Source organism: Onychostoma macrolepis, chromosome 19, assembly GCF_012432095.1.
Source record: "Onychostoma macrolepis isolate SWU-2019 chromosome 19, ASM1243209v1, whole genome shotgun sequence".
In the NCBI taxonomy this organism is placed as follows: Eukaryota; Metazoa; Chordata; class Actinopteri; order Cypriniformes; family Cyprinidae; genus Onychostoma; species Onychostoma macrolepis.
The window spans coordinates 11,786,569-11,930,747 of NC_081173.1; the positions used below are offsets into that span (position 1 = coordinate 11,786,569).

General features: G+C 37.4%; 1 protein-coding gene and 1 long non-coding RNA gene across 3 annotated transcripts; both read left to right on the plus strand.

The window, feature by feature from the left end:
* Positions 1–57,953: 57,953 nt before the first annotated feature.
* triqk (triple QxxK/R motif containing) lies at positions 57,954–86,654 on the plus strand. Of its 2 annotated transcripts, none has more exons than XM_058752750.1 (4): positions 57,954–58,039; positions 61,081–61,152; positions 77,116–77,201; positions 84,758–86,651. In XM_058752750.1, the coding sequence occupies exons 2-4, from the start codon at positions 61,092–61,094 to the stop codon at positions 84,863–84,865; spliced, it is 255 nt and encodes an 84-aa protein (XP_058608733.1). In that variant the 5' UTR covers positions 57,954–58,039; positions 61,081–61,091; the 3' UTR covers positions 84,866–86,651. The 2 variants fall into 2 exon arrangements, with proteins under 2 accessions (XP_058608733.1, XP_058608735.1); XM_058752752.1 differs by lacking the exon at positions 57,954–58,039 and adding an exon at positions 59,813–59,886 and having other exon boundaries at positions 84,758–86,654.
* An 8,543-nt stretch (positions 86,655–95,197) lies between these two features.
* LOC131526161 (uncharacterized) lies at positions 95,198–100,931 on the plus strand. Its single transcript, XR_009267390.1, has 3 exons — positions 95,198–95,261; positions 95,362–95,415; positions 99,880–100,931. It is a non-coding gene; the product is annotated as an uncharacterized LOC131526161 (long non-coding RNA).
* The last annotated feature ends 43,248 nt before the right edge of the window (positions 100,932–144,179 follow it).

Below are 144,179 nucleotides of genomic sequence, written 5' to 3' on the forward strand. Positions count from 1 at the left end.
ATGTGTGTGTATATGTGTGTGTGAGAAGAGACTGGGCTCGCTGCCACATCTGAATTGGGCCTTGCCAGCACGGCGCGTTTAATAATTTAGCCGTCCCACATCATATAAGGGATGCACCCACAGCTTTCATGATTACCAAGCATATGGTTTGGTAATGAAGCTGCTGCTTGTAAAATAGTAATGACAGCGGAGAGAGAGGGAGAGACAGACACAACAGCTTCTTTATTTCATTTTAGCCATGCAGCGAATGCATTATACAGGCTTGTTTGGATTTTGTGTGTAGTGAAGCTGCCATTGAGAAGATCCTGTTTGCCTTGCGCTTTATGAGGAAGGCCAACAAAACGCTGGCAGGGATTCAGGGGCACTAGAGCAGCAACAGAAGCTGAGGCGGCCGGGAGGGTTTCTCCACCTCAGCATAGTCTGTCTGGGAAGAACACAGAGACAATAGGATTTCATTGCAAGTTTATGCGCTTTATTATGTGGTTCGTTTTAATAGATAATTTAATGGTGTGTTGCAGCTTGTTGAGATTATGCAGTGATACATTTTTGGGGTTTTGTTCTGTTTACAGTGGCAAAGATGGGTATGTACTGCAGACTGACCATTACAGAACCAGCTGCAATTTGTATTTTTTTATTTTTTTATTTTTGCGTTTTGGTGAGTTGGTGGCGAATTTGCATGAATTCATACAGTCTCATTCCCTTAAGCCCCACTAATGGTTAGGTTTAGGGATGGACCTTCAAGCTTTTTATTCCTAAAAATCACATGCATTTATACGAAATTGGAAACTTGTAAAATAGTTATGTTCCCTTTCGATACTTCACTCGTACTGCGTCGCTGGACGCTAATGGGAAAACTCCTTTTTCTCCGAGGACTGAAGACTTTTTCAATCACGCAGTGTAACTGTACAGCCATTGGTTCGCGCAGTGTATTAAAAACGAACCGATGGCTCGGCAGCGGTGCTGCATGAGCCTATGGCGGTAAAGCCCGCCAGAGCCCGCCAAAATGGGCGGGGCCATCTGGCTATATAAGCGGGCATTTCGCCATAGGATCTCAGATCAATTCAACTTCAGCGACAACGATCTCCCTTCGCTGACACTCGGGACCGAAGACGCTCACTGTGGAAACGCCTCGCTGCGGATAGAAGCTGCCTTTTCTTTTGCAACCTTTCACTGCTTTTGCTTGCTCTCGAGCTCGCTTCAGTGATCTCCGCAGATACCAGCAGATATCATCCCCTGCTGCCATCCGGCGAGCCTAAAAGCAAATTTCTCTAAAAGAGCAGCGGCGTTGTTGTTGAGCGTTTTCTTCCTCCCAGGGACCTGTGAGGAAAAAACAGAGGGGCAAAGGGATTAAGCGCTCGGTCACGAGCGAGCTCACGCCGGCCCAGATCCCGCGTGCCTCGCCCCCACCAAGCAGAGTGATTTCTCCTGTTGTCTTTGAGCACGGAGACCAGCGTCCCTCTGCTGATGCAAGTGACATGGTCTCGTTCGGCGCCATCGAGGATGAGCTATTAGATGACAGCATCTCTCTAATAGCATCAGACATGGCGGATATTTTGGGCTCTACTGCTGAGCCCAGCGACTCCAAGCCAGGGATGGATGCCGAACTTTTCCGCATCCTCTCTAAGGCAGTCGAAGAGCTGGGATTGAAGTGGTCCACGCCGGAGGAGCCCACTCGTAGCCGTCTGGATGAATGGTTCCTGCCGGGGCGCCATCAGGCCCCTGGTCAGCGAGCCTCTCCGTTTTCACGATGGTTCAGAGGTTCACGATGAGCTTACGAAGTCGTGGCGCGCTCCCTACTTGGCCCGCCTTCGCTCTAACTCTTCTTCTGCTCTCTCCTCAGTGGATGGTGCTGAAGAAAAGGGTTACGAGAGGATGCCTCCTCTCGACGAAGCAGTGGCTGTGCACCTCTGCCCGCCCACTGCCATTGGATGGAAGGCTAAGGTCGCTCACCCCTCCAAGCCATGCAGAACGACCTCCGCCCTTGCTGGTCTAGCATACTCCTCCGCCGGGTAGGCCGCCTCATCTTTGCACTCCATGGCCGTGCTACAGGTCTTCCAGGCCAAACTCCTCCAGATTATGGATGAGTCAGGACCTGATGCCTCAGCTTTTAAGGAGCTGTGCAGCGCTACAGACCTGGCTCTAAGGACCACCAAGGCCACGGCACAGGCTATAGGGAGGTCAATGGCCAACTTGCTGCTGGAGCGCCACTTATGGCTAAACCTCACAGAGATTAAGGAGGCTGACAAGGTCCCCTTCCTCGACTCTCCGGTCTCCCCTGTAGGGCTGTTTGGACCTGCCGTCGAGGGCTTTGCGACACTTCTTGCCTAAATGATCCAGCTCTGCAACGGCCACCAGTCACTCCAGACCTCCTCCAGCACAGCCAGCGAAACCTGCACAGACGTCTGAACCTCGACAGCACTCACGCTCGGCCAGACGCTACCCGGTCCAAGCTGACCTTGGATCCTGCGCCTCCAGTGTCTTCCTGATCTGCTGGAAGGGAAGAGGAAGGGGCAAAGTCTCGCCAGTGGCCAAAACGCCCTCGCCGTCCACCTTTGCCAGGTTCTATAGCTTGGACCTGGATTTTATCTGCTTAAGGCGCACACGCCTATCTGGGTGGTCTGACTCTCAGGCTTTGCCTGTTTCTTCAAGAATGCTCTTGGCCCTAATAATAGTGCTGAGGCTGTACATTAGACTCTTGAAAAGATTATCCAAAGCTGGGCTGACCTCTATGATTTCATCCCTCTTGCTTCTCGCAGGGCTCACCCTGCATATAATTGGTCCCTCTGAGTCCTTATCGCTCAAGGCCAGTTTATATCAGTCGTTCCTCTTACATGGCACGGCGGGATTGAATTGGTTCCCCATTAGCGTCTAGCGACACAGTACGAGTGAAGTATCGAAAGGGAATGTACTCGGTTACTTATGTAACCTCGGTTCCCTGAGATACGGGAACGAGTACTGCGTACATTGCCGTGCCATGACGCTGCACGACTCAGTGTCGTCGCTTCAGTCGAATTTACCTGAGATCCTATGGCGAAATGTCCGCTTATATAGCCAGAACCTCTGCCGAGCCATTGGTTCATTTTTAATACACTGCACGAACCAATGGCCGTGCAGTTACACTGCGTGATTGAAAAAGTCTTCAGTCCTCGGAGAAAAAGGAGTTTTCCCATAGCGTCTAGCGAAGCAGTACTCGTTCCCGTATCTCAGGGAACCGAGGTTACGTAAGTAACCGAGTACGTTTTCTTACAAGATCAGGTTGGCTGTTTTAGTACAAATCAGGGTCAGAAATGATCTTTTCCATTAATGGTCAATTTTTGCACCCTCAAATTGATTTCCAGGGGCATTTATTTTTATTTTTTAATGTCTAATACTTGAATTTAATCAATTACTTCAATCAAAATACTTAAACTTTTGCCAATAACAATTGACTGTTTAAAATGGTATCTAAATTATGTTTAAAAACAGGGGCTGCAGTTTTATGACAAAAATTGTTGTTGTTGATTATTGCTCTTGATATTGTAATAATGATTATTAATGTCAATTAATAGAATAAATATAAAACAAATTGTGCCTGAGTTTTGGGAAATGGCTCATGTCGGTCCATGACGTTAGACTAGTCTAGTGCAAGTTATGCAAAACTTCCTGTTATAATCACTAAAGCTACGAAATAAATCTTTTATTTACATTGCATCTGCTTTGTGTTGTTTATGATGAGGGAATTCACGGGTGCAAAGAATTCAGTCAGTGAGCGTGCACACTCAACAACAATTCCGGAGTTTTCAGCACTGACTAAATTGAATGCCTCTGATTGGCCATTGCATTCATAAGCTCAACGGAAACACGTGTGAATGGTTAGAAGGCTAAAAAAAAAACAATGCGTAAAAAGCAATCTGATGCACTGTGAGTGAATCAAAATTTAATTCTGCAAATAGACACTTTTCATTTTCACCTTTCATTTTTATCACAACATCCATAATAGAATTTTTACAATGTTTGCCCCTTTATCTTGCAGGCACACTATACTTAAATATATGAAATTACAGACTCTACAACGAATATCGACATCAGGATTTAATGTCTCACTCTTTTGGGCTTCTGTTAATAAATATGTAACAAATATAATTTACTATTTTTCTTAGGATAAAAATTTTGAATATAAACATAATATAACTCTAATGACAAGATGTAAATGTAAATTCTCAGTCATACCTACCATACCATATGTAAATTGGTAGCACTTTATTTTACAGTCCTGTTCCATGTGTACATACTGTGTACTTAATTCTAGCAATTACAATAATTGGGCAATAACTAGGTACTAACCCTGAACCTACCCCTAAATCTAAACTTAACCCAAGTAGTTATCTTGCACTACCCAATACGTTCTTGGATAAGTACACTGCAAGTACACATACTGTAAAATAAAGTGTAAACCATAAATTTGTTTTAAATATAGAGAAAACCAAGGGATATATGAAGTTTAAGATACTTTGTCGGTCTGTATTTACCAGTTCACAGGTCAGAATTCACCAAACATTTTTTTGGTTCTGGTGCACTAAATGGCGGAGGATTGGTTAATGTGAAAGGTTAGGAGCATAGCATTTCTTGAAGGAGGACAGTAATACATGATTCTCTGAGGCATTTCCGGCCCACCTCCTCTGCTCCGTGAGAAAGATGAAGGCACAGCAGGAGGTCCATCTCTACCACCAACCTCAGAAAAACAGAGAAGAATGTTTAACGCACATATTTCTTACTTTCGAAATTTTCACACAGTATCACGCTGTACAGTACTCAAGACTGCTACTTGCAACTGAATGATCTATGTAGATGCTAAATAATTTAGATGTTCTGCACACCTTACCTCGTGCACATAATGTCTGGAATATATACTCACCTACTCTGAGCCGAGCATGAATCTCAATGGCTGCTCTGTAAGGGAAAGGAGAACTACCTAACAATGTAGCCATTGTAAAGTGCAACCTGGAGAAGTCATAATATAAATCCAGTATTTTATTTCCTCTCCATCAGGGAGTGAAACACAGGGCAGCGAGTGGCACGCGTCTCCATGTGTGCAAGACAATGGGGTTCACAGCTGTACTCACTCCCACTGAACCTGTGGAAAAACTGTTAGGCTGTTCAGTCACACATGAGCTCTGTTACAAAACCCATGTGCCTTACTGCCTACAAAGGCAACTGGCTTCTAAGACAGAATCCCAAATGTCACTTTACCTCATAAATGTGCCATTTGAAATACTTAGGCATTAGCACACATAGGAAAAAATAAATAAATAAAAAAATTCCAAAATAATTGTATGTTAGCATGTTGCTAAGCTAATGGCACTGTATTATCATATTTTAAGAAAAATAAATCACAAAATTGCACTGTTGAGGGAAAAACATGACATCAGTGTATAAGTCATATTTTATGATTACATTCAGAAATAAGTAAAACACCTGTGAATAAAACAAAACATTATAAACATTTTAGTTTCCCTCACTCCACAACACATCCTTTAAATTTAGAACAGGAATTAAATATATATACAGTATATATATATATATATATATATATATATATATATATATATATATATGCCTAGAATTCAGTGTAATTACATTTTCTGACATTTGGGTAACAGCCTTTGCATGCATCAGGAACTTCACTGTGATACCTTAAATTACAGCCGCAATAGGGAGCTCACTTGTTTTTGTAACAGCGATAGCCTAAAGACTTCTCCACACCAAGAAAGAGAGACAGAGGGAAAAACAAGAAAGATGAAGACCTGGCTGAAATGGTCAGGAAAGATCGTGAAAGTAAGCACAGAAAAACAAAGACGAAGAGGAAGAAAAAGCTCTGGCTCCATTCATGTGGAAATAGATGGAGAAATATGCTGTATAAAAGATGAGGAGTTCAGATAGACATGAAGTGCACAGGAAAGGTTTTACTGACTTACTTGGTTGCCTAGGTGATTGTAACTAAACATGACTTAAGTTATTGGATATTGAATGGGTGCCAATGTCAAGGACAACAATAGCAGGGTTTGTATGCTGTCCACTAGGGGGAGCTGTGGTATTCCTTTTAAAGCCCATAAAGAACATAAGAAAATGTGTGAATGCACATTGTGGGTCTGTAACCAATACATTATGTGAATTTTGCAAACATACATGGATGGCATGAAACACTTTGGGAAGTTGCCATGTCCTGCAGTGTGACGTGCTATACTCCACTTATAATGATCTTATAATAATCACTCTTTTTCTCATACTTGCCATTTTCATGACTTTGTATATTAATTGAGCGACTACATGGAATATTGGAACAAAAAAGTAATTAAATGTGGTGAAGATGTGTTCTCTCATCCAAAATCTGGATGCTGATTTAAAAAAATAAATAAAATAAAAATCCATGGACATGTTATTAATCAACTACTCATTTTATGAGAAGATCCTGACAGTATCAGAACAATAGTCTAGTTTAATTTCTTCTTGTGACATTTTTTTCTATGAGAACACTGAACAGCACAACCACTGACAGGTTTTCCGCTTCTGTTGTCCTCCTGTCATTCGTTTTATGTAGGATCCGTTGCCTTCGCTCTTCCTCTGAGCAACTGACTTCATGCTGTTTTGCTCCATTGGGAGAAGGTGGAGCAAATCTGATCTTAGATTCCTCATCTCTCGCCATTTATCTGGTCTCATCTGGTTGGGATCTCAATAAAATGATGCCTTACTGTGAGGTGACAATTTTTTTTCTACTTTTAGACGTGCTGAGCTGGACTAGTTTTCCTACCATGTGATAATAGGGAGTGAAGGGAGTACGTCTGTGTGAAATGAGCCAGCAGAAAGAGCCGCCTTTGCACAATTAGAGCTTGTGATGGTGTGATATCATGAAATTTTAACTGTGACCATGTAGATATTCATATTAATGGTTATTCTTATATGAGCATATCTGATAGCACCCATTCTGAATATACTGTATAGCTGCAGTATGCTGAGTGAAAGGTTTGAGTTTTGGACCAGCGGCCCTGGCAACTCTGCTGTTGATAATGCAAGATGAGCCAATATTTTACTGCAGCTTTCACCACAGTTTATTCATTTTATACAATACAGAAGGCCAAAATGTGTTCATGGTGATTCAGTCAAACAGTTTTTTATATATCTCACAATTCTTTAATTGTGGCCTTGTCCTTTCATTCTCACATCCTCATTGTTGTCTGAATATAAAGAAGAGATCATTATATGGACAATATGGCTTCACATAGTCTGCCTGTAAAAGAGGGAAGTCTGGCTTCAAACAGAATGAATAACTTTTTTGCAGTGTGTTTCAATATTTGCTTGCCTGCACATGCTGCTATTGTATATAATGCTTATTTAATCCATGTTTGCATAGTCTGACAGGCCATAGTACAGATAAAGTTCATCAATTCCATGTAATTCCCAAATATAATGCAACCACTATTAAATAAGCAACATAGAGGATATGAACAAGGACTGTCTTGCAGTAGGGCATGTAGTGATTAGCTAAGTAGTCATCGATGCAATTACTATTTTATTTATTGTGCATCTTAATTGTGCTATTTAAATGAATCTTTGATTTCTTTTTAATGCATTATTTACTGAGTTTGATTGTATTATTGGTACACACTTGAGTACTGTTCATTTGTACAGTATATCAGTTTTACATTTGCCTTGCCATAATGCATGCATTGATCAGACAATAAAAATTCAACTAATAAAATTACAGAATTCGATTAATAAGTAGATTGACTTATATATATATATATATATATATCTAAATTTCTATTTATAAAATACAAAGAAAAGTTGAAGGCAAGAGATCTTATGTCTATATATGTATTAAAAATGATTTAGCAAATTAATCCTGAATAAATACTTATGTGATAGATATAAAAATTCTGCCTCCTCTGTTTTAATCTCCTTTTTATTTCTGTAGGGATCTATTGAACATTTTTTATGGTAAACGTGACTAGCTGCCAGCATCATTTTCATGTGATGTACATTTCTTCCAAATATATTTTAGTATTATTTATACATTATTCTAGTATTTATTCATATTTAGAGTTTTTTTAATTTCACTGTTTTTATTACATACTTGTCATTTTTGTTTTTAAGCTACATAGCTCTAATTTATTTTTATTTCAGTTTTAGTAATTTAGTACTTCAGTTTATTTTTTTTAATTGAATTTAGTTTACATCTAATATTTATATTTTATATTGATTAAACTTCAAACACCAAAAACAATTTTATAGTTAACATTAACAACACTGATATTTAGAAGAAAAACTGTGGGATGGGAGTTGTTTTTATCTATTAGGAGTTGACTAGATCGTAAAATGTCTCTATGTGACAAGCAGCCTGGAAAGTCATTCTAAAGGCGAAGTTATTAGTATTATTATTTTTGGGCTAACATGCGCCTTGAATCATTTACAATAAAACCAGAAAGATGTATAAAGAAAGTAAATGGTGTCAACATGGATTTTATCCAAACACTTTCAGACATCACTTAAAAAAACAGCCAGCTTTTACTCAGTGTACTAAAAGTATGCTACGTGTACGTTAGCAGCTACATGACCTGAGTGCAATTTTGTGTTTGTTGGGAGAAAGTCGAGCCAAGGTCTGTCAGAGAAGTGAGCTCTCCTCATGAACATTTCAGTAGCCTTCAGTGCCTTTGAAACCATTCTCTTAGAGGCAGAGGAACATGTATGTATCCATATTTTATTCCGGAGCCTTGGCTTTCTCAGCCACGGAGAATAACTTTAACCGACCCGGCCAGCCGGCTGAGGCGAGAGCATCCTTCCACCTCAGCTCTGAGGGAGATTAGCAGGGCAGAAGCCAGCGCAATATGTATTAAACTAATTAAATGTCTAAATCAAATCATTAGTCTGAGGCCTTTTTTATCCCCGCGCCTGAGGTAAAACGAGTTAATTTCTCACCGTGTCGCACACCTGACTAGAGCCGCTTTGTTTCATAACCTAATGCTATGAAAGACATTGGCACTCCACCAACACCGCTTTTCTCTGCCACTTGACGCGCTGAGCCATTTGTATATAACACTGGCACTTGCACAAACAATCCTGCAGTTTGATTCTGTGTGGTCTCCTTCCAATCGCTTGCATCCTGCAGAGACTATGAGCTCTTTTTATACCATGTAATTAAAACTGTGGCAAAGCTACACGTGTGTAGGAGTAAAAAAAATAACAACCGCCTGAGTAACACTGGCTTTAAGAGCAGCATCTGGTGACATCCGCTTCAATTTGGTATGTGGTGGTACGTGGGTGTGTTTGAGTGTGTGTGTGTGTGTGTGTGAGTGTGTAATGAAGGGCAGAGGGCATTTGGGAGTGTGTGTGTGCGTGTCCTATATATACTGCATTATAGTGGGGCACATCTGCCACTGCTGTTCCTGCCTTGCCTGGTGTCTACTCTCCAGGGAGGCTTATTTTGCCGACTTGACGTGTTCTCAGCTGGAGCAGCTCTCATCTTTGAGCTCCGAGTGAAATCCTCTTTTACTCTTTTGAGTCGTAAAACACACGCACCGCACATACTCAACAGAATAATAATTCAGCCATATGCTTTTGCCGTAGGTATCAGTTGTATGGTTTGAATGTGTCGCATTGTGAACCTAAAAAGTGGATTCTGCCGTTTGGTTGAATTATTTTGAGCAATGCCGAGTTCATGTGTCACGGTTGGATGATGCTCTCATCATTTAATGAGAGTTAAAGAATGGGGAGAGTCAAGGAAGAAGGGGAGACAGAAAAAAAAAAAAAAAACATTCGTCAATTAGTATGCAAATGCATGCAAGCGACTCCTTCAGAAATCCAATCAGGCTGTCACCTCGGCAGGGGGTGTTATTATGAAGTCCCTGTGAAGTGTGGCTTGTGAGTTGCCATGCAAAATAAGCCATGTCCACAGACGAGCAGACACAGTGGGACTGGCACTGGATCTGCTGGCTGACACCAGCAACACACACACACACACACATTCATGTTTTCTATGATTTGAGCTATGTTGAAGAACACATTGCATGTTGGACTGTGTGCCGGTGCTTTTGCTGGAGCTCCCGTGTGCGGAAAACGACGGGCTGAGCAAAATAAAGTGTAATGCTGACATTAAAATGCATGGCGAGAGTGTGAGAGCAATGTATCATTAGTTTCTTAATGGCCCATAGGCTTCCATACAAGCTTGAAACTCTACTCACTTCTGCAACATAATGTTGGTCAGTGGATCATAATGAGCTTGATGGGCCATCCCTGAAGTCCTGCTGATAGTCATAGACTCAACAGCTCCTTGATTTGCCCCAGAACATCAGATAATACTTACAGTGCATGGGAGCTACAGGGATACAAGCCTAGGTCGATTTGATCCGTCATGGTTTAGTTACCATTATGATTTTTTTATTAAACTTTTTATTAGGTAAGACTTTAATAAAAATTCATTTTTCCCCCAAAATTATGTTGAAGACACAAATGCTATTGTTTTTATTGGAAGTACGCTGGGGATTTGGAGGATTTTTACAACTGAAAATATATCCAAAATGTATTTGGATACTGGATATGAAATGAATGTCCAATATACTGGGTATTACTTGTGTGTGTGTGTGTGTGTGTGTGTGTGTGTGTGTGTAAATATAAATATATTTTACATTTAAAGCAAATTTATTTGTATATATTTATATTTATATCTATATTTGTAATACACCCATACATACAAATACACATATACGATTTGTAGTATATTTAGTGTATATAAGTAAGTAGTATATAAGTATATTTTATATTTAAAGCAAATATAGGCTATAGGCTGTAATACACTCACACATATACAGTATATACAATGATATAAACTATCAAAGCAAACAAGATAGAAATATGTTTTTATATAAACTTCCTGAGCCAACACTTGTGCTGTCCTTTTGATATTGAAAGTAACTAACAGTTAAATGCAATAAATTTGAATTCATTTTAATTAAAACAGATTTCTCTGTATAGTCATGCTCAGCAGAATCAGCTTTCCATTGACTTCGGTTGCTTTTATACTGAGATTTTTCTAAATTACACTCCTATGCCTCCTACTTTTTTGCATATTTCCGTTAAGAAATTAATTAATATGTTTATTAAGCCTTTTTCCTGGTAGGGTCTGTTGACTTGTCTGGGTGATTTCAGGTAGCGATGTCCTTAACGGGTCATTTGGTCCTCTAAGTGTAGGCAAAACCTGACCGCGCACACATTTTTGCTTTTAGACGAAGCCGCCGTACAGAGAAAGAAAGAAAGCTAGAAGAGCGCCAAACGAGAGCCCCTGGAGACCGCATGTCTACTGCTGCGATTGTTGTGTGCTGGGAGAGATGTGACATTGACAGTGATAGCCTCGCTGGTCTCTCTTTTGTAAAGTGGTCGTTGCAGGTGATGGATTCACTTCTAATGGAGTGCTGCTCCCTCAGAGGGTTAGCGTTTACCCAGTGCTCCGCCACCCACAGAAAGCACCCCTACACCGCTTGCACATGAATAATTGCCCACTAGGGACTGATTTTGCTGTAGATACCCCAGTGTGCAACCCTCCTCCCCACCCACCCGCCACCCCTCTAGGGAAAGGGGAGGGGAGGAGGCGCGTGGGCCCAGTGTCAGCGCGTTAAAGGCATTTTCAGGTCTGTATTTTCTCTTTCTCCACCTCTGATATTCTTTCATACAGCAATTCATAGAAATGCCATTGGTTTCCCCAGTGTGTGTGTGTGGAAAGTGCAATGCCCTTGGCTTTTAACAAGAAGCAATAATGGGAGCTGAAAGCAGCAAAGCAGCAATGCAGCAGAGAAAGAAAGAGAGGCAGGCCGAGCTCTTCATTGTCCTCTACTTATTGTCATTGTGTAGCTGCCATGAGAAACCAGTTGAACGGTAGCCTTCACATACACACATACTGTGTGGTAGTATTCATAAGTCTGTTAGTTGTGTATCATGTTATTGTTTTTGTCTAAAGAAACAGCAGCATTTTCACTAAATCTGTCTATCTATCTATCTATCTATCTATCTATCTATCTATCTATCTATCTATCTATCTATCTATCTATCTATCTATCTATCTATCTATCTATCGTTCTATCTATCTATCGTTCTATCTATCTATCTATCATTCTTATGGTTTACATGTGTGTAGTAAATATAAAATAAATATTGTAATAATAAAATGTTAGTAACACAAATATTCAATAAACAAATAATTAATATACATCACTGTTCTAAAGTTTGGGGTCAGTAAAAGTGACAGTAAGAACATTTAATATATATAATGTTACAAAATATTGATATTTTATATAAAAACATACACGAATCATGCAACTTAACTGTCAAACATACACACAAATAATGGTTTTGCATTCAGACTCCACCTGCAGGCTCAGAAATCTGAGGGAGGCAGTTTGATTGGACATGACATGGACATGGACATGCTTCAGATCTAAATGTTACAAATTTGATAACAGACACGTTTTCCGTTTATTAATTCTTCATCTAATACAAGTGATCAGAGAAAATGGTGAATGTGTGATGTGGCATATGACCACTGATATGGTGTTGTGCTGCCCATAACTGTGAGACGTCCAGCCTGTGTGCCGTACAGTGGACACATTTGTGTACTGGCAAAGAATCACATCATAAATATTACATCTTCTGATGACGGCTCCCAAGATGGATTGCATTCTTCGTCCATAAAACAGGCACAGGACAGATGAATTATTCATTTGGGCTGAAGCCACCTGCCCACCCCTCAGGAAAAACTCGGCACACATTTATAGAGTCTGTTTACCTTAATTAGCCCCCTACATGTTTTTTTTATAACCTGTGCATTTGGGGTCGAAGATCTTATGCAATCAAAATGACAACATTGACACAGAGCCTTATGCACAACACATGCCTGGCAATTGTTTGATTTTACATTGCACTGTGGATGTTGCTTTTGGAAGCACCATCACCATCATCATTCCTGAAAGCCACAAGTGTTAATATCTGTTCTAGTGCTAGGGCTGCCAAAGTTAACACACTTTCAGCACATTCAACTAATTCCACATGAAAACAGCTTCATTGTGTTTTGTCTTCTTTTTAATGACTGGGTTGGAACGTTCAGAACCTCTGCAAAAGAATAAGCACAGGTGTCCATGTTCAACACACACACACACACACACACACACACACAAACAAACGTTTGTTTTTGTGAATTGTGAGGACATTCCATAGGCATAATGGTTTTTATACTGTACAAACCGTATTTTCTATCGCCCTACACCAACCCTACACCTAAACCTACCCCTTACAGGAAACTTTCTGCATTTTCACTTTCTCAAAAAAAAAAAAAAAGAAGCTAATTCTGTATGATTTATAAGCCTTTTGAAATATGGGGACATGGGGAAATGTCCTCATAAATCACCTTCTCCTTGTAATACCTATGTCATACCTATGTCATTATACAAATTTGTGTCATATGTCACAAACACACACACACACACACACACACACAAACAAACATAACACAGAAACACAGAAAATGGTGTAAACCTTAATGAGAACAGTAGCAGAGGACTGTTGTTGGCTAATAGAGTGGTTGTTTCATAATATCTGTTTATTATTTGCTTTTAATTTCTGTTGTCGATACTATTACTGCATTGTATTTAATTCTATATAAAGCATCATGGATGCTTAGTGTATTGGTATAATATCTGGTATGGCTTATTGGCAAAAATGACCAATTTGACCAATATTTGATTTGAATAATATAGTATATATTATTGTTTAAGCTCAATTCCTTGATTTTTGCATTTAGATTAATTTGCCATCATCTAATGCTCACTTAAAATTAAATAAACAATGTTAATGTTAGCTAATCTTAAAATGAATTTGCATATTTCATACTGTACATTAAAATGATGTGATGCCTAAATGCACGTGTACCATTTAAAACAAGTGATTTCAGTTTTAATGTTTTATTTTGAAAATATAGTGTAGAATTTGAATAGATACCGAATATCATTGTATAATATATATAATGTGATATATGGCCATAGGATAAAACAATAAAAAAGGTAAACAATTCTTGCAATTCAATATTTTTCCTCACAATTCTTAGTTTGTATTTCACAATTCTTTTTTCTCACAATTCTAAAAAAAAATGAAGCCAGATTTGTGAGATAAGTCGCAATTTTATTCCATAGCGGAAATGGGCTTTCATAATATTGACCATGTTAATGCCAATAATATCATGCGTTTAATTGTATGTAATTATTTTAAACTTTTGACAACTCTAGCATGTACTAATGGTTTTGACATAAGTTTGTAGAGTTGCCGATAGTTTCTAGAGAGAAGTTTTCTCGCTCTCCGTCTGTCTCTCTCTCTCTGTCTCTGTCTCTGTCTCTCTCTTGTTCTGTCTGACGCAGCTGACATCTCAACACTTCCTCTGTGCCTGCTGTCTTATGTTATCTGTCAGTCTGCCAATAACAGCACATGTTGAGTTATTGGAGCTTTGCTCGACATTAAACAATTAACTGGGTTTTGTTGTCCTTCCTCCCCCGAAAACACATGTACTTCACTCATTGCAGTTCACCCAAAGCCTAGATAAACTTTACAAGCATTACAGTTTGAGACAGTGCCAGCGCATGAGTCTCTCGGCAGCACATAGCTCCAATTAGCTTTGGGGTGAATGAAATGCATGGTATCCGTGACTCATGTAGGCATTAAAAAAGCTCTATTTTTAAACTATGGAGGCTGCGAGTTGGACTTGGCCGACAAGCTAGTTAGCTGAGTTTATACTGAGCGGGCTGGTGTGAGTCTGCTGAATTTTAATGGGGATGCTGACAGTGTTGAAGTTGGAGAATTGTGTGACAGTGCTGCAAGGAAAGAGCTGCGGGCGGCTTAGCTGATGCTGAGAGATGGAGAGGTAGAGAAAAAGAGACGTCTCCATGTGTCCAGAACTGGTCCTCTCTGCACTGCTTGATCTTACGGATGATACATTCACATACACAATTGTACAGAAGCGTTCGAAAGTTTGTAAGATTTTTTGGTCCCACTTTATATTAGGTGGCCTTAACTACTATGTACTTACATCAAAAAATAAATACAATAGACTAATTGTGTTCATATTGTATTGCAAAACACATTTGCTGCTATTGAGGTGGGATACGGGTAAGGTTAGTTTGGTGGTATGGGTAGGTTTAAGGGTTAAGGTGTAAGGGATGGGTCAACATTGTAATTATAAATGTAATTACAGATGTAATGAAATGCAGGTATTTAAAAAAACAAAACATAAGTACAATGTAAAAACATTTATGTACACAATAAGTGCATTGTATCAAATGATTAATGTACATAGTTGTCAGTCCTCTGTCATGTGTGTCATGTGTTCCTGCCTCTTGTTTCCATATTTGGTCATGTTCCTGTCCTTGTTAAGTGTGATTATTAGTTAAGTCTTGTCCAGCCCTGTTTTAGTAATTATCAGTAATTGTCATGTGTATTTAGTTCCTGCCTGTTTAGTTAGTTTTCGTCAGGTCTACTCGTTATTCCCCGGTGTTCCTGTGTCGACCTTGCCTTGTCTTGCCCTGTCCTGATGTCATCATTAAAGACTATTATTTTGAAGTTTATCCTCATCTCCGTGTTCCTCGTTCCTCCCTGCTGTGTGCACCGTGACAGAAGTAGTTAATATAAAGTGGGACAGATTTTTTTTTCTCATATGTTCACCAAGGCTGCATTTAATGATCAAAATACAGTAATATTGTAAAATATTATTACAATTTAAAACAACTGTTTTCTATTAAATATATTTTAAAACATAATTTATTCATGTGATGTCAAAGCTGAATTTTTAGCATCATTGCTGCAGTTTTCAACGTCAGAAATCATTTTAATAAACATTTTTTTAAATACAAATATTTTGTAACATTATATATGTCTTTACTGTCACTTTCGACCAATTTAATGCATCCTTGATTATTAAGAGAACTGTTTTTTCTCAACCAAAACTTTTGATTAATAGTGTATCTTTAACAGAAAATATAATATTTATTTATTTTCTTTTTTAAAATATGACTCATTTCATAGAAAACATTTGTTTAAAAAAATATACGTCATTGTGCATCATGTCACAAAATGAAATATGTGTTTCGTTCTCAAAATGGGTTGCTTGAATCACAAAATACATAGATGTCTTGCATTTTGTAACATGCTGAATACCAAAATAGAATATACAAAGAAAATTTTCTGGGCAAAATGCATTTTGTGATCCAGATAACCCCTTTTATGGATGAAATGCATAGCTCATTCAAAGACTGAGCATATCAACATACTGTACATTTCATTACATGAATTGACATACTGGCACAAAAGCTGTTTTTGCTCCATGAAATAAAGTACATTTCTCTTACAGTATGTGCATGAAAAGGCACTAACGTTAATTTCCTGTCGCTGAATTTTTTCTTTTTGTGTAAGTGCATTAAAATAAAACGGTATTTCATTCAGGCCATGAAAGTAGTCTGGTTATACGTAGTGGCCCATATTCCCTGCTCAGTGTTTGCATTAAAGGACATTGTGGCCCCTAAAGATAGTCCATCTGACACTGTCAGGCCTTTGAACTTGACTTGACAGTAAGAGGCAGGGCAACGCAGTAAAACTTCCACATAGACACATTTGCACTAATTGCCATTTGGAGCAGAGAGGCTCAGATGGAGACATGGAGAATCCAATAAGATTTCAAAGGGTCAAACAGAGCCTCTAGCCTCATTACATAGACACTGACAGGCTTACTTAACCCTTCGGTCACAATGATAGAACGTGAGAGAGACAAGAGAGAAGCAAGACTTTTAGCGAGCAGACGGTCTGATGCATCTTGACTAGGCATTAAATTTGCATTGAGTTGGGTTTGAGTGGCTCTGCCTAAACACTCTCACTTGTGTTCACATGAGAAATTTTACTGCTGTTTTAATATTTCTACAAAGAGTCTGTGAATTATTAACTGACTAAATATTGGCAGAGCTGAAAGAGCTTTCGGAGCGTGCTGCACAGGTACAGGGTTTGTATGATGAAATATGTAATGTGAGCTCTCACTATATGGATTATTACTGAGATATCATTGCACTGAATAACCTGATGTGTGATTTGTGCAATAAGGTACAAGATGCTGTGAAATATTTTGTATATATACAGTATTTGTGGATAAAAGGCATTGTTGAACACAACACACTGCAGATGATCTGCTGAATCAAATACTAAAACTAAATCTAAAACTTAAAAAAAAAAAAACTAAAAATGACTAAAACTTTAACAAACATTAAAATGAAAACAGAAAATAAAAAATAAAATCTAATTCAAAATATTAACAAAAACTATGATAGCATATCAATGATATTAAAATAACTGTGTATATTGTGTATTTTAGAAAAACCAATCAGTATCCAGAACCAGAACTATCCGTTTTATAATGGTAATTAATTTAACAGTTAAGGAACAGCGGCAGGTCATTTTTCAAAACCATATTTTTAGTCTATCCACCTATGAGTGACAGGTTCTGTTTTAGATTAAATTTAGAGCTACTGTGACCAAAAGAATCTGGGCGAGTGAAAACAGAGAGTAACAGAAGAAGAAGGTTCAAATAAATGCGAAAGAGACTGAGCGAAAGTCCAGGTGGCTCCTCTACCCAAAGACGGCTCTGAATCCACACAGCTGCTGGCATACGATTGACTTTCAACAGGCCTCTCCAGCTTTCTTTCCTGCAACAGGCAGAGTAAAGCGATTGGTTTCGCCCCGCCATAATGGCTGGCCATGAATGCTGAGTGTGATGGTGGGAGCCCATTAGAGCCTCAATGGCTGACAAGACACTTAGCACTCCCAGGAGCTCAAACGGCCCTTTTATCACCGGCCTAAGGCTGGGCTGAGGCCTGAGAACTGGTGGCCAGCTGGGTCTTTACCCAACCCACACACACACAAAACAGCACCTGCTTGGTATTACCCAAGGGCTGAGATTCCCAGTGTTGCCCTCAGCTGGCATGGAGACTCATAAGAGAGCATACTGGGAAGCAGCTGTGAGATTTGACAGCGGGGATTTGGGAGATATGGGAAAGGAAAGGCAGCAGCTTTGTAAAGATTATCAGAATTGCAATGTGCCGGTATGAAGCGCAGAAACAGAAGGCCCGTATTGACTGGAAGATTTGCTCAGGGCCTGGACTTTGTTAGTGTTACGTTTGGAAAGATAGTGACTTGAAGCCATTATAAAGCACTCAAGTCACCATTACCTTCCAAACCGTGTTGAAATTACCTTGAAAAAAGAGGAAAATACTTAGATTGGGATTCACTTTGGTGGAAATTATGCGCACAAAGACATTCTGGGTGGTTTTCACAACACTTTGCTGTCGTTGCTGACCTCGCAGTCTTTCCTCACCCAGCTCAAGGAGCGCTTTGGGACGAAATGCATTAGTCTCACTCAGGGGTGAACACCAATCTCATACAACCTCTTTTCTCCGCTTCCTCCTTCAATCTGAGAGAGCACTACATGAGGTGCATAAAAAGTTCCTCCGGTCGGACTGTAAGTGCTTCAGAAGCCGTGGGGTGTTTTATTGGGGCAGCGTGGTGGCTTTTATCAGTTTTTTCGGCATATGGGAGGGAGATATTGTCAGCTGCTGCTTGTACAGATGGAAGGGCAGGACATTTTATTGTGAACGTAAGTGGATGAAGATACGGCTCTGAAAAGATGGTTGCGGCTCATAAAGCTCTAAAAATGTGTGCACCCTCTATTTAAAAATACATTTAAATGCAATTCATACATGCAATACACTATTTCTATGACAGCATGTTTTTAATTTCTGAATTAAAATGTTTTGGGTGGCATAAAGTTATAAATGGCATGGTGCAACAATTGTGCTGATATCATATTAAAGAAAAAATAATTGGTAACACTTTACAATTAGGTGCCATTTGATAACATCTGCAGTTAACATCAACAATGAAAAATACTTATTTAATAATTAGTTAATACATTATTAGTAAAAAGTTATATCTATTAGTGGACCTGAGCTGACATGGACTAACAAGGAACAGTTGTATTTTTATTAAATATCATTAATAAAGATTAATAAACAATGCTGTAACAATGCATTGCTCATTGTTGATGTTAGGACCCTTATAAGTGTTACCAAAAAGTCATATGGTACAAAAAATAAATGAAACAGGAAATTATGTCATATACAGTACACTTGCAAACCCTTGTGTGTGTTAAGGTCAACAAGACTCTTAAATTATCAGATAATTTGATCTTTTTATGACAAGGCATGGTTAGTTTAGCCTGTAAAATGTCATGCAGTAAAACGGAATTCTATTTGTGAATTAATAATTAACGATATTTGATAAAAAAATTATTTTACCTTGGAAAATACATTTTAAAAACTGGTATAAACTATAAAAATGTTAAATAATTATTAAGATGTGTATACACTCATGTATTCAACGTGTAAGGACATTTTGTTAACCTTTTTCACTTCAGTCATTCAAAACTGTATAAAACCAACAAAAATAGATTTCTAACAACTTGGTGCATGTGTTTTAAACTATATTTTAAAAGTATTTTTCTTTGACAGATACAATATTTGGTCTACATATATCGTGACTGAATTTCATAACCGATAAGACTGATAAAACATGAATGCAGATCATTAGTGTAGTCATTTATTAACAAAACTGTATTGTTTAATAGCTCCTTGGTAATGACAGAAAACGGCTATGGCTAACAACAATGGACTCTACCATTTTTAATTGAATTATTTTAGCGTGTTAAATGAGGGACTATAATGATGAGAGATATAACGATGGCCATTCTGTCTTTCCAAAAACCATTGTATCCTTCATCCATGGATTAACCCAAAGAAGAAAAGCGTCCACATTTGCAGAACAATTGAGTTGACACAGTCTGAGAAAGTGGAGCCAGGATCATCCCACCCGCCGCCCGCCAGAAAAGAAGGGCTAAACTGGCCGAGAGACTGCCTTTGACGTCAGCACCAACTCCAACTTTCTTTGAGAACTTATATGAGCAATTTTTTTTTCCATCCGTCTCTGCACATACAGAAATAGGCAAATGGAGAACTTGCTGGAGCTGTTTTCAGCTTGAGGTGTGATAAAAGGCTTTGCTTTTGTGCTGCCGGGCTCAGATTCATTTGGTCAATTGAATGCTTAAAAGGAGAAGAAAAAAACTTTTGCTAATTGACAATGCCAATGAAATTCAGTAGCTATTATAAGAGCTCCAGGATGAAAAGCCTATTAAGAAGCGTTTGTCTAATGCCTCTATTCACTGACTCTGCAGTAGTTCTTTCACGGAAACTAAATTTGCTGATTTCTTTCTTTCTTTCTCGTTCTCAAGGCTTGGCATTTGCCACTGCACTATAACAAATTAAGTCTTTAGTTTGGGTGCGCTGGAATAGAAGACCTGGTTTAAAGATTGCTTGAAAACATTTCATGCTAGTCACACTCTGAAGTCTGTCACCTCCTTCACCCACGTTTTTTTTTCAGGCCAACATAAACACTCCCTTGTTACTTTCATTGAAGTTTTCGCCCGAATTAATGTGAGGATAGGCTATGAAGATGTTTTGGCGGATTCCAATTAATTTCTGACAAAAGGAGCAGAGCGAGCCAAGGTCCTTTTTTGAAAGGACATATCTCTGGGAAAAGATTGTGGGCAAGAACTCATTTGTTTAACAGGCTTCCTTGAAAGAAGTGTTCGCACATTTGATGAGACATTTATAAATCAGTTCAATTCAAAAAGAGTGGGATAATTTGGATGAAATATTTCTCGAATATACAGGCTGGTCTAGAGTGAAAATGCTTCTATTTAGCATAATTTTGTATTATTTAAATAACTTTTGCATATAAATACTATTAAAAGCATAACGTTTTGTGTGAACATTTGATTAACAATTTCATAATTCTTTAATATTTGGTTTATATGTTCAATCTTATGTCATAACAGTTCCTAAAATATTATTTAGTTAGATTTAAAGTCAAAGATTTTTTTTGGACTTCACTGTATTACATTAACAGTATTAACTGTCAAAAGTTCTATTATTAGTAAAGTATGTGCACAAAATCAGCCTGTTTTCAAGTTTTTTTCCAATTCTATTGTGCAATCACATGATGGATGGAGCTGGATAGCCCATTTTTCAATTTCTCTAAGCTAACAATATGAGATGTAAATTTTAAGTTAAGGTTAATGCTTTGCCTCCTTGCTTTTGATTTAAAAGTGTTTTGTCTGTCGTTCACTGTAACTTTCTTCTGTCTTTCATTACACATTTCACGGGCCGGATCGCAACATTCAGCGGGAGGGATAGGGGTTAATAAGTGCAGTCACCCCTGATTTATTCAATTTGTAGAGTCCAGCCAAACAATGCGACAGAAGCTTTATTTGACCATCAGCTCAGTGTGGGTCTATTCAGAGGTTCAACCATAACAAAATGATGGAGTTCACCACCACAAAACAGACATGCTTGTTCTCTGGGGCTTTCAATAAATCAGTCCTGCTTTGCTGCACATCGTGGAAGTGTATGAATTATGGGACCATTAGGCTTTGAGCATGTCTGGATCTCTTTCATCTGGAATGCCGAAGTGCCCTTTGTAATACAAATGAATGGGGTGGCAGAGTATGATAATTAGATATGCTTGTTTGGTTAGTCTTGGTTCTTGATAGTTAATCCAAAAAAAATGAAACCTTACAGGTTTGGAATGACATGAGGGCGGTGAATGATGCCAGAAGTTTTATTTTTGGGTGAAGTGACGTGTTAAAAGACGGTGGTGGTCAAACTCTTGTAACAGTCTGTGCTGTCAGACTTTTCCACCTTGTTGTTTTCTACACATGTAGGTTAGAGCAGCGGGTTGTGTGTGTGTGTGTGTGTGAAGATGAAGCAAACAGGAGGACAAAGACAGACAGTGGGAGAGCGTGATGATCAGGCAGTAGATTGGCAGCTCCAGAGGAGTTCATCAACACATGCTGCAGTGCCAACAGAGACTGTCTCTCCCCAGCGGCATACAGCCGAGGAGAGGAGGAAGATGTGACATTGCTATGGTCCCGTGTCTCAGGGTGCTGTATAGAAAGATTCAAAGAAAAAACTACAGCTGAGCTATTGTCAGCATACTCATCATTATACTGACATGCTGATGAATGACCTACCAACTTGCATTTTACAAGCAACAGCTTGAATGCAAAAAATAGAATAAAATCATATAGCTCAAGTTAATATATTAAATGTTTTGATGTCTTTTGAAAGGGTATTTATCACAGTGTTTACATTTTTAAAGAAGTCAGCCTACAAATTGTTCATTTATTATTGTCTCTGCATCATATGACGGGAGAAAATATTTTAACTTTGAAAAAATTACACAGGTCACCTTGATGGATACTATTAATCAGTCTGCAATACAAACGCAATAAGCACATTGTTTTTTTTAAAGGTGCCTTTGAAAAATCTTGATTTTATAGTTTCCTAAATATGGATAGATTTTGACTTGATGACTTTTCTGTTTTCTGAGTCTTGGCAAAGCTCTGCAATTAACCAACATTCAGCTCCTGCCAACAAGAACGATTGGGCTTAATCAGTCGAGTGTGTTATTGAGTCTGCGTCAAATTAACTTATAGTCATAAAGATTTTCTCTGTGTAAAAAAATAAGTAAGTGATTATTTATTTATTTATACAGTGGTCACTAAAAATATTGGATCACTAAGAATGCATGTGCATTGCATTAGATGACAAAATATCAAGCCAAGTGGCATAAGCAAATAAATGATGCTAGACCTTTTCTCGAAGGTATCTACACATTTATGAGCCTTTTTTTTTGCTTTAAAAGAGTGTTCAAGGTACATGTGACCCTGGACCACAAAACCAGTCATGAGGTTGAGATTTGGTTGAGATACAGCTATTTGAAAATCTGGAATCTGAGGGTGCAAGAAAATCTAAATATTGAGAAAATCACCTTTAAAGTTGTCCAAATGAAGTTCTTAGCAAAGCGTATTACTGATCAAAAATTAAGTTTTGATATATTTAAGACAAGAAATTTACAAAATATCTTCATGGAACATGATCTTTACTTAATATCCTAATGATTTTTGTCATAAAAGAAAAATCGATAATTTTGACCCATACAGTGTATTATTGGCTATTGCTACAGATTCATTCTGTAAAAATATATTATGTAAACATATTTACAGAACATTCTGTTTATAAACCACTTAAAAAATTAATGTTATTTTAAATTCTAAAAAAAAAAATATATATATATATATATATATAATTAATATTTAAACCAGTAAAACCAACAGCCTCCAACAGACATGAAAAGAAGTAAATAAACAATAATCAAACAACATAAGCTGTAACACAAAACCCTAATTCACATAACTGATAACAAACACTAGAGACAAGAATTAGTATTTGCATAAAATACCATCAAATGTTAAGTGTCACCCAGGGAATTCTGGGAATGTCACTTTACAGTTTTTAAATGTAAATTATAAGAGGACTTGCAAAAATCTCAAAAAGAGAGCTTACTGTTAACCAATTAAGGGTTTTTTACTGTAGCATTTTTATATATTTTTATTTATAGTGACATCCATTCTATTAATGTTGACAACAAACAATAAAATGCAAAAATAAGACATGGCCTTTGAAGGTTATTTTATAAAACCCTCTTTTTTTTTTTCCTGAGCAGTTCAAATAGGATAACAAGAGTTCAAATAAGAAACAGCATCTCTATCCAGCTCCCCCCACCTCTAGCCTCTGATTAATTGTGTGTCTTACTCATTGTGATTCTGCCTGTTTTAATTAGCTTAGGCATGCTTTTGCATATTGTATTTATTTAATTTCATCATGTGCGAGAGGCAATGCGAGGCATAATTTGGAAAATGAAAGGGCTAGCTTTTGCCAGCGTGCACACAAAGGATTCAAGAAGCCACTGGAGTTCTGAAGAGCAAACATGTTCATTCTGATGAGACAACAGCATCTCAGCATGTTCAGTCATGCTGCACACTGAGCTTTCTTTTAATCACGACTGAATACCTGATGAGACTCATTAACTAAGATAACGAAATATCACAATCATAATTAGATTATACTATATATGTGTATAACATTGCACTTGCTGCATTCAAACTGACACTGAGGTACGAGAAGTCACAGAGAGAGCCGCCACACACTACTTTAAATATAACTTATCTTGTCATTTACTCGGCCTCATGTTGTTCCAAACCTACACTGAAAAAAACTTGGTGTAGAAATAATTTTCACTAGGAAAATTTTTGCTAGGAAATTTCACAAACAATTACAAACAAATGGCAAGTAACACATTAAATTAAATGTGATATTTAAAAGTAGAGAAACTAAAATGGTATTTTCTCGTACTCCAACATGTTATTTTCCAAAGCTATCTCATGACCAATTCGTGCGTTTTTATGAGGTGGCTAATTCATACGAATTTGTACGACCTCACTCTTACGATTTAGTAAGTTTGAGAGGTAGGTTTAGGGGTGGTCATTCATCTTAAAATATGTATTCGTACAAATTAACCACCTCGTACAATATGTACGAATTGCCGTGAGATCGGGTTGTAATTTCATGCAGTGAAGTATTTTCATAGTCCTATAATCTTTGTTGTACTTTGAAAATTCATTTTTTACTGTGTACACTGGTGTAGAAGCAATTTTCACTCCGAAATTTCTAGTAAATTTCACAAATAATTTTACGAAGAAATGACAACGAACACAATGAAATAAACATGAAATTAAGAAAATATATATTTTCTTTTGTTTGACTTTGAGAAGTCATTTGACTTTCTTCTATGGAACATAAAAAAAACATTTATTTATTTGATATTTTTTAATTTGCATGCAATTTCCATACGATGAAAGTCAAAAGTTTTCAATGTTGGTTTGGGTCACATTTTCTTTAACTGTTTGAACGCAAACAGTTGAAATATTCTTCAAAACATTGTATTTTTTCTTCTGCAAGAGAGATAAAGTCATACAGGGTTGGAACAACATGAGGGTGCTGCCCTTTTTGTAATAAAGAGTTAGCACTGTAACACAAAAACATGACATGCTAAAGACACTCTGTGCTCGACAGAAGTTCTCTGTGACTGTTTAAAGTAGGTGTTGTAAAGAAAGAGAAATAGAAACAGAAAGAGAGAAAGATATCCGTTTAGGTTAACAGAGACAGATGACACTCTCTGTAGAGCGTCAAATCACGAGCTCTGTCAAGCAGCCGCATGAGTTTGCAAGGAGCAGATGGCAGAAGGGACAAACATGGCTTATTTAATCTGCTTGTGTTTGCAAGGAAGTAATTGTTTTTTAACCTGGGGAGAAACAGAATATTACAGCCTGGCAAACAAATTACACTCACCTCACTAGTCTACAGATGACTCCATTTGTCCAATCCACTGGTCTGAGTAAGATCCGAGTGAAAACAAGAAAAGAAAGAAAAAGAAACCCCAGGCTGTCAGGGTGTTTGCTTTTGTATTACAGCTTTGATTTTTTTACTCACAGATATTTTTTGTACTAAAGGGGTCATGTGAGGAATCATATTTTCCTTGATCTTTCAGATAAAAGTGTTTTATGTACATTCTCTAGCTTTTAACACAGAGTGTCCTTGTGAAAAATGCAACTGTAAACTGCTAGCAATAATAAATTGCGGTAAATTTATCTTGCTTTCAGTTTTTTAAGTCAAACAGCACAAAGGTCAAAGGGTCACGGAGAAAAACAGCCATCTTCGAAGAGCGAAACTCAACGAAGGCATCTCGAGCGACAAATCTCTTCGTCACGCCACACTGACTGTCTCATACCAGATTAACTTTTGATTAGATTCAGAGTAGATATCTGTTCCTGACTACGTTTATGGAAATCACCCATGGTAATTATTTCTCTTTTTTCGTCTCTCGGGTGTCTGATTACCCTCAGTGTGTTGTGAAGTTAATGTTGGCGGCCTCAGCAGGATGCTGGGAGTGATGAGACGAAGGCTGCCCCGCGGCTAGCGCTCCATCGGCGGCAGCTTATTTCACACCTCTGAAACTGCACTCAGCCAATGAGATCTAACCCAATCACACATAGACAATAAAGCCTCCTTCTCACTCGTGGGCCTTTCATGCGGGCAGGCTGGGTAATTACCAAATGGAGATGGGTTTTGATGCAGTGGTCAAAACACGAGAAAATCACAAGGCGATTGAAATGTTTCGAATGGAATGAAGAGGAGTGTGACGCACCGCTGGTGCTGTTTGTTCTGTTGTGGCTCGGAGTAATTGTAACCAGAGGAAAAAACTCGCAAACGCAAAGCCTTCAAGGGTTTCTCTCAGCATGTGAGCACATGCACATCCCCAACATGGGGCCTGGTGTTCAGATGTGTGGCATCTGTGTGACAGATGACTGAGTGAAATATACACAGTCAAGTTAGTTTTTAAAATGTTGTATCGAGTGGTTCCACGCAACTATGTTAAGTATAGCTTCAGCCGTTCTTTGTTTGTTAAAATGAATTCAAGACTATAAAACTGTATATTCTCTAACCTGAGGTGAACTTGATCAAGAGCACAGTGGTGGCAGTTTATGTTGTGATTAATCTAGAAACCTTTGTGGTGCTTGTTAAATGATCAAAAATTATTTGATTTTATGGAAATATTTGTGAATCAGTGTTTAGTTAAAAATCAGTAAACCTGATAAGACATTTTTATTCAAATTACTGCTGTCAGTTTAACTTAAAATCTTTTAATAATGCAATGAAATTTACACTTTGTTAATGTGATGCAATGGCCAAACTGTCAGTGTATATAGACCAACAATTTGAAAAAATAAATAAATAAAACAAATGATAAAAAGGTTATTTAATCTACCACAATAATGTTTCCGTTCAGACACATTTGAATTAATTGCATGAAAAAATAATGTATTCATAGACAAAAAATATTCCAGACCTACCAACCTGTACGCATTGATTAGTATATTGAACAATCATATGGAGGTGATCAATAATCTCAATAATGCAAAACAAGTATGGCATTGCAAAATTTGCATTTGTAGCGTTGTTGCTCTTTTTTTATTGGATGACATCTTCAATAAACTTACAACCAAATGTATTACACCTCTTCTTAGATAAGAAAAGGACAAGTTAGCTTGCTTCACATTGATCTTGCACCTCATATGGGTCTTCGAGTTAAAGCCCTCGGCTCGATATCCAACACCGTTTCAGAGACAGCACAAGAGTTTAAATGGAAAATCAAATATTTTCATCCATATCTGATTTTCTCAGAGCTTCAGTCACTGTGACAGATGAAAGTGTAGGGCCGTCCTCACAAAGACATGCTGTGATGGTCTAGTGGTTATGATCATCTAAGCCAGAGAAAATATTCACGCCAAAATGCATTCGTACCTGCGTAGTATGAGTGTGTACGAGAAGACAGGACGGTGTGTGTTGATGTGAGAGCGAGTGTATCTGTGATTGAGTGTAAGAGTCCATCTCCCTCTTCCCAGCTGTAATGATGCACAACAGTCAGCCTTCGGCACCTGGAGCGGTGACCCCGCTGTCCATTCACCTGCCTGTCCCCCTCTCTGGGCTCTCTTTCACACTGCCCAGCCATCCGCAAACTGCCACTCCAATGAGGGATGAAGCCCATCCTATGGATGATGAATCACTAAAAAAGAGAGTACCTGTCAGGCTGGCAGGGGGGAGAACACTGCTGGAAGGAGAGCTCGGGCCAGGGACGATGATTGGCCGTGCCTTAGCTTGACAAGTGAAGTGTGAATGCGTCGCCATCACGGGCCCTCCTCAACGGCCCCTGCGGTGACAGAAAGGGACATTTGCCAAACTGTCAGGGAGGGGAAAAAAACGGCTGACACTGATCGCTGGATATCGCCGGGATGAGAAAAAAATGGGGGAAGGAGTGAAAGAAAAGAAAAATGGAAAGAAGGAGAGAATATAGCAAAGAGAAGGACATAACATGGTGTAATGTGGACAGAAATTGCAGTGCAGCGTATAGCAATTATTCATCTCATGCTGAGCAAAGGGGTCAGTGGCCGGTCTAATTGCCACCTAACTCTAAGCTTTAGTTCTGTGCCATTTTTAGGATGTTAAGTGTCACCTTTTAGCCCACCTGGAAGGTCTCGCCAGTGTAAGTTCTTTTCTCATGTGCATTTATGTAAGTAGATGTATGTGTTTATGCATGCCTGAGCTATTTCCAAGAAGTTAGTCTCAAAGGGTTAGTTCACCCAAAAATGAAAATTAGCCCATGTTTTACGTACCCTCAAAGCATCCTAGGTGTATATGACTTTCTTCTTTCAGACGAATTTGTCTAAAGCTTTGTAAGAATATATGATTGTATTGTTTTCTTCATAGCCAGTTTATACTGAATATCTTAATATGGCAGTGAATAGGGAAATGACCATGTGCAAAGTGAGGTGAAAGCATGTGAACTAAGTGTTACACTATTGTCATGCTCAAAATATTTTCACAAGGTTACCAGGTATAAATTTTCACAATAAAACATGTATTTATTAATATATTCTATCAGTTTAAGCAAATCAATTAAAATCAGCAACACGGATTTATATATTTTTAATAGTGCTGTCAAACGATTAATAAAAGTTTTTGTTTACATATGTGTGTGTACTGTGTATATTTATTATGTATATATAAATACAAACACATGCGTGTATATGTTATATTTATAAATTAAATATATTTTATATAATATAAATTATATGAATATAAATATAAACATGTAAATACATGTAAATATTTTCAAAATATATTCTGTATGTGTGTGTCTTTATATATACAAAATAAATATACACAGTAGACACACATATATTGTGTAAAAAAAAACTTTGATTTTGGATTCGATTAATCGCAATTAATCATTTGACAGCACTAAAAGTGTTGAACCACATTAATGGAATGTAAGTGTTGGAATGTAAGTGTTGTGGAATGTACGACATGTCATCATTTGCACTTGTAGCTTTGTAGCTGTTCTCTTTTTTTATTGAATGAACAAATTTAAAAATATTGGATGAATGTCCAACTCAAATGTGTCAGAACAAAATGTTCCATGAATGATGTATAAATACTGTAATATTTTTAGTTCTAACATTATCAGATACCAGATAACTTTGAACAAATGTTCTAATAACTTTGAGAGATCCTTGCTAGAACGTAAGCCAGAGTTCCGACAATGTTCGCTGTTAGTTGGATACCTACTGCTCTGCTAAGCTACTGCATGCATGTTAAATTTAGAGCATTCGGAAGCTGAAAAGCACTCGTCTCCGTTTAATAAACTAGCATGACTTAATGTGGCCCATCAATGGCGTACTGTGCTGAAAACATTCTTCATTAAAGTAAACAAGATTGTAGTGCTATTCTCCTACATGGCTCCTCCTAACTGAATTAAAGCATCATTTGCATAACCCAGATTGATGAGTTCGAAAGGAAAAAATCAGTACGATGAAAATAGGTGCTCTTGCTCCCGCTGTAGCATGATTCCTAGATGAGATGTCGCACTCTATTAGAATGGCAATACTTCATCATTTTTTTCCATTACACTTTGTGATAATAGCTCGGAGTCCTTTTTTCTCCCACATATAAATACATTTTTATTGCTTTTAAATTGTGAATTTGATGGAAATGTTGTGAAGCACAGAATTCAGCTTTTATCCTTATGTGTGACGCCCCTCCGTCATTGCATGTTTAATGCAATCTGTGTAGGCTATATTGGTCTCTATGGAGTATAAATAATAAAGAGTCAAGAAATTGAATATTCTCCTTTTTTATTTGGCGGCATATTATATGCTCGATCAATACCAGTGCATCCGTGGTAATGACAGCCGTTGTTTGTTTTGCTTGTTTTTGACATTTTTTTTCAGTGACCTTCAGAACTATTTAAAGTGCCACTTATATACTCCAGTGCACAAAAATAAAATACCTTGATAATCTGTCTTATTATTTGCATGCAATACTGAGAAATACTTGAAAAAGCACAGTAAATAAATAATTAAACCTCCTCCTACTCATTCCCTGATTTTAGTAAACACATTAAGAGTAGGTCTTGCCTCTGCGGGTCGACAGATGTTATGTATGTGTGCGTCAATCAGATGGTGGAGCTCAGAGATCAGGAGATTGTTCTGGCTGGTGAAATTGCAGTCGACCCTGGCAGGGGCGTCATGCACTCATTATTTTTGAGGGGGCACGAGTTTGGGGGTCGTCATGTGACACACAACAGCCACAACAGCACTTAGCCTATGTTTTATTTATTTTTTCCTTTTTATTGGAAACATTCCCAAACACATTAACTATATCATCAAATATCTTGATTCTCACCTTTATTGATTATGTTTATAGTGGGCCATGGTCAAAGTAATTAATATAATGTAATCTATGAACTATGCATAAAAACCTGTCTGTTTATGGGTGTCATGCCATAACATATTTTTAATACTACTGACTTTATATTTAATGTGAATTTAACATTGAAAGTTAATGTGAATAAAAACATTGCCAGTTAGGCTACTAATAGCCTACTTTCATTGTAGCTATAGAAAGAGAGCAAAGAACATTTACATGATCAAAGAACATTTTTACTGACAGTCTACTTTAAGTAGGCCTACTCTCAAAAACTCCCATTAAAATCACTGAAGCTGTTTACACTGTGAAATTAATATATTACTTACAGATTCGTAATACACATCTGCACTTTATTGTTTCTAAGGAGAGAATTCGCCAGAAAGATGTATTCAGTCAGCGAGCGAGTGAAGAAAACACCGGCATTTTAGCGATGACTCATCTGAACACCTCTGATTGGTCATTGCATTCATAAGCTCAACAGCATCATGTGTGATTGGTTATAATGCGCAGTGCTGTAAAAACGCGTCTGTATCTGGCTCAGCGCCATCTAATGCAGATTTGAATTTAGCACCTAATGATATGAAGCCCTGAACGATTTAATCACGCTGGTGTGATTGTATTAAATATAGAAAATATTAATCGGCTATTTTTTTGTCTTTTGGAAGCTGCATTCAAAATCCACTTGGCTCAAAAATCTGAATGGGCATGACGCCTCTGGACCCTGGCAACAGATTTTCTTTGTTGAGAGACTGAACTGAGGCTGCTGCTTCTTTTTCTGTCTGTTTAGCTGCCTGTGGAGTCAAATGCGTCCCTGCATTCAAATCCCTCATCAATGCTTGATTTGAAGCATCTATGGTCCCTGCAACATGCACACATATTATTAACCTATTGAGTGTTCACTACCTTTCCCCAAGTACCTGCATATAGGGTGAATTGAGGTGAAGGTAACATTTATATTATGTATACTGTAGGACTAAGGAAAAGATTAGATTTGATTACGATTTGAGTATGTTTTTCATTCACTAAAGAATTGGCTCGTAAAAGTCATTCGTTGTGAATTGAACTACACTGATCACACTTAATTAACTAAAGTGTCGGTTCATAAGAGCAATTTTTCACGAGTTGGGCTATTTTTGAACGACTAAAAATAACTGTCTCGTGAGAGTTTCAGGAATTGTGCTACACTGCGTGCATGTTATGTATTTGATTCACTAAAAAGAAGCAATTTGTTTGTGAATCAGACTACACTGGTCGTGCTGTATGTTTTTGATTTACTAAAAACAGCTTGAAGGATTTATTTATTTACAACACAGATTGCATTGTATGTTTATGTTGTACAGCCTGAAAGCACAATTCAATAGAAATACGTTTCTAGATATTTTTGTGCCGCTATTTCAAAGCACATATCTTTTTATTGCATCATATCTTAAATAGACTGTCAGCTTAAGTTCAAAATTTAGGTACGTTGCCATATGGCTGAATATTCAGTAGCAGGGGTATGCAAAAAGACAAGGATTTTGAAAAATTTTAAGCAAAGTAGTGATGTAAAATTCATAAAATATATATATTATTCTGTGTAGTAACTAAAAAATAAGCAGTTTTGTGACGTTCCACAAAATGGTGCAGAACAGACGTTTCTGGATGTTACTAGCTTTGCTCATGGACATTCAGTTCACACTCTTTAGAGCCCTTCAGAACGCACTGGTGAAACATGCACTGAATATAATGAGCATTTTATGATTAATATGTTGCTTGCAAATAATGTATTTCATCTGAATACATTGATACTTTTGAATGAAGTTACCCACAGGGCCACCCTGGATTAGAATGCCAGAGAGTCAATTAAGACCATTCCTTACGTCTTATATGAATTTTACGTTTCTTCTGTGAAAAATGGAATAACTCTTCAAGTGTTGCACTTTGATTAATAGATTCTTTGTGACACCGATTAAATAATTCAGCATAATTAAATGTTGGCTGGTCAAGCCTCAGTGCTTAGCTGACTGACAGATTGTATTTACAGAATCACAAACATCTACACCCTCAAACGTGGTTGTGCTGATGAGTCTGCAGACAGGGTGCAGCAGTGGACTGTGTGGTGCTGCTTCAGTCATCATCTCCCATGTGAAGATGTTACTTGAGAGAGGGACTTGTCACACAGGAAAACCACAGATCTCCCTGGAGCTTTCGCCAGGCTTAAGGGAAAGCAGATGTGACCCAGGGCGTGGAGGGGAATGACAGGTGTTTCACTCTGTTGCTGCGGCTGGTGATGGAAATGAGTAAACATCTCCGCGTGAACACGCGTGGCCCAGCAGGAAGCACAGCTTTAGGTTGTCGTCAGTTGGCACTAGTTCAACCCGAGAATGTGAGCATGGGAAAACTGGCAGCAGCTCAAAATGCTGCAGTAGATTTCTATAGGGCACAGAACTTTGAGTGGTTTCACCACAGGTGGTTGCTCGGGGTGGAATCACACTAAATTATGTTTTAGGTTCGTAAATTAGTTTGCCCAAAGCTCTTTATTGCTGTAATCATATTCGTAGTGGGATAAAGCTTTGAATGATGTCCGTTTCATGTACATGATGAGCATTATTTGAACATTTTCATCAATAATGTTTACACATACTGTACATATTTGTACATTTGGATGTAAGCAGAAATGTTGACTGTGGACTTAGTGAGAGCATGTAAAACATAAAATAATTTATTTATATTATTAAGGCGAGAGACTGCAGGCAAAAACATTATTTTTTCATGCACCTGCCAGTTTTGAGAATTTGGGTTTTCTGGCTAAGTATTTTTCAGACTAGTGGGAAGAAAACATCCAAAAAAACACTTTTAAGTGTTTCTTTTATAGCACTTTATCTATTTGTGTGTGTGTATATACTGTATATATATATATATATATATATATATATATATATATATATATATATATATATAGCACATATTTTGGTATGAAATTTTGTAGATTTGGTAGAAATGTTGGTAATCAAACCGTTTTACCTTTGACTTCTCCATTTCTTTTTTTTCGTTTTACCTTTTCTCAAAGTGTCTTTGATATTTTAAATAAGTCGTACAAATTTTGAATGATGTGAGTATTAGTAAATAATGACAGAATTTTCATTTTTGCATGAACTATGCCTTTAAGTATACCATAATAAATATTTTTTACAGTTATGTTTATGAATATTATGTGGTGCATTTGTCATTCTTCAGCTTCAAATCTCCCACAGGAAACAAAATAAAAATTAAATGATTAAGTAATGACTAAATTAGGATAGAGTTTGGTAAAGTGATGGAATCCTTCAACCGTTATAATGTGAACTAAATAAATGTGCTGGCATCGAACACTTTTAATGTCATTAAATAAATTCAATAAACTCAGCCTATTCATTTTATGAATTCAATATTGTAGGTACCTTGTAAATATTTTTAGATACCTATAGGTGTTCATCTGTAAATGCTTATGTTTTAGATTTGAGATGTTTTATGTTTTAGAAATGTACAAATTCTATATGAATATCTAGAAAGTAAACCACTGTCCATTTCACGTAACTGTACATAAAGCAATCAATTTCACTCACTGGGTAATGTTTGAAAGTGTACATTATTATCTGTATTGTAAAAGCAATCAGTGGCCAGTCAGAATCACCCCGTTTGAGTTCGAAAAGAGCGCTGAATGAAGGGAGTGTATGATTAAGAGCTGGAAGGCTGCTGCTGAGCTCCCATTTTAAAGAGAGATGAAGAGGGAAAGAAAGAAAGAGTGCGAACTGGAGGCCAAGAGAGCCTCTTATCAGAGAGCGTGCAGTGCCTTACAGCTCCTTTTGAACTCTTCAGGTCAATTTTGTGAGCAAGGACAGCACAGGACGATACACAAACAAGCTGCTGGCAATAAAAGAAGCATGGGTCAGAGGTGCTGATGCAGTGCGAGACACGCTTAAGAGCTCTCTCATTCTCTCAGTCTCTCTCTCGTTCATTCATCTCACCTTGGCACGGAAGGCAACACATTCAAGCTGCAAGGACACCAGAGTTCTTCCACTAGTTCCTTGACACTCCAGGTTTCTTTTTAAATTGATCATATTCTGTAAGCTAATACCTTGTTATCTATTTCTCCTCAATGGAACAGTGTGGATACAGAACTATTGCAAAGTGTAAAGTTTATAGAATTGAGTTTATAGAACAGTTCAACAAACAAGAGATTGATACTGAATGCATTATATTTTATACACATACCCAGTTATCTTGTTTATTTTTGCTTTATCAGCAAAAATAGTTCCAGGAGTCTTTCACATGATGCTTGCAAGACAAAAAGTCTTATTTGTATTTAATGAAGCATGTTATTTCATTGCTCCCTCAGTGTGCTTATTGCTTTGGAAAAAAGTCTAGCTATAAAACAGTAAATCTAGAAAAAGCATTGCATAAATGAGACTTGAAATGTCAGTTTCTCAAGATGTAAAGCTCCTTTCTACCTCAGTCAAATTAATCTCACACACTTTGGCCTCTTGATTTAGAGTCCACTTTAAAATGTGCAAAAAGAGATTTGTAGGGATATGGAGATGATTCCAATTAGGCAACTCTGTCATGGTACGTCACTTTAACTGATAACTTTGTTCTCTACACAAGTGAACTGGCAGTTCTCTCTCTTGCTCTCTAATTTTTTCCATGTCTTTCGTTTTGTGACTCATTCTTTCTTTCCAAGAAGTGATTTATTGTTTTACATAAGCTCTGTGACATGGAGCCGATTCTTCTGATTAAATGGTACTGATTTAGTTTCAGGTCAATGGTTTATCTAATCAGTGGCTTTTAAAATAGGTCACATCTTGATTAAGTCAGAGGAGTCATGCAAGATCCATTGATCAATTATGAAAAAACGTTATTAACCCTCAAAAACTTTTTTCCCCCAGTGGAACACGATATCCAACCTGATCTCACAGAATTCCGTGTAATGTTCACGGACTTAATTAACCTCCGAATCTGTGGTGGCATCACGGAATCGCCGAAAATTCCGTGATGGGCTCATAGAAGGCATCAGCCGTGGTCCATGCACGGATTCACTGGTTCAACGTAAAAAGAGTGACTCCGATGCAGTTATACTTTCACTGGAGTACCTGACCCCACCCCTACCCTAAACCTACCCAGTTCTGAACAATAATGACGATAAATGTCCCAGTATCGCGTCGGCATATTGATGCTAAAGGTTTCCGTGCGTGGAGCACGGCTGATGCCTGTCACTGAATTACATTGGTATCACTTCTGTGAGCCCATCACGGAATTTTCGGCGATTCCGTGATGCCACCACAGATTCGGAGGTTAATTAAGTCCGTGAACATTACACGGAATTCTGTGAGATCACGTTGCGATATCAGACATTTTAAAAATCTTTATCACATGGCTCTGTGAAATACGTGATTCTGATTGGTCAATTCAGAGGTCTGATATTTCCATAATATTCACCATCGTCTATGGCTACTTTCCACGTCTCATAATTAGATTTTTCAGCATAATTAGGCTTTTTGATTAAAATAAGCTTTGTGTTTGTGATTTTAACACACGGTCTTCACCAAAATACTGTTGTTTTTACAAATGAAGATATTTCAATGAATTTTGAAGCCTAAAACAATCGTCAGAAGTAGCTAAAAGCTCATGTAAGGGGAATTACACCACTATCGCATGACTTCAACATCATCAACGCTAATAAACTTATGTTTGAGTTGTTGTTGAATAGCAAAATTGCATTTACAGTGCCTTGCGAAAGTATTCATTTTTTTCACGTTTTGTTTTGTTGCTGCGTTATGTTAAACTGCTTTAAATTACTCTTTTCCCCACGTCCATCTACACTCCATACACCATGATTGTAAAGCAAAAAAAAAAAAAAAAAAAGCAGGTTTTTAACATCTTTGCAAATTTATTAAAAATAAAAAACTTAAATGATTCCATTGCATAAGTATTCATACCCTTATCTGGGACAGTTGAAATTTCGCTCAGGAGCATTCATATTGCTTGTATATGTTACTACACTTCAAGTGAACCTGTGGCAAATTCAGTTGAATGGTTATGATATGGAAAGGGACACACGTCTTAATCAAAAGGTCTAACAGCTGATAATGCATATCAGAGCAAAAACCAAGCCCTGCATTCCGAAGAACTGCCTGAAGAGCTCAGAAACAGGTTTGCGTCAAGCCACAGTCTCTGTTACCCTTAATGGAAGAAGTTTGAAACAACCAGGACTCTTCCTAGAGCTGGACTCCTGGCCAAACTGAGCAACTGATGGAGACGGGCGTGGTAAGTGTGGTGACCAAGAACCTGATGGTCAATCTAGTTGAGCTCCATGATCATATATGCAGATGGGAGAAACCTACAGAAGGACAAACATCACTCCAACACTCCACCGATCTGGGCTTTATGGCGGTGTGGCCAAACTCAATCCTCTCTTCAGTTAAGACACATGAAAACACACTTGGAATTTACAAAAAAGCAACTAAAGGACCCTCAGACTCTAAGCATCATGTTTGAAGAAAACCAGCTCTGCTCTTCACCTGCAGAGTACCATCCCAAAAGTAAGGTGTGCTGGTAGCAGCCTCATGCTGTGGGGCTATTTTTCAGTGGCAGGGACTGAGGGACCCGTCAGAATGGAAGAAAGCTCAATGCACCAACATATTGAGATAGATAGCCTTAATGAAAACCCAGTCCAGAGCATTCAGAACCTCAGACTGCACAGAAGGTTCACCTTCCAACAGGACAATGACCCAAAGCACAGCAAGAGTGGCTTATAGATAACTCTGTGAATGTCCTTGAGTGGCACGGCCTCAGCCTGGGCTTGAACCCAATCAAGTGTTTCTGGAGAAACCTGAAAATGTGCGTCTGCCCTCATCCAACCTGACAAATGAGAGGTGAAGAGGCGAGGAGAAGAATGGCAGATAATTGCCAAATGATGATGTACAAAGCTTGTCGCATCAAACAAAAAAGACTTGAGACTGTAAAGGTGCTTCAGCTAAATATTAGTTCAGAGTATGAATACTTATACAATGTACTTCAGTTTAAAAAAAAACAAATTTACAAAGTTGTGACAATTCTGTTTTTGCTTTGTCAGTATGGTGTATGGAGTGTAGATCGATGTGGGAAAAAAGCAATTTAAAACAGTTTAACATAAGGCAGCAACATAAGAAAATGTGAAAAAAATGAAGGGGTATGAATACTTTCGCAAGGCACTGCATACACAGCAAGGTTGTGAAAGAGGCTTGAAAAAAAACATGAGTGGGGTATTATGTATTTTACAGTGTGTCATAGAATAAAACATCTTGAGTGTCACGTTTCTTGTTCTGTGTCTGGTTTTGGACTTTTATGCTGAAGTGTTGGTCTTTTAGATTCCCGTTTCCTGTCTTAATCTAGTAGTATATTTGTAGTTTCCTTTTTTTAGAATTATACAAGGCTACTACAAACAGACTACAAGACTAAAACAAGAAACTAAAAGACCAAAACTTCAACATAAAACTCCAAAACCAGACAAAGAAGAGGAACATTTGATATTGAGCTTGTGTTAATTCTTTATTTCAGGGATTTAACCAAAAACTCAAAATGACTGGAAGAACAAATAATAAATCAGATTTTAGGATACCGTGAGAAAATGACAGCATGTCCATTTTTGGGAAAATTAAGGGTTGTGAAGGATCAGTACAGAACAGTGTAAATCTGCAGTAAAAATGAAAGGAAGGTTTGAAGAACCTCACCATAAAACCACAAACAATATGGGCCCTATTTTAACGATCTAAATGCAAAAACGGTCGGCGTGGCCAGGCGCATGCTCTAAACGGGTTGTCCCTATTCTCTTAATGAGTAATGGGTGTTTTTTGGGAGTAACGTGGAATAAACCAATCAGAGTCTCATCTCCCATTCCCCTTAAGAGCGAGTTGCGCTCGCGCCATGGCGGATTCGCTATTTAAACGGCGGAATTTTAAGGTGCACCTGACTGAACGCATCTCCAGAGAGCAAACAGATCTGCTCATGCGCGAGCAAATAGGTAGGCTAATTCTGATACACACAATGACTATCCATTATGACATTTTTATATTTATGTAGCCTACACAATAATATTATTTTACACTGTAATGCTTTAATTTTTAATATTTGGCATGTTTGTGTGCTGCTGCGTGTCCCTGTGTGTAATAAGCAAAGTGAACATGCGTTGTGGACCCGCCCAGAGGCACATTTTCTACTAACGCGCTCTTTAAATAACAAAAAAAAATATTGCGCCATTGACTTTAGACCAGGTTTGAGTTGGATGCGCCTGAACACACCTCTTTTTTAGACCAGCACGCCCATGGGCGGACAAATGGGCGCAAATGCATTTGCTGTTGAAACAACGCAGTGCAGGACGGGAAAATGAGTACTGCGTCGGGCTGAAACTCAGTAGCCCCTCACTGCAGAACAAAGATCCAGGGGGCGGGGTTGGATCCACATCTAGGGGATAGAGATGGGTAGGTTTAGGGGTGAGGATGGGTGGGTTTAGGGATCAGGGGGTGGAGACGGGTAGGTTTAGGTAAATGTGAGGTGGGAGGAGTTAGATCTTGTGTTCTGCAGTGAGGACCATCTCCTGAAACTGGCAAAAGACTTGCGCCGCGCCTTGCGCTGCATTGCGCCGGGTGTATGATAGGGCCCTAAATCTTCATTTTTCCCTCACTTGGTTACTGAATTCCTTCCTTGCATACATTAGTTATGTACTTCAAGATGAAATATAAAGCACATGCTATTTATTCACAGTGTGGCAACACAACCTGTAAAGCAAATAATCATGCCTCTCACTCTAAGGGGAAAACCTGTGATCTAAAGCAATGTTTATTCTCTCACGCTGAGCAGCAGGCCTAGACTGATGCTTCAGTAAAATTGCTCTCGTTCTTGTGTTAAGTAATGGCTTGGAGACGGCACTCCACATAGCTTCTCTTCGCCTTTGAAAATCTATCCCCCTGGGCGGACTTCGCCACCGCCGAAACCTTTCATTCCTTTCATTGTTTGTGCTGACTTTAATATTTCATGAAGACGATTTCTATATTTATTTACTTCCCATTTGTGAAGGGCTCGCTTGAATCATGCATTTTAATGGGATGAGTGTTCACGTCCCTCCAGAGCAAGGTTTTTCTTTCCCTCCCCTCTGCGTGCTCCCTTATTAACATCAGATTTCCCTGAGCCTAACACATCTTGCTTGACTTGTCCCTTCACACCACCTCCACATGAGATCTGAGGATCTTTAAAGGTATGAATAACACATCAGCGGGGTTCGTCATGAAATGTTCGCTCACCCTGACGTTACCCTGACGTCCCTTTTATCATCAAAGATCTCTGTTATCATGTAGCTCAAATTAGATTCAGAGTGTTTCCAAACAGAGAAAAAAAGTCGAAGAAAATGGCCAACTTTCCAATAAGGATACTGAAAAGCTAGACTTTGACAGAGCCTCTTCAAATGGATGAAGGCAACTTTGTGTTTTCTAAAGCAAGCAATGCTATTATTTATTTACTATTAATTAGATTTATTTATCAGTAATATTTTTGCTTTTACATACTATTTTGTTACCCCACACTCTTGAAAATAATGGTTTGAAAAGGGGGATGCCAGAAGTACTAATGGAAGAACCTTTTTGGTCCCCCCCCCCCCCCCCCCAAAAAAAACATCTGAAGAACATCTATTCCACTATAATGAACCTGTTGTGAAATTAAAAGATCCCGTTGATGTGAAAAGTTCTTCATGGAGCCATTGATGCTAATAAAGAACCTTTATTTGTGCATTGAGTTTCTTTATATGTGAAAATGTACAGTATCTTCTGTGTTCTGCATAAGAAAGAAAGTAAATGATGTGAACATTAAAATGTTAAATATCTGTGTGTGCACATCACACAATGTTTTAGGTTAAAATCTATTTTAAATGAGATACATTATAGATGTATATGCTCCCAGCACAAATCATATAAATGCGTCAGTAGTAAAACCAAACTGACACTGATACTGCATTGCGTAAATCTCTAAAAGCTGAATCACATTCTGCATGAGGCACTTACTACTCTTTACTCTTATCACATTGTTCTGGCAGCCCTGAGTTATTTATATGTAAAGAAAAAAAAGGAAAATTCAAGGTTTTATTTCCATGTCTTAATGAAACTGAAAATGTTATTTTAACGTCTTATTAGCAATACCTTTTGGCAATTTAGAAATTTATGGTTGTCAGTTGAACTTTGAAAAGTTTCGCACAAGAAACCCACGTATTAATTCCATTCAGCCTCGTATATGTTAATGATAGTCATAAAGTTAAGAATTAATCCTTTTATCTTGGCACACCAATGGCATATTTCATGATGAAACTTTCAACTTGAGCCTGTGCTGATGTTTGACAGGAGCTTAATATGAAAGTGAAATGGTCAAAAGGGCTAATTGTACATTCGCCTGGTCCCCTACTGCTGGAATCAAAGAGCCTTCGTACCTCTTCCCCCCTCACATCCTCACTCTCTGCTAAATTGCCTTTAGCCATTTGTGAGAGCAGCGTATTATGACCTTGCCAACACTTTGAAATGGCTCTGTGCGAGAGGTAAAATGGCATCGGGATATCTGATATGTGAGCGTGTGTCTGGCCCTCTAAAACCTTAGGTTTCTCTCTTCTGCTTTCTGTGTTTGGGAAATGAAAGAGTCAAATGAGGAGCTGCTGAGTAAATTAGCAGCTTACGGGCTGTTCATGTGACTTGTGTCAGGACTTTAACATTAGCGGTGTGCGCCCGTTTGTCCTCCGCGTTTAAATGATTGCAGATAGTGTCACAGAAGGGTGTTTTTTTCAAGGTTGCCAGGTAGCAGAAAGTGTGCAGTGTGCAAAGTAAACAGTGAAAACAGTTTAGAACAGAAAAACAGTCTGGTGATTTCTCTGATACAGATACTGTTGTAAGATACTCATGGTGAATATAAACTAGTTTTAGTCTCTGAATGCTATTGGAAATAACTTTGACTGTTGATAAATATTTCTTGTTTCTTCACTTAAAAAAAAGAATGTTTGTGACATTTCTGTGCAAAGGATCCCCAAATGTGATGTGAAATACAGATCCATTTACACTGTGAAATAATAGACTCCATAAAATTAATTCAATGACTTTGTAAATATTACAGCATTAAGCTACCCTAATCAAATCTCTGAATATCACTTAAGGGATTGTTTGAGTTAGACATCCAAGAGTTTATTTTGTTTCAAATTCACACCTTATTTAAGTTGAACCTATATTAGGAAAAGAAGCAATTAGTAGTTGACTAACAAGAGGCTACAGAACATTACAATACATTTTTGTTGCCACTGGAAACTTGCATCATTTCTGTGTTGCCAATGCTTAAAGGAGGTATTTGTTTCAGACCCTTGGCACATTTACAGTAGCATTGAGCTTCTGCCAGAGATGGAGATCTATGCATTTCCCAGCACTTGGAGAGAAGAAGAGAAAGACAGCATCAGAGTATTCCCTTTCTCCCTGTTCCCTCTGAGTCAGTAATTAAGAACAGTTCAAACAGCTCATGACTGATGGCCGAGACCTGGGACCCGGCTGCAAATCTGAACATTAATATTTCAATTTTTTCCCATTAATTTAATCACATTTCATATGCTGATTTGAATTGGCCACGCTCTTCCACTCTGAGTTGACTTTAATCCCAATCTAATTACTAATTATACGGTTGGAGGTTGATTGAACCAATCCTTCCAGCGCAGGGCCAATTTGCTCTCTCTGATGTCGAGCACCTTTTATGTTTGATCTCTGCCAGGTTTTGAGGACAAGGGAATTCAATCAAAGTGTCTCTGCTTTCAATAACAAACATGATACTCTGGCTCTGGACCTGACATATATTACATCATATTGAGAAATACCAAAAATACAATTTGCAGTCTTGGAGCTTAAGCCAAGCGAAAGTACAACAAAAAATATATTTCTTCAACCCTGGTCAGATGCCAGCAGCAGCTGAACTTCAGTTAGAGTTACAATAGATTTGGATTAGAAAATGATCATTTGTGCAAAAGAAAAAAAAAAAAAGTAGAAGAAATATGGTAACACTTTAGTATAGGGAGTCGGGACCAAATCTCAATATTAACTAGTTGCTTATTAGCATGCCTATGACTAACATATTGACTGTTTATTAAAGCACATATTCTGTATGATATTCTACATCCCTAATCCTACCTAATGGTTCAATAAATGACAACTTTTATAAATGAAAAAGAAAAGCATAAAAAAATCAGAAAAAAGAAAAAAAAAAGATTACCATTTACTAAAATAGGCCAGAGGTATTTATTAAAAATAAATACCTCTGGCCTATTTTAGTAAATGGTAATCTTTTTTTTTTCTTTTTTTCATCCATATATTTCTGAAAGCGTAGGAACTTGATACATTTTTTTTATCTGAAAACCATGTCCTATGGTGTGACATCATATCCTGATTTTAAATCGGCCAATTCCAGAGAAAACTTTAATTAGTTGAAGGACCCCATTCATGATCATGTTACTGAAGCCCCCTGTGAAGCCCATGACATGTGCACATGGTCAATTTTGTCTCAGAATTGTTCAAATATTTAACTTTTTTTGGAACCACTACAAAAGTGTTACATTTTGTTGTCCTTTGGTCTGACACCCCTAAATTATATTTTATTATGCAAATGTGTCTTGCTTACCGCTAATGACAGGTTAGCTTTGAATAGCAAGGTCATTAATTGACAGAAAAAAGCTGAAACGTCCTATGGTGTGACAGAAAATGTCCTCCGGTGTGACGCCTGTACTGTCACACCACAGGACAAAGATGTCACACCAGAGGACAAGGTCTCTTTAAAAAGCATTTTAAATAATTAAATAAGATTTATTCAACTACTTTTTATTATAATTTTTTTTAATTTTCAGTGTTCTTAAATGCAATAATTACATTAATTAAATTATTTTCTGATGTTTTTAGAAAATGTGTACTGTTATAAAGTGTCATGAAAATAAATATAAAATGTGATACTTTGTTTTTGGAACAGAAAGAACTGAGGGAGAGAAATTAGTGGAAGAGAGAGGACACGGAAATATATACAGAAAATTAACAGGGATCAACCAGAATGTAGGAGATCCTAAGAGAACAATGCAAAAAGTGAATAGAATCAAAATGATGCCTTAAAAAGAGTAGCCATAGAAATAATTTAATAACTACCATTTCTGTCCTTTAGTGTGACGTAATGTCCTATGGTGTGACACAAAAGAACCACAGATTTGTTTTTTATCTCAAAACATCTTAAAAAAATAGTTGCAATAGGGGAGATACAAATATCACTCAACTTAAAATGGTATAATTTTCAGCAGTTTTGAACAGATGACAGCAAAGTTTGTCTTTAAATTGTCCAACAAGTCATGGGGAAAAAATTATTTTAATTATAATTTCATATTAAATAAATAGCATTAAATGAAAATAAGTGTCTAACAATGAAGATAAATCTCTCTCATGCTATTTATGTATTATTAAGAGTTTTTTTTTTTTTTTTTCTGTCACACCATAGGACGAATTTATGGTACAGTTCAGATTAAATGTTAAAAAAAGCAGTGAAAGAATTGACGAAGTTAGTAACCCTTTATATTTTCTCAAAGATCAGACTTCACACTACATAAATATATGCATTTCTTTTTCAAAAAAGGTCCTTTACAAAAAAAAAAGCATTTTTTACTGCACAACTACCCATATATATTGTGTATACATGTACTGTATAGAACAGACTAAGTTGAGGGAAGAAGTTTAATTTCATATGTTTAACGGGTGTATGTTTGTATTCTTTTGGTTACGAATTTTATATGAAATCTGATTAGAGTAACAGACTGACGGTATATATCTTAGCCGGCAGAATATGTTTAACCACAAGTTTCATGGGCTATAAAGACATGATGACAAAAGCAAATTGAGTGATCCAGACATTTCCATTGTGAGTACATCACCCCTGTGTATTTAGGACTATCCCAGACTTCAGGACAGAGCGAGACCTGATTTGTTCATCAGTGTACCGCTTTGCGAGTTCTCCAGTTGTTTTTGACAGTAATCTGCTGTAAAGCTGGATAGAGAAACATCAGTTCTTCTCATCTCTGCGGGTTGTTCTTGGAACTCACAATTGACTCAAGTGCACATGGGAAGTCCATTTGTTTCTGACATCACTCACCACTGAAATAAGTGATGCCAATGCTGGTGCCTCTGCCCCGTTCTGTCTGGGTCATGGAGGGAGAAAATGCATTTGAAAAGTCAGCAAATTTGGCGCCTGAATTCGAATCATGACTTTAGAATAATATATGGGATCATAGGGAGATGCAAGACCACTTTGGCAACCATTGAATGATTCAAAGACCTTTTTCTGCACGTCGGCTCATTTTTAACGTCCATTGGTGTGTGGAAGGGTGTTGGCGTGAGTGTGATTGTTACAGCATGTACAGTAGATGGCTTTCTGGAGTCTGGAGCATGTGTAAGTCATTCGCTGGCCAATATGAAGAGCAGCTGTTGGCCCTATGGCTGTGCGCTGACAGCCGTGTGTTTAGGGCATGTCGACCTGGCTGGGAGGAAGCGCTAAGGGATACTACACATGCAGATGATGATTTGAGACAGTGTTCCTACAGAAGAACTCATTTCCAAGGTGAGTCCACAACAAAGATCGAGTAGCTGAGACTGGCTGGCCTCTGAGAGCTGTACTTTGGAGGCTCAGGTCACTTTCCAAACCCATTATAAGCCTTCAAAACGTTTAACGCCTCGTCTACATGGTGTTGCGAGTTGTCGTCTCCCTTTCTTGTTTATTTTGTTGTTATTAATGACCTGCAAAATTTGTCCTTCAGTATCTGTTTTCTGTGAAGAAAATAAAGAGTACTGCACTTTTATCCATTGCATTAAATAAATAGTACAAACACACTGTTAAAAAAAGAAAAGTTGAGCCAACTTAACCCAGATGTATATGGGTTTGAATTTTAGCATTTTGAAAATCAGTTTGAAATGAACACAGAGAAAGCAATCAGTTATGCAATTGAATTTCTGATCCAAAATCCCCAAAAAGCCCTTGTGACAGCTAGCCAATTAAGTATTTTATGTCAAGGATTTTTAGATATTTTCATTGTAAAATTCAGACAAAATTACTTACTTTTTTTTTTTTTTTTTTGAGTCAATGCGCAGAAAATATAGCACACACAAATTGAATCATTGGATAATTGTTTACATTTTTTAATTAAATCAAACTACTTTTATCAGCACTTTATTATTTAAATAAATATTTACCTTAAACATACCCTTGGATTTATTGCAACTAAGCTCATTGCAATGCAGAATGCCTCAAATGCTGCATATTTAAGTTCTGGGAAACAAGCATTATATTCTACACTGTATTCCACTGAGAATGCTTCTGTGAAGTACAAATACACAACTTGAGTCCCAATAATTTAGCAATTTTGAAATACTGAGAACACAGCACAATGTCTTGAATGTTAACCATGGCAACGCCAGGCAAATGTAGCTGATGGTTCATTGTTCATACATTTGCCATTATGCATTCCCCCACAGGCTGGGTTTATATAGCATTTAAATGGCTTTTGAATAATCTCTCCATCTGAGGCAAAGAAAGTACAGCTCCCACTCTACCACACCACCAAACCAAAGACCTGCTAATGGAGGACTGCATGAAGACAATTAAAGTGCCATCTAATTAAACTGTCTAATATGTATATTACAGCCATTACAGAGGCTGATTTGAAGACAGAATGTGTGCATTAAGTCACATTAAACTGTAATTGGAGTGGTTTCATTAGACAATGACTGGAGAATAAAGTAAACAAATAAATCATGGTTTTCTGTTCTGCGTTCATGCCTCCTCTTGCAGAACAGCAGCTAATAGAAAAATAAAATGTGAATGCTGGTTCATGATGAAGTTGGTATTCGGTTTTTGTGATGTATTTTTCATACTACCTATGGCATGTACATTGTGTTTGCAGCTTTGCAGATTTTCACTAAAAATCAATGTTTTTCAAAGTGCTACTTATAAATTTGATGAAATGGAGGTTGCTAAGTTACTATAGTCAACTGTTGATCACTATAGTCACAAGTATTGATGGGTTGGTGTAACTGGCATTAGCTGTATAAAATGTAAACATAAATTAGATTTATTGCAGGTAAAAAATAAAATATGTTTTCTGCAGGGGAAATAAAAAATATATAAATTGTAGCAGTGTGTAATGTATTATATCACGAGCAAGATGAATAATTATCAACTATCCCTTTACCATAGTTTTGTCTCTATTAGTGTAATAGAGATTACACTAATAGTACACTAATGTGCTCTTAAAGATTACACTAATAGTACACTAGTGTGCTCACAGTTCACCCAAAAATGAACATTTTGTCATCATTCACTCACCTTCAAGCTGTTCCAAACCTGTATGAATTTCTGTCTTCTGCTCAACACTAAAGAAGATTCCATAGTATTTTTTTCTATACTATGTCTTGGGGGACGAGCAACTGTTTGGTTAGCAACTTTTTTTCAAAATATTTTCTTTGATGTTCCACAGAAGAAAGAAACCCATATAGGTTTAGAACAACTTGGGGGTGAGTAAATGATGACAGAATTTTCAGTTTTGGATCGACTATCCATTTAAGAACTATTGAGAGAGACAGAAACATATAGAAAGGAAGAGAAACGGAGAGAAAAATACAGAGAGGTGGGAAAAGGAAGAGAGAAAGAACACAAAGAAAGTTAATCAGGCCAAGTGTACAGATGACAAAGCAATTGTGCACTAGACCCTTTAAACTATAATGAAAAGCTTTAATTGAACTCATTAGAATTTGAGAAAATTAGCACATTTGTGTGTGTGTGTGTGTGTGAGATGTTTCACTTATGTCTTCTTCACAATATTGCTGATGCCAGATCCTGATTGTCAAGTCGGCGTCATGAAATGGCCATGTGAGAGCGCCTGAACTCTCAGTGTGACACTGGTCTCCTGCAGTCAGTCTCAAGAGAATAATGAGAACTCCACACAATGGCTCTGATTTCAGTCCTCTAATCAAACATATCTAAATGCCCCCTGATTAAATAGCACACTCAATTAATTATAATGGTGATCTTTGCTGAAGGGGACTTTACATGTACTTGATGCAGATGAAAAAAATGCCTACCAACTCTTACAGTGATGTGCGAGTGGGTTTGATTGAACTGTTCATTGCTAATTGTATTTCCTATTGTTTTTAAAAAAAAAAAAAGAGAGAGAGATATGTTCTACCCAGCTTACATAACCGTGTAGTATAATGTGCAAATATGTATTGACATGGGACAGCGGGGCTGTCACATGATTATTATTATTTTTTTTTTTCCAATGAATATTTTGAAGTCAAAACAACTGTTTACCTTATTTAACATATTTTAAAATGTAATTAATTCCTGTGATGTAAAGCTGAATTTTCAGCAGCCATACTTCATGCTTCAGTGTCACGTGATCCTTCAGAAATCATTCTAAAACATTGATTTGATGCTAAAGAAACATTTCTTATTATTATCATCAGTGTTGAAAGCAGTGCTGCTTAATATTTTAGTGGAACTTAATATATACAGTGTACTGTATGTATTCCCCTAGATTTCCTGGTGAATAGAAAGTTTAAAAGAACAGCGTTTATTTGAAATTGAAATCTTTTGCAACATTGTTTTTTGATCATTCAGTGCATCATTGCTGAATGAAAGTTTTTGAACTGTATACAGTGTACAGTATATTTAACACATTACCCTTTTCAATTTTTTTCGAGACATACAAACACTTTTGTTTGTTTGAAATGCCATTTTCCACAAATTATACAGATATTTTATCAATGTAATTATTTAAGCAGTAAAACACTTTCCTTGCAACTTAGTTCAGCTTTATTTAGTAGCTGCCATGCTCCCTTATTAAAGGGATCGTTCACTCAAAAATTACTCACCCTCATGTTCCCATGCCTGTATGAGTTTCTTTCTTCTGAAGAACTCAAAAGAAGATATTTTGAATAATGTAGGTAACCAAAGAGTTGACTTTTATAGTATACTAAAAAAATAAATAAATAATAATAATAATACTATGGAAAGTAATAATAATACTATGAGAAAGAAACTACAAGTTTGGACGACATGAGTGTGAGTAAATGACATTTCATTTTGGCGAACTATCCCTTTAACCCAACTGTATGTTTTTAAAGTTTGAAAATCTGTGTCTGAAATCAACAAATCATTTATGCAACTGAATGTCTGATCCAAAATCAATAATAAAGTACTTGTGAGAGCTCTCTCTACGTAATACATGAGGAACAAAGGGAAAGCAAATAATCTTCTTTCAGTGATTAATGAAGCTCACTTGAATTAGTTGAGACACCAGTTAAAATTCCCAGCAGCAGTGCTCAATCCTCTGTAGTTAAACACAAATGCATCTATAGCTGTGTTGCCGTTCTCCACGCGGAGCAGTGAAATCCCGAATATGATGTGTGCCATCCAACTCAGTGACGCCGTCATCCATGGGAATCTGCATGTGCAGATGATGTGTGTTATGGAGCCTCTCCAAATGGCTCTCAACAGCCATTGGGTGCTCAGTGGATCGAATTCGCCAAAGTCGTTTTGACATTTCAAATTGCGCTGGGATGAAACAATATCACAGTTTCGGATTTCAATTTGAGGCCCCGAGGGAATATTGTTTCAAACCATTACTTCTCATCACGGCTGAAATGGCTCTCCCCATCGTGTGGTGCGCCACTGTCAGAGCCCATGCGTCTTCGAGCGCTGAGACGTACCAGTCCTGAGCTGCACCAAATGTAGTGCGCTTTAAGCCGCCGCTAAATACGCCGGCGCTGCCTTCTGACACTTGAGTAATCCTCCCCACTGACTTTGTTGAATACTCTCTACAGTAACCTCAGTGCACTGATGAGCCTAGTGCACCAATTTATCTATTCCGAGTCAGACAGTGTGGAACTTTTGGAATTAAAGAACTGGCGGAATCATGCGGCTTTAATCTGCTCTCGCTGCGCCGGCGTGCGCGGGGAGTCGCGAGCGTTGCCGTGGGAGGCGAATGATCTCGCCCGTGTCCCCCGCTAACCTCAACGCTCTTTCCCTGGGACGGGCGATGATCTATCTGTACTTATTATTCCTCCACCCTCCGGTGGCACGAGATGAATCATACCTGTCAATCGTGTCTCGCGCGGGGGCGACCGTGTTTGTTTATATCGATCAGCGGCATATGTGACACAGCTGTTGACGGGGCCCGGAGCCTGCCGCGTTCGCTCCTGCTCGCCTTGGCAACCGTACAGTTGGCAGGAGAGCCTTGAACGCACACACAGGAAATCAATATAAACAAACGCGCAAACAGATCGAGAGTAATGTCTTTTGTCTATGTAGCCTGTTGGGAGAGTAAAACAAAGAAGACATTCATTTCAATAATGTGAGGGCCCCTTTATACCCCTTCAAGGTGGGACAGTTCATTCTGCGGCCATCGTGTTGATGTCCATTGAGCAGCTATTTTTTATTTTTTAATGGTGGTAATGGACTTACAAGTGTTTAGGCTATTTATTTGAAGGCAAAGTGCCTATCCAAAACTGCTAATCAGGTTATTTCAAATCAGTGCTAAAATGTGATAAGTGATACCATAAATATAGCCATAAGCTATATTTCAGTAATTAATGTACATGTATGATTTACAGTAAGAAAACTATCAAAATGGCAATCGAATCTTTCCACTAAAAAGTGAGACATTGCTCTTTTCAAACAGGTGCATAGATCCATATTGATGAAATATCGGGAATATGCCATCATAATGGCCAACATAATTTAAAACATACGTTTGTAGTCAGTAGTTAGTAGTTTTTTTTAAAATATGAAAAAGATTTCTATTTCAAATAAATGCTGTTCTTTTTTTATAGTAATCAAAAACAAAACCCCTGAAAAAAATGCAATAAAAATGCAATAAATGTAATAAATGTCATTTTAAAATATATTACAACAGAAAACAGTTATTTTTAAATTGTAATAATATTTTACAATATAACTGTTTTCACTGTACTTTTGAGCAAATAAAAAAAAGAGTTATTTCAAAAACATGATTTAGCAAAATTTTGCTACATCATGTTATATTTTTTACATTTTTATCAAATGTAGCCTACATAATTAGTAAAGAAGAATTAGTATGAACATATCAAAATAATAATTGAAGGCATTGATAATTAAAGAAACAACAGTTAATCAAAGTCTTCATTCAAATGATCTGTTTAACATTACAAATTATACTGAGCACCATTACTTTAACTTCCATTACTATGGCCACCATATAGTGAGCACTAAATTTCTCCTTTTATTCTTTGTTACATGTGGTCTTTATACTGTCTCTGCCAGATCTCAGTTCAGAAGTGCAGTGAACAGTCTGCCGGTGAGAACATTCCTCAGCATCTGGCCGTGGTTGCTAACCATTTATGAGTGTTAATTTGTGCTACCACTGTTTATAAAGTTCAAGGATAATTACCGCAGAGGTCAAGTCACAACAGAAATTAGCGAGTCAAGGGGCTTCTCTGGTCTCACTATGTGTCTGGAATCTTCCAACCCTACAGAGTTGAGGCTCTCGGGTGATTAGGCTAATGTTTCAACATTACTAATGCAGATGTTGGCTTTGCCCATTCGCATCTGGGCCCTAGTGCGTGTGCCGTGTACTTCACAACGAGCACGGCACATGTGAAGCTATGTGCACGGCTAATTCGCTGCCTGAAAATGTCTTTGCTTTGGACTTGCCAGTATAAACAGTAAGACTGATGTGTTGAGCGTGTTGATGAGGGAGTCCGGCGGCTGCACCTGTGTAAACAGTACACTCTCTCCCTGAGGAACTGAACTCCACAGCTGCAAGACAACCGCCCATCACTGCCAAAGGAGGCTGTGGAAACGTCTCAACTCTGATCGTACATGCAGATACCAAACTAACTACCTAATCTAGGTTAGAGTGTCAAATGTTCCCAATATCAACTGTCTTTTGAAGCCTGTCAGCAAATCTTGTGGAATTATAGGAATAAGGGGCACCTGGTGTGAGGCCAGTTTCACAGTGGCTAAAGTGAGATTCTAGTGATTCATTGTTTGCTGAGGAATATTTGACACAGAAACTCATGTTCCTTTCCCTCGGTTAATTCAATAACTCAGGTCTCAGAACGTTCTCTGAAATTCTCCTTAAAAAATAGCTCCCAGTCTCAGATTTCATCCACTAAGGGTCTTGAACTTTCTCAAAGGCTGGAGTTGATCAAGGTCAGGCCGTTGACTAATCCTCAAAACTCCAGATGCGAAAGATAGCCAACCTCCTGGGCTTTTACAAAATACAAATTTGCATTATGTTATGTAAGCTTTACTTCAAAAGAGCTTTTCTTCATATAAAAAAAAAAAAAAAAACAGGAATTGGAAGAAATGGTAAACATGATGGTAAACAGAGACAGATAAATTTTCCTCCCTTTTTTCTCTTTTATTAGTGTTTTTTGAGAGCAGGCAGCCATGCATAAAAGACTAAATCAGATACATCAAAAGGTTTTAAAGGAAAGTAAAACAAAATAGTTGCCATTAAGCATCTTAATTAAGGATTAGAAAGCATGTAACATAAAAGAGACAACACAACAACAAATAAATTGACTTCCAGCTCATCAGTATCATGCATCTAGCCAGCAACACTAAAATATTATAATATAACACTTTAAGCTTATTTTGTTTTGTGTATAATGTACGCTTTAATGCATATATTTTCATAAATTATTGTAACTAAAGTAAAAAATGTATTATAATATTTGCAGATTCCTTGTTACATATGAAACTGACTGTTCATGCATATTAATGCATTATATTTTCTAAAGGTATAAAGGTATAGATTAGTAGTAAAATGTATTGTAACTGTGGTTACAATTATTCATAAGATCATACGATGCAGTGTAAGATGCATTACAATAAATAAATACTGCATAAAAATACATTTATAATGCATTATATATAAAGGTGTGAAGTGTTACCAAATTTATTTTTAGATTTATTTTTGGATGCAGTGAGGGTAGACATTGAGGATAAAAGTAGCAAGGTATAAAGGTATGCGAAGCCAAGACATATGTATAAGATTTATTGGGGGATGTTGACATCTGTCACATGTTGGAGATGTGCCATTCAGAATGTGGTGGAACGTCTGGTCTTCACAGCAGTGGAACGAGATTCCAGCCTCCATCCAATCTGCTGAGACCATCACAATGTTCAAGGAACAGCTGAAGACTTGACTTAAAGGGGTCATCAGATGCTACTGTACATGCACTTTTACAAGCTGTTTGAACTGAAATGTGTGTTGGCAGTGTGTGTACACAACCACCCTATAATGATAAAGATCCGCCCAGTGTTTTTTTTTTTTTTTAAATCTCGTTAAATAATTTCCCCTTTCTCATATCAAGCCATTCTCAGATGCCCGCAGTGTTTCGACGCCGGAGCAGATGTAGACAAGAATGTCTCTTAAGCGATTGAGGTGTTTTGTTGTTGTATGTAATAATAAACATAGCAGTCATCATTTACTCCTGACATCTGAGCTGCTGAAGACACAGTGGATTACCTTTGTTTTTGAAGGGAACGCACCAAAAGGGTGTTTTTTTTACACTACCATTGAGAAATTTTAACCAAAGTATGTTATAGACTTTTCATTAAGACCCTAAAGAATCATATCAACTTGTAGAAAATGGGCATCCGATGACCCCTATAACAGAGCACTTAAAAGAAACCATACTGAACCCACAATCAAAGGCATTTCCAATAAACAATTTTTATGTTTTTACACACTAACTCTACTACTCTAAATTACTCTTTGTGATATTGTGAATAATTTTGAATCTTGTATGATATATTGTTTGATATACAAAAGTTTAGTCACAAGTGGTGCCTGTACTTATGAGCGAGCTGTTTGAATCATTGATTCAACTGATTCACTCAAAAATCTGGATATATTTAAAGGAATGATTCACCCAAAAATGAAAATTTGCTGAAAATATATTCACCCTCAGGCCATCCAAGATGTAGAGTTTGTTTCTTCATCAGAACAAAGTTGTAGAAATTGAGCGTCATGAGTTCATAATCCATAATAACACATTCTCCAATGAAAAAGTCCATAATCTGTTGTCCTCTCACAACCAAATCCACTAACATACTGTGTTTGTAACTTGTTTGGACTGTTTTCACTTGAAAAGGGTCTTTGATCTGTGCATATTTCTCTCCTAATTCAGACAAGTTGACTTTTTCACTCGAGAAAGCAATATTAAGGATAGAGAACTCATATATTAGTTGAAAACAGTGGTTTGAAGTAAAAAAAAAAAAAAGTCTTAATGCTGGATTTGTTTCTTAGAAACATGCAGCTTTTTGCTTCATAAGACATTAATTGATGGACTGGAGTTTGTAAAGTTTTTATCAGCTGTTTGGACTCTCATTCTGACGGCACCCATTCACCGCAGAGGATCCATTGGTGGTCAAGTAATTTAATGCTCAGTTTCTTCAAATCTGTTCCGATGAAGAAACAAACTCATCTATCTTGGATGGCTTGAGGGAGAGTACCTTTTCAAATTTTCAATTTTTTAGGGACGAAACAAGTACTGTAATTGAATCATTGAATCATTCACTCAAGTGACTTGTTCAAATGACATGAACAATATTATCATAAATACTGTTTACGAGCAAGCCCAAGACCAAGATATCAAATATCATATAAATGACAATTTAATTGACAAATTAAAAACACTCTGTTTGATAAGAGGGATAAAAAGGATAAGAGGAGCCCAGAGGGGTGCTAATAGAGAGCATTACTGAGAAATTTTCCAAAGGAACTATTCCAAAGACAATATGGCAAGACTGCTTCATGTTTGGGATGTTCTGGGAGCCATAAGTACACACGGCTCCACAGAAGCAGGGCTTAGTGGATAGAACAGGACAAACTTCAAGGTAAGATATGCAGTTATCAGTGCATGAGGCATTTATGAGTCTGTGCATCTCATGAGCCCAAATTCATTTAGTGGCTATCAGTGCTCGCACACTGTTGCCAAGAAGGAGCTTCTGTGTAACAGTGATAAAGCAAAGAAATCCACCATAGACTTCAGGCATGGAATAAGAGAAGAGATAAAAATATTATATGAATGAGTGTGTGTGTGTGCGTGTGTGGGAACAGGGCTGGGGATGGCAACTGTTCTGATTTTCATAATAACTATTTTATGGTAGCTCAATTCATGTCAGTTTTATGTTTTTAATTTGTTTCAGGGACTACTTTGAAAAGACAGTTTATGTGTTATTCAGTTGGCATAATGTAATTTGAATTTAAAGTATTTTGTATGTTTTCAGTACATTTTCAATATATAGCCCAGTGTAGTTTTAAGTGATAATCATAGAGTTAATCAATGAATAAATTAATCATACTTTTGAGGATTACTAATTATACTGACACAAGATAAAGACTTACTTTCATATCAGTCTTCAACAAAAATTTTACATACATTTTTAGACAGTCACACTACTATAGGAGCCACTTTGTTGACATCACATGAACATATGATACATTTTCAATATATATATATATATATATATATATATATATACACCGGTATATATATATATATATATATATTTAAATATATATCTTATTTTTATAGTTATTACTGACTTTGGTGTCTGTTTTTATGTAATGTTGTTTGTTAAGAAAAAATATATAGTCATACGTTTCATAATATTAATATGTTAAAGATATTAATAGCACTTGCACACAGTGCTCATTTTGATTGAAACCAAGAATGTTTTGTGTAGAATGAGCAAAGAAATATAAAAGGGGACAAAACAAAAGGTAAACAGCTTCAGTGAAGCTCCATACATCCATGCCAGTAGGTGTCAGTACAAAGACCAAGACCACTGGGACGAAGAAAAGCCTGCAAAACATAACAAGTAAAATGAATCATTCACAGTAATATCAATAATATACATTTAGAAAATTTGAAAATGGATATGCATTCCATGGCGACTTTTATGTTTGGCTAAAGTTTATCCATCCTACATCATTTGCAAGTGTACAGTCATAATGGTACATCGTAGCAGACAGTCAAAACACACAAGGGACTTCTTCTGTGCTTGCACTCTTTTAAATATTGCAATTAAGGACCACTGCTTGGAGAAAGAGTGAGAGAAAGAGAGAGAGTGTAAGAGAGGGAGAGATAGTCCTGATGAGTGCTCTAGCGAAACTGTGTGCCAGTCATTAGCAAAGCATTCTCCCAGTGGGTTTTTATCGATTTACCATGACTAATGGATGGTGGGGGGGAGAAATCACTTTAAATTAAAATTAGGATTGGTAATACATGCAAATTCAAATAATGCTTTGCACCCAGTGAAGATAAAATGTGTGAAATGTGCATGTTTTCTCGTACTTGTACAACCAATTGTCTCCTGTTTTCCTTATACAGCCTAAAATCAGCTCAGATACACAGCCGACGATTGGACGGCCCCTGCAGCTGCGATTTTGTTGGAAATTTCCTGTCTGTTGAAAGTATAAAAAAATCGATTTCACTAAATCTTTGCTGAGAAATCTCTTATCAATCCTAAGGACCTGCTATTTGTCTGGTTATTTTCTGAGGCCGGAGCTGTCTGGCGCATCTCAAGCGAGGGTGGGGTTCTTTGTGGAGGGTACTGTGGTATCATGTGCTGAAGAGATTTCATTTGTCACTTCAGTTAAAGTATAGATTCTCTGACAAGCATTATTTCTCATGGAGTCATTACAGTCTCAAGGGACATAAATATCTCTTGAAATACTATCGGCTTGCAGGATGAAATATAAATAAATAAACGGACAGTTTTTGCAGCAATAACATCCAAAGATATAAGCAAATCATAATTTTTTTTTTTCAGTCCAAAATATTCACTGTAGTGAATGAAGCCTAACCTCTTTGAATTAATCACAAAAGATTGGGTGCAGCATGCAAATGAGAAAATTAATTATGCAAAACACATGGTAAGCAAGTCTCTCCCTCAACGAAGATGGCAGGGCTTATTTAAATATTTGAAAAAGATTTTTGCCCAGAGTCCTTGTCCTATGAGAAAAGCGACACGTTGTAGAAGAAACAACATTTATTTTTACTGAAATAAACTCTTTTGGCTATTGAAGCAGCAGCTACATTCTCTTGATCTTGATGGTTCAAAGGACAGCACAGGTCATCACAGTTTCATCCACATCCACTTGTTTCGGTTTATCAAAGTGGTGCTAAATTGCTCTGTATCTGTGTTCTCTGCTGAGTAAATAATGTGTTATACAGGCTCATTATAAGCAGATTAGATCTATTAGTTACCGCTGTGCTGCTCTCAAATCAGCTGCCCATAGGAGAGCAGAAAATCATTTTAAACTTCAATAAGTTACAAGCAGTGGCAAGCCTCTCCATAATCCACACTGCCCCAGGCAGCAATAAGACTGGATGCAATTATGCAGACAAAATTCAACACAAACAAAAGAAATGGAAATTAGCCTTAAATAAAACAAAAAAAAGGGGAGAGAGGAGAAGAGAAAACAAGTTGGTCTCTTGCTGTCTCCCTCTCGCTTTTTCTTTCATTGTGAAATTTCACATTGTGCGTTTCAAAGCATTGTGTAAAGATTGTGCGGTACAAACATGTGGGATTGTTAAGGTAAATTAGCCTTCTCCCTGAGATGCTGTATGTGATTTATTCATGGGTTGCATGCAGGCATCAAACGTATGACACATTTTTAAATATTGCATCAGCCCTTATAAAAGCTTTGAACAGAAAATGTGAATTTTGTGAAGGTAAACTCGGTGACATAAACATAGAGATGTGACATTATTAGTCTTTTACCTTAAATTCCTTTGGAAATGTCTGTCCCTCGTTGTGATGTGCTAAACTCCTTTAGAAACAACATTAATTCTTTTCAAGTTTTTATGCACACAGCTTATGACTTTATATACTGCTTGAGGGATTAAATAGATTATTTGTTCTTAAGTATTCATATTTGTCTGAAATATACTATTAAAAATGCAGATATCACACAGGCCAGCTGAAAAGACCATGTTCTGATGATGTTTTTTGACTGATAAACCAAACATGACTGGAATAAACAAAAAGCCTTATGCTTTCTAATAATTTAACTGTGGTAATTTAAATAAGGAAAAGTAATTTGTGTGAACCCCATGCAATCAAACAATTCAACAGCCTTATAAAACAGAAAGAACTGAAGGCTATATTACATTTACAACCATGGAGAGAATATGGTGCATGAAATATGGGTTTGCAGTTTGATTTATTATGCATTTTTTTTCTCTCACGTAAGCCTATACAAATTATAAAGCATTTTAAAATAAAACTTACATTTACATTATAGGCTACTTAGCTTTAGATTTTAAATACATTGTGTACAGATATATTATATGAACAGATATGTAAGATATTTTTATTTTATGTGTGTATGTGTTCAGTCTTCAACGCATTTGACATCTTGCTTTTGAAGGTTTGGTTTGTGGGCCCGCCCACCTAATGACGTAATGGGAGTTTATTTGAAGCGAGTAACTCGTGATTGGCTGAATCACGCATCCATTTGAAATCCACAAAGCTGAACCAGGAACTACGGAGAGATTCTTCCCCTCTTTTAAGTGGTAAGTCCGTGTCCTCACACATAACGCTCTCGTTTTACACAGCTATGAATTTTGCCTTGCATTTAGATGTCTGTTACTGACCAGGAAAACCAATAAGAATCATTTTTTTGCGATTTGTAGCGCTTTACTGTTTCCTAAAGATTCCAAACATTCGTGTTTGATTTAGCGCCCGCCCTCCGCACAGTCTGATTGGTCGAGCTTTCGGTTTCTGTGCTGTGATTGGATAATTCCGCAGACTGTCTTAACTTCAGGTCAGACTGCAGGAACTGGATGATACGTTGACAGGATGGAAACTGTAAACAGTGCAATTCCATTACGTGGCATTTAGATGAATCGTAGCTCAACTATATGTTGATGGCTCTGTTTTATAAATTATATTTTATTCGTTTTTATTTTAAAGAATCGACATTGTTATTCATTTGACAAGTGAATGTTTTGTGTTTATACTGATTGATTTTTATTGCATGTGTGGCAATATACCTTGTGCGTGCCTTGCATCAATGAAACTAATGCACATCCCCTATAATTCCAGATTCTGTTATATAATTTTATTTTATATCAAATATATCCAGTTCAAGTCATAGTTTAGCTCCTAGCTGCACTCAAGGTAACCTTTTGTATTGAACACTTAACTAAAATGCATAATGCTGTCTTTAATTCATTTTTATTTTTTTTTAAATGCCTGCGGTGCTTATTTTAATCTTAAATCTCTTTCAAACCGAAACCTTTGTAGTTTAGCTTCTGAAAAAGGATTCTGGTCTCAATTTGAGTCTTCAAAGCGCTGGTACACATAGCCCTTGGCAATCTCCCTCTATTTGTGGATCGACCACAGCTCACCCAATGTATATGGTCTGCAATTTGGACACTGTTATCTTTGAAGATTTTTGTACATATTAGATTATGCAAGGTTTATGTCTTTTTTATATTCTGTGAAGATATCCTTCATGTCACTATTTAGTGTTTTGTCTCTGTTGAGTGGCCAGGTTAAGTATTTCTGTGTGGTGGGGAATTTTGCATTGAAGTTGGAAGTTGTTCAGATTGGTAACCACTCTGTAACCCTACGATCTCTTGACCGCTGGTTGAAATATCACCGTTTACAAAGCCTAAGGGTATATGGGCAGAAATAAGACACAAGTTTTTCAAATATGGCCATGTATGCCACTTAACAGGCCTTGTCAACTTCCTATAGTGGTCACGCTCATTACAAAGGAAGTGTTTGGTCATTATAGGTCATGCCCCTGGGCTTGACTCAAACCATGCTGTGTAAACACAGTAATGGCCCTCTTCCTCTGGTATCTTTGGAAAAGTAATCCATTCCTCTTTCTCCCACTTTGTTGTTGTGTGTGGAGCCCTTGTAATTACATCAACTTCAAGTAAAGATTAAAGACATCAAAAGTAGGATGCTGAGACGACCCTTGAACTCATCTTACATAGGCAGCCAAAGGGGAGGTTTCAGCTCACAAAGTCATGCCTCAAGAGAGGATGAAAACAGCCTCGTAATTCTCTGTTTTCATGCACCTCTGCACTTCCTCCAGCTCTTCTCTGTTTTCCATGCTAATCAGTCTAGGCTCTTAGCACAGAGCCTGTACACCTTTCCTCAGGAGATCTCCGGCTTATGAGCCAAAATGGATCAGGTCGAAGGTCTACGGCTCGATTTCTCTGGGAGAGAATAGGTCAGAGAGGTTTAAACATCATCAGAAACATAGACTTGCCCTTTGGCTCATGCACCCTTTTTTCTAAGTCTTTAACAGAAGGAGCAGTATTGATTGCAGATAGTATTGTGAGGAGCGCAGAATCTTGATAAAGGGCTCCCTGACCACCTCACAATAAAAACAGCGTATGAGGCTGTAAGTATGGCTAATGCTTTAACACACTTAACCCATTACCAATGTCAAAATTCCTTGCCTCCAAAATTAACCATTATAATATATATCACGAAATAAGGTGTTTTTTTTCTCCTCTGGTCTTTTTCACTTCAGTTGCTATGGAAATAGCAACTGAGTAATCTTGGGGACAAAAAAAAATCTTTTCTTGAATATGATAGAAACATTTTTCAAAAAAGCATGTGAAACCAACATGAATACAAAGAACCAATTAGAACCTTTCTTAGACCTTGGCACATGTGCTCCAAACAAGATTTAAAAAATATTTTTGCTTTTCTTTATCATAGACATGCTTCAGTGTCACTGACCCAAAATTTGAATCATTTATATGAATCATTAACTCTATGTAACACAATTAGGTATTCTGAAAATCATTTTCTACCCTCATTTGATTAATTCAGAATGCATATGTTTGGCCGGAGGTATTCAACATAGTGCAATTTAACACAAATTCACTAGTGTAAGGGCATGGGAAGACTTTCAAATAGACCATGTCTCGGATCGACTTTCACATGATTTAATTCCTTGAAGTCCCTTGCCACTTCTGGGGATGTGCCTTACATCAAATTCCTCTTTCTAGCTTTAAGATGCTTTCCGTCTTACACAATCACCCATGACTTTTGCAGCAATTTAGGATGTGATGTCCTGAAAGTGTAGTGCAAGGTTATGGTTCACAACTGGTGGGTCACAACCTGAAATAAAAAAGGGAACTAGAGGCAATGAACTGCTAAATGTCAGAGGTTTAGTGACATTTTCTCATCCTCAAATCCATGAGAAAAAAAAGTTACAAAATTGTCAGTAGTTCTCAAAGTCATCCTGTTGTGTTATGGGATTTGTGACTATTTTATAGCGTTGCATTGAGTCACATTGCCATTCAATGTAAAATCTGGGTCTTGAAGCAAAACCATTTGAGCACCACTTTTCTTGGTGGTTTGTAGATGAGCAGTGTTTATCCATTAAGTGAGCTTTGCTAGTATTCCCATTCATGTGCATTTAGTATTTTGAGCCATACCCATTTAGCATATCTTTACTTGAGGACTGCAGTAGTATTTTTCATTTGATTTCTGGAAGCAAACAGACACCGAGCTCTCACTGTTCACTGTTTTTACTTGCTCATTCCTCATACTTGGTGTATTTTTCATTCTGTTTCTCTCTCAGGTGAATGAAGCATGGGGAAAAAGGATGCAAGTTCTGTCAAGTTGCCGGTCGATCAGTACCGTAAACAGATCGGTAAGAACCTCTGTGCTTTCCAGTAGGCTTTATTTTTTAATATGGATGTTAGTAACCTTCATCAAATATTCATCTGGTGTTTTATTAAAGAGAGTCTGAAATGTTGCTTTTTCTCCTTCATTTCAGCCACTGTGATTTATATGGCTTATAAATTTTACGCATGAACAGACTTGATCAGAAAGCTCAGCTGGGAACAGACCAGCATGACTAAGAAAAACCCCCAAATAAACAACCGCATATATTGTAGTCTTCATGTTTAGCTTCTATACTCTCCATTTTTCTCTGATTTGTGCTTTCTATTGTATAATTTAGCACACCGCTTTAGAGGGAACAATCATTAGTTTTGCCTCCTCTTTCTTAACCAAGGCACTGTACGGCCTATCAATCATAGTAGGCAGCTGTGATAGCGGAAGGAACGTGGGGTTTGTTTTATAACTTGGACAATGTCAGTATAGATGCTAGGGGCTATATGAGGAGAAACAGCACTGTAAACATCTAGCAAAGCTATATAAATGACATTTCTCCAATAGCAAATCCAGTTCACTTGGTAAAAGACCAAAGTTTAAGGTCAAAGTCTATCTTAAAATATATTAAAATAGAAAACAGTTATTTTAAACTGTAAAATATTTCAAAATATTACTGTTTTTTATTGTATTGTGATTAAATAAATGCAGCCTTAGAATAAGAGACATCTTAAAAAATAAAATAAAATAAATCTTACCCACCCCAATTTTTTTAAAACAATTTCAGGAATTCTTAATAGCTACATACAGTATATCTGCAGCATTATTAAAAATATATATGTTACATTAGAAGATATTATATTAAAATCAAGCTATTGTCATTGAACACAGTCACATTACAGATCAGGAAATGTTTTGTACTTATACTGCCAAACAGTTTACTGGCTCCACCTAAGCTCCGCCCACAGAAAAAAACAATGTTTAGTAACAGACATAGGGTCTATAGAAAAGTGTTATTGTTTTTGGTTCTATTTGCTGTTAAGGTGTAATCACATTAGCAAAATTTTGGTGAAATTTTATAGTCAAAAAAGGATTATGTATTGTCACTAGTGATTTATGAAGCACTGTTCATTCAGACATCACTTTCAACCAAGCATCTTTTTGTTGGTTTTGTGACCAACTGAAACCTGTAGCAAAATCGCCTGTGTGGTGAAATCTTGATTGTGTGGATTCCTTTTGAAATGACTGGAGTTCACCCCTTAAAAAAATTCACTGAAAAAAATGTGCTGTTAGTCCACTTGTACCCTCCATTGTACATTTGGAAGTTCTTCATTTTCATTGGAGGGATGAGATATGGAGACATAGTTCTATAATAGCACTAAAGCAATGTCTTTTTTCCATTGGCACATCCCTGATGTAATTTGCAACACAGTGCACGCCGATATCATCTCCCCGCAGAAAGAACCTGTCTCATACACATGATTTTATGTGAGTTCATATCGCACCCTTTAGTAGGACTATTAAGCTTGCATTGCTCCGTCACCTTGCCTTATTGTGCCTGTGCTGCATGACTGTGCTGGCAACATAACAAGCTGAACTCCTGCTGGAGCCTGCGAATCTCAGACATATCCCATTTTGTTTTCTTTCTTTTGCATCTCATCAATTCAAAGTCGTAACAGCAGGTTGTGGACAATTGAGTTCCCCCCCGGTCCTCCCTCTCTTTTCCTCAGTTTGCTTTGAAAAGAAGTCTATATCAGCCTATTTCAGAGAATCGCTGTTTAACAAAAAAAGCACCCAAAATAGCGTAAAGCAACACAAAGGGAGAATACACATCGTAATTTGAGATTGTAATGGGAAGGTAATTTTTTTCCTAACAGGTCTTGCTTTCTCCCTTTTTTTTAACGAGAGAAAGCTTTTGTGATGTCAAGTACCTTGTAGAGCTGCTGTAGACACATTGACTTTAAATACTGTTATTAAGCTGCATAATGGACTCCGGAGAGCTGTCAACCACCAAAAGGGTTCCTCAGGTCTGTGTGGTCATCCCCCTTGAGTCAAGATCATTCACACCAATCCTCTCTGTCTTTGTCCAGCCATTATTTTTCGCATGACCAAACACTCAGACACATCCCTGCCTATTAACTCTCTCTGTTTGTGATAATTTTTGTGTGAATGTGCACTCAGCTGATCTGTATACAATGGGGCAAAAAAGTATTTAGTCAGCCACCAATTGTGCAAGTTCTCCCACTTAAAAAGATGAGAGAGGCCTGTAATTTTCATCATAGGTATACCTTAACTATGAGAGACAAAATGAGAAAAAAAAAATCCAGAAAATCACATTGTAGGATTTTTAAAGAATTAATTGGTAAATTCCTCAGTAAAATAAGTATTTGGTCACCTACAAACAAGCAAGATTTCTGGCTCTCACAGACCTGTAACTTCTTCTTTAAGAGGCTCCTCTGTCCTCCACTCGTTACCTGTATTAATGGCATCTGTTTGAACTCGTTATCAGTATAGAAGACACCTGTCCACAACCTCAAACAGTCCAACTCCAAACTCCACCATGCCCAAGACCAAAGAGCTGTCAAAGGACACCAGAAACAAAATTGTAGACCTGCACCAGGCTGGGAAGACTGAATCTGCAATAGGTAAGCAGCTTGGTGTGAAGAAATCAACTGTGGGAGCAATTATTAGAAAATGGAAGACACAAGACCACTGATAATCTCCCTCGATCTGGGGCTCTACGTGAAGATCTCACCCGTGGGGTCAAAATGATCACAAGAACTGTGAGCAAAAATCCCAGAACCACACGGGGACCTAGTGAATGACCTGCAGAGAGCTGGGACCAAAGTAACAAAGGCTACCATCAGTAACACACTGCGCCGCCAGGGACTCAAATCCTGCAGTGCCAGACGTGTCCCCCTGCTTAAGCCAGTACATGTCCGGGCCCGTCTGAAGTTTGCTAGAGAGCATTTGGATGATCATATGGTCAGATGAAACCAAAATAGAACTTTTTGGTAAAAACTCAACTTGTCGTGTTTGGAGGAGAAAGAATGCGGAGTTGCATCCAAAGAACACCATACCTACTGTGAAGCATGGGGGTGGAAACATCATGCTTTGGGGCTGTTTTTCTGCAAAGGGACCAGGACGACTGATTTGTGTAAACGAAAGAATGAATGGGGCCATGTATCGTGAGATTTTGAGTGAAAACCTCCTTCCACCAGCAAGGGCACTGAAGATGAAACGTGGCTGGGTCTTTCAGCATGACAATGATCCCAAACACACCGCCTGGGCAACGAAGGAAGCATTTCAAGGTCCTTGAGTGGCCTAGCCAGTCTCCAGATCTCAACCCCATCGAAAATCTTTGGAGGGAGTTGAAAGTCCGTGTTGCCCAGCGACAGCCCCAAAACATTACTGCTCTAGAGGAGATCTGCATGGAGGAATGGGCCAAAATACCAGCAACAGTGTGTGAAGACTTACAGAAAACGTTTGACCTCTGTCATTGCCAACAAAGGGTATATAACAAAGTATTGAGATGAAATTTTGTTATTGACCAAATACTTATTTTCCACCATAATTTGCAAATAAATTCTTTCAAAATCCTACAATGTGATTTTCTGGATTTTTTTTTCTCATTTTGTCTCTCATAGTTGAGGTATACCTGTGATGAAAATTACAGGCCTCTCTCATCTTTTTAAGTGGGAGAACTTGCACAATTGGTGGCTGACTAAATACTTTTTTGCCCCACTGTATGGTCTTACTATCTCTGATATGAGGGCTGAATGGAGCTTGTATGTTACAGATCTTCTCATTTTTCAAAACCGTGGTCTGACCCGGTCGCCCGCTGGCAGAACTCTCACCTGTGAATCACGGTCATGTCACAATGTTTTTAGTGTGCAAAGGTTGCACGCCCTCCCTCTGTGTACAGACAAAAATCTATTTTTTTTTTTCTATATTTTCTCTCTATTTTGTGTTGAACGAGTCAATTTGTTTACAAAGACAAAGTTCTTTATTTTTGACCTCTGTGCACTCCCAGTACATGTGCAATCCGTCAGTGCTGGATTCAAATTGGGCACATAAAGGCCTGTTCACACTAAATCCAAAGTGTTTGGCATGAAAGTATTGTGGTAACACTTTAGTACAGGGACCAATTCTCACTATTAACTAGGTCAGGGATGGGCAACTGGGCCGTGTACGGCCCGCAATGTCTTTTAGTACGGCCCGCTGGATTATATTAGACTCGGATGATCAATTTTATAACATTTGAAAAGTAAGTCACGTAAAGATTGCTTTCAGTTTATGATGTTAATACTGTCTCCAAACAGGAGAGGTCGCTAGTTTAACTGTGCACCTATTAAAGGGGTCATATGACATTGCTAAAAAGAACATTATTTGGTGTAATGCAATGTGTTTATGCGGTTTAAGGTTAAAAAAACACATTATTTTCCACATACTGTACATTATTGTTGCTCCTCTATGCCCCGCCTTTCTGAAACGCGTCGATTTTTACAAAGCTCATTGTTCTGAGAAGCGAGGCGTGCTCTGATTGGCCAGCTATCCAGTGTGTTGTGCATTGGCCGAATACCTCAAGCGTGAGACGGAAATGTTACACCCCTTACCGTATTGTGATGCCATGTCCCGGCGCGATGACACAAAAACAATAAAACCCATTACAAACGAGGCATTTGTTGCATCCAGTGGGGACATAATTACTGATTATAATGACTTGTACTGTCTTTTTACACGTCACGTTGCATCGCGCCGCGTAAACATTACCATGTGTGCATTTGTGATCTGAGAAACTACAAACAACAAGCACTACCCTACACAGCTCAAAACTCGAGTTTGAATAGTCAATGGCAAATTCTTTAAATATGAAAACATACTTACAGGCTGTGAGTCAGAAGCGCCAGACTGTCCTTGCAAAGTTGGAATTGCCCCACTTTATAGAAATAGTCTTTGAGCACAGCTGGCAGGCTACTCCCAGGTTCAGGACATAGTCCTCTGTAAAATGTGCTGCACACACTCTAATATTTGGGTTGAACTGTTCTGGAACAGTGTTGTAAATACAACTTAAGCACTGATTTCTAATTGTGTCCTCTTTTGAAAGCCCAAACAAAGTAGTTTCGCTTTCACAACAAAACAAGCGTCTCCAGGACATTATTGCAGCAACAATACTACAGTGAGAATAATAGTTCCGTCTTCTTTCATTGCATATTGGGCGGTATTTCGCAAATCTCCCCACACCGTGACGTAGACATGTGGGGGGTGTTTTTGAATGAGCTGTTTTAGGGGGTGTGGTCGAGTCTTAAGGTTTTGAGACTTTAGTCTTTGCAACTTCAGGGATCTTATCTATGCACAAACAGCTTGTAATACTCCAAAGAGAAAGGAAAACTTGAAATCACATCCTATGAACCCTTTAAAAATAAAAAATGAAAAACTGGCCATGAAAACAGTATTTTCCAGTAAAGATGGTAAACAGATTATCCTTTTACCAAGTACAAGGGGATACCCATTTAAGTTGCCATCACTCCACTGCTCACAAACAACGGGGACGCCAGAGTTACACTTGCATAAAATTTCAAAGGTAAAATGCATAGTAAACAAAACCTTTTTGCCAAATGCATTACAGAAATGTTTACACTGAACTGTGGGTTCTTAGGGGGTTCCTGTTCTTAGGGTTTCCGCGGGTTTAATTGTTTAAATTTAAGGCCATGAAAACTCTTAAATGGTATGAAAAGTTTTAATTTTAAGAGGTCTTAAAGGGGTGGTTGACTTTTTTTTTCTAGACTTGATTGTGTTTATGGGGTGCAGTCAATGATCTAGATCATTGGGTGCAGTCTAACATGTGTTCATGCTTCGTTTTTTAAAAAACGCGTTATTATTCACATAATTTACCTTTATTCCACACCGCTCTGTCCCTTCTCTGACAAACGCCTTGATTATTTAATATGAAGCCCTCATTCCTCATTCATTTTTATGAAGCCCCTATGTGTGGGCTCTGATTGGTTAGCTGGCTCAGTGTGTTGTGATTCGCTAAACCGCCGAGCATGCGTCTAAACATCCCGCCCCTCAGCTCAGCGGCATGTGCTCCGGTTGCATTGTAAACAATGGCGTCGTATATATTGCATATCAATTTGAGCCCGATTGAGACGCAGAGGATATTAGTGAAGAGGATCACACAGAACCTGTGCAAGCACGGCTCTTAATGGTATGTTTGTTTGTTGTTGTCTATTACTTTTAGATGTGCTGTTATTATGCTACTGCATATGTTAGCTTTTAATATACGGTTTTATTCTGATTAAAGCTTTAATACAGTACGGCAACCGCACACACGTCCATGTATAATGCTTCTCATTGCTATATGAAAATGTATAATTGGAACAGTTTGTTGGAGCTTATCTGACGATGTGAATGAGAGAGGAACAGTATTAAGAACGGCTGTTTTAGAACATTGATTTTGCACCCCTAGTTTTCTCTTCCTCTTCTTTATTATTTCTATGTTAAGACTAGAATAGGCTACTTATGGCAAACATTTGTACATTCATTCTAATTATATCCTATTGCAAATACACTCACAATAGTATAGTAAATAATAGTTATTTGTGATTGGACCGGTGTAGTGTAATGAGACTGGAGCCGCCTGGCAGAAGCCCCTCCTTGACGCGAATTCGTGTCTGTTTAGAAGTGAATTTCACGCGTGAATGAAGCGAGTAAACTAAAAATGTTCAAGCGTCCAACTATGCGCGAATAGCACGATTTATTCGCGCATGTCGCGTCTGGTGTGAATGCACAGTAAAGCAGCGCAGCATGGCCTCGCCCCCTTCGTTAAATGTTCCCGAGGGCGGGGTTTAACTGGGTCCGTGACGTATTGGATCCGGGAAGTAACTCGTTGTAGTCCCTTACCAGCCGTTTTAGTAGGCATTAAACTTCCAGAATTTTAAAAGATGATATCTCTGTTTGCATTGAACTTTCAGTGCTGCAACTTTGCAGATATTGTTCATGCTCAAACAGCAACATTACACACTAACTAACGTTAAAAAAGTGAAATCGCAATCAACCACCCCTTTAAATTTGGGGACGGAAAGACAAGAATTGCTATGTACAGTATCTCACAGAAGTGAGTACACCCCTCACATTTTCGTAAATATTTTATTATATCTTTTCATATGACAACACTGAAGAAATGACACTTTGCTACAATGTAAACTAGTCCGTGTACAGCTTGTATAACAGTGTAAATTTGCTGTCCCCTCAAAATAACTCAATGTCTAAACCGCTGGCCACAAAAGTGAGTACACCCCTAAGTGAAAATGTCCAAATTGAGCCCAGTTAGCCATTTTCTCTCCCTGGTGTCATGTGACTCGTTAGTGTTACGAGGTCTCAGGTGTGAATGAGGAGCAGGTGTGTTCAATTTGGTGTTATCGCTCTCACTCTCTCATACCGGTCACTGGAAGTTCAACATGGCAAAGAACTCTCTGAGGATCGGAAAAAAAGAATTGTTGCTCTACATTAGTTTGTTAATAGTGAGAATTGGACCATAAAATAAAGTGTATTTGTTTGGTTTAGTTTTTGTAGTTTATATGATTGTTTATTTTTAATTTAATTTAATTTAATTTATTTTATAATTACTATTATGAAATATATTTATCTATTTTTGTTAATTAAATTATTCACTTTTTACACTGTTTACACTTTTTTGAAGAAGAAGAGGAACCCCCATATTTCCAAATTAGTGGTCAATAAATATGTTTTTTTTAATGACAGATGCATTTGGTTGCCTGTAACATAGAATATTTGGTTATATCTTTTACAGTTCGACATTTTGAGAAAAAAAGGCCTTTATGAAACACAACACATTTATGTATAAAACGCTCATAATTCACTCATATTTTGTGCCAATTAATTAAGAGTCGGGTAGTAGGTTTATCAAAACTTTGTTGCAATCCTATAACAGGAATAATTGCAGAGAGTTTTTCTCCAATCTGCAAAGAGCTTGTTTTCTCTCTTAATGAAATGCTATTTGTGAATTAGCCAGATCATGTTAGAAAAGCACCGGGCTGATGGGAAGGGAATCTGTCTGCGGATGAGAAGTCATGGCTTTTGAAATGAAATCAGCTGCAGCAGCTTTGAAAGGCACCTTTGGCCCTGTGGGTTGATTCTTGTCACTTCCCTGTCAACATCTGACAGCACAGTGTGTACTTGGAGGTCATACCGCTCAAGTACACAGGAAACAATGGCAAGTTATATTAGAGAGGCTCCGCTTTTAGTAAATACGTAGGGAGAGATATCGCTCTGCTGCGATGCAGTTGAATGGTGATTAATGAGCGAAGGTGCGTTCAAAGCCCGCCTCTGTATCGCTGGCCAATTTGAGCGCAACTGCGGTGAGACGGCAAAGCCAAGAAGGCCATCGAGTCGTCATCATCAGCGAGTGCTCACGCAGAGAGAAACGCCTCATTGAACTCGATGGCGCGTGATTCAGCGTACTGGCAGGGCCACAAAGTCTCGCTATATAAACAATTTATTTCAAACTCTGATATGATTACAATTAACTATTCATTTTGAACAGATGGCTGAGGCTGTTTGTTGTGGGTATTTACACCACAACAGGAAGTTTCAAGAAAAATAAGACACACACCTAATCTGTCCCAGTTGGCTTGGAACAAAACGAGTTTTGCTTTCCACACCATGTAAAATCTCCGCAGGTGCGAGTGTAAACTCCTGTAGACGCCAAGAGAGGGAGAGAGACAGAAAGACAGTCATAATATGGTGTAGGAGTAGGGCTGGGTATCGAGTTTGATACTTTTTAGGCACTGACCGAATTGCCTCAATATCATAGAGTATCGAAAAACGTCTTGTCGTTCGGTACCAAATTTTGATACCTAAGGGGTTAATCTCATCAGTGTCAGACGCGGTGCAGATTGATCAGTGTTTGACATCAGTGAGAGCTATTCGAAAGCGTACGGAGCAGTCTGCCTTCTGTATCGCGCGGTTTTGTTTACTACACACACAGACTGAAGCACGCGTGACGCTCGTGGTGATTTCGGCGTCTGCCATCTCACTAAATAAGGACATTTATAAACACATGAACAACATCTCCAGAACTGCTCTGAGAGTCACTTGAGCATTTTACCATTTGGTTTGAGTAAAACTAGCATCATGATCATATCATATAAGGTTACACACAGAACTGAAAAGGTATTCACAGCAACCTGTCAAAATAGAAGTTCGGTTTAACTTGGAAGACACTGCGGCAGAAATATATTACTGTTGTTCAGCAGAATGTACATACTGCTACTACTGGGCTACTATTAAAATTCTTAAAACTTTTTTTTAATTTTTTTTAAGTAATAATCTCACAACATTTCTTCCATGTTTTAATTTTAATAGTAAACCCCCTTTGTTTGCCAAAATAAATAAAGTTTGATTTTCAATAATTTAAAGATAAGTGAAATTAATGTTTTATGCCTTCATTTGAAAACCAGATACAGAACACAGAATTTCTGAGAAAAAGAAAACATTTCATAAGGCTATTTTAAAGCTGCAGTCTGTAACTTTTTTTTGGGGGGTCAAAAATGATTAGAAATCAGTATTTGAGTACATAACCAGCCAGTGTTCAAAACCATCACCTTACTTTAGCCCGATTCACAACCGTTAGCTTATAATAATGTTTTCTGATTTGAGCAGTACGGGTAGGTTTCTCACAGCAGCTGGAATAATTAGATGTATCATTTTGATGGCGGATTGTAATCCAGGATCATGTGTTTATGAAACACATGTGAATGAAATTAAATTATATTCCCGTTTTAAATGTGCTTCTGATTGCAGATTTGTATTTTAAAGACAACCAGTTCGAAGGGAGCATAGTTTGCGTTTTGGGTTAAAAGAATTTCTTAACATGAATTCGAATGGTATGGCAATTATATTAGACTGTACAGAAATTGAAATCTACAAGCTAATACACACTATACTCATTGTCACGCAATGCTGATGTTGTTAACATTAATGATTTGAGAATAAAGTATAACAATAATAATAATTTGCACAATAATTTGCACGGTTAGATGTGATATGAGCTAACCGATCGTTAGATTTAATTACCATTGGTAGCACGATTTATTGTAATTCTTTTTTCCTCAGTTGGGCAGAAAAAACGTGGCAGACTTGTTACTTACTTGTTCAGATGGCAATATATGGTGAAAATTCTTATTTGGGTCATTTATTCCAAGACATAGGCTAGAATCTGTGATTGCGAAGTACAGTAAACATCCACACTGGTGCGGTGACTGACTGCCACACATTCACCTCAAAACATTAGATTCATCCGCGCTGGAGCCGTGCCAGAACACCGGATCACAACCCCGCGCACGGAAGATAATTCCACACAGAGCTGTAATTCCAGGTTTTCAAACAGAGATGGCGACAAAGAGGCAAAACTTACGGACTGCAGCTTTAAGAATAAATTTGAATAAATTAAGTTGTTTCTATGCATTCAATTAATTAGACATACTACAACACAGAATTTAATAACAATAAAACATATGGTGAAAGAAAATAAAATGCCCACTTATGAAAGTGGATAAAGATTTTCAATTTCTTGAAGTCTTTAACAACCTAGAATAAATGAATAGAAATGATGATTCTGTCTGAGCTATGCGTTTTAAAACGAACACACACTAGTGTAATTGTAGCCTAACAGATGTGTAAACTGAAAACTATTTGAACTTTTATTAAAACTATTTGCACTGATTTATTGCATTGGATATATTTTGTTCCTTTGTGCAGTGGCTCAGGAGATGAGGCTTTGAGTCTGTGTAAATGTCAACAAGCTGAAAAAATAAAACCAAAGTTTTTTGAGATAATGTAATCTTGTTAACACTGATTTCATAAAATTGGTATCAAAAAAGTATCGTTCAGGAACATATCGAACATTTTTGGATGATGTATATTTTTGCTCTATACCAGAGCATGTGAGCGGAGCTGAGCGGTCAGAATTTCCGCTCCCCGCTTACGTGGGTGTTCGCTCCCCCGCTCACCTGAGTCACACCAGACTGCTCCGCTCAATTCTGCTCCCCGCTCACCTACTATTTCATCCCGCTCCGGTGATATCGCTCAACGCTCGCTCAAATTAAAAATTCCTCTGCATGACTAACACCTGCCGTTTTCAACCGAAGCCTTACGCCTGGGACTCACTGCCTGCGTGGCGGATGTGAAGCGGGTTTGTTGCGTGACTGCTGCGGAAAAAATCAACTTCACTTCTATTCTGTCGTGGGGCCGCGGTTTGCAGTGTGGTTGGACCGCACCTGATACGCGCGCATTCCGCAGGCAGTGTGGCTGCTCGAATCTGTTAACATAGGCATGGAAAGGAAAATCAACACGCAGCAAACCCGCTCCGCGACGCGTCCGCCATGCAGCCTATATCCTAGAATTGTGCACCTGTATGACCTGTCGGTTTGCTTTTGGAAATGTTTCACGAACTCCATCTCTCTTTCACAACGAACGATTTTTGAAGTGTAGGCTGACAGTTTTGTTAATTGTTGAAGGCACAGGTGAATTCTGGGTGGATTTGTGCATGCCCTAAACTTGTGGTGTGAGCGGTATCGGAGCGGAACCGTAGCAAGACAGAGCTATCGCTCCAGGCCTTTGGATAAAAACCCGCTCCGCTCACATGCTCTGCTCTGTACTTGCTGACTGTCAGTCCTGTCTTCCTGTGTCTTGTTTCCCCTCGTCTCGTGCCCATATTTGGTTTGTTCCTGTTCCTGTCCTCGTTTAGGTTATTAGTTAATTTGCTCCAAGTGTGTCTTGTTTTCCCTTGATTTCCTTGTCCTTAAAAGCCCCAGTCCATTCACTTTGTGTTTGTCTTGTCTACTTGTTGGATGTCGTGTGTTTCCTGTGTTCCTGTGATTCCAGTATTAAAGTCTGTTCAGCATTCCTCCACGTCTCTCTCTCGTTCAACGATCAGATCAACGATTCGTGACCGAAGACCCAACCAGAACCGTATCCTCCATCGTTTCCCCCCGTTTTGTTTTCTAAGTTTTGTCAGTGTTTTGTGCTTTGTTTGTTATGTTTTTTTCCTGCGGCGATGGAAGTCGCCGCTCAGATCTTCGCCCTTGCCCGCCTGGATCTCCCCTTCTACGAGTATGGGGCCGAGTTCCGTCAGCTCGCCAGGGGAATGCCGCTGGACGACGCGGGCATCATCCACCTTTTCCGGCTCGGAGCCAATCTCCACCATCCCATGGAGCTCCCAGACACCACGGGTGTGGTCTCCGGGACCGAGCCGGAACTAGCCCGCCGTCCGCGGCCCCCCCTCACCAGCTGCCGTCCGTGGCCCACGAAAGCCTGCCGTTCGAGGGGAATGAAACGCCGCCATCCACGGCTCTCCCTAGCCCGCCGTCAGCGGTGAAATTCACGCCGCCATCCGCGACTCTCCCTCACTCGCCGCCGTTCGCAGCCCACGCAAGCCCGCCGGCAGAGAGTATGGCAAGCCCTCCGGCCATTGCTCTCCCTAGCCCAGTGCCCGCTCCTCGACAGCACCCTCCAGTGCCCGCTTCTCCAGGGCCAGTCCCTCCCGTACCCGCACTTCCCGAGCGCACCCCAGTGCCTGGATGGCTTTAGGCGCCCCCCAGTGCCTGGATGGAAGTTTAGGATGGCTTTAGTCAGAGGGGACGGGGGCCGGGGGCCGGGGTCACGGCCTCAAAGTCTGTACCGCCATGGCCTCCCGAGTCCCCTGATCCGCCATGGCCACTGGACTCCCCACATTTTAGAGTGGCCTTTTATTGTGGCCAGCCTAAGGCACACCTGTGCAATAATCATGCTGTCTAATCAGCATCTTGATATGCCACACCTGTGAGGTGGATGGATTATCTCGGCAAAGGAGAAATGCTCACTAACACAGATTTAGACAGATTTGTGAACAATATTTGAGAGAAATAGGCCTTTTGTGTACATAGAAAAAGTCTTAGATCTTTGAGTTCAGCTCATGAAAAAAACAAGTGTTGCGTTTATAATTTTGTTCAGTGTGTGTATATATATATGTATACATATACATATATATACATATATATATATATATATATATATATATATATATATAATATTCAATTTATACATTTTTATATATATAAAATATATACCTTTTTGTTGAGATCAGTTCTACAGATATTTGGTGAAATTAAAGTAAATAAAGCATAAATTCAGTCAATAATAAAAGCTTATTTTGACTTAACAAATGCAATAATAAAAACATGTACATTAGATTGCTGTAATAAAACAATCTTGTTCTTTTAGAAATTAAGGCTGACGCAGAGCATATTCCGAATAATTTAAATGTTTGTAAAAGAAAAAAAATATTGTGTGTACCATCATGGTTACATGGTGTCCCTATTGTAAATGCCCCTGCAATTTACCAAATATTACCATTTATTAATCGAAACTGTGGACCTGCAAATCATACTTTGTGTGAGAAGGAATAAAAGTTGTCAAAGTTTTACTGCCTCCAGTGTTCATTTCAACTGGAAACTGCAGCGATTGCTATGTATAGGTACGTTTTTTGAGTTTCGCAGAACTGTAGGCAGAGGCATGTATTTCCAATGAGCCTATGTTGAAAATTACATTATTTTTGTTTAAAAAATACATTATTATTATTACTTTTGTTGGTTTGATTGCTTCTGTTGTCCTCCTTTGTAAGATACTTTGGATAAAAGCATCTGCAAAATGTAACAATTACTGAGGAAAGCTTGCCTGATGTTTAGGCCAACAGCAACAGTTGCTAAGACTGGTCAGTAATGTTTTCAAGGTACAAATGGTCAGTTCAGGTTATTATTTTGCATTAATGCCATGCAGTCTCTTCCCACAGAGACCGAACTGAGAACTATTTCACAAGTCTCTGCAAACAAACACACTGTTCATTATTTAACAGCCCAGTCTGTACTGAACCAAGCCATCATTCAGCACTCGAACAAAATAACAGGATGTTTACCTCTGATAATGGCCTCTTGCAGGCTTGCGTCGCACACAGAAGGTGCACCATAAGGCAGAAGAGACCTGCGAATGTCCCCGGGGAGGGGTCAGTGTCTAGCTTAGGCATCTGAGAGTATCCAGCCCGGCAGTCTGCTGCTGAAGATGGATAAGGACACTCTCTCTTTCCCCCACTCCATGTAAATAAGTCTTAATGAGGCAGGAGTTGCACTTGAAACGGCCCCTGTGTGTCAACAGATCTCACGGAGACCTTGAGTCTGACCTGGGTCTGCTGCAGCCACTGAGGACAGCCCCCTCCTTTGCCCACCAAGCTGTTGCCTTCCCACTTTTTCACTTCTCTTCCTTCGTCTGTTTGTTTCTAATTAGAGACATCACGCTCCTCGCACACCTTGCACACATACGCTCCAGGCGGTGGCTTTGCCCAGCGGGTTCGTTGCAGTGCTTGCCTGATAACTGCCACTGAGGTGAACTAGTGCGCTCACGATTTCCTCTCTGTGTTAACAGTGCACTAGCACTGCTTACTGCATACTGTGCAGTATATGCTCTGTAGTGCCTACTATTTTTTTATTTATTTATTTATTTTTTTTAATAGGGTGTGAAATAGTATGCATTCCCATATGCAGTGGGTAAATGACACTTGCTATATTTATGCTGGTTAAAAAAAAAAAAAACTTATTCTATTTTTCAGAAGTTTAAATATACCTTAAAAATAATGCCATGTAACAAAGTGCAAAGTAATAATAAATAACAAAAAGTAAAAGTTTAATAATAAAAAATGTTATCTGTACTGTGTGTACACATCTTTATTATTATTCCAAAGAATATTTTAAAATGTATTCTAATGTTTTGTTATTGGTAACACTTTATTTTAGTGTTATTTTATTTTGGTGGTGTTGTTACACAGGTTACATGTACTTACTATTATAATAACAAGAAATTATGCATAATTACTTGCAAGTAACCCTAAGCCGAACCCTAATCTTAACCCTAACCATACAGTAATTACATGTAGTTAATTACCGGTAATATTACTCCGTATTTAAAGGTATGATTACACTGTAACAAGGACACCTTAAAATACACCTGTATCTTTTTTTTTTTCATAAATATAATTATGTTACTCCATGTTGGCCGCACTATATGACCTTAATTTAAAAAATATATATATATATATATATATATATATAAGTAAGTAGTGAAGCAGTTTTCTTATAGTCTTTTATGGTTTTTCTTTCTTTTTTTCTAATAAATAATAAACAATTATGCCAAAATACTTAATAAGGATTTCTTTTTAATATCAGGTTTTAATGTCATTATTTTAATGTGACTTTTTTTTTCTTCATTACGACAGCAGGACAGACATTTTTGACGTTATGCCCCCAAAATACCAAAATTATTTTTTTTATTTCTGAAATTAAAAACATGCTCATCATATAAAATGTGTAAGTTGTTATATGAATAGCATTTTATTTTATTTTTGAAAAAAATAAATAAAGGACAAAAAATAGCAATACCACAATAAACATGAAATGTGACACACTGCATGCAATAAGGAAACCAAGAACATTTTTTAATCCAATTTTGTGTAAAAAAAAAAAAAACATTTAACTTTTGCCAGTCTGATCCAATAAAAAGTCAATAATTAACGTGGAATAAATGAGTTTGTGATAGTCCATCTTTGTATATTTAAGATGAGCTCAGACTAATTCAGTCATGCATAAATTAAATACTAATTTATCTTATATAAGATAGTACAGAAGGTTAACAGGCTCATATTAAGTCATGTTAATAAGGGTTAATACAGGCAAATACATTAAGGCAAACTGAGAATGTTTCAGCAAAATGCATTAGTTTAATGATTCGTAATAGAACGCTGATGAAGACAATTGCAAATGCATTATATTTGTTTTATTAAAACATTATTCAGCTGTTAAATGAAAAAAGCTTTCAGCCGAACTCAAAATGCAAATGTAACTCCAAATGTCACATGGCAGGAATGACCCGAGCGCCTCATTTTCTCTCTCAGGAAAACAGGATTACAAGAAAACCAAGCCGGCGCTGCGAGCCACTCGGCTGAAGGCGGAGGCGAAGAGGAGTGCTCCGGGAATCAGGGTGAGATGGCTGTCTTTCATTCTCATTACCTCCCCCTCTATCCCAACTGATCCCTCTCTCCCCCATCTGCCAAACCACACACACACACACACACACACACACATTATTCATCACACCTCTCCAACCTGAGAGCAACTCAAGCAGTCTCCATATTGATGAGGCAGAGAAGAGCTGTTTGACTCTCAGAGGAGTAGCTCTCTTTCTCCCTCGCCATCTCCTTTGCTTTCTCTCGATTTTTCTTTTTCTCTCAGCTGTCACTCCAGAATAATAATCGAGAGATTGAGGAAAAAGCTTTTTATTCACCATCTTTGTGTGATTTCCATGTATTAATGGCACTGGCTTAGTCAAGTATAACTGGCAATGTTGCTCATACTGTATTAATCTTTGGTGCATAATTTTGTCTTGGACGTTTGCGTTGTGGACATGACATCTCAAATAATACCTGACTGTTACTTTTCTTCGCCATCAGATTTACAATTTTCATAAAAAAGGTTACCGAAAATCCCATAGACTTGCACTGAAAGAGAAACTTGTCCTGTTTATAAAGACTGGTTTCAAAGAGATCTTAGCTTTGTGTAGTTCACTCAAAATCCTAAAAGAACATAAAAGAAGATATTTTGAAAAATTTGAATTTTTTTTGGTCAATGGTCACCAAAAATATTTGGTTATCAACATTCTTCAAAATATATACTCTTATGCTTCTCAGAATAAATATCATACAGGTTTGGGATTATGTGAGGGTGAGTAAATCATGACAGAATTTAATTACATTTTTAGTGTGAACTATCCCTATATTTTGTTTTAATTAATAATAATAATAATTATAATAATAAGTATTTTTTATTCTTATTTAATTATTAGTTTTTATGCACACATTAATGTATTAATGTGTGTGTTAACAGAATTAATCAAAACAACTGCTTTCAAATGATCTGTGAAGATACTCTCTTCGTCCCTGTTAATTTTGGCAAGGATGTTATTTTTGGTTGGTTTTTGGCATGAGAATTTGTGGTGCAATATGTTTTATTAGTTCTCTCAGAATCCAGAGCTCCACATTGGGAACTGTAGCCAAACCCGCTAGTATCCATGCTAAGACCTCTCACTGACAACAATGATCTGAAACTAAATTCATAATTCATAAGCTGCAATATTTTCACAGTGGACTGAACAATGTAGAAACACTGAGCATGGCTGAGCATGGCTGCACATAGCTGAATACAACTTAAAACGTTGTGTTTGCTTGTATTGGGTTTAGTTTGGTATGAAGAAATCAAATGTGAAGGCTGAAGATTAACTGGTTTTAGCAACTCAATTGTTCTTGTTAGAAAGCCAAGCCCTCATTACAATTCTTCTAAGTCTCATTAGTCTTTCATCCAATTACTGAGAGCTTAAAACGTAGAACATTATTTACATGAATTCTATATGCATGTTTTAAGAAAACCTTCTCGTCCTTATTGGCTCCAAATGTTCGTTTGGGACATTTGGGAGCAACTAAATGTCTTTCCACAGGTATGCGTGAAGCCTATGAGCTCAGTGGTTAAAATATTTGTTTACTGCTGAAAGCAGCATCCCCTCATTCTGTCAGAAATGTAGTTTATTGCGTACAGATTTGGTCATTGACTTGGCACGCTTCTGAGGAACGAGGACGCCGATTTGTTTGTTCTGGTTCGTAATGTGACTAATGGACCCCTGAGCTCCAAGCTTGAGTTTTGTTCTGGTGTGCGCTTCTCTGAGGTATGTCTCCTTGGCTTTGGTTTTCTGAGGAGTTGACTCACACTTTTACCACTTGTTTTTCCACAGGCCATTTTCTCTGGCTGTGCATGCTTGGCAGGTGGTTCTCCATCTATGACCATCCCTCACACAACCCGCCCAAACGCACACACGTTCTTCTTTTTCGTCTTCCATCGTTCTTTAGCGTCGCTCCCGTATGTGAGTTCTGTGTGAGGCTCTGGAGAGCAGGTTGAGGCTGAGGTTCGGGCCGTCCTGGGGTCCATGTTGGCAGTCTGCTCAATCTGCTGTTCTCCACTCGTAGGCCAGTTGGTTTGCTGGGATGTTGCCTGCCGGCTTGGGGAGGCAGCGGGCGCTCGACCACCTGCTGTGGGCACTGCTTGGCTCCCTGGTGCCTGGCTGAGCGGATGGCATCACCTGGCACGGAGTAGGGGTTCTGGCGGCCTCAGCTGTGTGGGGCGCCTGGCCTGAAAAAATCAGTGCCAACTTGCTAGCCCTGAAGCTGAATATTGAGAGCCCGCCGGCCAACTTTAACTGTTTCACTCTTTAGTACATTCCATTGCATGCATAAGTAAGTCCCAGTGATTTTTATCTAAGGTTCTAAAATACCCAAAAGTGCCATAGTACAACCACATTTTTTTAACATGTTGATACCTTCTGGCGCAAGACACCAACACCAAGCCTCTGAAATAAAATTTTTATTTATTTATTTATTAAAGGGTTAGTTCACCCAAAAATTAAAATTAGCCTGTTTTACTCACCCTCAAGGCATTCTAGGTGTATATGACTTTCTTCTTTCAGACGAATCCATACTCAGATATTGTGTTGTGACTGACAAGTGTCGAATTACAGATATTAAAAAAATGTTCCGTTGTTTTATAGGTTTTTATATTTATTTAGACAAAATAATATAGAAATTAAATAGAGATTTTGTCTTAATAAATTAAAATTGATTTAAAATACATTTATTCAATATTGTCAAGATACCAGCACCAGGCCTCTGAATTTAATTAAGTTATGTATAATTAAATTATAAATAAGTATTATTTTATTGAAATAAGACTTAGAATAATCTAGAATTCAAATTGAGTTGTCCACGTTCAGTTGAAAAATCAATCAATGTGGAACAATCAATTATTAGAAAGTGGAACAATTCTGAGAATTCAAATTCTGTCATTCATGTTCAACTGGAATTCTAAATAAGGCTTATATTAAATTAGGGATTCATAGATATTAAAATTGTGGTAAATAACTATTTTTGATTGATAAGCAATAAATTGCAGATATTACACTTCTATTTTATTTCATCAAAATAAATAAACAATATGAATATCGATTAAAAAAAAAAAAAAACTAAGAGTAAAAACTAAAAACTTATCATTTTAAATCCTACTAATAAATAGTGTAATGTACTATATAAAATAAACATTTATTATGAGATTTGCATTTTACAGTGTTATTAATTATTATTTTTCTTGGTGGAAATAGTGTAAATGACCATGCATGAATAAATGTACAGTATTGACTGTAAAATAAAGCAGATATTAGCAGATAATTGATATGGCACTAATACTGTACATCCCTAAACTAAATGTAATTGTTGTAGTCATTGTTTTCTGTATCACTAGAAGACAAGACCCTGTGCTCTCTTATAAAAGAGTATTTTAGATTATATGTGTGTCTCAGACCTGCATCTCTCGCTGTATGCAAACTGTGTTTATGAGTCCCATTCACACCTCTGCATTTATACAGTCTGTCAACACTCATATGAGTGAAACTTTCATTTTTATGCCTCAAACACACACCCTTCCTCTCTCACAAAGACGTCGCAGCTCGGCAGCCAGCGGTCGGCAGAGGGTGAGGTATTACAGCACACCTGGGTCGGGCCGAGATAACTACACAACCACTTAACGCAGGGGGAAAATCCCACTTCAGCTGTTTCTGTTGGACGCTGATGCCGTACCGCACCTGGCCCGTGAGGGCCAAAGTTATGAACACAGGGCTATATGAGAAAATACCACAGAATTGTGTGAAACCAGAAGACCGTGAGAATTCATACAAGGACACGAGGAGATGCGTGTGTGTGTAAGAGACAGTGGCCTGTCGCCAGATGAATGGGAACTCACTCCCGGCATGCCACAGCTGCTGCTGAGAGCCACATGATGCTGTTGGGAATATTCCAGCGTTTTCCATCAGAATGTGGGAGACTGAAGCGTAGGCCGTTGAATTATTAGCTTCCTCAAGACAACAAGGTCCCCTCTCTTCACTCACATACCCTCATCTGACAATTTCATTTTCACACAGCCTCCTCTGGACTTACTGTATGTCTTTTTTTTTCATCAAAGAATATGAGATCACATCTGTATTCATGGCTTTTTACTTTACTTTTTATTTTTCAAGAAAGGATTTTTGGGTCCTTGATGCTCCTTTTTGTGTCCAACTGTAATTAAACAAAAATAAAGCACAAATGCAGCACGGTTGTAATTGTTAACAAAAATGAAAATCATTAAATATAATTTTAGTAGTTGAAATGATGTTGACATATAATAAAATATACAGTAAATGCTAAATGAAAAGTGTAAATGGAAAAATTTCCTCAGCTTAAGTTAAAATACTACAATTTCTGAAATTAAATGAAAACTAAATAAAAAATAAATTAAAATCAAATAGAAATGTTAAAAGACTAAAAAACTATAAAATACATAACACAATTAAAATTAAATAAAAATATATAAAAGTCAAAGCAAAAAATTCATATATACGTGTGTGTGTGCGCAGTGTGATGTAACTGAAATGCAGGAAACCATTTTGTTGTCACATGAGAAAAATAGAAAAATACAAAACTAAATGATATATCACAAGGAGGTGTCAAGGTCATAACTTTTTGATCTTCATAATTCAATAATAATGTAAATATTTGGAAATAGATAAACTTTGAGGAGTATTTTTGAAAACCTAGGATAAAATGTGTATGCAAATATTTTAATCATTTTTACTTGCTTGAACCACTTTACATTTTTAAAGTCATTGCATTTTTTCTTTTGTCTTTTTTTTCTTTTCATCGGCTTGGACAGTCTTATTAGTCATTGACACTCTTGTAAACAGGACACATTTGAACTACTTTGTCCCTTTGTTGCTACTCAGTCTGTATTTAAAAACTTAGAAGCATTTGCCACAATTCACCAGAGACAAATGCAAAACAATTCCTTTTGGATGCGATGACACTTAGGCTCTGACACAAAGCGGTTAAATAAAGAACGTGAATCAGCGTGAGCCTCTGGTAATGTATGAAACTAAAGTGCATGAAATTTAAAAGTTTTCCAATTAAGAGAGGCTTAAGCTGTTTGGAGTCTGGCTGGAACAAGATAAATGCAGCGGGCAGCGAGTGCTAATGAGGACATACACACTGATGACTGCCGCCACAGCTTGTACACAGATAGTCATGGCCGTCATGGAGGCTTTTAATAGCCCCTTACAATTTATCTGCTTGAATTATTATTAGCCTCCTGTTTGCTGGGTGGCTTATCTCTGCCTGCTCGGGGTGGATTTGCATGCTGCTCTGTGTTTGATGTGTGTGTGTTTGTGTGTGCATGTGTTTATGTGTGAATGAACACAGGAGGGGGAATAGATGGATGTGTGTGATATTATTTCACTTTCTCTGTCTTTCTGTCCATCTTTCTTTCTATGTTTTTCTGTTTTTGAAGAACATACTTTAAGACGTCTACAGGAGGATGCGTGATGCCATGGATTAGTGATTAAACAAGAGCAGCAAAGGCAAAATTATTGGCATTAATCACATTCCTTTAGCTTATTAGCGAATTAAGGTCTTGTTTACAATCACATATTGTATATTTGATCAAATTGCCTAGCAAATATACAAGTGCAGTTGTGCTCATGTTTACATATCCTTTTTTCTTTTATTTCTTTCTTTCTCTTCATTGATTAATTCATCCTCATCCTCATCCTCAGGTCATCCAAGAGATGAGATTGTTTCTTCATCAGAACAGATTTAGAGAAATTTAGCATTGTCATTTACTCACCAATGGATCCTCTGCAGTGAATGGGTGCCGTCAGAATAAAAGTCCAAACAGCTGATAAAAACATCACAATAATTAATAATAAGTAATAAGTAATTCACACAACCCTAGTCCATCAATTAAAGTCTTATGAAGTGAAAAGCTGATTTTTTTCAGAAACAAATCCATCAGGACGTTTTTAAACCTCAAACTTCAACAAGTCCATAATCCTTCATATTGCTTTCTCCGGGGAAAAAGCCATCTTGTCTGGATCAGGAGAGAAATATGCAAAGATCAAATGTTGGAGGATTGTTATGTGAGAGGATGAGATGGGCTGGAAGAAGCGTTATTATGAATCATGGACTTGTATTTTATCCAGAAACAGCGGTTTAAGTTAAAACGTGTTAATAATGGATTTGTTTCACATAAACATGCAGCTTTTCACTTTACTAGACATTAATTGATGCACTGAAGTTGTGTGGATTACTTGTGATGCTTTTATCAGCTGTTTGGACTCTCATTTTGACGGCACCCATTCACTACAGAGGATCCATTGTTGAGCAAGTGATGTAATGCTAAATTTATCCAAATCTGTTCCAATGAAGAAACAAACTCATCTACATCTTGGACGGCCTGAGGGTGAATACACTTTCAGCCAACTTGAATTTTTGGTTGAACTATTCCTTTAAATAAATTAAAGAGAAAAAAACTTGGAGATTCTACAAGAGGTGTATAAACTTTTTAGCAGAAAAAGTTCTCACTGCTTTCTTCAGTATATACTTGCAGTTTTCTTTTGTATTTTATTTCTAGAAAAAAAACATCAACTTCTGAATGTTCCAACGAGGCAAAAAAGTCCCACAACCACACAAGTTTTGATTAGAAAGTTTGATAACGAGTTATCAAGATGAAGAACAATTGCTTTGTTAAATACTTGAGTGCTCTTAATGAAACCGAGGTTGATGAGGATTGTAATTTAACACAAAAGGTAATAAATGACTACTTTAAATCTAATTCATGCTTGAATACCATTCCTTCAGCCATCATCAATTTAGCTCGGGCATTAAGCTCCCAACAACTCTTAATTAGAACAAAGACATTTCTGGGAGATTAACTTTCTCTGAGCCTGCTGGGTCTGCCAAACCCTATTTGTGTCACAGCGAGAGGAAAGATAAAGAGCCCAAAATATACTGATACTTCTGCTGAGCATTTGTGGTGTGAGTTACATATCTGTGTTTGGTTATGATCTGTCATGTGTCTATGATCATGCAACGAAAAAAGAGTGTTTCATTCTCAAACTGCTAGAGAATGGCACTGCAAAATTTTTGGTATTTTAAAGCAGTATTTAATATGCATATTAATAATGCAACATAAAAACTCCAGCAAAGAGCTATCCGATCAATATATTTTTTTTCCTTTTGTTTTGCTCTATTGTAGATTAAAAGGTTCTTAATGTTAGATTATAGGTTCTTCAGATCAAAAGGTTTCTGGGTTTTATGAGGCATTGATTTTTTTTTTCTGAAAAACTATCAAATAAAAAGTTCTTTTATTGAACTTTAAAAAGTTTTTCTATGGCTTCAGACTGTAAAATTATTATTATTTTTTTGTTTGTTTCGTGTCTGTATTTGTATGAACCTGCACCTTTCAGAATCGTTATGTTTCCACATTGGCAGATGAATTAAAAACATTATCCGAGTGTATACCATTTTATGAATAATTTGATGCTAGTGCTCTGCCTTAAATCGTTATTAATAGTTATTTATGCAATGTATGAATCAGAAAGAATAAACCATTCTTCTTTTTCTCTGATTGCAGGACACCATATTGGTCATTGTGGCTGTCTTGCTCTTCCTGCTAGGTGTCTATGCATTCTTCTACCTCAACCTGAGCACCGAGCTGGATCTGGATGTGGACATGGACTGAAGGACTTTTCTCACAGATGCCATCTCAGAGGATTCTGGGTGGCTCAACCCATGAACCACTCATGGTGTGCCAGCAGTTTGATAGTATCACATATTTCCTATCTTTGTCCCCTTTTATACCAGCAGAAGCTGAAAGAAGATGAGTCTTAAATTGCATAGAAGCATGAAGTTAAAGATTTTTATTTTAATTTTTTCCCCCATGCAGTGTTGATATCCTTTTTGATTATTAATAAAGTTTCACATGTCCCACAGCTTTGGGATTTTAAGAACCAGCTTGTTTTCCATTTGGATCTTTTAGTTTTAAAGGAATAAGTTCACCCAGAAATGAAACTTATGTCATCTTTAACTCACTCTCATGTCTTTTGAAATGCATTTGGCTCTCTGCATGAAACACAAAATGAGGCTTTTGTTTTTATATAATCAAAGACTAGATTTTCACTGAATAACAAATATCAGTGACAAATCTATTACATGGCTTCAGGAAAATTGTATGGTGCTTTTTGGAGTTTGACAACTTCTGGTCCATCTTTGTTTTCACTGAATGAAAAAGAGCAGCTCAGCTCTAAACTTCTTATTTTTGTTCCACAAAACATGAAGGTGAGTAAATGATGAGTAAATTTAAAATTTTTGGTGAACTATCCCTTTAATCATTTCCATCTTACTATTGCGTATTAGCAAATGGATGCATTTTGAACCAAATTGGTTTAAATTTTATTACATAATCCATTGGAGAGAAGAAAAAAAATCCCCATCCTGTGGAGAAAATATTTCAGATAAATGAGGCAGACAAGAAGGTATATTGCATTCCATACCACGAACACTTCTTACAGATCTAGACATATCAATGCTGGAGATCAGAGGCAATCTGTGATCTTGTTTGTGTGTGTAATGCTGACATTCTCGGTCTCGTTTCTCGTCATCGTGCAGCTCGTTAGCATATCAAACACTGCAAACTTTGGTTATTGAAAGCCAAAAGAGCATCAGTGAAGATACCTAACATTACCACGTAGACCTTGATGTTCTCTCCGCTTTTGTATGCGTGTGCGTATGTGACCTCTAGAGACGTATAGAAACAGCACTTGAAGCATTATCAATCAGCATGAGATGCTGTTACTTTTAGCTAGCGTGCATCTTTTGATCCATCTCAGAAGATAAAACGCATGGCCCTGCCTTGGTCTCTGACATCCAGCGCTTCCTTTACACGCTGCTGGGCCTGTGTGTGTGCATTCGTGGGAGTAAGACAGAGTCGTAGGGTGGGAAATGAAAGGCTGAAGCTGATGACATTCAAAGTTCATTTACATTCTCTTTGTATAGCGCATTGGATCTCGTACAAACGCACAGCAACGACTTATTTCATTCCAGGCCGTGAGAGTTGTTTTATCTTTCACTGCATGAGGTATATGTGCCTAACTCAGGACAACTGCTTTGCTGCTCAACCCTTATTTTCCTGGGACGTCTGACTGTTATCATTAATTCAAGGATTGATACCCTATTGAACAAAACATTTTTGTAGCCTGTCTTTGATTTGGACTCGAGAGCTTTCCAAATTCTTTCATAGTGAGACTGAACTAAACCAAAACAAAGAGTCTCGTGTTCCTTGTTGACTGTTTTGCTTGTTTTTCTTCTCTTGTTTCTATCATACTTGAGATAAAATAATAAACATTGTCAAAACACGTTGATATTGATAAAAGCTTGTGTTCATTTTTGAAATCGTATAACAATGTTGAGCATATAAATAGTATCTGTTTCAGTGCCTTGTTGCGTTCCACTTCGAGACCGAAGCACATCACCCTGTGCACAAAATGAAAGACTCAAGCTGTGTTCACATTCACACAGTCCCTACACAGTGTTTACTGCACACTTAGTAGGGGGGATCTTTAAAAGATGATTATGTACAAATATAAATAAACACAACTTCTTTTAAAACATTTTTATTATTGTCATCTCAGCAGTCATTATCACTAAATACAGGGGTTTACAATTAGCATGGCAAATTATACAATAAATATTTAAGCTTGATATATTTGATTAGTTTAAAAAATAAACATTGATAGATAGATTTATTCAGCTTTCAGATGATGTATAAATCTCAGTTTAAAAAATTTACCCTTGTGACTGGTTTTGTGGTCCAGGGTCACATTTAAGAACTGCGTCCAGTTGTTTGTTAATTGTTAGATTAAGTAGACTAATTAAATTAAAAAAAGTTTGTGTGCAATGTAAATTTCCCTATTTTTGAAGTGAAGTGACACATCAGTGTTCACTTGTTACACTTTATAAAAAATATATATTTTTTAAATCAGTGACATTTAAGGTAAAACACCGGCAGCTGTGGTTGCCAGAACTTTACTGTTGTTACATTTTTAGGTTTTATGTCTGAATTTCAATTCACAGTAAAATATTTAATTAACTGACATAATGTTTATTTACCAACCTATTGAAGTATTAATATATGTTTTGTACCTTTGTAATACACTGATAACCTCCAATAACAGGTGGTGATGAGAAAGTCACATGATGAACCAAAGCTCATCACAAACAGCTTTTCCAGAAGTTGGAGAGGTAAATACTAATATGTGACCCTGGACCACAAAACCAGTCTTAAGTCACTGGGGTATATTTGTAGCAATAGCCAAAAATACATTGTATGGGTCAAAATTATCACTTTCCTTTTATGCCAAAAATCATTAGGATATTTAGGATATATCATAAAGATCATGTTCCATGAAGATATTTTGTATATTTCTTACCGTAAATATATCAAAACTTAATTTTTGATTAGTGATATGCATTGCTAAGAACTTCATTTGGACAACTTTAAAGGCGATTTTCTCAATATTTTGATTTTCTTTGCACCCTCAGATTCCAGATTTTCAAATAGTTGTATCTCGGCCAAATATTGTCCTATCATAACAAACCATACATCAATGGAAAACTTATTTATTCAGCTTTCAGATGATGTTAAATTGACACTTAAGACTGGTTTTGTGGTCCAGGGTCACATATAGTTGCACAGTGTCATTCACAGAAATACTAAACACCATTATAGTAACACGTAAGATAAAACATTAATTTACACAACTGATAAGAAAAAAACATAGTTATATAATGAGAAGAAACATAGCTGTTTTAATGAAATGGCATCAAATGTGAAGTGTCATGCAGGGAATTCTTGGAATGTCAATTTACTGTTTTTGCTGTAAATTATACAATGACTTGTTCTTTTTCACTTCCAAAAATGGTCATTTTCACAGTATTTTACTGTAAAATTGCATTAACTATACTTAGTCATTCACCATTTACAGTACGGAAACTGTTAACCAATTAACAGGTTTTTACTGTAGCATTTTTACAGTCTTTTGCTGTTAAAATCACGCTTCTTTTAAAAAATTTTTTACAGTGTATGAATGCTGTTTGCATATATGCTTTCCTTGATTTCCCTGATTTTCTCACTTGTCACGACATTGCACACACCTTATGGCTGGTCGCACACCAACTTGCACACTGAACTGAGTCACTTGTGGACATACTAGGTTGCATTCTGGGGCTTTTTGTCAGAGATTAGCTGCAAACTTGGCTTATAAAGAAGTCCTCTCGTTCCTTCCATATCACTGTGCTTTGTTAACCTCTGGGGCTGGGTTTTTTGTGTTTGTACGTGGGTGTGTGCGGGCAATGTTTGCGTAAGTTAGCAGGTAAGGCTCAGCTGTTGCCATGGTTGCCCTGGCTGTAGAAACCCTCCCGAGAGGCCACATGCTCTCGGGTTAGCGGTGTGAGCGCCCCTCTGCCTCGGTCATTAAGTCAATGGCAGTTAAACTGTAGGAGCCCGGCCTAACCATGCCCAATGCCACCAATGTCAATTATATCCAGTATCACTGTGTTAGTTCATGAACCCTGGGCTACAGCTGGGAGCTGTTCACATTCACACCCCACTACACTCATTAGCAGCAACAGGTGGCCAGTAGTGGGCAAACAGTGGAAGCCGAATGTAGCTCTGGAAAATGGCACTGCATCCGTAATTATCTCTACAGCTACTGTAGCGGCTGTATGTATTTATGAATATGCTGCTATCATCTTAAGCATCAACGTTGCGTCTTAAATATCTTTCAGTTTGATGAGCATTCTGGCACAATAGTGCCATTAAAATTAAAATTCTAACATGCATAGTTATTTCACTGTATGTATATATATATATATATGTGTGTGTGTATGTGTATGTATATGCATATGTGTATATATATATGTATATTTGTGAAAAAATGTGCACATAATATTTTTCCACAAAATAATATTTTATATGTGTATAATTTATAGAATAATATATGTATATGATTAAACATCTAAGAAAAACACACACAGAGCATCATAAACCTCGTCCGTAAGACTCAAGTGCTTTATTCTTCTGAAGTCATTTGATAGCAGTAATGACATAAATCCATGGCGTGATGCATTTTGAGTATGATTTTTTCCCCCCATTGTCATATTACTGAATTTTACTTTTCCTTACCAGAGTTTATTGAACCTTTTCACATCCAGCACTTTCATAGTTTAGCTCTCTGACCTTGGCTCTTCATCTCGTGGCTGTCTTTGTTGTTACCTTCATTCCTAAGGAGGGACTGCTAGCTGACTGCTCTCATTGATCTATGGTACATTTCCTGCAACATTCGTATTGATTTCTGACACGCTGCCCGTTATAAGATCTTAAGAAGTCCTTACATGGTTCGCTGTAATTAACATGCTCTACAAAAGGTTCTACGACCTCGGCAGCCTTGTCATCCCAGAGATCTCGGCTAATTGGAAATGATCAATTGAATTTTATTTCCATGCCTTTACATGGGAATTAATCAGGTGCTACCGAGGCGGCGTTTACCGTGACCTCAGCAGCACTGCCAGGAGTTTGCGTTCTGTGGTGCTGTAGCTTTGGGTGACAAATGGACTGGTTGCGGTGGCCTGAGATTGTCTCATTAGTCTTGTGAAGTATGTCAGATGGAGTAATTACTTCGGCTCAGGTCCACCTCCTGCTTGCTAAAGCTGAGAGAGCTTCCCACACACATACACGCATTTCCCTTAGACAAAAAATGCTGTTGCTTCTGTGATGAATCATAATCATAGTCCAGAAGTAGCGTGGAATAGAAGTGTTCAGTCTTGCTAGACCTGCAACCAGTCCATCGTCAGCTGCCTCTGGCTTTTTAATGTAACTGCATTTCTCAATGTGCTTTTTGCTTTCAGTAAGTGTTAAGAGTTAAGCCTCTGAAATTAACAGCTCAGACTTGTGCAATGCTGCACTTAAATTGATGATTTATGCAAGTGTCTGCACTACTTGGCTATAGGAGCATTTCTTCATTTAAAACCTTTACTCCAGGCTGTTCTGTTTAACTTTAGATGAACTTCATCATGCTCTGTACTATGCTGCATTATATTCTCAATAATTAACAATAAGCAACATTTTGTGTGTTGTCTTAAATTAAAAATTCTGTCATTGTTTCCTCACCCTCATTTTTTCCCCTTCTGTGAAAGGAGACTTGCATGATGCTCTTTTTAATGCAAGCATACAGTGAGCTACAAATACAGAGTACACTACATTAAGATTTTTATTATTATTATTTTATTTATTTTTTATTCTTTTGAAAGAAGCCCCTTATGTTCATTAAAACAATTTTTTTATAATTTTTTTGAAACCTAGTAATATTGTGAAATATTATTATAATTTATAATTAATTTTTTTATACTGATATGTTTTAAAATATAATTTATTCCTGTGATGGCAAAACTGAAATTTACAGCATCATTACTCCAGTATTCAGTGTCGCATGATCCTTCTGAAATCATTCTAATATGCTGATTTCCTGCTTGAGAAACATGTCTTATTATTATCAGTGTTGAAAACAGTGCTGCAAAATATTTTGTAGAAAACATGATACTTTTTCAGGATTCTTATATGAATAAAAATTTTTAAATAACAGCTTATAACAGCTAAATAACAGTTTTTAATGCCTTCTTGCTAAATAAAAGGGTAGGTAGGTAGGTACGTACGTACATACTCCAAAAAAAAACAAAAAAAACTTTTGAATGGTAGTGTATTTTAAAAAATAATTCACTATTACATTAATTTATTAACAAATTAATATTTTAAATATAAAATATTATAAATTATAAAATAAATTGCAATGTATTTTATATAATATACTATTTCCATTAAATACCCATTTAATCACTTGATATGGGTGTGTCCTCTGGTATTGGGGGAGGGACATTACCATTTTAAAGCATTTGATTGGACAAAAATCTGTGTGGTGCAGGATGAGTCATCAATGATTTGGTCTGTTTTCCTAGAAGATAAACTGTGTGCAGCTGCTAAAATCTGCTAAAAGCTAATTTTGCTAAATGTAGGAGTACATTTGTAAATAGATGGCCTCAAAGCTTACAGACACGGACTAAAAGCCACAAAAGGAAGATGAAAAGACAGGACCATCCAGAACAATGCCATGCACAACCTGTGACACACAGGGCAACAGAATAAGGATTTTAAGCATTCGGAGCAGGTCAGCTTTTTTGTATATCCTCTCTCCTCTCAGTGCTTCCTGTGTATGTATTTATTTGTGTGTGTGTTGAGTATTCAGAGCACTTCCTGGTCTAGCTGCATGCTCCAGTGAAGCACACACTCGTTCTCACTGACTGCGCAGACACCTGCAGCACTGACAGACAGGCGAGAGACGAGAGGAGGGTCACTCTCAGGAGAGGCTCATTTACTCTCTCTCTTCCTCTCTGTATAGTTTTTCCTCCCTCTTACTATTGCCCTCGTCTCCCCTCTCCTCTTTTACCCTTCCTTCATATTCCTTTGTGACAGGTGGGCCTGGCAGCCCTTATAACACATCCCCAATATGTGTGAGTAACAGTATCCCACTCAGTCATTAAGGGTGCGCTGGCAGCCCCGGAGTTCATGATCCACATCATACACAGCCTCTAATCCCACACAGGGAACACCTACCTTCTCATTTCTCTCTGTCTTTCTTACAACGTTCTTTTCCCATCTCTATTTTTCTCCACCTGTCCCTCGTTATTTTTGCTTTCTTCTCCCACACGTGCATTTTTTTTTCCACCGAAGAATTATTTAGTGTAATGCTTTCATGCTACCTGCAGCGTATTTGCATTTCAAAGAGTCTGTGCATCATATACACAATTAGGGATGATTATACAATTGCATTTCCAGATTTTTCAGTGGTCTGATGCACAATACTAAGAGCTTTATATCCTTTATATCTGTCACTTACAGAGCAAATCAGATCTATATTTGTGCATATTTCAACAATATATTATACATAAACTCTGCAGGACAAATGTGTTATCTTGAAGTAACGGTTCAGTTCCAAGACTTAAAATTTGTTATTTATAATTATTATGGGATTTTGGTGTCAATACGTTGACGTGAATGCAATTTAAATTATAAAATCAATGCATATTTTTATACTATTATTTTCATTTTATTTTTTACTATTAATTTTATTTTCATATTAAGAGACATTTTTCTTGACCTACTTTTGTATTTGTGTTGGTTGATTTTTATATTTTTATATTATATTATATATATATATATATATATATATAATTATTTAGGCCTATATATATATATATACACACACACACACACACACACACAACTACTTTCCCCAGTTGATTAATCATAGTAAAGACTTAGTAATATTAAAAAAAAATACTTTTTTTGTATTGCAAGTTTTCTGAAATGTTATGTTTAAATATGCAAATGAGACAGTGTCTAATTAAATATGCACTAATTTGCATTTCCAGAACATAAATCTGAACAATAGATAAAGCCAGGTTCAAAATCCTAGCTTCATTTTGTTGACATTTTTTCAAAGATTTTAGATACGTTTTAATTCATTCTTAAATCAGAAAATGCTGTCAACAGCCCATAAATAAATAAATCACCATGTTTTTAGGGATAAAATGTTGTATAAAACCAGGCAAATGATATATGAACAAACCCCTCTGTAAAAAATCTTCACAATTTAGATAATAAAACAATCAATTGATGTGCTGCTGAAGTGGAGATTTCTGTAAGGAGAAAACAAATTTTAAAAAAGAATCTACAAATGCAAATAGATAAAGTTCAGTAAAATAAACACTTAAAGGGATGGTTCAACTCTGGCATCATTTACGTCCTCATGTTGGTCCAAACCTGCATGAGCTTTTTTCTTCAGTTAAACATAAAATAAGATATTTTGAAGAATGTTGGTAACCAAACAGTTGTAGCCATTGACTTCCATAGCGGGGGGAAAAATATTTAATTTTGGGAACTATCCCTTTAAAAGTGTAATTTGGATGTATTCTTTTCATTTGTGAAAAGCCAAATCTCAAAACTGACCAGTGCATAAAAAAGGCAAAAACTTATGAAAGATTATATTGTGTTATACTGTATGGTTACAAAGATAAAGTTTTTTGTTTTTTTACCCCATGAAGCACATTTTTAGTGGTATACTTTGTTACAGTGTAGTACAACTGAATGATATGTGGCCTCAGATACAAGAATACAATATCAGACATCAACATTCACAATGATTATTGAAGTAATATTAGATTTGCATATTAAGGCCACCTGGAGGCCATCATGTTTTTGTAGGGAACAGAACGCGGGCGATGAGACAGCAAAGCCACGGCGCATGTGAGACTGATGTGCATGCATTAGCAGGATCGGCGGCTGTGTGGATTAGAACACCTCTGTGTTTTGTGAGGTGTGTGGTAATGCCAGACTTAAAGGATTTCTGAGCCTATCACACAGCCTGATTGGATCCCTAATCCCAGATGTGCTTTTAATATCAGAGCAGAGCAACCCAAATAGAATGTGTAAGGGAAAGGACACAGGGAAATCTGATTCATGTGAATGATGAGTTTGTTTAAGAGTGCTGCTGCATTCATCCATAACCGGGAAAAGGAAGGTAAACAGAGACAAATAAATATTAAGCAGTTTAGAATCCATTTTTGCAATATGTGTGTGTTTTGGACAGCACATCGCAGGTGTTCAACAGGTGAGCTATGACACTTCGTATTGTCTATTTGCATGCTATCTTTCCCTCTCTCTCTCTCTCTCTTTCTCTCTCTCTCTCTCTCTCTCTGTTTGCACTGGCTCATTGTGTTATTCATAGAAACACACCTGGGCTCTGCGCACCTGGTCCGGCTGGCTGTCAGAGCGTGGCGCATTGCCAGTTCCTGTCCAGACCAGGAACCACACATGTACACACACACACACAACATCCAGCCCTCCACTTGATAAGCAACAGCCAGTGAGTATTACAGAATTAAATTGTACAGAAAAATATCCCAGAGCCACAGGTGCAAAGACTGGGGAGAGATAAAGGCTTTCAGGAATGCTTTGATTGTATATCAGAAGGCATATTTCACATTAGACTGTAAAAACTAGAATTGCCATTATGAAATATGAAAAAAAAATCCCATAGAGTAATATTTTTATCTTATTTTCCAGTTAAAATATCTAAAATCTTGAAACAAGATAAATCAACACTACATAAGATTAAGACGGCATATTTAGAGAATGCATATTTAATATGAGTGGATTTTGTCTTACTGCAGTGGAACATTTTCACTGGTTTTCAGTGTACATTTACACTCCATTAAATAATAAGGTACTCAAAACACAATTCATCAATGAGTCACACTGCTACAAATCTGTTATTAATCAGTATGATATTCTTATTATCCAGTTAAGTACAAACATATCACCATTCTTGAAATAAGATCATTTTCCTTAAGAAAGCAAAATTACATGAAATATTAATATTTCTTTTAAATGTGACTTGAATGTCAGTTTATTGGGAGACTGGTGCTGGGGGTCACATGGGTTTTTACCATTTTTATTTATTTATTGAATTTTTTTATTAAATGTGACAATCCATGTGAATTAAAGGTGCAGTAGGAGATCTTGGGGAAAATGCTAACTTTAGCCTGATAGCACCACCCTCCCTGCAATCGCTGTCCAGTTCAAAGCGAGGGTATATGTTCCATACCAAGGGCATTAAAGTGAATCTAAATTGTACTTACTTACAGAGGTACAGTATATTATGTCACACTTTACACTTGTCTAGTAAGTTTCGTCTGTGTGTGAAGACGCTGCGCAGCGCAAATCCGTGAGTGAATGTTCCGGAGTGAAATAAACTTCAACGGATTTTCCCTGCTCAGGGAGTAGGGAGCAATGAACACTGTGTAGGGAGCATGTCAATCGGAACACAGTTCATGCACGGAGCTCTCTTCTAACGAGCTGGTTATCTGATTCAGGTGTGTTAACTAAGCGAGACATGCAAAATATGCAAAGCGGGGGGTGCGAGGACTGGACTTGGAAACCACTGGGCTACATCAAGTGTCATTCACTGGTGAGAAAACTTTATAGCACAGTTAGTAAAAGTACTACAATACCAGGAAGGAAGATTGGGTTGTTGATGTTTGTCTGCCATTCTTGCTCTGTCTGCACAGCATGCGTGAACGTGCTGATGACGTATCCTGTCTGCGCGAACAGGGTGCTCAGAGGTATGCAAATACATACTGTATGTTGACAGTCCGAGTGTTTCGATTGGACGAACATTTCTTGGTCCTACCCCTTCCACAGAATATATTAATACAGATAAATACATTTAGACCACTTTAACTTAATGATTGCTATCGGGATGTGAAGAGACTTTCAACCGGCATAACATAAAATGTTACTGAAGACAATCACCTATTGCACCTTTAACATCAGTATAAAATATGTAAACAAAAAGTCTTATAGCAACATTCATTTACCATTTATTTTTACTATTTGCAAATGTAAAACAAAACAGTCTTAATTTAGAATATTTTTGTGAATGGTGAATTCTGATCAAAGCTAAACTATACAACATACTGACAAAATATCAGTGGATGTTAATTGAACTATACACACACACACACACACACACAGTCAGGTCCATATATATTTGGGCACTGACAATTTTCATAATTTTGGCTCTGTATGCCATCATAATACAATTAAAATGAAACAATCAATGTGAAATTGAAGTGCAGACTTTAAGCTTTAATATAACAAAATATAACATTAAAAGCTTAGGAATTACAACCATTTTTATACAGTTCCCCCATTTTCAGGGGTTTAAATGTAATTGGACAGATAAATATAATCGTAAATAAAATGTTAATTTTTAATATTTTGTTGAGAATCCTTGCAATGACTACCTTAAGTCTGGAAATCGTGGGCATCACCAGAGACTGGGTTGGTCCCTCTCAGGTAGGGGTGGGCGATATGGCAAAAATATCACAATTGTTTTAGAAATATCATGATTCACAGTATTATCACAATTCTTTGTCATGTTGGATTTTCTATTTTGCAAGCTGTTTGAACATTACAGCCAAACTGATTTCCCTATTATAAAGACAAAGCCTTTCAAGGTAACAAAATATTAAAAAGTATGGCGGATATTTAGGCCAAAGTGGGTGAAGATAAAAATTGTTGTCATTATTTTATCTTTGTTATTAAAAAATGAGAGCAAAGATACACATTACAAATACACATAATATACAAATAAAATAAACAGTGTTTTATTTTCAGGTAGTCTACGATAGGTGTATTTAGCAGGAGCATTCAAGAAATTGAATGAACAAATATAAAAATAAAACACTATATAGATTGATTCCTATTAAAGCAACTGTATTAAAGTTTTTCAGTCAAGAGTAGTGAGTGATTGTTCTCTTTGTGTTTTATTAACATTAAAGGAATAATTCACCCCAAAATTAAAATAGGCTAGTGTTTGATTTTTATACCTTCATTTACTCACTCAAAATTTGTTTTAAACCTAAACGAGTTTCTTCTGCTGAAACTAAATGCTATTTTGAAGAATGTGGAAAACCAAACAGTTGCTGGTCTACAGTGACTTCCATAGTATTTTTTTTTTCCTACTGTTAAAGTCAATGTGAACCAGCAACTGTTTGGTTACCCACATTCTTCAGAATATCTTATTTTGTGTTCAGCACAACAAAGAAATTAATACAGGTTTGGGACAACATGTGAGTGAGTAAATAATGACAGAATTACAATTTTAGGGTAAACTATCCCTTTAAATACAGTCGGCAGCATGTAGGCTACTGTCCCTTTAAGACCTGCACGCATCTAATATACAGGCACACATGCGTTTCTCTCAGCTGTTTACCTTCATTTTAGACATAACCAACTGAGTCTATACATAAACCTTGTGTGTTTTGACAGTATTAGCACAAAACATAACTTAGTTCAGTAATCAGGCGCTGTTTGATGGGCTTTTTAGAGCACGCGCTTTGGGTGTATGTGCTCAGAAAAGGCGCTCGTCAGAACAGAACAGGAGTGAAACGTTTAACCAGTAAGTCTTTGAAGCAGATGCAGATAATGTACTTTTGGTGACTGCGAATAAGTGCAGTGTCCCGTGAGAGTAACTCTACCGCTGAGTTAACACTGATGTGAATGTATGTGGCGTTGTACAGTATATAGAGACGGCGGCGCCAGAACTGCAGCTGATAGAATGCGCGCTGAAGTACCATACTACGATATTTCTTCAAAAAAGCAAATCGTGGAGACATTTTTATAGTCCACGATCAAAACTCGTCATATGGAACACCCCTACTCTCGGCAGAAATCGCAGAATAGGGGCACCGGACAGCAAGGGCACTTTACCGTCGGACCTCAAAGGGGCAGGGGCTCGAGCCCCCCCGCCCCCCTTGTGCACGCCACTGGTCCATTTGTACTATAAAGAGCTGCCCAATCAACTTTGCTGCATTTGCCTGAATCTGGGCAGACAGTATATACCTGTACACTTCAGAATTCATCCGGCTGCTTCTGCTTCACTTAAACAGCAGTAACCCAGTGCCACTGGAAGCCATGCAGCTCATGCATCACACTGCTCCACCATGTTTCACGGATGATGTACAACCCCAAATCAGAAAAAGTTGGGACAGGAGCAATTTAGGGCTAGTAATGAGGTAAATTGGTTAAATAATGATGTGATTTGAAACAGGTGATGTCAACAGGTGATTGTTACTATGATTTGGTACAAAAGCAGCATCCAAGAAAGGTCTAGTCCTTTAGGAGCAAAGATGGGCCGAGAATCGCCAGTTTGCCAACAAATACGTGATAAAATGATCTAAATGTTTAAAAACCATGTTCCTCAAAGAAAGATAGGAAGAGATTTGGATATTTCACCTACAAGACTTGCCCACCTTAAGACTTGTTTGCAGGAAGAATGGGACAAAATTACACCTGAAACACTTCATAACTTGGTGTCTTCAGTCCCTAAACGTCTTTTTAAGTGTTGTGAAAAGGAATGGTAACATTACAAAGTGGTAAATGCTTTACTGTCCCAACTTTTTTTGGAATGTGTTGCAGGTCTGAATGACAGGAAAGGATGTATATTTACAAATGACATGAAGTTGACCAAACAAAACATGAAATATTTTGTGTTCATATTGTCTGCAATGAAATACAAGTCAAAGTAAATTTAGAAATCACTACTTTCTTTTTTTATTTGCGTTTTCCATACTGTCCCATCTTATACTGATTTGGGGTTGTATGTTTTGGATCATGAGCTGTTCCGAGCCTTCTCAATACTTTTTTCAACCTTTCATTCTGGTACAGGTTGATCTTAATTTCAGCTGTCCAAAGAATACTTTTCCAGAAGTGGTCTGGCTTCTTTAGATGTTTTTTGGCAAAGTCTAATGTAGCCTTGTTTGCACCTTGTGGTGAACCCTCTGTGTTTGCTCTCGTGAAGTCTTCTCTTGATAGTAGACTTTCACAGTGACACACACCTACCTCCTGGAGAGTGTTCTCCTCTTAGCTGGATGTTGTGAAAGGGTTTTTCTTTACCATAGAGAGGATCCTCTGATCATCCACCACTGTTGTCCTCCGTGGACGTCCAGGCCTTTTTATGTTGCTGAGCTCACCAGTGCGTTCTTTTTTTCTCAGAACTGTTGATTTGGCAACTCCTAATTGATTTGTTTTCTTTTTGAAGCCTAACAATTGTCTGTTTCACTTGTATGGAGAGCTCCTTTGAGCACATGATGTAGGTTCACAGCAACAGCTTCCAAATGCAAATGGCACACTTAGAATCAACTCCAGAACTTTTACCTGCTTAACTGATGTAGAAATAACGAAGGAATAGCCTGCATCTGTTCATGAAATGGCTTTTGAGTCAACTGTCCAATTACTTATGGTCCCTTGAAAAAGGGGGGAGGTACATATTAAAGAGCTGTAATTCCTTAACATTTCCTCCAATTGTGATGAGAATACCCACACATTAAAGTTCAGAGTGTGCACTTTAAGCCCATATTCATTATATAACTAACCTGAATATGTTTTGATCAGCTAAAATAATAAAAATCGTGTCAGTTTCCAAATATATATGGACCTGACTGTATATACTGTATATTGTATATACACTTATTTATTTTTTGATTGTCAATGTTGGTTGTGGAGGTGCTGTATATAAAATTATATAAATTTGTATTTTTCTTAGAAAATGACTGATCGGTTTGCTAGATAAGACGCTTATTCCTCGGCTGGGATCGTGTAGGGCCTGAAACTGCAATTTTAACCTTCAACCCTTTGGCCACCATTAAAGTCCACTATATAGATAAAAATCCTGGAATGTTTTCCTCAAAATTGAATGAAATTTCTTTTCGACTGAAGACAGTAAGACATGAATATCTTGGATGACATGGGGGGACAATGTTTTATTGTGGAAGTGAACTAATCCTTTAAGTTTCACTAAGTCCTTAAGTAAAGTTTGTGTCTAACAGATGTTTTAGAATGAATCATCAGTGATAAATTACAAAAGGCCTGTAATATCAATGGCTTCAGTCTGGCAAAAGATGAGCAGAGATGCCATGAAAGTAGAGAGCTATCAATCTCACTGTGAAACCTACATCTATGTACAAACATATACCACTGCATAAACCAGCCCTTTTCTCCTCCCTCGCTCTTTTTGCCTGAAGCCAGCCGTCTTTATTTCACCTGGCTGAGGGTCTCCTGTCTGCAGTGAACAGTGAGGTCTGTGTGGGGCCCCTGGGGAGAGATGGGAAACGAGCAGGGGCCATGAGAACTGCCCTCAGCATGAAAGCAGGGGCACTGCCCCGTAACAAGGGCACAGGGTGGAGTATGCAATTAAAGGCGCTAAACACGTCCTCTGCCGCTCTTCTCTCTCTGAGGTCCACCGCTGTCCCCCAAGGGCAGGAGAGACCAACCGCCACTCTTCCACACAGATGCCGCCATCCCTCCCTACAACCAGACCAATGAGGGACCCCAGCATGGCCTGTGGGTCAGTAGGGGTCAACACGAGAGATATTCTCTCAAAGAATGGCTCAAATTATGAAGGGATGTCTTTCATCCTCTGATTTCTTTGCTTTTTCTTTTCAATGGTCATTCTAGATGTTTAGTGCATTGTGATATTATAGTGGGACAGATTGTGGGAGAATGAACACAACAGAGACTATTCATGAGATCCCATGTGAAGCTAACTCAGGTCTGATCAGAGCCGAATGGGGAAACATCAAGACTTTATTCAGTCTGTCCCAGGACTTGCATTATAGTTTTATTTTCAGTTTGTTCAGTTGGGGATCTGAGATCACTAGTAAAAAGGCTTCTGTTTTACATTTAAATCATTTGATACTTTTTTTTCATTGCAAATTGTATTATCAGCATAAATAATTGAATGAAATGTACAACTGAAAAGTGAACATGAATTTCTGAATGTCTCATAAAGATTTTCCCCTTTTGTTTTAATGACAGCGACACTCAAGCTGCATGAACTCCACAAAACCTTACATGTATGTTGACAGTTTGCACAGGTGTCTCAAACTGCCATTCGAAAAAGCAGTATTTATGTTTTGCCATTTGACTCTCAAATACCCCTGACAAAACACACAACTTGAGGTACACTTGCCACTTTTTTGCCACATCTCATGTTTTTTTTCAACAGTTTTTAGTCCTATGCAACCATTCACAAGTTTGGAATCTATTTATTGGATTAAACTGATCAAAAGTGACAGTAATAAGTAGTGGGTAAGACATTTATAATGTTACAAAAAGTATATTTTTAATAAATGCTGTTCTTTTGAAACTTTCTATTCAAACAAAAAACACTAAAAAAGGTGAAAAAACCGAATATTAAAAACACTGGTAATAAGAAATGCTTCTTGAGCAATAAATTAGCATATTATAGGAATTTCTGAAAGATCACGTGATGCTGAAGACTGGTGTAATGATGCTAAAAAAGCAGCTTTGCCATCACAGGAATAAATTACAATTTAAGATATATAAAAATGGAAAACTTATATTTTAAATTGTAATAAACTGTATTTTTATAAAATAAATGCAGCTTTGGTGAGCATTAGAAACTTCTTTCAAAAACAAAAAAAGTATGTGTACATTGAAGTCAACTACAAAAAAAGCTGTTGAAGATTTGAACATTTAGTTTACAAAGATATTTTAATGTAAGCAGGTTTTGAACTGGTTTGAAACTAACATACAGAATCACTGCAAGAAAGAAAAATGCATTTGTGTAATTAGACTTTTGCCTCAAAAAAAAAAAAAAAAAAACTGGCATATAGTAGCCTACATATGACAACAATTGCCCCAGTCTTCCCTGCATCAAGACTGCACCAAGACAGCTTCTCTCTCCTTCATTATTTACACTGAGGAACGCAGAACATGAGAAAATGGCCAACTGTTGACGTGTTTTTTCCTCTCCCAGCAGAGACAGTGTCTCTCAGGTGTGTGTCTTGACATGGTTCTCATAAGGGAGGCAGAGCTGGTTGTCCAGTTGAGTAATTACAGCGTGTTTTATGGTACAAGCTGAAGAGTAGAGATGGGTAAGCTGCACACATAATATGTTTTGACAGCTGCGGCAGCCATTGTGTGGCCAAAGCGAGCACCTATCAGTGCCAAGCCCCTACTTAATGATGGGAATGAGAATGGCACACCTGTGGCCCTAATCATAGTCTCACAACCAGACCGGACCAATAACGCTGGCGCGATGTAGCCCCAACACTGGCACACATGGCTCCTCATGGGCCCATTCTGCTCGCTACATTTAGATTTAAATGAGCAGCAATGATATCTGAAGGAAGCGAGATATAATCAGCTCTGTTATGTTTATTATCAGAATTATGATGATCCGTGCTGATTTGTTTATGGCTGAGATGGGATGAAATATTATTAACGTGGGTCATGTGGTACAAATTGAATATAGATTATGACTAAAATGAAATTTGCAGAAGTAAACAGTCAAAATTAAAAGTTTGAATAGGTGTTTAACACTTATCCCAGATGTGACTGAGATACAAGTTTTAGTTACTTTATGTGGTAAATAAAATTGCTTAAAGGGACAGTTCAGCCAAAAATTTCCCTGATGTCATTTCAAACCAGTATGAGTTTCTTTCTTCTGCAAAACAAAAAAGATGATATTTCGAAGAACTGTTTTGTGAAAGTCAGTTGGGTCTAAAAATCATTGGACCCCACTGACTTTCATTATTTTGACAAAAAAACACTGATACATCTTTAAAAATATCTTCATTTGTGTTCCACAGAACACAAGGTCATGAGGTTGAGTAAAAAATGTCAGAATTTTCATTTTTGGGTGAACTATCCCTTTTAACCTGAATTTAACCTGCAATATTTCTTGAACATTACAAATTTTTGCTTGTGCCCCTAAAGTGTGAGAGTGTGTGAAGCGCCGTCTCCTGCCTCACCACCTGTAAGCCATTAGAACAGAAGCTTGTGGTTAGAGCGCTGCGGGTGGGACTTGCACCTCGTGGGTCTTATGGGAGTCTGGAGGTACCCAAGCGAAAGTATCCTTCCTCTGCTCCCCGGAGACAGGCCGCATGTGGGAGAGACAGATCACAGGCCTTTACACATACTGGTACCGATTCGCATCTCTGCATATTTGCCCCCTGAGTCACCCACCGGCAGGTCATGAGGTCAAATCCCTCCTTCTCTACGCATCATAAGTTAACATACACACACTCATATACACACACACCCTCCTGCGCCTTCCTCCTACTGTACTTACAGTAAAATCTGGAGAACTTTAAAATGCAGGTATGTGGTATAGGCCAAATAGCTTTCATTAAAATTGTGAATTCATTAAGTCATGGTAAATAATCAATGTTATTAAATGTTACTTAGGTGACGTTTAGATATTTGTTCCAAACGTCTTTTTACATTTTGTTTGCTATGGACATTATGCTTATATTTTGATAATATAATATAATATAATAAATACTTGCAGTATTCTTTGTACATCAATAATTATAACTTAAACTTTTTTTATTCTATTTATTTTTCACGTGTCTTGTGCATATTTTGAATTGCGCATTGGATTGTTTTGTGTTTTGGGGTTGAAGGATACATTCGTAAACTTAATGGCTGATTTTCTGGCAGAAAATTACCAGCACTGTTTCCACTTGTCTACTTAATTTTTTTTTCTTACAGATTTCTTTCCTTTTCTTTTTTCTTTTTTTTTTTTTTTTTTATTATCTGTTTGGCAGGTAAATTACTGAGGCTTAGATTTAATTTATTTGTGAGCCATGACAACAAACATCCAAACAGACATGATGCATTTTTACAAATGTACATTTGCATCTTCGATCCATTTTTTTTTTAATAACTGTATTTCAATTTTTTTTTTTTAATAATAGTAAACCGATACTAAGAGATATACCACAATAACTTGTGGGAGATTTGTTTGGTGTTATGAAAGAAAAAGTGCAATGAAACAGGGTTTTAATGCAACAGTAAACATACAGTACACACTTTATGACCTGGTGTAAATGTTTTTTTTTTTTTTTTACTCCTATGAAATGGAAGGTTTGTTTCTAGCTTGAAAACTTTTTAACAAACAAAGCTGTATGTTATTTGGAGGCAAACTTCAAAAGCAGTATCATAAAATGTCACATGATTCTGTAAATGTTTGTTTTAGCTCTATAACAAATGCTGTGAACTGGCTGACACTCACAGCCAGCTGATTTCCGAAGACGAGAGTTCACCTGAATACAGTTCGATAGATCAATCTGTCACAAACACAGACGCCCCAGTCTCATCATCACAGCATCATATGAAAGATCTCCAGCACCAATATGATCAAAGCCCCACTGGAGCCACTTCCATCCTCATTCCTTCTCCCTCACTGAATTTTCATCACCGATGCACCTGCTTCATATGCAATGTTTGCCGAATTTGTTTCTGTCATGTTGCATTTATTTCCATTTAAACATCTCCAGGCCTCTTTGTTAAAAAAGAAATGGAGAGGAGAAAGAAAAAGGAAAATGAAATCTATGTTTACCCAATTGAAACTGCATAGCAATTCCATTTGAATGGGGGCCACAAATTTTCTTTGCACCATTGATGTTCTATTCATCTCAGTTAATGTTGTTACTTTGAGAGGCAGAATTGCCTCTCTCAATAAAACTGGATTATGGGCATTCATAAGAGGTTCGCACACACAAAGACACTTAAGAAGCCTTGGGATGTGCAGGGGAAAGAAAAACAATTCTGCCAACTCCTGTTACTTCAGCCTGACTGTCTTAAAAGGGTTGATGAATAAGTGCAATTCGGCCAAACTAATGAAGAGTAATGATAGAAAAAGGGGGATGATCCTAAGAAAACTCGAAGCTCAAATTACAGGTTGGACAGAATTACAAATCTGAAATTTATTTACAGATTTGACAGAAGCATATATGTTACTATCATTTAACAATTATTGTAACTTGACTGTTAAAAATAATCTCATTTTAGTTAGCATTAAAGTCAGAAATATAATTAAGTATGACTGAATCAACCTAACTACATCATATCAATAAAAGTCATTTTCCCAGGACTATTATCGTTAATCAAAACAAACGCTATTAAAAATAATTTACGATAAAGCTGAAATAAACTATAAATATGAGATGAAAAGTAAAAAACAATGTAAAGACTAAAACTTAAATAAAATAATGCTAAACCTAAAATAAAGATAAGCTTTAAAAAACATAAACTCAAGGACACAAAAAAATGACTAAAATTAAAATGACAATTTTTAATTTAAAACTACAAAATTAAAAATATATAGTAAAACTAAAAACTACTTCATAATGTCATGTTGAAAGCAGTACCATTTTAAAAAAAAATAAATCTTAAAACACCTGCATTATGTTTCTTTCTGCTGCATTCTAAGTTGCAAGAATAACCATCATAACAATAACATGATGGTGGTATTTGATTGCATTGCTTTTTTTAAATAATTAATCACGCTGAATTAAATTGACAACTCTAGTTAAAAGCATTATCTTTTTTTAATTGAATTGAATTAAATTGGCCTCGCACAGGCTTCAAAAGCAAGTGCCAAGCAGGTCTGAACAATACTTAAACATGCCAGAAAAAAAGATGGAATCAAGTAAAAGTTGGACATCAGCGCTGTTGTGTGTTTGCATGTATTTGGGGAGGTGAGTGTATGCAGTCTTTGCCAAATCAAATTGCGCCTTTGCAGGCCACTTCCAGAGCTTTGATAGTCTCAGCAGCAGGGGAGGACGAGAGAAAATAGGCATTTATTCACTGGGCTTTGAAGAGAGCTGTAAACAATCAGCCTAACGGTGTGGCCAGAATGATGGGACCTGGCAGAAGGAGCCGAGTGGTGAGGAGGAGCTGGAAGCGTGAGTCTGCACGAGGGCAGCTGCCACAAAGACTTCCCGAGTGCCTGGGGCCCCTAAACACACACACACACACACACTGGCCACTCAAAGAGCTGTCTATCCCATTCACAAGCACCCTAATCCTCTCTCGCTCCCATTGCGAGCATGCCTGCCTAAATGGCAGCCGTAGTCCATCACAAGCCAGCCGGGACTCTGTTCCCATTGAGTCTTGAAAGAGAAACTTAACTTCACTGTGTTGCACTTGAATGTGCCTTTGGTTCTGTCATTATGAGGAAGCCATTGACTCAATATGGCCCCTGGACAAAGACTGCCTGGGCCGTGTATTGTCAGGATTGGGTGAAGTAAGTAAGCTCTTAAGCTCGGGCCACTTTTACACCTGGAGTTGATTTGAAGCATATGGGCCTTTGATAGGCCAACAATTGCTCATTGATATCACTTGATATTTGTCCTACACAATATTCAGATTGTTAACTGAAGGAGAGATTAGCCCGGTCATGTCGCTATTGGATCGCACAATATGGTAAATGATATGGAAATTCTGTGTCCAAATTTAATTTGGAGACGAAACGTCTCGTGGAGTTCAGGCAAGGGCATACGTTGCTCCAGCACCTGTTATTTTCTCACCGACACTCTTAACACACACTAAGGGTTTTCAGTTAAATCATTTACATATGTGTTTGTGTGTGTGAGAGTTGAGAAGCACTGCTCACCTGTGCTGCTGATTCATAGCTGTCCACCCACAGACTGCATTATTTCAGATATTGTAGCCTATTTGCATTCTAGACATGATTCTCAAGAGATCTTGTAAAAAACAAACAAACAAACAAATGAAAAAAAAAAACCATATGGCTCATTAATGCATATCAATATAATATACATTTCTGTGTTGTGTTTGCCCATTAGAACATGTATGTAGATTCAGGTGGCTTTAACTGGCATGGCAAAAAGGTTTTTTATTGCCAAAATATTGGTAATATTAAATTACACACAATTTAAAAATGTAAATAAATAAATAAAATAAAATAATAATAACAAATAAATAAATAGATCATAAAAAGTGTAGTGTTTTTGTTTTATTCAGTATATTCATTCATTCATTCATTCATTCATTCATTCATTCACACCTAGAATGCTTGTGAATCGTATATATAATGGTATATATACAGGGAAATCTAGTTAATACTAGTTAATAATAATGATAATATATATATATACAGTATATATATATGCATGTATGTATGGAACTGACGAAAACGAAATGTTGCAAGCCAGATGCAAAACTGCATTACTCGCATAAGCGTGTTTATTGTCTGTTTTAAAGTTTATCATTATAATGGTGTGGCATAAGGAAACTGACTTCTTTTTCTTCCTTTTACAGAGAGAGCTGATGCAATGTAAGCCAGTGATTTACTGCACTGAAAAAAATGAAAAATAAAAGAAATGCTGTTAAATGATAAACTTGACTTGAATTTGATTTATTGCATTCCTCTACACTCTTCAGTCTCAATACTATATGGACACAGTTGACTTGCTTACCTGTATTTAGATGTTTGCATTTATGTGCCTCTCTAGGTCTTTGTCTGTTGCTCTGTGTTTGAGTTTGACACATTGCTGTTTGGGTGCATCTGATTGTGTGTAATGTTCTGCTGAAGGTTAATGTGTGTGTGCGCATGTATGTGAGTGTCTCTCTCTCTGCATGTGGGGAGCCTGGTGGCGGCACACATTTGGGGGGCTGCTCATCTACACCGCGCCATGCCCCATCAGCTCCATCAGGATGTGGGAGAACAAAGCCTGTACATTTCCACAGCCACGCGCCTGCAGGGAGAATACTCATCATAATTAGCCCAATGATGAGGCGCTGTGATGCACTGCACAGCAGGTCCCTGTCTCAGTTTCTCTCTTTTTTTCTTTCTCTTTTTCTTCTTTTTACTTTTATGGTCTCTGAGGAGAAAAGGAAGGAAGAGAATGAGGGAGATTTTAACTTGATACTGTTGTTTGCAAAAATCAGTGCAATTTTCTTGTTGCAAAGCCAAATCAAAATCATTTTGTGGCACCTTTTGTGGCTTCTTATAGAGACAATTACACTGTATGTAGTGTGATACCCTGGAATGAGATGATTGTTGATATTTCAAGATCTCTTGCATGGTTGAATTAGATGTACCAATTTAAACTCATTTCTGTTTTGTTATCAGATTTCTATATTAGCTATATAAATGACTGTTAATTGTCCCTAATTACGTTCTTAATGCATATTTTTGGATGGTCCATGATATTCCAAATAATAATAAAAAAAAATATATACATATTTTGTCTTCGTAATCTGTGATCAAGTTGAATTCATATGACTTTTCAGCTGACATCACTGCTCGTGCATGTTTTGACTGTTTAAGTTGAAATAACCCAGAAGGTTTTGACCCAGAGAGGGCACTGCTCACTTTAGCAGCTTTAAAGTCGTCTTATCTGTCGCCTTCCAGGCTAGTTTTGGGATTAAGAACTGGACAAAGGTGAACAATTGCAACGCATTCATCGTTCAACAAAGTAAAGCACACATTTCTCTATGCGTCTCTATGCAAGTTACATTTCACTCAGTCATGAGCCATTGTGTAACTTAGTAAGATTTCAAACTTTTTTTTAATAAACTAACCCTAACTTAATTAATGTTCATTTATTTATTAATGGTACCATGTCCTCATAGTGTGATTTCTTTAAAGGGGCGAACATCGTTTAATATAAATATATGTGGCAGTTGCTTTTCAAAGAAATTACACTCTTAATATTTTATAATAACTTTAATAACAACAACAGCAACAACATTATGTAAAGCTATAATGACTATCATACATTTTTACAGTGATTTACAGAAGACATCCACAAAAACAACATTTATTGTCATATACCTAGCTACCAAAAAATCTGTCAGGTGTATTTAGAACAAGAAACATTAGAAGACTCAAAATGAATTAAAAATGAATCCCCAAAAATTAATTGTCATTTTAAATCTTTACCAATCTGCGCCACTGTCCTTCAAACCACTACGTTTTACCCATTTGTCAGCAAGACATTTAGTATTTTATACTTTTTACTTTATATTTAATAATAAGTACAGATCAGAATAAGTATTGTGTTTCATTTGTACATAAATATATCTGTCATGCTGAATGATGAGGGAATATAGTTTCACTCATGTTTTGACATTTTATTTTCATAATAATTATTTGAAACATTTGCTTGCATTTAATATGCGTCAGCATGAATATATGTTGTATTGTGATTAGATTTACAGCCTCAAAAACGGATTGTTTTCTTAATGTTTTGACTATGCCCTTAGAAATATATAAAGACACACTGTAATAAAGAGTGGGGAAATGTCAATAGTTTCTATTTCTGAAATTTGGTCACTTTACCACAGTTACGTCACAAAATAGTTACAGCAATTTATGTCAACTACAAAATTATTCAAGGTGTAATGGGTGTGAAGCTATTCAGTTAGGCATAATGAATACAGAATTGTTTGCATTTGGCTCTTTACCAGAAGTATGTCACATGTGGAAAACAAACTCATTTGAATGAGCAAAATGTACATTTGGAGTCAGAAATTAGGGCGGGTTTGTTATGGAATCACCTTAGCGATTAGCTTGCCTCCCCACCTGGAGCAGTGGCACTATGCCCAAGTGCTGCTCGGCAGTATGTTACGCTGCAAAACAACATGCCTCTCAAGCCTGAAAATAGTGCTGTTTACATTCATTAAATGCATTTCATCACATATCATCAAATGCTAATGGTTTGACAATGACTGCAGCCATTATTGTACTGAAGTCACTAGATAAAAGCGTCTGCTAAATGACAAGTAACCAAGCCGCTGATGACAGAGATTGTCAGCAGTCAGATTCACTTCATTGAGAGATGACAAACAAGACTATCGAACAAGGCCTCTATAACCGGAGGCATTTAAATCTGCTAAAACGCTTCTCTCTATTTTCTATTTTATGCGCCGTTACATCGTTTCAACACTGTTTGCTGCCCTGGAGATATCATCAATTAATTTAGTTCCATGTAATTCATAATTTTGTCATTCCTTCTGTGTAGTGACTTTTCAGTTCACTTGCATAGTAGAAATGGAAGCTGTTATTATGGTTTGGGGTCTGCGTGCGGTTTGTTTCTGAGTTTGATTGATGCTGTCTGGACTGAAGGCAGCGGGTACCATATCAAAGAGACAGAACTGAGAGGTGAGGATGGAGTTTGGCTGAGATGTTTTGGCTGTGTGTGGTAGTGCAGAGTGATCAGTGTAAAGAAATACATAAGAATTTCACCAGCTCAACAGATTTAAACTGTTGTGTAAAAGAGCACATTCTTGTTGTTTTTTTAGTGACATTGTCACCTAGTCGCAGTTGATTTTGTGATAATGAGCAGCTGACAAGAAAGAGAAAATAAATATTTTTGAAAGTTTTGTTTTTTTTAAAGAAATTAACACTTTTATTCAGCAAGGATGCATTAAATCAATCAAAAGTGACAGGAAAGACATGTTGCTAAAGATTTGTTTCAAATAAATTCTGTTTTCTGAACTTTTATTCATCAAAGAATCCTGAACAAAAAGTATAACAGTTTCTACTAAAATATGAGTGCACAACTTTTTCAACATCGATCATAAAAATGTTTCTTGAGCAGCACATCAACATAAACGGGTTCTAAAAGTTCATGTTACATTAAAGACTGGAGTAATTATGCAGAAAATTCAGCCCTGCCATAAATTACTTTCAATACTTCCAATAACATTGAAAAGAATTTTGAATGCTAGTGAATATTTGAAAAGAAAAAATGCAATTGTATTGCTAAATGATGAAATCATATCATGAATTTATTATCAAACAGTTCTTGCAAAAGTTGTTTACACTGATTTTTAATGACTTTTCACAGTCTGTTTAGAGGCATCATAGAGGCACTCGATTCACTAAAAAGAATCGATCCATTTGTTCTGTAATCAGACTACACTTATCATGCTGTATGTTGTTGATTCACTAAAAACAACTCATTTGAGTCATTCTTTCGGGACTGTTTGCTTTTGCAAACTGACCAGTCAAAATGAAGCTATGTAGTAAAAAAATATATTTAACTGTCTTTCTCTGATGTGTAGTTGAACAGGCAGGGCTTTGCATTGCTGCAAGGTCAAGAATGTGTTGATCTGAGCTTCAGTGTATGTCTGGGTATTGAGGCACGTGTATTTCTATATTAGTGCATCCCTGTGTGCGTGTGTGTGTGTGTGTGTGATGAGCACACATCCGCATGGACGGACCATATGGGCCCGGGAGGAGGCTTCGGCTGGGCAGAGCTGACAGGCCACCAGTATGGCCTTGTGCTGCGGTCTGGGTCGCTCCAGTGCTCATCCTTCCAGCCCCTGCATAAACACACTGACACACACACGGCGGGGTCCTCTCGTGGCCCAGGCAGATGGCACCCCTTGCCCACATGCCAGGAAAAAGCATGCAAATTAAAGGTTATACCCAGCAGGTTTGAAGCAGTGCCAGCACGGGGTGGCGCAGCAGCCCTGGCCCACCTGCTTCTCAGCCTGGAGACATCTGGCTCGATTTTGTGGAATGAGCACAACGCTGAGAGGAATAACTGTCATCTGTTCGGCTTGTTCTGAGGAGGCCGTGCTGAGCGTCTCCCTGAGCCACGAGAAGGATGTTTTCAATGCTTTAAAAGATCTCATTAGTTCTCAACTACAGTTTTAATCGAGCCATTTTTGTGTGCACGTGTATTGAGCGGCTCTAGTTGTGTGTTTTTCACAGTTCATGCTTGGAAAAACTGGGTCTTCTGCCAGGTTGCCTTGTCTGCAAACACTGACAGGAGCAAACAACTTGTGTTGTAGGCTTACACATATAGTTTTGTGAGATCTCTCCTTAATTCTTTCCCAATATGCTCTTGGTGTTCGCTTTAGTCTCTGAAGATTGAAATTTGATGACTCTAAGCGAGTTCACACATGTTCTGATGTATTTCAAGCTTTGCTGGATTTAATACCTCTGTTCCCAAGTATCTAACTGAACTGTTTCCAATGTAACAGGTTGAGGGAGCTGATGACAAATCTGAGCAAGGGTGATGTTTTGTCATGCAGGTTGTTATTTTAGGGCAGTTCACATGATTTTTACTGCCTTTTTTTATTTTCTTCATTTGGCTGGTCTTTGAAAATGATTTTGCACATATCCATAAAATCATCTATTTAAATGTAAATCCTTTTACTTGTTTGGTGATTTAGAAACCTATCCAAATTAACAATGTGGACAGTAATGCAGTTATAAAAAATATATTCAAATATTTGTATTATCCATTGGGAGTCAATAAAAAATAATCAAAAGATTTAAGATTTTATCAATTATATTTGTAATATGTACATGTATGACAGCATTTAGGGTCATGTTAAAAATACATTTTCTAGAATAAAATATGAAATCATTGCTGTGAAATGTAGGCATAATATCCTGTTGTATGATATTGACAAAAAACAGTGCTTTTGAAATTGCATATATAATTTCGCATTCAGTGTTCATGGCATCAAACTAAATGAGAGCTTATATAATAACAATAAATAGTGATTTCCACATATAATCTGTATTAAACGTTAATTTGTCACATTGCAGGACCATTGAAATGAGGAAAATCAATAATTTCATTAAAAGTGGTGAAAAATATTTAATGGTGTAGAAATGGTGATGAGTCAAAGCATCTAAAAACACTTTCACTTACAGTTGTTTCACTACAGAAGTTGTTAGAAAATGAAGGTTTATCTATATTTCCATTTATCATGGGATTTCAACTTAGCTTATGATGAAGGTCTCTAACATGGTCACCCATTGCGCTGGGGTTGTTACAGAACTGTTTGACCCCTGCAACAACCCCAATCTCACAGGGTTAAAGCCAGATGTGTTCCTAGAAAAACAAGCTTCTAGCTGAAGTACTGAGTGTTTGTGTGTGCAATTACCTGTTCAAGTCATGACTGGGGCAGAAGGCCAGCAGTCACAAGGTTTTTCTTGTAAATTTATTTACTCTGTAAAAGTTCATCTTGCACTTTATTTAGAACATACTTTCCATTTAGTTTGTTTTACGTCAGTGGACAAATTTTTAACAGTGCCTCTATATGTTGAACTAGATTTTTACATATTCTAAAGAAAATATGCCTGTGCAAAATAACTAGTAATGTTGTAGCACTGGGGGTTGTCCTGACTAACAAAAAGCTCTTGTTCTGTGCAGTGATGGCATTTTAATAGATCCTCGGTCGCTTCATAACTTTTATGGCCCATGTGCGTCTTTAAAACTGTAACAATATTAAACACACACATATGTTTGGAGTGGATTATTATTGCATAGTTTATTATGGACATTACTTCCTTGAACCTCTTGTCTTCGTTGGTCTCGTGTGGTCATCTTTCTGATTGGTATTTCTGGATCCACTGGTCATGTTGGAAGTGCTCTCGGACCTTGAGAAATCAAACCTGTAATTTTTATAGCCAATTTCAAATCCCTATAAGTATAGTTTTTTTTTTTTTTTATAGAAGGAGCAGAAATGGCCAAACTGCTCCATGAGTTGTCTGACTCAAACTGCAGTTATACGAAAGCACTTGTTTGAGATTGAAAAATAAAAGCAAATATTTTCACAATGATAAAATTACACTGGTTTAGCCCTATATTTCCTTGAAACCTTTTGTCATAAATCATTTTCCATGTTTAGATTGCTAACTAGAGCAATCCATCTATTTCGTCTCTCATTGCTGCCTCCGTTTCCTACCTTGTGCTGGCCTGTTTCTCCTCAGTCGCACTCTCTCCACAGCATATCTTCAGACCACTCTGCTCTGTCTGCCTGTGTGCACTTCTGAGTGGATGACATGAGAGATCCTGTGTGTGTGTGTGTGTGTGTGTGTGTGTGTGTGTGTGTGTGTTTTTGACGGTTGTTGGGGAACATATTACCTGTAGAAAAACAATATCATGGCTGTAGAGGTGAGTGTGAATGTGAATAAAAACTGTATGATGAGGACTTGGTTCTTTGCAGTGGTTGTTGATTGGGTGAAGGCAGATCGGAAAGTAAGCTTGCAAATGATTGTAAAAATAAATAAAAAATACAATGCTAAATGCGAAATAATTGGAGAAACCCAGCATATAGAGGGAAGTCTTGATTATAAATTCCGAGGTCAAAACAAACGTTAAAAAAATCAAATGTGTAGATAAATTGTTCAGTATTGAAAATGTAGAATTTTCATTTTATGAAGACTTTAATAGAAACTTACAACACAGTTAGAAGAAGCAACTAATTATTCTACATTATATTATAGCACAAAAATATATTACTGTAAATATTCTTTTTTTTCAAATGCTAATTTTTTGAGTTGTATTTCTTTTTCACTGATTTATTATATTTTCCATCACTGGTTTTAATTCTTTAAACCAAAATGTTAGTGAGGAAAGAACTTACAGCATTATATGTCACTAGTACATGAATATCATCCTTACAAATTTGCTTACAAATGATTTTTGTCAATAAATCAGTTTTGTCCATTTAAAAAGTAATTAGCTTCTTTAGTTTTACTTGTTTCTATACCATATTGCTTTTTTATATTGTATGTTTGATTGTCCGCTTTCCTGCATTTAGATTACCGTTGTCATCATCAAATGCTTACTTTAAGTTAATCTTTAAAAGCCTAATAATTAACTAACACTGTTAAATGTAATTTTTAGCAAATGAATATCAATTTTTCATACTGTACATTGTAATGTAATGATCTTTCAATTCAATTAGCATTTACAACTATATATATATATATATATATATATATATTTTTTTTTTCTTATTTTTTTTTTTCTTTTAATTTACTGCTCAGTTAATCAGCATCATATGCATTCCTATGATCGTGTTATGCATGTTACTTATAACTCATTCCCCCAACACTGTGGTTTGGTAATGCATTACCTGTGGGGGAAAAAAAGAGAGAGAATTGTCGTGTTGGAGCGTGAATGTGTGTGTTTGTGCTCACAGTCAGGGTGTTATCCAATGCCGATGTCTCTGTGCTCCCAGCTGTGATTGAGGGTGATTGAGCGTAGCTTTGATTGAAAGTGAAGTGAGCACTGTGTGATGTCCCATCTCTCGACCCCATGCTCCCCCAATTTGAGTGGGAGTGGGAGATGGAGGGGCTTAAACTCCCGCCCAGCCCCTTGGTCTCTCAAAGAGCTCGCTATCATATCAGCACTCCCGCTTTGTGCGCCCCAGGCCACGAAGGACAATCGGGTATGTGTCCGCAACCAGTGTGAAAGGCCATCGTGGTTCTTCTCATCTGGAGATGCAAGCATTCGAACCCTCACCCCTTCACACATGCCAGTGTAAACAGTCAGATCATATTTAGAGAGAATGAGTGTGTGTGTGTGTGTGTGAGAGAGAGAAAGTCGGTCCTGGCTGAATAGCGTTCTTGGGGGTTTCTGTTTGATCATTCTGCATCAGCGTGTTGGAGAGTGGGCTAAACGCCCACTGGCTATTTAATTTGCTTTAATTGCTGAAAAAATAATAATTTGCATTCAGCCCGACCCTTTATTGTGGGGATTCATCAGGCCTGTCAGACCACCATCCATCCATATCTATTCTTTTTGATGATGGCATGCACAGACTGTAAATGGCCTGTGGCGTTTAGGTGATGACATGCTGGAGTCTAGCTGCGCCAGTGCCTTAATTAGTAATGCCACGCGCCCATCAGTGCCACCGGGCAGAGCGAAGCCCTGCAGGCCGAGAGGAGAAGACCGACGGTATGTCAGGGATGGGAGGGAAACGACATGTCAGACTGCTTAAGGGCGCCACCGTTGTCTAACGTGTGACTGACACATACCAGACAAGATGACAGAAGTAGTTTGTGTATGCGTGTTTGTGTGTGTGAAACTTAATGAAGTGGAGTCAATGCTACTTGTGCATGTGGCATGTGTCTATTTTCAAGAAATTATACTGCAAAATGGCTTTTCAAAAATCAATTTCAATATCAGTATCGGTCAGACTAAGCATTAATATGACATCACTTCCAAAAGAATTAGTATTGCTTTAGTTCGACTGAAATCAAACCTTTAAAATGCATGTAAATGTTCTTGACTTTTACACTGATTTAACCTATGAATGTAAGTTGTTAAATATTTTATTATTTTTGGACTGCATACAAAATTCTTCTTTATGCTTAAGGATTAAGCTTTAAAAAAGTAAAAACAATATGCCAGTGAAACCAACAAAATGTCTAAAAATTTGGAGTCATCAATAATTTTTTGTGTGTGTGTGTGTATGTTTTTAAAGAAGTTTCTAATGCTTAACTTGCTGCATTTTCTTAAATATAGTAAAATTATTATTATTATTCAATGTTGAAAATAGTTGCACTCCTGGTATTTTCATGGAAACCATGATACAATTTTATTCAGAATGTTTTAAATAGAAAGTTCAAAAGAACAGCATTTATTTCAAATAGAAATCTTTTGTAACGTTATAAAAGTCTGTCATTTTGATCATTATGAATTTCATGCAGTATTATCATTGCGGTAAAAAAAATGCCTTTATGTATAATGAATTATAAAAGTAGTTTTAATGTATTAATTATGCCTTGTAATGCACTTTATAATGCATTGTACAATCTCATGAAGAATTTTAACCACAATTAATACATTGTAACACTTATCAATTCATTTTTACACTATGCATTTTAAATTCGGTTATAATTATTTACGACAAGATATCATATATTATAATGCACATTATGAATAATTATAATGCATTATAGCTTTTAATAACCCTTTATAATGCATTATACATAAAGGCTTTAAGTAAAGTGTTACCAAACAATCTTACTGACTGAAGTAGTGTACAGACTCAAAATACATTATCTGAAAACAAGTATTACCATTTTATATATCAATTTTCCTACTCGCATTTAAAAAAAAAAAAAAATCATCAAGATCATTGTTGTCATTATAGACAAAAGAATATATTATGGGTGATGGTATGGATGAGAAAGACAGACACAAGAACTTGAGGGTGAGTGGGCTGGCCTGGGACATGGTCTCATGACATTGTACAGGGTTTATTTTGGCTTGTGGTGATTAGCTGATAGCGAGGTGCTGCAGACACACCACTCTGACTTTGCAGACAAAGTGCTCTCCACAGAGCCACGCTGAGACAACACCAGAGCAATGACATCAGCCCGACCACACTGTTCACACACAGATACCTGATAACACCTCCTTCATACTGACTCACGCCCTTCACACACTGATTACATTCACTTTGAGGGGCACAGCCATTATGCATTATGGTAGTTTATATGAACATACCTGAATGTGTGTATCAATGATTACGTTGTTTACATCCAGCTAGAATTATTGGTAACAGTTTCTGTGAAACAAGTGCATAATGCATTATGAAGGTATCTGAGTTGTTGAGGTGATTCATAATAACGTGAGACAGTGAGTCTTTGGAGTATGTTTCCGCTTTAAGCATGCTTGAGGATATGACTGCTCTTAGTTAACAATGCACTTAATGCAGAGTTAAGTGCACAAGCTGTTTGCTTTTGCAAAGCCTGTCCTTTCATTATCACATTAAAAGTGCAGCGATACAACTTGCCCAGCCTTTGTGAGTTAACTACATCCGACTGCCCCATGTGTGCCACCACTGGCAACATATCCACTTTCCATTCATTACCCTGTAAAAGGAGAACTGAGCTAGGCCTGGACCAGGTGTTTAAATCCTACATTTATCAAAAGCCCCTCAGGATTGGAGGAGTGCAGCAGCTTCACAAAGACAGAGTTTATGGGGAGACTGAGTATAATATCTTGCCTTGTAGTGTGCAGCCATGCAGAAAAATAAATATAAAAACTAGTTTTTTTGGAACCTGAACTGTACTACACATTCAGAGTTTCACTGCTTGGCCCATCAGGCCATTGGCCCCATCCTAAAAGTGTATGCATTAACATGGCTTACAGTTCATAAAGTTTTAAAGGCAATGTAGTTGAGAGGGATTATTTGAGTCATTCCGCAAGCTGTATCGCTAAAGCGATATTTAACATACAAGAAGTTCATGATTACAATAATTTTATAGTAAATATTATTATAGAATTGCAATTAAAGTGCAATTTTAATAAAAAGTAAGTCAAATTCACAGGAATTCATACTGCAGTTTTTTTTTGTTTTGTTTTTTTTTAACAGAAAAGTTTCTTAAGACAGACTTTGAATGTTGGCTTTTTTTTTAAAAGGTTTAAAAAGCCTTTCAATTTGAAGCTCTGTATGCAGTAGATGATTTGGTCAGACAGACTGAACTTCTTAAATAATATTTAATAAATTGACTTTTTTGGACCAGGTTAGAAGAACACAATTTCCAAGAATGCATTACCTGTCTTTAATTTCTTTAAAGTCCAATTCAGTAAATTCCTTTTCCTGTCAGTCCAATTCAACTTTATTTCACACTCATTAATTTAAATAGAGCTAATTCAACATTGTTCACTCTTAGTCTATTAAAAGGGTTTGAATTTTTAGATTTCCAAAGTATGGGGAAGAAAATAGTTTATCATATTTGGGTAACACTTTATTTTGATGGTCCCTTTTGAACATTCTGTTGACACTAAGTAATGTTACAACTACATGTCAACAAACTCTCATAAGAGTATTAGTAGACTGTCTGCTTCATATCTACTAACTCCTTATTGTGTTGGTCTCCCAACAGATATTCTACTGACTATAAGTAACTTTGGTTATACCTGAATGTTCTTTTTGTAAGGCTTCTGACATTTTGTTTCACTTATTTTGTGAGCGTTCAAGGCTTACTCCACCTTTTGTAAAACTAATTATGAAATTGGGATTTTCTTTTACAAAAACAGTGTGTGCTTGCTAATTTTTTATTGGGACAAGCCAATTAGCAATCCTGAAAACACATCAATGCAAAAATGCTGGTCAAGATGTTGACTTGTTGTCTCTTTTTAAATCAATGGTAGAATTTATGGTTGCTGTTGAATTTGCATATTATAAACAAACTGATAATATACCTTTTTTTCAAAATGAGGTGGGGTGTGAGAGATGCTTTAGTGACATTGAATGAGTTTGGAAACATGGTTTTTAATTGGTAAAATTGTTGATTATGTTTTTGTTGGTTTTATTTTGTGTATTAGCTCTGTAATGTATTGAGAAATTGTGTAAATTAAAGAGGTTTAAAAAAAAACAAACAAACAAAAAAAAACGCTTAGTCTATGAGATTCTATCAGCCATTTTGTCATATGCTTGGTACAAACATAAATACAGATGGCAGAAAAACAATAGCAGGATCACAAACATAGCAAATTAGATGCAGAGATTTCTTAGGTCAAGAGTTTATTGAAAAAGTATGAGCAATAGTGACAGTGCCTTAGCTTAGCATGTCAAATGCACTTTGATTTTCAATCCTAAATTTAGAGTTTCATGACATGGCATTCTGCAGATATGAAAGCAGTTCCAGCAATTAACAAAATCCAGACTGCTCAGAGAGAGAGTCGTCAGTAACAGGATGGAAAAGTAGAGTCAGCAGACCCTGGGTGCTCAGTCCCTCGCCCTTGAGCCAACAGAAAGCACCAGAACGGCTCCAAGATTAACAGTGTGACTCATCGTGTTCTCCCCTGGTACTTGCCCTAGGTGAAGTGTAAATTAAATCCTTCAAAAATATCTAGAGAGGCTTGTTCACTTCTCTCTCAGTGGTGACTGCACTGGCCAAGAGCATACGACTCACTTTGAAAGGTGAGGGGTTTAGGCAGTCACTTCAGTGTCACAAAGGAAGACTAAACCTAATAGCCCTCTCCGATATAAAGCTCAGTAACGCTGAAAGATAGAGTTTAAGAGATACTTACAATCAATCAGCTATAGTCTTCTGATCAAGCTGTATAGTAGCCTCACAAGACCTACATATACCACAAGAATATTGTGGTATATGTAGGTCCGTGGTTTTCCGAGAGCTTCCATTTCTGGTGTGAACTCGGATGAGAAAGTATATTGCTGCAAGAGCACTTAGAAGGGAATTCACTATGAAAGATTAGGTGCTTATTTTCACATAATATTTACATTATTTTAGCATCCAATTCACTAAAGTAATTATGAAAATCAGGTTCAAATGCAGAATCCAAAACAAAAGCTCCAAAAATGTACAAATTTAATCCTGGGCTATCAACAGGTGACGTTTCGAGAACGCAGAGTCTTCATCAGAACAGATGATCAGATTGTCTGATGAAGAGCCTGCATGCTCAAAAGGTCACCCGTGTGATAGTCCGATATTACATTTTTGCATTTTTGGAGCTTTAGTATGCCACCTTTTGTTTTGGTTTCTTATTATCCCCATTGTCGAGCACCCAACTTGAGCATTTTGCCAGTGATGTGCATGCTTTTTTTTGTTGTTGTTGTTGTTTTTGGGCCCAATGCCCAACCAAATTAAAAAATCTTGGGAAAGCTGTGCACTAGTCAGATACAGTCTCCTTAAAGTGCACACCAGTGTTTCCTGCATGCAACAACCATACACAGCACAAACTATAATGTCCGGTTCTAATGACTCAAAATAAAAAGTTTCACAAAATGGCCTTGAACAAAACAACCCACTTTGCCTCGTAATTGTTAAGCTGAAGAACCAATCTTCCAGTAAAATGACAGACTTCTCTCTGGTGACATATGTCAGACTTCTCCAATCATTTAATCCAATTAAACAGATAGTTCACCCAAAATGAAAATCGGAGTTGTATTAAAAAAATGCCCATGCTCTTCCAAGCTTTATAATGGCAGTGAATGGTATTTTGAAGTCCAATAAAGTGCATTCATCCATCATAAAAAAAAAGTGCATCACTTGGCTCAGATGGGTTAATAAAGGCCTCCTGAATCCATATTTAAAAATGTATAAACCATAATCTCTAGCTTCCACTAACTGTTGTAAGCACATTCACAAGAGAATGGCTGACGTAGGATGTAGCATATGCATAAGCTCCAGTGAGAAGTGACAAATGTAGAAGCGCAAAGGATAGAGCAAAACAAAAAACCAATTGCAAAACGTGGATTTGTAAAAATGTTGGAGGATTTCAATATATGCCAAGAGGAGGCTGGTTTTCCTTTGCTAAACAAAGGAAACTTTGCTTCCTTTGCTCCTGTAAATAAAACTTGGTTTTCACAAAACTAGCATATTCTCACTGGAGCTTACGCTACTGACGTCGTCATCCGCTGGAACGCCACTCTGTGAACGTGCGTACGACAGTTAGCGGAAGCTAGAGATCTTGGTTTATAAAGTTTTAAATTCTAAATACATTTGTCTTAAGAGATTTATGTCACTTTTTGTTGTCTAGAGCCCTTAGATGCCTAATAAATAAGATGCACATTTTGTGATAAAATATCATCCAGAAAACTAAATGTTTTTGATTTTCTTTAAACATATGGCATCGCTTATACGTTTATTGTCGGATCACATGAGGGTCATTCTGAAGTGTGAAATGAAGTGGGAGTCCCAAACTTAGCCCTGACCCCAGACATCGATAGGAACACTTTCCCAGTGCCTGTGCGTCAGGACGCCGCCCTATGGAGCATTCCTGCCCTATCGCTGTCCTCTGTGAGAGCAGGCACTGCCGACAGGGCTGGACTGTGTCACTGCATTGTGACAAAGAGAGACTGGAGCTCCCAGTCCTAATTTGTTGCTGACCAGCGGTCTGCTTTCTGTTACACAACCCTTGTGATAAGATGCAGATTCATTCTGTCTTTCTTCTTTTTCCACTCAAGCCAATGAACTCTTTTGTGTCTCTTTCTGAAACTATGACCCCAGCCAGGCCCTCCCTGTGAAAATGCTGAAGATAAATGACTTGTCTGCAAGGTGATGCCTGCTGCTCACTGACAGTTTCAACCCAAATAAAGTATGACATGCATTGTGTTGGCTTCGGGCCCGTTAGAGTTTGTTGTCTCAAAGGCTTTTCGCCCAGTCAGACATCCTAAAAGAGGACAGAGATAAAGTCAGGACAGGGTCTCCACTGGGCCCTTGTGCGATAAGAACGTCCTGGCTGCTCAGGGAATACCTTCATGTTTCACATTCTTTATATGCATCTGGAAAAGGAAGGGAATAATTTGAAAACCAAGTGCACTGGGAGCTCCCAAGAGATTGCGGTAACCATTTGAGAGATGACTAATAGACTTCTTCGGATAGAATAGTTGGCGTTGAATTAGTCAAAGTGACAGTTTGGCTGTGCCATTCTCTAAAGGGAATGGGTTCTGTTTCAACCAACCTCCATAGTTGATTAACAGTCCCCAAGAGGTTACTCATTTAAACCAATAGAGATGAAGAAGTGAAAGCTGCCTTGTAGCAGCCTGATTGGAGATGATACATGATGTCTACCAAAGTATGTGTATGTACATAAAGCATATTTCTACAGACTTGTGTTGCATGACACAAAATATTAGTTAGTACCTTGTCCAGATCCCTCCCTAGTTCTGGTTAACATCTTTTCATGCTTGTTTACTTACGGTCTGCCCACTGTCTGGTCTCTGGTGCCTCTGGGCATGCAATATACTTATATACTTCCTAGAAAGCATAATGCATGATATATATGTACCTTGTTGGTTGTTGGTCAATATTAGATTTTTGTTTATTTATTTCATGAGTTGATATTCAGTTGTGCATGTATTATTCCCCTATTTGTGCATTTAGATTACCTTTGCTGTCATAATAATAATTTAATAACACTGTTAAATGTAATATATAGCAAATCTCAAAATGAATATCAGTTTTTCATACTGTACATTTATAATGTTGGTATGCCAAAATAAATTGTAAATTTGAAATGCTTGATTGTAGTTTTTAGTGTATTATTTTGAATTAATTTAGACAAAATAGAATAGAATTTGTATATCTCCCATTTATCTACCATTTATTAGCAGTAATATAAAAATAATGGTCACCTTCAGACTTCATTATTGGGAATTATTTCAGTCAGTGATCAGTTTGGAATAATTCACTTGTAGTGTTTGAAATGTATGAAAGGTTTTTAGTGTGAATTCATTTAGACAAAATAGTATAATATTGATTATTTATCTGTTATCATATGTGATTTGTTGTTTGTGCATCTCTCCAAGATATGCTACTCTAGCTACAAGCTAAGCTACGCTATTAACTTCATGAATTATATACAGTATACTTCAGCAATTCAATGTATATTTTATGTTCTAGATTAATGTGTGCTATATTATACTAGTTGTGAAGGAATGGGGGAAAAAATGAATGATTACCTTGTTGAAATAACAATATGGTAAATTATGATTGTAAAACAATGTGACATTGTGAAATGTATATTTCATATCTCAGACCCTCTGATTTAGTTCCTTTCAGCGTATAGGGAAAACCACAGTGCAATGAAAAAGAGGCATTGCCAATCTAAATGGCAGGCTTTGCTAGATGGGAGTGTTAAGCCTTACAGATCAAACCACGCTTCGTTTTACCAAATAATTTCTCATAGAGTGCAGATCCTTCACCCCTGAACTTTTTTAATCATCAGCTGATGAAGTAGTCCAAGTCTCTGAGATGGAGGAGTCGTGTTATGCTTGGAAAGCATTCCTGACTTCAGCAGTCTTGAAGACCATATGTGAAGCGACCGTGTCCTTCCCAGCTTTTAATAAATCCAGATAGCTCTGTTATTTTAGCCTTTTTCTGAGGCTGTAGATCGAAGTAGTGGGGAACGAAAATATTATGGTCGTCCACCATAAATTCTGTGAGCTCTGGAAAGCCACAAAACCCTCTCTTTGTTTCACTGAGTCCATCTTACAGTGTAATGAGAAAATCAGGCTTAGGATTGCCATGCTGGTGGGATCCCTGGATGAGAACTGAAGGTGGAAAAGTTGATACTCTCTCCTCTTCTTCAATCCCTCTTTATTTTCATCCTTGCACCCCTTTGCTTCCATTTTTTATGAACTGATGCATATTTAACCATGTGTCTTAGTTTAGAAAGACTGGATCTCAAGCCATCCATTAGATCTAGCATCAGTCTGTAAGTTGTGCACTCTTACAAAGGTGATATCTTGTTTATATTGGTCTAGGCAAAAAGGTTGTTGAGATGAATGAGAATGTTAACGGATAGCTTTCACCGACTATGATAGACCCCCTCAGGTGACCAGTACTGTATAAATCAGCTGGTCATGTGATCTCAACATGGCCGCCATCATAAGATAACCTTCTCAATATTAAACCCAAAGTATACTTCAGTTTTGACGTGAATACTTTGCTGTGTGTACTCATACAGCTGAAAAAAGTTTTAAAAATTTACTCAATTTGCGTGAACATAGGCAATTGACACAAGTTTCATCCTTGTCCAGTTTTTGTACTATTCCTCTTCAAATGTTATAATAGCCAAAAAAAGCAGCAACTTTCAGTACTTGCTCTGTCACAGCAGCAGCATATCAGATCTATTCCGCCAAGACAAACACATCAACATTGTCATGTACATTACCGTGCTAAAACTCTCATAGACTTTTAAAGACATAACTACAGTTGTGAGTATCTCTTCTTATCCCCCTCACAAATGTTTGTTAACACGGGTGTCTGTTGTTGTTACAATTGGTACATACGTACTATGGTGATGATGAAATTTACGTCACACACACCACTTATAAAAACCAAAGTATATTGGGATTTAGGTTACCAATATAAATCAGCTGGTCATGTGATCTTAACATGGTCGCCCTCATAAAACAAAACCATTTTTATTAGGCCGATAATACAACTAGAGTCTTCATCTCGTATGATTTGATTTTAGAAAAAAAAAACCTTTGAGGGTAAATCTTTGAGTTTTGTAGTGCTCTAGCTACATTGACTGTAATTGACCCAACCAGTCTTTTAGAGAGAAGGAAGGAAAAATCTATTTGAATGTTGAAGAAAACTCTAATAGCATTAACCCTAACACCCTGGGGATCACTAGTGCTACCCAGAGACTAACCAGAACATTCGTGTCTTTGTGCGTTGAGCGAGAGAGAGCCCCTCTTCACCAAGCACGGACTTTGATTTAAAGCGCACTACGAAGCCCCACAGTAATTTGTGCAAAAAGGAAAACACAGACATTTACTGTGCCGATCCAGATATGTTTAGTGGCCGTATACCAGCCCATCTGGTTTCATTTTAATCCAGTTGGAGTCACACATGAAATTATACTTGGCTGTCTTCATTTTATTAGTCAGCTTTGATTTATGACCTTCAAAGTAAAAAATAATTGGCCGACATTGGATGTCTTTTATAAGACTTGTTCGGGGGCAAACACGAAAAGCTGGAAAATGAGTCAAAACAGAAGGAATGCATGACGTTATGGCTTGAGAGTGAGCAGAGCTCCAGCCGAGCTTCATTGTGTATTTTTACAACAGGCGCCTCTTTGGCCAGCTATGTTCTGCCATGCCAAGGACTTGTGTACACAGCATCAAACAGGTCATGTAACTTTTGGATAAAAAAACATCTTCATGCGATAGGTCAGCGAGTAGAGCAAATATTCAGCTGTGAAGCAGTCGGGGCCATGGGAGAGCGCTTGGCGTTCTGCTAAAAGAGCTTTATATGGGTGCGGAGGCATTCGAAATGCTCGCGTCTGTGAAAATGCGCTTCCAGAAAATTTCGTCAGAAATAATGTCAAGTTCACAGATGTCACATCTGCATATGTAATCAATGGGGACTTTTTTTTCCAGCCTGTCTCAGATATTTTCCAAGTAATTTCACTTAACTTCTGCATTCAGCTCTAGTAACTTGGTAGCACTATAGGCTTCAACTTTTCTCTTTATCTTCCTCCATCTATCCCTTTCTGACACTGCATACTATGCCAGCAGGCATCAGGACAGCATTATGGGAAGTGCTGGTAAACAAGCGTGCGGAGTCACTGTGTGGTGTCTTCACAGAGCACTGACTCATTGACGCCCAGGCAGACTATGTGACTAGGCCTGTAGTGGGAGGTAAATACATCTTGGAAGCAGTAGATTATCATTTGATTTTCTTTGTTTGAGATGACAAATTAAGGGAAATATTTGTTTTTCAGACAAGAATTTCAGTGCCTTTGAACCAACACTTGCATAGCCACCGTAGAATCGCATTTATTTCACTTCAAGGATATAACAAAACATTGAACATCAGTGTACGTGTGTGTTCAGTTTCCCTTTTTTAGGAAGTGAACGGTCATTGTTTTGGACCCCATTGATCACTATATGGGTAAAAACAGTTATTCTAAAAACATTCTTCAAAATATTTGTGTGCCACAGAAGAAAGAACCAAACTAGGCCGAACTGGAGCTGTTTTGGCTGCACACAAGCACTATACTGTACAAAGTGTCCATTATTATAAATGTGAATATGGTTACAGGCATTGTTAAATTTGGTAAGTTGACTTCAGTTTGGCTTTGACTTCAGTTACCTGTCCATTCAAAAATTGTATCTCCGGCATTCACATACAATTGCATTTCACCACATAGTTGCAGCTGCACAGTACTTTCAAATAGTTTGTGAAGCAGCCATTACCCTCTGCATATTCACCATGGCAAAATGAATGAATAATGAATGTGTGTGTGCAGGGCGCAGATGGGATTTTTGGGGGTGGGGTGGGGGGTGTACATTACAGTACATAAAATTTCACTTACCACATAAACAGAGTAAGGAAGGACGATGGCGAATAATTTGCAGATCTTCAGCACCACTGACAATCTAATCTTGTAAAATGTGTGGTAAGTACTGCCGCTCCATAGTATAAACAGAGTATGTGCGATCGCGAATCTCGAAAGTGAAGGTGAAACTAAAAAGCGATCGTGCATTCAAAAGCAGTTTCAATGCCTCCCTGATGCCTGCAATTTATATACAGTATAATATACATTTATATACAGGGGGGGAATCACGATTTTGAAATCTCCGCATCCACACATATGTACACAACCATGGTAACAACAGTCGTGAAAACAAGCGAAGATGACACAAGTATATTCAAACATAAGCCAACACGGATAAGTTGTGTGAAACAAAGCAAAATTTTCATTCAGAAATGCGAGATATAAACTCAATATATCAATATCAACTAAAAAAAAAAACTATTATTTTTCTGCCATTGAATAAAAAATTGTGAGAATTTTCGAGAAACAAAGTCTGATTATTTTTTATTATTGTGTGGCAGAAACGAGCTTCCATACTACATACAGCTCCCATACAATTCTGCATTGGAAATTAATGACTTCTGCTGTATATATATCTCTTGCAGCTAATGTTAACACAAACTGACGTGAGCCAATATGCTAAAATAGTTAGATCTTTGACTGTAAAAAAATAAATAAATAAGGCCATTTTTGTTTTGAGCTATTCATTATTCGGAACAAAAACTCATTTCCCTCAGACAGCGTTAATGGGAATTATACCATTCAGGACTTGGTTTGGATTTGAGTACTGTCTAATTTTGTGTCTGTAAAATTACAAAACCAAAAAAAAAAAAAAAAAAAAACACTGAATGCCTGCTGAACATTTTTCTGAATACTTGCTTCTGTTCTTGTCCTTGGCCACTACTTATGAGACTTTGTATTGTGCACAGCCAATGAATGATGGTTTAAAAGAAGGGAAAGTGGGGCCAAAGAGAAAGAAAAAACAGGCGCATCTGCGAGAGATATTTTGCACACCTTCAAAAGCGGAAAGCAGCAGATCGAGAACATTTTCTTTTCCTTTTTTCAGATTTGGAAGGCAGCCTAAAAATGTGCCTGTCGCAGATGTTTCAACAGAAGGTGTTTGCATGCTGTTCGTTAATACACTGCCATACGGGACACAGTATGACCACCACAATACCCAGTAAGTAACACTCTCTGTGTGTGGAGCGTAGAGCCAACTTTACCTTCTGTTTTTGGGGGAACTTATACCCTGTGGATTGAGACATACCTTTCTACTGCTGCATTGCCCATGACTGATAATGGCATGTGGGAAGTGGTTCGGGGAAGATGGGAGCAAAGCTCTTCTTGGAGTCTAAGAATGTGTGAAGGGCTTAAGTCAATCACTCAACCTCAAAGTAGGGGAAATGAGAACCATTTTCATTCGTGAGTTTTCGTGCCTGTAGTTTCTCAGATGGTTTGCATGTCATGAGTTCATTTTGCCATCTATATAACAAAATAACAGGGGATTTAATGGAAAAACAACTTAAATGATGTATGAGGATGAACTTTTAAATGAGACATGTCCTTGTTTCCCACACTGAGGAATCCGTCTATCCTCAACTGTTTTGATTCCAGTGCAATCCATGTAGACAAGCTTCACATTTTTCTGTAGACATGTTGTTCATATTATTGAAGAAATTGATGCATTCCTGTTGCAAAATTCATAGGGTGTATGTTGCATTTTCTTTAGTCATTTTTACAGTGCAGAATTTCAAATTAATTATTTAAGCTGCAGAAACAAAACACCAATGGAGTATTTTTTTTTCTTGAGTTTTCCCAAAATCCCATTCCACACTATGGTACAGTATTCACAAATAGAGATATATTATTTGGATTTTTTAGCTGTAAAAATGGCTCAAACCAGCCTAAGGTGGTTTAAGCTGGTTTTAACTGGTTTAAAGTGGTCTATCTGTTTACCTGAGGTGCGTTTCCCAAAAGCATCATTAGCTAACTGTGGTTGTTAGTTTCGTTGCACTCTATTGGTAACGACGGAACTTGCGACCATAGTTGCTTTTAAGAAACGTTTCATAAAAGTATGAAAGACATCGTCAAAATAATCCATCTGCCATCAGGGGTTCAACCATAATTTTACGAAGCTACGAGAATACTTTTTGTATGCAAAGAAAACAAAAATAATGACTTTATTCAACAATTCGTCTCCTCTGCGTCACCGTAGCGCCATTTTGGAGAGTATCAGCTGGACGCAAACAGCGTATGCTGTTCTGTGTCAGCCGCACCACACGGATACACTGTTTTCGTTCAAATCAAAGTGTAAATAAACGTAGAAAACGTATCCGTGTGGTTTGGCTGACACAGAACAGCATATGCTGTTTGCGTTCAGTGGATACTCTCCAAAATGGCGCTACGGTGACGCAAAGGACACACGGGGGAGACGAATTGTTGAATAAAGTCGTTATTTTTGTTTTCTTTGCGTACAAAGTATTTTTGTCTTTCATACTTTTCTGGGCCTTGACAGCGTTAATTGTTTGGCAGTCAATGGGACAGTCACAAGCCTACCAGTTTTCATCCAAAACATCTTAAATTGTGTTCCGAAGACGAACTAAGCTTTTATGGGTTTGGAACGACATGGGGGTAAGTGATTAACGACAAAATTTTCATTTTAGGGTGGAGTAACCCTTTAAGAAGTTTTGTCAGCAGTTCACAAACCCTTTGAAACCATCAAAAAATAGCATATATAAGCTTGGCCACGCTGGGGGACCAGCTAACCACATTAAGCTGGTTTAATCTGGCCAACCTTGTTTGTGTTTAGGCTTGGTGGTCTTTGAGAAGGACAAGAGGGGAGGAAACCGCTCAGGGTCTGTTCAATATCGTCATCTGTGTTTGCCATGACACTGAGTGGAAGCGGGAAAGCCGGGCCATCCCGTCGGTTCCCACTGTGCCCTGTTTAAAAGGAAGTCCCCAGCGTCATGGCTTGTGCTGGAAGACCCAGAGGGGACATTCCCAGGCTGTTTTCCAATACCGACATGGGATGAAAGTGTGTGAAGTGGGTTTTATAATGCAGTCACAAGCACTCGCGACAGGCTCAGAGGCCAACAGAGACTGTAAAAACGAACACTCCGCCTTTTAACCTAATTCTGCTCCAGTGCATTACATCTGCTGAAACCCACGCAGCATGCGGCCTGCTCTCAATTACGGCATCTCCTCTCTTTCATCTGCTGAGAGTCTCTGACTTTCCAGAACAGATGCAGATATTGAGTAATTGAGACCGTCCCTGAATTCTTGGATGAGTTTCAAGAAGGTTTAACGTGACACAGTGGTTTGAATGTGTTGAAAACGTTTGGCACAGCATACTGAGTGGCACTTGATTGCTTATCTTCTGCATCTCAACAGAATGATTCTCACTTATTTATGCTCTCCAAACACTAAGGCAAGTTAAATGTGTGAGTCAGCTCGAGCGTGTTTGTCACAGTGTTGAGGAGTAACTAACTAAATGTAGTGACACTGCTTATCTACAGAACATTTTTCAGTTGAATCACAATAGCTCAGATGTTGTTAGTGCAACCTGTAACAAGTTGACAGTTAGTAGTAGAGAAGTGTGATTAAGCTAAATCACTATTTTTCATCATCCTGCATTGTGCCCCTTTAGGACTTTAGGAAACAAATTTTGGCAATAATCAAGCATGCTGGCCTAAAATATCTACTCTCTTCTATGTAGCTTTTATGTAGAATTGGTTCATTTAAATTATTAATTTGAGTCATTGGAAAACATTAGCAAGGCATTTTATCAGAACTATTATTCTAAATCATTATAGTATTTATTTATTACAGTTCATTTTTTACAAAATAATATAACATTTGGTTAAATACTTTTGCTCATAAACCACTTTTTCAACTAGTTATTTAAATTGTGGTGATTTGTTGAGTAATTATCTGATATGTGACCATTTTCAGAATATACTGCATTGGCCAATAACTGCATCCACTTGTCAATTAATGAAAAATTCATTAATTTAAATTACCTTCCCTTAATATTTTTACAGTTATACATGCGCGCACACACACACACACTTTTGGGGTCTGCATTTATTTGATCAAAATACAGTAAAAAATAAATAAATAATAAAACAAATACAATATATATATATATATATATATATATATATATGTATATATATATATATATATATGTATATATGTATATATATATATATATATTAGTGCTGTCAAAATTAGCTCGTTAATGCATGCGATTCATTTTTTTTTTTTTTCAATTTAACACGTTAAAAATATTTAACGCCGTTAACGCAGGGGCGGAGCCTAGGGTTGGCCACCCCACTCATAACTGCTGTTTCTGTCTGTTTTTTCTTGACAAGAAGAGCATTTATTCAGTCGCAGAACGTCTTTACGAGCACATCAATCCGGAGACGTTTCAGACACGCGCTCCAGCTTCACTTCAGCGGCAGGCGCGAGTCAAACAGCGCGGAAACCTGTGCGCACTATAGTCTGTATCAATTCACATCAAAGCGCGAAATAAACTAAGTGCATGCAATGTCGTGGTCAGTTAAGGCATTAAGTTACCAAAAAGGCGATTAAAGCTGCCTTAAAACTGTGCAGGCATGTAATATGTTATATATGAATTACATTAAGAATATGTCTCTGAAATGGTTTTCAAAACTGTCCTGGAGCAGCCCAGCACCGTCTCCCTCATCTAACACACCCGATTCAACTCGTCAGCTCATTAGTAGAGACTGAAATGGGTCCGACCTGAAATGGGTCAGAAAAGGCGATGAAAGTTGAGAGAAAATACCATGCGTGTCAGATCTGCATCATGTTTAGCAGTGGCAGCTCTTAAAGAAATAGCAGCCAAAAACAACCTAGCTGCTGTGATGTCTGTACATCAAGAATAAAATAAAAAAAGAGGAAATCAATAACTTTTATATAGCTGTAAGTATTTTTCTGTATTTAGTTTATAATTTAGTGTTTGATAACATTTTTTCAGTTTCTGTATATTTCTGCTGAGGGGTAGCCTAGCTAAATATTAACAATAACATTTATTATAATGGATTTATGTGAAGATTGTTTTAAGTTCACTTAAATTAGAAGTTATTTTTAAAGTCTAATAAATGTTAAAATTGATAGCTCTTAATTATAATGTAATGTTTAATGGCTATAGTCAATGGTTAAATATTAAGGGACATTTTTTTTAGGGAAATCAGTATTAATTGGTATCAGTGATACTGGCCTTCAGTCATAAAAAAAAACATGGCATTAAACAAATATTAAAAATATGTTGTTTGTACATTATTTTGAAGACTGAATGTGAAATTATTGCAATATAAAAGTATATTTAAAAACTGATGTTAAGTGGGGTTAATCACGATTAATCGCAATTTATTTCAGAAAAATGTGCGATTAGTTAGTTATTTATATATATATATATATATATATATATATATATATATATATACACTGTATATAGCTGTTTAATATAGCTCTTTTCTATTTAATTTTTTTCCAAAAAATAAAAATAAAATAATAAACCTCACAGACCCCAAACTTTTGAAACGGTAGTACATATTTAGTAAATATTGTTTAGTAAATAGTAAACAAACAAAAAAATAGCATATATAGTAAATAATAAAAAGTATTTCAGTATTTCAGCAATTTTCTGTATGCCTCATTTGCTGACATTTAAATTTGTGTCAATATTAGCATTTTATCTTGTATCATCCACTCTTTTCTCTAGATATCATTGGCCATAGAAAAGCTCGTTTTGGTCGACCACTAGTTCATAGATCATATTTTGTTTAATAATGTTACCCTAATTGAGATACCCATTGTTTTTGAGCCACATAAATACGTATTACTAATAAAATATAAATGTATATAAATCACTGATTTAAATTAATATTGCTGCAACGGTTTGTATCCAATAAATTTCCAATGCAGTGGATGGATTACGCATTGCACAATTACAACATCGTTTATTCAGCAACATCAAAACATCATTACTTTTGTCCACATTAATGTGTTCAGTTATACTCTCTATTTTACACTTGAATAGAAATGTCCTCAAATTTTGACATATTGCATATTTGTTTCTCTGCTTCTCTCATTGACTTGCAAGTGCATAGGAGGAGGGAAAAAAATCATCAGTTATTAAAATTCAGGCAATGTATTCCTGTGTCTGCATTCTATTTGAGAAATGTTATTAATTTCATATATCAAGTTTGGAGCGGCCATCTGTTCGCTCTGCACTGCTGCACCTCCCTCCATCTGCCTGGCTTTAGCAGGAGAACGAGAGAGAGAGAGAGAGAGAGAGGAAAGTAGAAGTGCATTTGCTCTGGTGCCACGGGCTCAGGCATCATGGGGAAGTTTCAGCGCGACTTTTTGATTTGTCACTCATCAGAAGCCGGGCGTCACAGACCTGCCCTCGGTTCCTCTATCCCCAGATACACGCTTGCTACTCGGTTTCAATAACCAGCCTTGCCACCATCACCCCCGTTCCTACTTCTCCCTTCCTCCTCCTCCTGCTCCTGCTCTTCTTCCTCTTGCCTCTTTGTTTTCGCTCTCTCTTGTCCTCCTCCCCCCCTCCACATCCCTCCCTCCGTATCTAGAGGAAGCAGATTGTGAAGCCGGCACAGTGAGATGTGTCCCTGCCACAGTTAATTTAGCATCTGTGCCTCCATGAATATGAATACATTTACAAGTCTTGGATATAATTAGGCACTGAAGTGTGGAGAGGGGCATGCAGCTCCAGGTGGGAAGAAAGATGCTGGGAAAACAGGTTGGGCTGCGGAGACTCGCAGACAGGTGACCTTTGTAAACAGCTCACATGAATCCTGGACTGAGCGAGATTGGGAACAACAGAGAAATAAAAACACCAGAACGATTGTATTTCTGTCAGTATTAATGTTTACGCAACACGGCGATGGCGTGTTTCGCTCAAGAACGTTGTGAGCTGACAAACGTGTGTGTGTGTTTGTGTGCGTACATATGCTTCTGTTTCCATTCAAAGCCTGTGCCTGCTTCGCTGGCAGTCCAGAATGAACATTGTCTGCGATAAGTGAGTCAATAAGTCATTTCTGATGATATTTTATTTACTGAGGCACTCTGCCATCCAGACACAGGGGAGGAACATGCTCCAAAATGGCTAATGTTGTGTAGTTTTACCATATGCTGCTGTGTTCCAGCTTCAGCAAGCTGTAACAGCATTACAGCACTGTTCATTTGACATCATACATAATGTAATCTTGTAATAATGTATTGGGGAATAAAAAATCTGGCATGTTGACACTTTTTTTGTCAAAACAGTATGTTTAGATGAAAATACTAGGATCAAAATGCATTTCCAGATCTTATGACTTAATCTTTAGCTTGTGTGCAGTAGTGGGACTGTACATATTAAGGGTTTGGCAGTAAGGACGTTTTTCTAGTTGTTCAAATTTTTACTCATCCTCGCTGGCCCTGCCAGATTATTCTTAGAAATGCATTTTTATATTTGCAATAAATAATATATTTTATTCATTCAATGTTAAGTTTTAATTTGTTTCTTCAACATTAATTCTATAAAGTAAAATCATAGATTCATAAATGTAAATTCATAATTTTAGACAAATACTATTGTTTTCCATGTTTTAACCATGTTTTTAACGCAGTTATACACTGAAAAAAAAAATGATAAAATTTTTTGTTAAGGTAAGCAAACAATTAATTTTAGATACATTTAAAAAAAGAAAATGTTGAAAGTTAGTCAACTAAATTTGCTTATTTAAATGTAGCTAAAATAAATTGATTTCAACCACTTACCTTTAAAAAAATAGTAAATTCAATTAACCATTTTTTTCAGTGTATAAAAATTGGTGAAATGGTGAGTAATCACTCAATATCACTTATTGAATATAATAGTGACTGAATTGCCATGCAACATCCACTTGTCAGTTGATTTTACTTCCAGTAAAAAAGTAAAACTACTACGAAGAAAATTATTATTTGCTGAGTCCTATTTATTTATTTTATCTATTTATTGTCTGTACATCTCATTTGCTGGCATTTTTCACTTAAAAGGATAATTCACCCAAAAATGAAAATTCTGTTATTAATTACTCACCCTCATGTCGTTCCAAACTCATAAGATCTCCGTTCATCTTTGGAACACAAATTAAGATATTTTTTATTAAAATCCAAGAGCTTTCTAACCCTGCATAGACAGCAATGCAACTGACACGTTCAAGGCCCAGAAAGGTAGTAAGGACATTGTTAAAATAGTCCATGTGACATCAGTGATTCAACTGTAATTTTTATGAAGCTATGAGAATACTTTTTGTGCGCAAAGAAAACAAAAATAATGGCTTTATTCAACAATTCTTCTCTTCCATGCCAGTCTTCGACGCATACTCACAAGAGTATCGGGACTTTTGAGTATGTTATTTGGATGAATTGAGCTGTGTGATTGTCAAAGAAAAGCCTTGTGTTTATCACTGGCAGACACTGCATAGTTATCGTACAGTTCTTTGTTATTGCTCATTAACATATTTTAGACCAATCCAGCATGACTGGATTAATGTTAAATTGACCTTCACTTGGAAGAAGTAAAAAACAAAGGGAAAAAAGAGGTTAAAGTTAGTGATAGCCTCAGAGTTAGCTCTCGCTCACAGCATGAGATGATGAGAGATAATTGAATTCAGATGCAGCCATGTGGGGTGACTCACTGATAAGAAAGAGTTTTATAGCTGAATTATGTCAAAGCTCTGTAAAATAAATCACATCAAAGTAATAAAATAAAGGCATTAAAAGAGGAAAGGGTACATGTAATTAAAGTCACACACCAGGCCCCTGCTGGAATTGCCTCGGTGGGGTCTGGATACCTGAGGAGACTGAAAAATTACATTTGACAGTTCGTCTTCACGGAGGTTAAATTTATCTTTTAGTCAACTTTGTTTTCTTCCTAAAACTTAGATGATAGCCGTGACTCAATTCTGAGCAGATGAGTGATTCAGACCGATGCCTCATAGTAGGCGTAACATTTTCTTGTTAATGGACTCAAGTCTTTCAATGTGAACCGCACAATTTAACATCCCTTTGATCACTGTTAGCTTAGGAGCTGATGGCTTCTTTCATCTTCTCGATCTGTCGTTTTTTTATTCCTCTCTTTTCACAGTGTATTAAAGCACTGGGGTAAACTCTGAAGTCTTTCTCTGGTTGGAGATGGAGCTCAGTATGGGACTTGCAAACACTTTTATGGGCAGATGGTGCCAGTTCAACAGGTGCATTTGGGCCATAGTGCCAAGTATCTTGCACTTCTTCCCTCTCTCTTCCTCATCTTTCTCTTTTTGTGTTCAGTGTGTCACAATCAGAAGTGAAGGGGGTAAACAGAGCAGTTTTCATTATCATTCCATCCTTATTCCTTCAGTTTCCTCCATCAGAAGCATCAGCACTGTGCCAGGATGCAACAGTAACCATTCATTGTCTATATCTTGCTCCTCAAAGTATGAGTGCTTTCCAGCTTTAATTTGAAAACCAGCCCATTTCAATTGAATCTATCCTTCACCCTCTGCACGTCTTTTATACGCTCTTAATTTCTGTATCAATTCATTTTCTGTCTCCTGACTTCACTTTTAGAGTTGGCGACTTCTGTAAAAGTGAAGTTTGAGAATTAGTTCCGAAGATGTTGCAAGTATCAGAGTGGTGTTCTTTGGCAGTTGGAATTGGGGTAAAAAGGTTAATGATGTAATCTAGAACTGATGGAAGGAAACAGGATAGAGGAGGCAGAAAATCTCACATTGGTTTAATGTAAATTGAAACTTTGTCACTCAAAATTACAGAACCGTCTTCTATAAGGAGGACTCGGAGTGGCTCTTGAAAAATAAATTAAAGCAATAAGTGAGGCAGCATGTATTACATCAAGTCAGGTGCTGATCGATCTATGAAGGCCTGCATAAGTTTTAAAGATGACACTTTCTGTCATACAGTACTGTCCAGTGACAGTCATACCTGTACATTTACATGGGGTGGTATGTGGGAGAGATGGCATATCTTAAAACTTAGTCAAATTCATCAATCGCTCCTAAAAGTGAATCCAGCATATTTGATTTGCTTAACTTGCAAATGGATAAAGAAAAGCAGTTAACAAATAACTTTTCTAATTCCAATTTCAAAATTGCATTTAAAAATGAAAAAAGATTAATTTTATTTTAACAAAATTTTAAAACGTGAATTAAATATTTTAAAATTTCAGTTTATTTGACAATAAAAAATTTAACAATTTATTTTATTGTTATATGTAAAAATATTAATATGTATGTTTGTAACACACGTTTAGAGATTATTGAATGATTAAATTGGTATTTTATACCTACTTTGTATTTTTAAGTGGCACTCCTAGCAGAGAAAACATTGTAAAAATAATGACTCTCTTCAAACAGGTTTCCTGATACACACCCTGTCTACCATTGTTTGGACAAACAGAAAGTCCCATCCCAAACTTATAAAACTAGTGGAGCTAATGGTGCTGTGTTAGGATTTTCAAACAAACTTCTCAGAGATGCAGTGTTTGCACTTTTCAGGTGAATCATCATGCAAATGCTTTACTTATAAGTTATAAGTTGATTCTGCAAGTTTAATTGGGATAGAGCCCACACACACACACACACACACACACACTTTGACTTAAAACTCCATCCCAACTTTTTTGGAGTTTCATACTGTAACACTTTTCTTTTTAACAAAACTTCAGTCATATCTGCATAAATGTGGATTTCATTCGTCTAGAAAGTCATTCAGAGCTTCTGTTTGGAAAAAGTTATTTGTGTGTGCTGAATATTTGCTGAGTGTTCAGGTACAAAATGAGTGAGGAATAAGGAGCGGGCATGCCAGCTCAGTGAAGAAGCAGCTCTGACTTCAGCACGTTGACATTGACCTCTAGAAAGTTCCTCTTTTGTCCCGGGCATCAGCGGTGTGCCAAAGCTGCAGTCTGTGCCCTGTGAGCTGGCAGTGCCAGCAGGCTGGAGATAGAAGAGGGTGGCACAGGCCATCTGGGATATCTCCAGGAGATGCACGGCACGCCTCACACTCATCAGCAGGTTTGAATTTGCACCATAATCACAAACAGATGCTCTCTTCCTCCTCCACCGCCCTCCTTCTGCCTCCTTTCTTCCCTCGGTTTGGCTCAGTGTGAAACCTTTGACCTTCACCACATTCAGAGGAAAAGCCTGACCTGATCAAGGGGTGAAAGGAAGGGAAATGTTGGCCCAAAATGTTAATGTATTTCATGTATAATCCAACACAATGTTAAATGAAGTCTGTTTGATGTTATATCTCTTTTTATCTCCCTCACCGTGTGACCTGCGGACTGTGTTCGATTTGTGTGAAGAGTGAGGCTTCTGTACTTCCCTCCCACTGTCAGGATTCTCATGTAGGCCTCTCGACAATCATATTTTATTCTTTTTTTGAGTGAACTAAAAGAACTGCCCTAGGTTTTCATCAATTTACACATTACATTTTCAGTGTGAGGAAACCAGCAAAGTGGCATCTTTTAAAACTGTATGAAGCTTTACAACAAAATCACTCAACCAACCAAGTGTCTTTCAAAGCAGCTATAAGATAAGTTGATAGACTAGTGTCTTGAGTGATGTTATTAAAGGCTTCTCAGACTATCTGGATTCTCAAGAGCCCTACTGATGATGAAGAGATTCCTTTTGTTGTCTTCTTGCCAAGTGCAAAGATTCCTTTGAGAAACATCTTTGCCTGTTCTGGCCCAATTGCTCCATGCTCAACCAATTAAAAAGTCTGGTGAACTTATGCATTTATTTCTCATTTTCTCATGATTATGTCTTCTATTTTTAGATTTAGATTATATTTGCAGTCATCTAACCCTCACTTAAAGTTAATCTTGTTGTGATGCCTAAACTCACTTGTGGGATTTTAAACTGTCATTCATGCTGTAGCATTTAAAACTATTCATTTTAGTTTGCTGTTGTTCTTTCTTTCTTTTTCTTTTTTTTATTGATAAAAAACATAAAGAATTTAACCTTGTGTCTGTTATCAGCCATAACATTAAACTGACAAATAGATAAGAGTGTGTACTCTATTTAATCATTCTCATTTTTCCATGTTAAAGTTCATTTCTCCAGATTTTCCCCCAAAATGTGTATAGAAAAACGTCATTATTCTATCTGGGCCTGTACATGGCACCTCCGCTCATTGGCGCTGTGGAATAAAGGTTAGTGCATTAGTCATGATGTGTAGGGACTTCTATATGTACATAATAAGTCAATAAATTTTAAAAATGAAGCATTTCTGCTCGGTAAAGCCACTTTGCTATCTATTGCGCCCCACCCTGCCGCTTACCGTAATCACGTCAAGACCTTTTCTTCTAACCTCATGTCCAGTTGCTCGGCCGTCACCACATGGGTTTCATCGATCCGGCAACTCTTGTGCTCAATGTTGCAGCACATCCCGTTGCCTGGCTAGCCTAATGCAGTCAGTAATTGCCAGCGAAATGGCCGGTGCAGTCGAGACAACTTTATCAGCCGTGGGACTGGGGGGCTTTAGCGAGGTGAGATCTGAAGGGAACAGGGAGGTGGAGAAGAGCTGGCACTGCTTCTCCGTCACAGCGCAGAACACCATCAGTGGCTCCCAGGGGCCAGGGATTAATGATTTGTGTCTTTCCGCTACAGTGGCGCATTGTGCCGGCGCCACTGATAAAAAAAGAAAGCTCCCCCTTCCCCCAACATCTGGCAGCAGGCGTGCCGTAGCTCTCTATATTGGCTCTCAGTGGCAGGAGGAAGCTCCTCTGCTCTCTCGGTGCCAGGGCTGTGGTTAACCAGGCCACGCTCTGGAAGAGGGCTCTTACTAGGAATGCACTGCGCTTATTTTCTTTGCTGACTGGTTTCAATGACTGGGAGGGTAGTATTAAGTGTACCCGCTAAAATGCACAGCAGATGCTGTCTGATGTAGTGTCTTCCTCCGAAATGGAGCGAGGATTTGTAGTCTCATGTTTTCATCATTTATTCATGTAGCATTATAAATTATCTATTGGTATTCATCAAATGGATGAAAAATACATGTAAATTCCAAAAGCGGGTTGTTACACAATCTCTATCTGAATTTCCAGCACCACATCAGTCAAATGAAATGTGTTCAGACATTGCTTTTGTTGCCTGGTTATTCAAGAAGTGTTTAAGGTTGCACTACAGGGCCTTTTGTCCTTGTAAGACTTATCGATTCATTTCTCAGTTGCTAAGTAACCGCAATAATTACATCTTTTAAGCAGCCAGCCAATTATTTCCCTGATTTTGTGATGGCGTGATGAAGAGGCTTGTTTATGAGTGGTATTACTAAATTAAAAAGAAAGAATAATAATTAATCACACTGAAAGAATAAAAACCTCTTGCGCCTTTTGCCATTGTTCATAAACATTTTGAAGTGACCATGAACGCGTGCAGGCATGAGCTTTTGTTAACCAAAATTAGTAAGTGGATTTGTTGCAAGGAAACATAATAGGCATGTGAGGGCCATGCTGTTCTTGGGAAAATTTACAAAAATGTTAGTGGAACCAGCTCTCCGAAAACCTCAAAATGTCACAAGATGCATTTTTACTGCTAATTCAAAGCATTTCTTTTCCAGTGGCAGTCAAAAGAGGAAAAATATATTCAAAACGTGTGCTGATAAATATTTAATTTAATTTAATCAATTTAACTAAGAAATATTTATATTTATATCAACTCAAATGCAGTCTTTTATTGATTTATATATCAGCCTTCCAGAAAAAAAAGATCATTACTGACTTAATGGGTGATATGAGTGAATGAGTGAATAAATTAAATAAATTTTAAAAAGACGGTATTTGCTAATACATCCTAATTAGTTTGGTAGACTTTTACTCTTCTTAAATGGATGTAGCTTGCTGTAATATTAAATAATTTTTTTGTTTAATTGACGTGTATAGAATATAGGACTATTTGTCACACGTTTTGCTTGGGTGAGAATTTTTCAGTGTGTATTTATTTTTGAAATATTTCTCTACATTTCCATGGTTATTGCTCAACAAGAATGCTAACTGAACACACGCTGACCTTTTGTAAGAACTTGCCCTCAATTGCAGGTACATTGTCACTGTGGAACCTGCCATTAATCAAGCCTATAGGCTTTTCAGCAAACTTTAAAAAGTAAAAATGAACCAAAGAACTACCATAATATACAAATATTTAAATGATTGTTTTAGATGAAAAATGTTGCAATTAATGGTAACACTTTATTTCGATAGTCCACTTTAGACATTCTACTAACAGTAAGTAACTTTGCAACTACATGTCAACTAGCAGTCATTAGAGTATTAGTAAATTTTAGGGTTCTTGATGTCACAAACCCAGGAAGAAGCTCAATGTAGTTCCTACCAGCTGTTTGTTGTAGGCCTAAAAAAGCGAATTCTGTAAAAGAAAAAATCTCCCTTTGCATTGAACTTTGAGAGTTGTAACTTTGCAGATGTTGTTTATACTCAAACAGTAACATTACACACTAACGTGAAATCATTATCAAGGTCTCCTATTAAACACAAATGACAACATGCCTACAACATGCTAGCCTTTACAATATTCTTGAATGTGTTTTTAGTTTTAAGTGTAAAAAGGTGGTGGAAAATGCTGGCATCCTCCCTACATGAAGTTAAAAGAATGACAGTCATTTTCTTGTATCGATCTATCCATTGTCTGTGCATCATGCACCACTGGTTGGTGTTGTTTGTTTAGCTTGATGTATAATTAACTCTGAATCTGCCCAGCAATTCCTATTTTATATCATTTAATAAGGCAGCACTCATGCCTAATGGTGGAGTATACTGTTAAGTGTTTTTATGAGTCTGTTTTATTGTTTGTGGAAATTGTTTGCTCTCTACTTACTTGAATGCAAGTGTAATGTGTCAATAATAAAATCTATAGTAATATCTAGTATGGAACGGCATTGCTGGAGCAGTGTGGGGGTGTTCAGGATTGTCTGCATTGCCGAGGAGTGTAATGGGGTGGGGGAGCAGCTCTCAGTGAGCACGAGGTTTTTGGGGGGTGATTAGTCTCCGGTGCATTCCCGTTGATACGCAGCGTTTGACAGATCTGCACCCGGCATGGCACGAAGGAACGTGCCACAGATGGCGTAATTAGAGGAAGCTGAGCCAGGGTGTGAAATTTATCTTTGATCAGCACCTTCTCGCCAGATTGTCATCTATGTTAATATGATGATAGCAGAGCAGAGATGGATGGAAACGCCTCGGCAGCCCGGGGTGGGAGTGAGTGCCTGCTCGTCTAATCTTAATTCTTTGTTCACCATGTAGAGGGAAAAAGAGATACTGCAGTGCATTCAGACCTTGAGCTCTCTTCAAAAGCCACAACACCATCATTAGAGACACCTGTGCTGTTGGAGGGAGTTGGTACAACACTTGTAAGTTTGGCTCTGGAACGTGAAAGAATGAATAAACATTCATTCAGGCTGTAGTTCTAGGGCCTGTGATGCAGAAAACGCAGACAGAATCACAAAATTCAGTAATAAAAATGGAATTTACAGTATGATGTGGAATGTCATGGAATTTTGGATGAATAAGACAAAAGTAGGGCTGTACAATTAAGCAAACTGTGCTATGGATTAGTGAATGTTAAGAACATTAAATGGGCACTACAGAATTTAAAAAAAAAAAAAAAAAAAATGTCATTGAAAAATTTCATAGGGCCCAATTATTGTAAAACAATGTCATAAATCAAAGGGACAAGTTTTATGAATTCAGTTAATTAGGCATGGTTTTTGAATATTAATAACCATTAAAACTGAATCCAGAAAAACTGAAAATGTGATAGAATTTGGGGAAAATAAATTCATATGTCATAAGGCCCTAAATAAAATGTAATTTTTGTTAAACTTTCAATAAATTGTTGTTACATTTTATGTTTCTATTCATTAGACATGCTTTTTAATTACTAAAAATGTATATAACCATTGAAACAGAATCCAGAAAATACTGTCGGTACACTAAATGGCCTTAATTTATACAAATATAGTTCACCCAAAAAATTATAATTCTGTCATCATTTACTAACCTCATGTTGTTCCAAACCTGAAAGACTTACTTGGTTCCGCAGAACTCAAAATATACTTTGAAGAATGTTTAAGCAGTTTTTGTCAACAGTATGAAATTTAAACTTTGCGAGATCCAAAAAAAGACATGATTGTAGCGTGAAATGAATCCAAATGATGGTATATTCCAAGTCTTTTGAATCGATGTGATCGAACAGTTAAGAATTTAAATCTTTTTCATTCTTAAATCAATTCAAAACATTGATTAGATGCCATAGACCAGGGGTGTCAAACTCAGTTCCTGGAGAGCCGCAGAGTTTAGTTCCAACCCTGCTCCAACACACAAACCATGTAGCTTTCAAATAAGCCTGAAGGAGTTGATTAGCTGGATAAGGTGTGTTTAATTAGGGTTGCATCTAAACTCTGCAGGGCTCCGGCCCTCCAGGAACTGAGTTTGACACCCCTGCCATAGACTGTCATAATATAACATAAAACAACTGAAACATGTGTGTTCCACAGAAGAAAGAAAATTTGGAATGACATGAGCATGAGTTAATGATATACTGATTTTTTTTTTTTACGTCCCTTTGAATGGAATATTTATATAACAGTAATGATAATGAATGAATTGATTTTAACCTTTTTACAATGAAGTTAAAGACAAAACTCCTCTTTTGTATAGACTACATGAAGAAAAAAATGACAAATGAAAGACAGCATTACACTGTTTTGGGATTATTTGCGTGTGTTTCAGTTCTTGGAGCACATTTTATAGGGAAACCTGGACATGAAGGGAGCAAAGGGACTCCAGGAAATGTTTGGCCCTGGGCCTCGCTCGCTTCCCTGATCAGGGAGTTAGGGTGGGAGTCTGGGGAGCGGAGGGGAGAACGGTTAGAAGGAACAAGATATGCAGCTCTAGGGTCCTGTCACAGATGAGGTCCACGCACGGCTTTCATCTGAACGAGCCATTAAGTGTAATGACGTGTAGGTGTAATGGAATGTGCCTGTAACATCTGCGCAGAGAGAGAGAGAGTGCATGAAGGAAAGGAGGAAAGAAGGGACAATGTTAATAGATTTGCAGATACACTGCTGGGAGAACAAAAGATTTTTTCCTTCTGCTTTATTGCTCTGAGGTCCATCTGGTGCCTGTGCGCGTGTTTTGTGGATGTGTAAATGTGTGGCATGCTTTGTATAAGAGAGCGTGTGTGTGTGTGTGTGTGTGTGTGTGTGTGTGTGTGTGTGTGTGTGTGTGTGTGTGTGTGTGTGTGTGTGTGTGTTTGTGTTAAATTGCTAAAATGAATGACAAGACTATCTCATAAATGTTTGCAAGTACCATATGTAGGCATGCACAATATACACTGTAAAAAGTGATACGTTGACTTAACTTAATATGGAAACCCGTTGCCTTAAAATAATAAAGTAAATAATAATTTAAAAAATAAGTTAAGTGAATTGTCAAGTTCACTTAACTTTTTATTTATTTATTTTTATTATTTACTTAATAATTTCAAGGCATGGGTTTCCTCAATTTTTTTAAGTTAAGTCAACTTATCACTTTTTACAGTGATACTGGTATCATATTTGTTATTGACCAATATTAGAGGCTTTTGGTTGTATTGGTCAGTATTGAATATATAATTGTGCATGTTTATTTCTTCTATTTTTACATCTGTTGCCAGCATCTAACGCACACATAGGGCCCTATTTTAACGATCTAAGCCCGTCTAAAGCGCATGGCGCAAATGCACCCAGGACATGTCCGAATCCACTTTTGCTAGTTTAACGACGGGGAAACGGTCGGTGCGCCCGGGAGCATGGTCTAAACGGGTTGTGCCTATTCTCTTAATAGGTGTGTTCGACTTGAAGCGGCGCTGCGCAGAATGATCAGTGTATGACATCAAAGTACCGCGAGAGCG

Excerpts from the sequence above, each read along its gene's own strand:
- triqk (XM_058752750.1), top strand. The coding sequence starts at position 61,092 with ATGGGGAAAAAGGATGCAAGTTCTGTCAAGTTGCCGGTCGATCAGTAC. Across the intron at positions 61,153-77,115 it reads TCAGTACCGTAAACAGATCG|GAAAACAGGATTACAAGAAA; the intron begins GTAAGAACCTCT and ends TTTCTCTCTCAG. Across the intron at positions 77,202-84,757 it reads GGAGTGCTCCGGGAATCAGG|GACACCATATTGGTCATTGT; the intron begins GTGAGATGGCTG and ends CTCTGATTGCAG.